The sequence below is a fragment of the Rhinoderma darwinii genome, chromosome 6, assembly GCF_050947455.1.
Source record: "Rhinoderma darwinii isolate aRhiDar2 chromosome 6, aRhiDar2.hap1, whole genome shotgun sequence".
Classification (NCBI taxonomy): domain Eukaryota; kingdom Metazoa; phylum Chordata; class Amphibia; order Anura; family Rhinodermatidae; genus Rhinoderma; species Rhinoderma darwinii.
Window position 1 is genome coordinate 10,536,075 of NC_134692.1, and position 144,179 is coordinate 10,680,253.

General features: G+C 41.7%; 5 protein-coding genes across 6 annotated transcripts; 1 reads left to right on the forward strand and 4 right to left on the reverse strand.

The window, feature by feature from the left end:
• Positions 1–8,138: 8,138 nt before the first annotated feature.
• On the reverse strand, positions 8,139–33,283 carry ZNF142 (zinc finger protein 142). Its single transcript, XM_075829108.1, has 9 exons — positions 33,099–33,283; positions 25,745–26,061; positions 22,832–23,449; positions 21,961–22,116; positions 19,748–20,557; positions 18,254–18,431; positions 10,784–13,853; positions 9,992–10,097; positions 8,139–9,469 (listed from the first exon to the last, which is right to left on the reverse strand). The coding sequence occupies exons 2-9, from the start codon at positions 25,998–26,000 to the stop codon at positions 9,009–9,011; spliced, it is 5,655 nt and encodes a 1,884-aa protein (XP_075685223.1). The 5' UTR covers positions 26,001–26,061; positions 33,099–33,283; the 3' UTR covers positions 8,139–9,008.
• Positions 33,284–33,393: 110 nt separating this feature from the next.
• BCS1L (BCS1 ubiquinol-cytochrome c reductase complex chaperone) lies at positions 33,394–49,976 on the forward strand. 2 transcript variants are annotated; one of them, XM_075831067.1, is made up of 8 exons: positions 33,394–33,479; positions 34,234–34,662; positions 37,170–37,309; positions 45,166–45,360; positions 45,489–45,552; positions 46,053–46,222; positions 47,281–47,398; positions 48,887–49,976. In XM_075831067.1, exons 2-8 carry the CDS (start codon positions 34,343–34,345, stop codon positions 49,137–49,139), a joined length of 1,260 nt encoding a protein of 419 aa, XP_075687182.1. In that variant the 5' UTR covers positions 33,394–33,479; positions 34,234–34,342; the 3' UTR covers positions 49,140–49,976. The 2 variants fall into 2 exon arrangements, with proteins under 2 accessions (XP_075687182.1, XP_075687183.1); XM_075831068.1 differs by having other exon boundaries at positions 34,238–34,662.
• An 8,511-nt stretch (positions 49,977–58,487) lies between these two features.
• LOC142655223 (sterol 26-hydroxylase, mitochondrial-like) lies at positions 58,488–69,368 on the reverse strand. Its single transcript, XM_075829109.1, has 9 exons — positions 69,135–69,368; positions 65,346–65,536; positions 63,574–63,773; positions 63,291–63,488; positions 62,849–63,012; positions 62,429–62,595; positions 60,940–61,021; positions 60,608–60,808; positions 58,488–58,887 (listed from the first exon to the last, which is right to left on the reverse strand). The coding sequence occupies exons 1-9, from the start codon at positions 69,348–69,350 to the stop codon at positions 58,771–58,773; spliced, it is 1,536 nt and encodes a 511-aa protein (XP_075685224.1). The 5' UTR covers positions 69,351–69,368; the 3' UTR covers positions 58,488–58,770.
• Positions 69,369–77,501: 8,133 nt separating this feature from the next.
• LOC142655224 (sterol 26-hydroxylase, mitochondrial-like) lies at positions 77,502–88,958 on the reverse strand. Its single transcript, XM_075829110.1, has 9 exons — positions 88,627–88,958; positions 87,303–87,493; positions 86,655–86,854; positions 85,056–85,253; positions 82,959–83,122; positions 81,431–81,597; positions 80,344–80,425; positions 79,559–79,759; positions 77,502–77,965 (listed from the first exon to the last, which is right to left on the reverse strand). Exons 1-9 carry the CDS (start codon positions 88,867–88,869, stop codon positions 77,843–77,845), a joined length of 1,569 nt encoding a protein of 522 aa, XP_075685225.1. The 5' UTR covers positions 88,870–88,958; the 3' UTR covers positions 77,502–77,842.
• A 4,812-nt stretch (positions 88,959–93,770) lies between these two features.
• LOC142656174 (sterol 26-hydroxylase, mitochondrial-like) lies at positions 93,771–110,210 on the reverse strand. Its single transcript, XM_075831069.1, has 9 exons — positions 109,624–110,210; positions 107,989–108,176; positions 105,868–106,067; positions 104,942–105,139; positions 99,704–99,867; positions 97,131–97,297; positions 96,547–96,628; positions 95,285–95,485; positions 93,771–94,073 (listed from the first exon to the last, which is right to left on the reverse strand). Exons 1-9 carry the CDS (start codon positions 109,864–109,866, stop codon positions 93,960–93,962), a joined length of 1,557 nt encoding a protein of 518 aa, XP_075687184.1. The 5' UTR covers positions 109,867–110,210; the 3' UTR covers positions 93,771–93,959.
• Positions 110,211–144,179: the final 33,969 nt, after the last annotated feature.

Consider the following 144,179-nt stretch of genomic DNA (forward strand, 5'->3'; position numbering starts at 1 on the left):
TAGATAAAGGTTAGCTTAAAAAGAATGTCCACCATTTATTTTGATGGGGTTTTTAGGTCCATAATTCTGAGCTGATTAAGTTCTGACTATATCTTCATAGCGGTCTGAATGCCTTTTTTCTGATACAAAGCTCCAAATCCCCTGCATAGACCTAGATTTAAAAGTCTGGCTTCCTGTACCACCACTAGAGGGAGCTCATACAGTGTTATTATTGTGTTCAATGTATTATTAGTATGCAGTGAGCTCCTGAGCCCCCCCCCCTAGTGGTGGCTGCCAGCGGCCAAAATTTTATATTTTACATCTATATCTATTAATTGAACTTGAAGCTTTTTTTTTGAATCACACACATCTACAACCACTATCAAGATTAGGTATAAATTCTGGATTATACTTCTCCCTTTAGGCTCAACTGCAGAGTGTGAACTGGGACTTAACCCATCAGTGCTGCCACAGTTAACCACCAGTCCTTCCTTCTGCTTGTCCTGCCACTGGTAGCTGAGAGGCAATAGTATGGGCTTAGCCCACTACCACAAGGGCTATACTGAGACTTACAGGATAGGGGTATGAGTTGCATGCAATGGAAATTGTCTTCAATGCTCCTCCATTGTGGTAACATTGAGTCACTTCACAAAAGTGTTTTTGTAGGGGGCAGCGTTGAGCACCACAGCAGGGGTGTAGCAAGAGGGGACTGGAGGACCCGTGCTCCTCTGCCATGGCCAAAGTAGTTATATACAGGGCTAAAGCAGCAGACAATCTTTTCCCCAGGTGAAGGAACGCCTAGCTACGACTCCAGAGGGCGCTACAGCTTCACCTAGCGGGAAGACCGTGGCTGTGATAAAATGCTTATCTAGGTAGGTCTGCAACGCTGCTCACCGTCACCCAGGAGCCTTATTCTAAGAACTATTTTTGTAGATAAAGAAATTTTGGATGGACCGTGAATGATGAACTGATGTCTGCATGCTCCAATTAGGAATCAGAGGGAAAAATGTTCTCCATAGGTAGTAATGCAAAGGATTGCAAGTAAGAATAGTAAAAATAGACATAAAGTTACACTTCCCATACGTCCCCTTACAGTTTGAGAATTACTGTAGACATTTATATAATAATCTAATGAGCTGTGACAAGGTATTTGCTTCTCTGCCTCTTCTGGGGTCCATTGCTATCCAGTCCCATACGTAGGTGTAGAAAACACCACCGAAAATGAGCAGCCAGATAATCAAATATGGGGTAGCTGCATTATCCCCGATCTATGGCTATAAATGTTAATATGCGGCTATATTTAATTATTACTCCCCCCCCCCCCCCAATCTTCACAGACCCCAAAAATTATTTTCAATAACATTTTAGTTCGGGTTGTCCCTTCTGAACATACATGCCCACTACGTTATATATTCAATATGTTTTTATATTTGTAATACTATTTTAGTCTGTAATGGGAACCAACCCAGAGCCCCAAAATCCAATCTCTAAGAATAATTATCAACAAGGTTAACTACTAGTTTTTCAAAGGTCGAGCTCAGATACCACCACAGAAGGACATATTTGGCCGATTATAGACATAGATATATTTGTATAATCCAGCCGACATTAAAAGTCTAATGGGTAGTTTTGGAAATGGTAAGGATTTAATTGCACATTAAAGTGGTGTGTATTTATTCCAGTGCTAATTCGCAGATTTTGGTAAAACATGTATAGCGTTTCTGTAACACCACAAGAAATATACTATGTGAAGCCTCCAACCCAAGAACGTGAGCGCTCATCTCACAGAAGCCGCAAAGAGCAATTCCAGTCACGTATCCAAACTCCCACCTGTCTTCAAATATAGATGTACATAGGGGGCAGTATTATAGTCGTTATATTCTTGTATATAGGGGGCAGTATTATAGTCGTTATATTCTTGTATATAGGGGCAGTATTATAGTAGATATATTCTTGTATATAGGAGCAGTATTATAGTCGTTATATTCTTGTATATAGAGAGCAGTATTATAGTAGTTATATTCCTGTATATAGGGGCAGTATTATAGTAGTTATATTCTTGTATATAGGGGGCAGTATTATAGTAGTTATATTCTTGTATATAGGGGGCAGTATTATAGTAGTTATATTCTTGTATATAGGGGGCAGTATTATAGTAGTTATATTCTTGTATATAGGGGGCAGTATTATAGTAGTTATATTCTTGTATATAGGGGCAGTATTATAGTAGATATATTCTTGTATATAGGAGCAGTATTATAGTCGTTATATTCTTGTATATAGAGAGCAGTATTATAGTAGTTATATTCTTGTATATAGGGGCAGTATTATAGTAGTTATATTCTTGTATATAGGAGCAGTATTATAGTAGTTATATTCTTGTATATAGGAGGCAGTATTATAGTAGTTATATTCTTGTATATAGGGGGGGCAATAGTATAGTAGTTATATTCTTGTATATAGAGAGCAGTATTATAGTAGTTATATTCTTGTATATAGGGGCAGTATTATAGTAGTTATATTCTTGTATATAGGGGGCAGTATTATAGTAGTTATATTCTTGTATATAGGGGCAGTATTATAGTAGTTATATTCTTGTATATAGAGAGCAGTATTATAGTAGTTATATTCTTGTATATAGGGGGCAGTATTATAGTAGTTATATTCTTGTATATAGAGAGCAGTATTATAGTAGTTATATTCTTGTACATAGGGGCAGTATTATAGTAGTTATATTCTTGTATATAGGGGCAGTATTATAGTAGTTATATTCTTGTATATAGGGGGCAGTATTATAGTAGTTATATTCTTGTATATAGGGGGCAGTATTATAGTAGTTATAGTCTTGTATATAGGGGGCAGTATTATAGTAGTTATATTCTTGTATATAGAGAGCAGTATTATAGTAGTTATATTCTTGTATATAGAGAGCAGTATTATAGTAGTTATATTCTTGTATATAGAGAGCAGTATTATAGTAGTTATATTCTTGTATATAGAGAGCAGTATTATAGTAGTTATATTCTTGTACATAGGGGCAGTATTATAGTAGTTATATTCTTGTATATAGGGGCAGTATTATAGTAGTTATATTCTTGTATATAGGGGCAATAGTATAGTAGTTATATTCTTGTATATAGAGAGCAGTATTATAGTAGTTATATTCTTGTATATAGGGGGCAGTATTATAGTAGTTATATTCTTGTATATAGGGGCAATAGTATAGTAGTTATATTCTTGTATATAGAGAGCAGTATTATAGTAGTTATATTCTTGTATATAGGGGCAGTATTATAGTAGTTATATTCTTGTATATAGGGGAAGTATTATATTAGTTATATTCTTGTATATAGGGGGCAGTATTATAGTAGTTATATTCTTGTATCTAGGGGGCAGTGTTATAGTAGTTATATTCTTGTATATAGGGGGCAGTATTATAGTAGTTATATTCTTGTATATAGGAGCAGTATTATAGTAGTTATATTCTTGTATATAGGAGGCAGTATTATAGTAGTTATATTCTTGTATATAGGAAGCAGTATTACAGTAGTTATATTCTTGTACATAGGAGGCAGTATTATAGTAGTTATATTCTTGTATATAGGGGCAGTATTATAATAGTTATATTCTTGTATATAGGGGGCAGTATTATATTAGTTATATTCTTGTATATAGGGGGGAAGTATTATAGTAGTAATATTCTTGCATATAGGTGACAGTATAAATATTATAATAGTTATATACTTGTCAATAGGTGGCAGTTTACTTTGCCTTTGAGAACAGTGCCTATATGGGCTTATAAAAGGGACCAGAAATGTCTTCAAAGCGGCTTCACTGCTTCCACTCCATTTAGCAGCTCATATATTATACTTTGATAGGAGTTACAATCAGAATACAAGAAAAATATTATACATATATATATAGTTTGGTAAAACCTTTAAGGAATGATTACTGCCCCATTAAAGTTAATTATAACTGTGACTGGAACTGCCCTTTAAATCTTGTGTCCTCTCCTCTCTCCCAGATATTGCTGCTACTTGCTGTCCACATCGTAGTATCGCTTGTTATAAAAATGCCGTAGTGACACAGTCTCATACCAGTATCCCAAATAAGCAATGAATGTAACCAATGCTGCGAATGAAATGAATTTAGCCTTGCATGTCCGGTAGAATAACCCCCCAGGGCAGTGGTCTCCAACCTGCAGCTCTTTAGCAGCTGTGAAACTACTATTTTCAGCATCCCAACAGCCAAGGCATGCTGGGAGTTGTAGTTTCACAATAGCTGGACAGCCACAGGTTGGAGACCACTGTCCTAGGGTATGATCTAAGTATCGATATCTCACAGCAAGTTTCGGAGAACTTATGTATCCTGTATAATGTTGTCTTTCAGTTTGGCCAGTTTTTAAATAAAGAACCTTCTTCACCCTGGTCGCCTCGTCTTTTTGGCATTTGGAACGTTTCAGCAGGATCTAACGAAAGGATGGCGGCCATTTTATGAGACTATCATGGTCTTTCCAACCAATGGCGACATTGCAACCCACATTTATATATATAATATATATATACATACACACACACACATATACACACGCACACACACAACATTGAAATTGCAACACCAAGGACGAGCCATAAGTTTATGCAAATCGAGGAAGATGCAGGTGTCGCTAAGATCTGCAAATTATCAAATTTTCAAGCACCGAGCTCCAATCTGTAGCCTGTGTGGGTGGGGGGGGGGGCATATAAACCGGATTGAAAGCAAAGTTTTTTTAACCACGTGAAACCTCAAAGATCAGATCTTGGTGCGGGAGGATTGTGCGATGCCTCCTGTTCGTCGACGTGTCAGTTATCGCCCCTTGTCACAAACAGAGGGGCAAAATCCTTCATCTGATAGAACTTGGTTTATCGCTCCGGCAGATCGCTACGCGCCTCGGACCAGATGTCTGCGCTGTTCCACATTGCGTGTCCCGGAGGTTGAGAGAACAACAACGAACTAGAACAACAAGAGGTGTGCGGATGCGAACCTCTGCACGGACGGATCGTCTGATAGGAAGAACGGCGCTTAATGATCCATTCTGTACTGCAAGTGAAATTGGACGTCATATCCCAAGCCTAGGGCGGCAACCAGTGTCCACACAAACAATCAAAAGATGTTTGCAAGACATTGTGCTACGAGCCAGACGTCCAGCTACAGGTGTTCCATTGACCACACGCCACTGCTACCAAAGGCTGTCATGGTGCACAGCAAGGCAGCAATGGGGGCTGGAGTGGAGGACTATCTTCTTCCGCGATGAGTTCCGCTTTTGTCTCAGATACAAATGATAGCCGGAGATTGTTCTGGAGACCATGCGGGCAACACCATGAAGAGGCCGTCACAAAAGAACGTTACACCGGTCCTACTCCCGGGATTATCGTGAGGGGTGGCATAATGTATGGTAGCCGGACCCTTCTAGTCTTTATTTCAGGTAAAGTAAGGCGTTAACATTGATTTGGTTGTGGACGCAGCGGTACGGCCGTTTCTCCAGGTGTCTCAGAAGCCGTTTTATATATAAGATAAAAAAGTTACCCGTGACACGGCCATAAATTAACCTCACGTATACATGAAGCAGACCGGACAATCTCCTAAATGGTGAACTGCTCACTGGTGACTGAATGATTTCGATTTTCCAAGGCTTTTTATAAAGATACAGAGCCAATATAATTGAAGAAAAAAAAAAAAAAAAAAGGAGGGCTTGTTCCAGACACTGCTTTAGACAATCCCTACTTTTCAGAAGGATTTCTTGACAATAATCTGATCACAAAGCGTCCCCCGATTGGAAACCCCAATGATCAGCTGTGATCTGTAGGGAAATCTCGCAGTGAGTGTTCAGTTTCCCTGCAGCGCCTCCTCAGGAGAAATGAAGTATTACACAGTGTCCATTGATATCACTGTGTAGTCTGTAATACAGGACAGGCCCTCCATGGACGCTCTATGTAACCGCTCTCCATTCTGACCAAGAGTTCAGGACCCCTCTTTTTTAACCTAATATGGTAAATGAATGTGTTTTCTAATAACTTAATTTCCATAAGTGCAGGTTCGCCACTGGTGACATTAGGAAAGTGTATTTTTAGCCGTTCCTCAGGGCGTACGATTAAAAGCCTAAATTTGTTTATTGAACTGAATGGAAACCCCCAATTCAATCACAAGGCAGCAGTAATTAAAATATAGTCCCAGGATAAAGAGCTGGATAGTATCATGGTTTTCTCAGCTGTATGTTTTCTCATATCTGGGCCCCAGGTAGGGATCATATAGAGACGGGACATGAAGACAAGTTAAAATAGCGGCCGGTTTGGGTTTTAGCTGGTTTCTATAGACCGGATGCAACAATACAGACAATGGGGTTGGCAAGTCTTAAAAAAAAAATACACATTTTTATATATTACATTTAGGAAAGAATAAAATAATGCTAAAATAAAAAAAATATTTGTAAATAGTAAAAAATTTGTAGCACCCAGATAGTGCCACACAGTGCCCAGATAGTGCCACACATGATCCATATAAATAGTTCTCCTTTTCCTCACCTGCCTTCTCTTCTCCTGGCTGGCACATCGGTAAGCTGCACGCCGCTTCCAGCATGGGGATACTTACGGACACAGTCTAGCAAGATGACAGGAAATATAGGCAGACATCCATGCAGTGAATGGTGGAAAGCCAAGGACACATGTATATCCCCCTTATGTGCTCCCCTGGAGAGTGCAGGGAAGTGTCCGTATACTTGTAATCAGATGTGTGACCGGGTGACAGAAAGACTTAGCTGCGTAGAACCCAAAATGGCCGACTACGGTTGCAACTTCTTGTATGACATGACCAATTATCATCCGACAATCAGGAAAACCAGTATCGCCTTCCTGCTGATTATTTCATGTCTATAGTCGGCTGGAGGAGGAACGAAAGGAACACATGGACATTTTATTACCAGTTTTATTTTATTTTTTTCTCCTTTTCTTTTAGACCCTCAAAAGGCTTTGCCAGTCAAATATTAAAATACATAGCGCCATCTGGAGAACTTCATCCCCTCTTGTTATTTTATAACTTAGAAAATTTACAATAGAAATTAAATTATTGGGCGCTAATTGAAAAATCAAATTACTTCTAGACATACACAATAGACTAAGGATAAATCGTTATCAATTGCCAGAATGAAAATAAAGCGAGAAATACGGGCAGGAATTATCAGCAAGACCTGAAGGCGGAGAGTCCGGTTCCAATATGGTGGCACATGACGGCTTAAAGGGCAATTTCACTTGTAATCCCCATTAAACATCTACAACCCGGACTATTAGGGCATTCGCCTTTTGTGGTTTTTCTTTTTTTTTACATAAAAACGGGCGATTCTATTTTTTTCCCAGCACCACTCCCTTAAAGGAATTGTCCACTTAGGAAAACCCTTGCTCAGCAGCTGCTTGATTGTTAGGGGAGGGTCTTGCTACAGGTAACCCCCCCCCCCTCCCAAGTGTCCAACTCTATTCCCAAAGAAAAGCAGATGCTTCCAAATCTGCAGGAAAAATGAAGCATTACATGGGTTGTTGGCACAATGAATAGATGGCACATGTGCCCCGATGAGCTAGGGCAACTCATGCTATTAGAGGGGGAGTGGCAAAATCATAAGACCGCCCATTTTATTATCTACATATGGAAATTCAAAGAGGACAATCCCTTTTAAGTAGGAGTTTCACTTTTGAAGAGAAAAGTACTAGACATGATGCCAAAATAGTAACACCAGTAACAGTGCCCCCTGACCGCTCCTGCATATAAAACCGTGCCAATCAGATGACATTATCTTCCGCACAGCACACAAGTAACATGTCCCACCTCTGCAAATTAATGTTTTATTGCTTTAACGCACCTAAAATAAAAAATTAAGCGACTTTACAAATAGTCTTGATTAAAATTTTAGCATTTTGTGTATGCAGCTCTTATGCAGACCTATGTGTCTCCATGGTTACAGACTAAACAAACAAACCTTGTGTAGTCTGATCCTGCAGTCATGTGTTGCTCCCTCTGTCTCCTCTTCTTGATAACTTACAGACAGTAGAGAAGGCAGCAGAGGGAAGAGAGTAACACATGACAGCAGGATCAGACTACACAGGGTTTGTTTGTAGTCTGTAACCATGGAGACACATAGGTCTGCATTATAGCTGTATACACAAAACGGTACAAGATTTTTACTGAAGACTGTGCAAAGTGGCTTCATTATTTATACATTGGAGCAATAAAATAATATGTTGCGAGGGTGTACGTAGTCTTTAGCCACTAAAGCTGCATTTATATGTGAAGGATTACGACATCCACGGATAAATGAACCTTGGTGAAATTACTCTATGACCATTAAAAAGCACAAATGAGATGTAACAAGGCTGCCGTTTCCTCACAACCCTAATTAATGAGGGAGAAAAACATGGCAGCTTTCTTCGAGAAACAGCGCCACACCGGTCCATGGGTCGTGCCAGGTATTGCAGCAAAACCCCACAAAACCTGTGTACAAGTGTGGCACTGTTTTTGCAAGAAAGCAGCCATGCTTTTTTAATCCTGTACAACGCCTTTAATCACGTTTTACTGTGGCCGGTGTTTCAGTACTTGTAGATGATGAAGAATCCACAGGAACCAAAAAAACTGTGAAACTGCAGCCAGCCACAAGAAGAGGAGATGCTGGGCAGCTGCTAATGAGAAGGTTATTGCGTGTTATATATGACGGTGCAGAATGTCCGATAATCCGGCACCATGGTAGCCCTGGATGCCAGATTATCGGAATTTTACCAAACTAGGTAATTGCAATTTAAGAACTCCATGATATAAACAGAAATGTGGGGGAAGCCTTAACAAAAACGTATTGTGAATGACCTCTCCACCCGTTGAAAAGAGAAAAAAAAAAAAAACGGAATTCAATGTAGACAGATAAACGGAAAACGGCTGCAAATTAAGAAAATGGTTTTGATATGTAACACGAGATGGATCAGAGAAGACGCGGTCCGAGTTGCAGTCCGTTAGGGTTAATGTTCGGCTCCGGTTTCTCCGTCACATTCTGGGGTCTGCTGAAACGTCGTATCATGTCCCTGGACAGAGAATAAATATGGCTCCTTCCCTACGCCCTTCGTCAGGTCTGGATTATTGGGGTGATGCCGCTGTATATGTTTAACCACCTGGAACTTTTGTTTTGCCCGGTACGAGCAATACTGGCAGAAGAAAGGCTGCTGGTTGGTGTGGGTGAGGTAGTGATGGCGCAGGCCGGCGGGCCAGCGGAAGCCTCGTTGGCACACGTTGCAGACGTACGGTTTTTCCTCGCTGTGTTTTTTCAGATGTGTTTTGAGCAGGAAGCGAGTCTTAAAGGCTTTGCCGCATTGCTCGCAGATGAAAGAGCGCACGTCGCGGTGACGGGTCTCCCGATGGACGCGGAGCGCATCGGCTCTGTTGGTGCAATAGTCGCATTCCTCGCACTGGTATGGCTTCACACCTAGAAACACAAGAGAAACTCACAAATTATAGATCTTCTCACATGGATCTATGACCTATCAGAAGATCATTTTGGCCCGATTTCCAGTTTAAATAGTCATACCCTCTAAGTAACTATTATTATACGGAGATAATGGGCACATTGTACCTGCATCAGGGTTTTCATTGGTAATAGTTTTGCTTACTCGATAGTTTCATGCTATCGAGTCTTCATGATTTTCCTGGCATTACGGTCTTTATCACAGCAGTGCCGTAAAGCATTGTGCATTTGCTCAGTGTTTTCCAGTAATGAGGACATCTAGTGGCCAATGTCAAAATTGCAACCTCAAGGATTTAAATATAGATTTTTCTGTGGATATTTTGGAGAAAACCATTTTACTACAATACAAATGGTTCCTAAACTTAGCAAGCAAAGAGATTGCAAGCTGATAACAGGAACAGATGTTTTTCTTAAATAAAACAATAAATGTAATATCACGTGGTATCAAGTGGATTTTTTAAAATTTTGTTTTTTTATCTTTACCTGTGTGTTTGGTCATGTGATATTTCAGCTGGTTGACCCATTTGCATTTGTAGCCACATTCTGGGCACAGGTAGTTCTTTTCGTCTTTGTGGATGCGCATGTGGTACTACAAAGAACATAAAATATATATATATTATTTTTTTCATACAGCATGCGATTTCTGATATCAATAATCGAAAGGGGTATCCTCATGAAGACGACCCTTGTTTGTATGTCCGCTCGGGACCGCCCCTCTGTAAATCAGAATGGAGAGCCCCTGTGTAACAACGGCTCAAGCTCTGGCGGACACAGGCCATTAATATATTACACGGATGGCGATTCTGAACGACCGCCATGTAATACTATATCGTTTATCTCGTCGAGGTTTCTCCCAGTAAAAACAGCTGTTTGCCGGGGGGTGTCGGGATCTGACCCACGCAATCCCATATGAAAAAGGTCGTCCTTTAATGATTATTCATCACCTATCCACACGTCCGACCGCTATTTCCGGCAGCCCCACAGACAGTGAACGGAGCGGTGGCAGAGCATGCGCAGTCCCGCTCCATTCACATAAGGCACTCTGGAACCCTCGCTCTCGGGATCAGTGGGTGTCCCAGAGGCCGGACCCCCATCGATCAGACATTTATCAACTATCCTGTGGACTGGTAATAAATGATCATTATGAGAAACCCCATTTAAGAACCGGTCCCCTCTACGACCTACGACATATGTAAAAGGGGTTTTTCAAAAGTCACTTGCCCCAAGTTTAAATAAGAAAAAAAAAAAAAGAAAAAAAAAAAAAAAACAACTTACTTTAAGACGTGAAGGATCTGCGCAGGCGTAAGTGCAGAGGTGACACTTGTATGGTTTTTCCCCTGTGTGGATTCGGCTGTGCCACGTGATCTTCTGCTTATTCCGGGTGCTATATTCACAGTCTGAGCACTTGTAAACACGTGTGGCCCCGTGGCCCTTGACATGATGGTCATACACCAGTTGATGATGACAGGTGAAGGAGCAGAAAGGACAGCGCAGGGGGCCCTCATCCGCCTCTCCACCGGGCAGTGCGCTGCTCTCATGCTTCTCCGCGTAGTGATTGATGAGCTGCTGTCGGTCTCTGGCAGCATACTGGCACTGCTGGCAGTGGTGAGAAAAATGGGTTCTCCGATGTTCCTCCATTTCCTCCCTGCGAGAGAACGTCTCCTTACAAATGGTGCATTCCAGCTGGAGGTGCTGCTTCTGAACGTGGCATCGCAGCGTGGCCTGGCTGTGGCAGGAGAACTGGCACTGTGAACATTCATGAGTGGCTTTTTCCTGGTGCTTCCTCAGACTGTGCTGCTTTAACGCAGCCTCAGAGCTGAAACTCGCCTGGCAAACAGCGCAAGGGAAGACCTCTGTACCGCTATGGCAACTGCCCATGTGCCGGGCAACGTCATTCTGACTGTAGCCACTATAGTCACAGAGTTGGCAGAAGTGAGTGGGCTTCTTCTCGTGAACTCTTCTTTGGTGTAGCCTCAGTTTAGAGTTCGTGCCAAAGGTCCTACTGCAGGAATTGCAGGATATCCGACCGACCCCGGTATGGAGAGACTCGTGGGCTTCGAGCCGGTAACGTCTGGTGGTGCTGAAATCGCAATATCGGCACCGGTGAGGTTTGACTCCTTCGTGACGAATCCGCACGTGCTGCTTCATGCAACGCGGCTGCTTGCAAGTGAAGTCGCACTGTTTGCACTGCAGCCGCGCTCCACTCTGAGAATATTTCTGGTGCAGCCCTCGATGACCCTTTAAAGCGCCCGGTGACATGCACCGAAAAGAGCACAAAGGGCACTGGAGCTCGCCGGGTTTTAAGCAGCCTTTCTTCTTGTGGGTTTTCATGGCGCGTTCTTGGGTGCAAGTAAAGGCACAGGAAGGGCAAGAAAGACGATGGATTCTGGTGGAGTCACTCGAGTTCTTGCCGAACCTTCCATTATCTTCGGCCTCTTGGTCCGGATTTTGATGGTCTTCCCCTAAAGAGCTCTCGGGCAAGTCTCCCGTTTCTTGAACGTTCTCCGGTTCGCTGCGCTTCGCCTCAGATTGTAGGACCGTCGGACAAGGAGCGCTCCGTAACTCCCGGCAGTTCTGGTTGACGTGACCGCTTATTGTACATTGTCTGGAGCAGGAGTAGGAACAAAACAAGCAGTGGAACTTTCCTCCTTCCAGTCGGTAATTTTCATTGACAGAGTTCCTGTGGTCCCCCGATGGTGGTGATGATACCGCTGCACTTGTTTCATCATTATTTAGTATTCTTTCCGAAATATTGTCCTTAAATTGACCTTGGAATAAATCTTCATCAGGTTCTAAGGAAGATTCCCGAACAGAGCCGGTGTCTTCAGGACCATCTGCTGAAAGCCTAGCCGTATACTCACTGGCTCCCTCTACTGACATGGAGGACTTAAGACCAGATTTTTTCTTCTTCAGCCTCTCTGGACACTTCTTAAGAACGTGAGTATTAAGTCCTCTCTGCTGCTTAAAACGGGCCCCACACTCCTTGCACACTAGAGAAGATTTGCGCAGGTGGCAGCCGGTCTTGGCGTGTTGGATGATACTTCCCTTCTTCTTAGTGATGTAGGAACATTTCTCGCATTTGTAAACCGGAGAATTGGACTGAACCACCAACATCTGGACTCGGCCTTCCAGAATGAGAGTTTCCGCTTGCTCCTTGTCCTGCTTTCTCAATGCCTTCAGGATGGACTCCGACCTACTACTCTCATCATCTGCTTCATCCAGAGGGACGGTGGTCGCTTCCACTTCTTGAACGTTGCTTTCATGGAGTTCACTGGATTCGCATACTATGGTCAGCTGGATGCCGCCCTTCACTACATCCGCCCAGGACTCTTGTACGTCTACAGAGAGGTCTCCGGGTTGGAGTTCCAGATTAGCGTTGACGTGGTCGGGAAGCTCGTCACCTTTCTCATTCATCTGGCAGAGGATTGAATCTTGGTTGTATTGCACCGTAACACAGACTCCATTTTCAACCTTCTCCTGATCATCCCCCATGTGAGAATCTGCCTCTTCCTCGTAGTCTTGGCCGCAGTTCCCATGATCCTCCACTGTCAAAGACTCGGAGAAGCAGAGAATTTCACCGCTGGCAGGAAGAGGATCATCACAAGCAACTAAAGTCTCCACAGAAGACTCTTTGACCAAGTTTTCATTGGACTCCGAAAGCTCAAGTCTTACCGGGTAGTCCTCCATATCTATACTGCAGGTTTCAACCGGTTCCAAGGTAATGGCGGCCAGTAGAGATTCATCTGCCGCTGAAATACCCCCGTCTCCAGCCGGTTCAGTCAGACCATCCACCTGCATGCATTCCGAGGTCTGTCCATTGAAAGTTTCCTCCACCCGGCCATCTAGCTCTGCTGGGTTACTGATCCGAGCCTGGTTTTCGGCAGAAGGAGGATGTGTGATCGGGGCCGATGCCTCCACTTTGTAAGGAAATAGCAAGTCCACGCTGTTGTTCTCCTGCTGCTTGCTGGCGTACCGCTCTAACCAATCTTGATCCCCCGGGACGTATCCATGGGACTTGCGCTTGTGGAAGAAGAGACTGGTATTGCTGAAAGTGCGGAAGGAGCAGAGGGCGCAGCAGAACTCTCTGTGTTTGGTGTGTTTGCCGTTCTCGTGGTTGCGCAACGTCTGCTTGTACTTGGTCTGGTAGCTGCAGTGCTGGCATTGGTACATGGTGATCTGGGGGGACTGAGAATGCTTCACTTGCATGTGTTTCTGAAGCTCCGTCTTGCGCTTGCACCCGAATCCGCAGATTTCACAGATCAGAGTCTTCCCCTGGTGCCGGAGCTTGTGGCTGCCGAGCTGGTCTGCGCGGTGACAGCGATAGGAACACTGGTTGCAACGGTACCTGATAAGATAAACACAGAAAAAAGTGATTTCATTGGATACACATACGAACGCAACGGAGACGACTCGTGTTTGTCATTATTCATACCATCAAGGCCTTAATGGATCGCTGAACCGAAATAACATTTAATATGGTTGACATGTGTGTTTGTTTCTGGAAGTTCTAAGGAAAAACAAAAAAAAACTATTCTCAAGCAAAAATGGCTGACAACAGGGAACAAAAGAAAACCATTCAAATGAAGATAAAAATGTAGGTGTACTGTCCGTTTAAAGAGGAACGATCGCCTCTCCTGACGGGTCGGTTTTTATTAAATACTTGTATTCCCCATAAAACAATCATTCTGGAGCATCTTTTCTTAGAGCTCTGCATGGTGCCGTTCCTCTGCTATTCCTCCTGGAATTGCATGAATAAATTAGAGGTTACTATTCCTCCTGTCAATTGGGGCGTGTCCCTACACAGGCAGACACTGTCCAATCAGCGCTCACTAGAGACGCTATTCGTTAACAACGGAATGGTAACACTCCCTGTCAAATTATTGATAAACTTCCAGGAGAAATAACAGAGGAACGACAGCAATTATCATAAGACAACAATATCTGTAGGGGCCTAAAATATATTTGGAGGACGTTTACAGCTCAGATAAATGAACTTTAGGAAACTTCACACCATACGGGGTCTCTTAAGGCCCTTTTACACAGGCCAATGATTAGGCAAACGAGCGTTCCCGGTCACTGCTCTGTGTAATCTGGGTAACGAACAAGCACTCATTAAATCAGCTGATAATATTTCTTTCTGCGTAAACAATATGACCGTGGTCGGCAGCACGTCTCCATACATTACTGATCAAAGCGCCTTGTAAAAGGAGAAAACGAGCGCCGATCGTCCAGGCGTCTCGTCGATCAGCGCTCCTTTTTACACCCCATATTGGCCGGTGCAGAAGGACCCTTAAGGTGGTATTACACAGCCCGACGTGGGGCGTGAAAACGAGCGCCGATCACTGAGACGGCTCGTTGATCGGCTCTCGTTTGCTCCTATCACAAGGAGCCATGTATGGGGAAGAGCGACCGTTACTCCGGACAACGATAATAGTTTCGGCATTTAAAACGATACAAATCAGCCGATGAACGAGCGTTTGCCCGATAATTGGCCGGTTCAACCTCTGGGACTCGCACCTATCAGACATTTATGGCAGATCATGTGTTTATGGATCCCCATTAAGGGATTATTACTATTCAATTTTTTTTGCACAGATTCGTATGTTTTTTTATTATTCCCCCACATATGCCGAGTGTTAGGGAAGATGAAGGTACAGCTGGGCCCGGCTTCTCTGATGAATCAATAAAAAAGTACGGACAGCGTAGAAAATAATTCATGTATTCCCTTTGTGGTGAAATGGATACTGATCTGTCCCAGTTTCATCAGTGTTGTATTTGGTGAGAAACATAAAAGATATAATGTAAAAGTAAAGGACAAAATAAAAATTCAAAATGCAATTGGCTACAAATAATAATTGCGCTAAAAGTCTATCTTTACCTTAGAACAGCATTTCACAGTTGACATATGTATTATAGTCAAGAGCTGCAATCACAATTCTGCAAGCATCAGAGTTTAAATATCCCGGCATTCCCTGCTTGTTCAGCATCTGTACAGAAGTTTGCCCTGGTAATTTGCATTCAGGTGTAATTTTTGCAGCAGGCTCTCTACAGTAATCGGAAAAACTAACTGTGCCCTGTATTATAGGAGCTCAGCGGGTTAAGAGTGTGTTTGACGACAAGCTTGCTGATTGCTTCCAACAACAACTAGCAGAATAGTGAATGGAGTATAATACAGGATGTAACTCAGGATCAGTACAGGATAAGTAATGTAATGTATGTACACAGTGACTCCACCAGCAGAATAGTGAGTGCAGCTCTGGAGTATAATACAGGGGGTAACTCAGGATCAGTACAGGATAAGTAATGTAATGTATGTACACAGTGACTCCACCAGCAGAATAGCGAGTGCAGCTCTGGAGTATAATACAGGATGTAACTCAGGATCAGTACAGGATAAGTGATGTAATGTATGTACACAGTGACTCCACCAGCAGAATAGCGAGTGCAGCTCTGGAGTATAATATAGGATGTAACTCAGGATCAGTACAGGATAAGTAATGTATGTACACAGTGACTCCTCCAGCAGAATAGTGAGTGCAGCTCTGGGGTATAATACAGTATGTAACTCAGGATCAGTACAGGATAAGTAATATAATGTATGTACACAGTGACTCCACCAGCAGAATAGTGAGTGCAGCCCTGGAGTATAATGCGTGATGTAACTCAGGATCAGTACAGGATAAGTAATGTAATGTATGTACACAGTGACTCCTCCAGCAGAATAGTGAGTGCAGCTCTGGAGTATAATATGTGATGTAACTCAGGATCAGTACAGGATAAGTAATGTAATGTATGTACACAGTGACTCCTCCAGCAGAATAGTGAGTGCAGCTCTGCAGTATAATATAGGATGTAACTCAGGATCAGTACAGGATAAGTAATGTAATGTATGTACACAGTGACTCCTCCAGCAGAATAGTGAGTGCAGCTCTGGAGTATAATATTTGATGTAACTCAGGATCAGTACAGGATAAGTAATGTAATGTATGTACACAGTGACTCCTCCAGCAGAATAGTGAGTGCAGCTCTGGAGTATAATACGTGATGTAACTCAGGATCAGTACAGGATAAGTAATGTAATGTATGTACACAGTGACTCCTCCAGCAGAATAGTGAGTGCAGCTCTGGAGTATAATACAGGATGTAACTCAGGATCAGTACAGGATAAGTGATGTAATGTATGTACACAGTGACTCCACCAGCAGAATAGCGAGTGCAGCTCTGGAGTATAATATAGGATGTAACTCAGGATCAGTACAGGATAAGTAATGTATGTACACAGTGACTCCTCCAGCAGAATAGTGAGTGCAGCTCTGGGGTATAATACAGGATATAACTCAGGATCAGTACAGGATAAGTAATATAATGTATGTACACAGTGACTCCTCCAGCAGAATAGTGAGTGCAGCTCTGGGGTATAATACAGGATATAACTCAGGATCAGTACAGGATAAGTAATATAATGTATGTACACAGTGACTCCACCAGCAGAATAGTGAGTGCAGCCCTGGAGTATAATGCGTGATGTAACTCAGGATCAGTACAGGATAAGTAATGTAATGTATGTACACAGTGACTCCTCCAGCAGAATAGTGAGTGCAGCTCTGGAGTATAATATTTGATGTAACTCAGGATCAGTACAGGATAAGTAATGTAATGTATGTACACAGTGACTCCTCCAGCAGAATAGTGAGTGCAGCTCTGGAGTATAATACGTGATGTAACTCAGGATCAGTACAGGATAAGTAATGTAATGTATGTACACAGTGACTCCTCCAGCAGAATAGTGAGTGCAGCTCTGGAGTATAATACGTGATGTAACTCAGGATCAGTACAGGATAAGTAATGTAATGTATGTACACAGTGACTCCTCCAGCAGAATAGTGAGTGCAGCTCTGGAGTATAATATAGGATGTAACTCAGGATCAGTACAGGATAAGTAATGTAATGTATGTACACAGTGACTCCTCCAGCAGAATAGTGAGTGCAGCTCTGGAGTATAATATAGGATGTAACTCAGGATCAGTACAGGATAAGTAATGTATGTACACAGTGACTCCTCCAGCAGAATAGTGAGTGCAGCTCTGGGGTATAATACAGGATATAACTCAGGATCACTACAGGATAAGTAATGTAATGTATGTACACTGACTCCACCAGCAGAATAGTGAGTGCAGCTCTGGCGTATAATACAGGATGTAACTCAGGATCAGCACAGGATAAGTAATGTAATGTATGTACACAGTGATTCCACCAGCAGAATAGTGAGTGCAGCTCTGGAGTATAATACGGGATGTAACCCAGGATCAGTACAGGATAAGTAATGTATGTACACAGTGACTCCACCAGCAGAATAGTGAGTGCAGCTCTGGAGTATAATACGGGATGTAACCCAGGATCAGTACAGGATAAGTAATGTATGTACACAGTGACTCCACCAGCAGAATAGTGAGTGCAGCTCTGGAGTATAATACGGGATGTAACCCAGGATCAGTACAGGATAATAATGTAATGTATGTACACAGTGACTCCACTAGCAGCCTGTATTTGTGACTCAACTTTTTCATGCAGGTTATATCTATATATAATAAAATGTAGAAATAGACGATTAGTGAATTTATTATTTTTCGCCAGTAGTGGGTTGTCTAGGTGCGGTTGGACTATGCTTTGCTCTGGCAGAGATGTACTTTCACAGCAGCTTGCCTGTCAGTACGATATAATACAGAGACGTCACGAAGTGCTCACCTGAGGTCGCCGCTGTGTTTGCGCATGTGCACGTTCAGGTAATGTTTCCATTTAGTGATGTATCCGCACTCTGTGCACATGTAGTTCTTGTCCGTGGAGTGAGTCAACATGTGTTTAGAGAGGTAGCTGATGTCTCTGCACATGAAATCACACTGGCTGCATTTATGAGGTTTCTCTCCTGAAAATGAGAAAAATAAAATAAAAAAATAAGAACAGCTATTAAATTCCATCCAATGTCGCCAGTAAATGTTTCCAATTCCGCACTCACATTGCCATTCATCTTTCTCCTACTTGTCGCTAACCTACAGAATGTAAGTCATTAAGAAGTAAGACGGATGTAACACGACCGTTGCGCCACTCGGGCCGTTTTTGACAGCATCCGAGTGTCACCCGATAGTCTTCGCGGACCCATTCACTTTAGCGGGTGAATCGGGTCCGTGAAAAATGGTCCGAGTCTCTGATCCGAGGAAAGATAGAACATGTGATATCTTTCCTCGGATCACTGACTGGACTCGGCCGGCGCACGCGGTGCATGAGGCGTAAGAGAATACGACTGCAGGAAAACACCAACAGTCTGTTATCTGCCAGATGCATAAGAGCTGTATGTAAAGAATGGTAGGAGATTTTTCATGTAAATAAAGCCAAATCAGTTCCTAAATGAGAAGTTCTACAACTTTCTAATATACGTGGTGGTCAATTCATTGCCATTTTCAAGCTTGCTGTCAGTGAATAAGAACACTCTACATTCAGAGGCCATAAACCTGTACATACCTAGTCCTGCGCTCATCGTAGAAGTGCTAACAATTGTATCCAGTCTAGACAATGCTCTGTGAGCTAAACAGCCGGGACTCCAGACTGATACACTGTAGCAAACCACCATAGAGATTTGTGCCGCTGATGCGTTAAGCTCACAGAGCATTGTCTAGACTGGATACAATTGTATTCACTTCTGAGATCAGTGTTAGGTTTGTACAGGCTGCAGACTGTGCATGTAAACAAGAGCGTTTTCATTAACTGACAGCAAGCAGACGTCTTGAAAGCGGTGAGGAATTGAAGCGCAAAGTATATTAAAAAGTTGTACTTTTCATTTATACAGTGGTTAAAGTGTAACTAAATGTGCCAACATCTGACATGTCAGAAGTTTTGATTGGTGGGGGTCCGATCACTGAGACCCCCACCAATCATGTGAGTGCTGAGCCGATTCGTTTCGGTTTGTCTTTTTCCGTAAATCGATGTAGCGGTGTACGGACTCAATAGAAAGTCTATGAGCTCGTACACCGCTTTCCGGAAAAAGTCTAACAGAAACTAAGCGGCTCAGCGCTCACACCAGCACTTCTGTTGCTTCGTTTTAGTGATTGGTGGAGGTCTCAGTGCTCGGACCCCCACCTGTCGAACATTTAGTTACCCTTTGAAGCCGGACTTATCATTTAAGCCGAATAGAAAAATACTGTATATAAAAGTATCTATAAAATATATCTATTCAGACATTCATACCGGTGTGTAACAGCATATGACGCATCAGGACTCTCTTGTGCGCCGTGGCGAAGTCACAGTCTCCGCAGCGATGAATCTTCTCGTTGGCGTGCATCTTGCCCACATGGTCCGCGTATTCCACCGGGTTGAAGCTCTTGTACGGGCAGAAGCGGCACACCAGCTCCTCTTTGCCCGGATGGCCTCGCTTCTTGTGCTTGCGGAACATGTGTTTGTTGGAGCACACAAAGTCACAGTCCTGGCAGTGGAAGGCGTAGTGGTTCTTACAATGACGCTCCATCTCTTCGCGGCTCTTGAATAGTAACGAGCAGGCGTGGTAGCGACATTCTACGGCCTGGATTCCGTGAGACTCCTTCAGGTGTTGGAGGAAGTCTTTGCGATCGGACAAGGCTCGGTCGCATCCTTGCTGGAGACATCTCATCTTCTGCTCCGTTTTGTGTCCTTTCATGTGATCCTTCAACGCTTGGCTCAGTTTAAAGGTTTCCTGGCATACCGGGCAAGAGTAGGTGTCCGAGTAGAAGTTGGACACCCCTTCGTGGATGCTCGCCATGTGACGATTGAGGGCATTCTTCTCCACCGCGCTGTAGTCGCATAGAGGACAGCTGTGAACTTTCTCGCCGGCCTCCCTCATCATGTGGATCTTCAGCTTGTTGCGGCTGGTGAAGAACTTGCGGCAGTTCGGGCACTGGAGGTTCGGGTCGGGGAAGTGCAGATGGAGGTGGTCGGCTAAATGAGTCCTTTTCTTGAAGCATCGCTTGCACTCTGGGCACATGTGGGTTTTGTACAACTGCTCTTTGCCATTCTCTATGCCCCCTGCATTCAAAAGAACAGTCAGAGATGGAAACCACTCATGTATTTAAAGCTTTTTGAAGTTAAAGGGGTATTCCGATCTCAGATAATTATATGTCTGATAGGAGACCGGGGTTGGGGGGGGACGCCCATTCTCTACATAGGTGTCGGTCCCACAGGTGGAACCTGCACCTATCAGACATTTATGGAAAATCCTGCGATTATGCCATAAATGTCGGAGATGGGAATACCCCTTTAAATGTGTAGGATACAATAGTGTCACAGAGGAGTTTTGTATGTAAATGGGTGTAATACTATTTGGCCACAAAACAAGGTAATTGTCCCACCTGCAACAGCAATGAAAGATGTGTCTGAATAGCTCTAGGCTAAGCTAGAAAGGGGAGTCCAGTGAATGGAAAAAAAGGTGTTTACATCCAGAGGCTGAAAACCTGTCCTGAAAATGTGCCGCTCGCACAGCTGCATGGCGCGTTACAGGGTATAAGAGCTCCTACTTTAAAAAAAAGAATAAAAAATACGTTAGCTGTGTGATCAGGATTGGATTTCAGACACTTGATATCAACACGAATGTTCCCATTCACTGACAGCAAGCAGATATCTTAAAAACGGGGAGCAAATGAAACACAAAGTCTATTAGAAGGTTTCAGAACTTTTCCTTATACATTGAATTAAGAGCTTTGTTTACGGAGACTGGAAAAAGAGTTTTTGCAAAGCGTTTTTTAAAGTACAGGCGTTTGTGACGCGTTTTTTGGTGTGTTTCCAGCACATCTTTGGGCACGTAATTAGGACTCCTATTGACTATGGGAATTAGGCACGTTTTACGCTCAAAGAATTGACCTGACGCTTCTTTTTTTACACAACGCGTTTTTTTAAACACACGTGTAAAAAACAAAACAAAAAAAACAAAAACATGTCGCATGTACAATGCATTTTCCCATTGATGTCAATGGAAAGCTTCAAGCAAACGTTTTTGACGCATTTTTCATCTCGTAAAACAAGACAAAAACGCGTCGAGTACATGCCGTGTGAACAAGGCTTTAGGCCCTGTTCACACAGAGTTTTTTGCCGCGATTTTCAATGGGAGGTGGAGGCGTCTTTTCCCGTGAGCGACATGCCCTTTCTTCGGGCATCTCCGTCTCTGACCTCCCATTGGCATCAATGGGAGGCAGAGAAAGCGATTGTCGCTGCGTTTTTTGCCTGCGGCACTCAATGGCTGCGGCCGATAAAAGCCGCGAAAAACGCGGCGCGGGCAAGTAAAAATCTGTCTCAAAATTCCAGACTGAATTCCAAAACTCAGCGTGAACGGGGCCTTTTTAGTTTTTTTTCTGGGATGGACATGCTGGAGATGTTTGCACCGGTTACAGCAGATGCAGGTTTTTGGGGGATACCTAGAAGTTCCGTATTCTTACGTGTAACCTGCAGTCTTGTGGGACTTCTCTTTCCGGGAGCGTGACTCTCATTTTCCTCATTGCTGTTAATCTCTGGATTCTCCGATTCTCCTTTCTGAGACGTTTTCCGGCGTTTTCTGCATCGGAGCCCCGACACTGAATTGTGATTGACGACATCTGAAAAACATTGTGCCGTATGTTTAATAAGATACTGGACAAGTCGCATGTCATGACTTCCGACCATGGAAAAGGTTATTTGGTCGGGAGTTACGAAAACAGCATATCTCGCTGAGCTACGCTGTTTTCGTAAGCCCCATAGCACTGAATGGTAGTTACGGAAACAACGTAGCTCGCATGCTGCGCTTCTTCCGTAACAGCCATCCACTACTATGGGAGTTACGGAAACCGCGTAGTTCAGCGAGAAACGCTGTTTTCGTAACTCCCGACCATGTAATCAGGGGGTGGCCGGGAGTCCGCGAGATCCGACTAAGCTAGAATGGGGTTTGTGGGGCCCCATTCTAGAGATAGGTGGGACCCGCATCTGACATTTATGACTTCCGCGCTAGATACAGCTGCTCTATATACAGGATACAAAGCAGCTGTAACTCAAAAAGTAACAATTTTTAATAAAATGTATCTAGAAAGTTGCACCAATCACACTGATAGACATTTTTATTTTAGAAAAAAAAATAAAAATAACGCTTATTAACCAAGGCCATATTGTTTACATGCATTTACGTCCCTTCAACTACGGGGAAAAGCGGAAGGAAAAAAATTAGGTCCTGGGAAACCCCTTTAAATGGATCAATTAAAAAAGAAAAGTTTCCCTTTATATGTGGCAAATGAGAATTCAGCCCCCCCCCCCACCACCTAGCGTGTGTTCTTTACTTACTAGATGGCGGCACATTCCCAAGAAAGTGTTTCCCAGGTGGATCGTCCGTAAGAGGATCGAGTACTAAAGGCAGCCTGGATTCAGGTTCTTCTAAAGTAAAATATGGCTCCCCAGGATTGAAGTGGGATTTCCTGTGCTGGGAGAAAACTTTAGAATTGGAGCTGACAAAGTCGCACTGGTTACAGTGGAAGGGAAAGTGGTTTCGAAAGTGCCGAGACATCTCCTCGCGGCTCGGGAAGAGAAGCCGGCAGGTCCGATGAGAACAGGACACCGGTGTCAGATTATGCTCCCTCCTCAGATGGGACTGGAACCTTTTCAAGTCCTGAGCTAAGAACTGGCAGTCGCTCTGCCAGCAGCTGAAGTCTTGCATTGGGCGCGGGTGGCTCCTGAAATGTTCCTTCAGTTCACTTGGAGTTGTGAAGTCCTGACGACAGACGGGGCAGGTAAGGGCGTCCGTCTTCACTTCATCACAGTTCTCATCTGGCCTTATTACTTGGTCCTGGATGAGGATTTGGGGATCATTCAAAGATATACTGGGACAATCTGGTATTGCTGAATCTTCAAGGTGACAACCGACGTCCTGAGGCAGCAGACTGGCATTGAGCACAGACGATTTACCTGGATGGAGACAAAGTGAACGGCTATTTAACTCGTAATCATAACTATAGAAAATAATAATAATCGGAATCCCTCGTTAGGCCGCTGCAGATGTGTATTAGATGTAGGGCAGGCAGAAAGTGTGTGTCATTTGCAGATTTGGGGTCTTTTTCCTGCCCACTACTAGTTTCTATAGATGTACAGTCTCTCTTCATAGTTGCTGAGTGGGCGGGTTCTTCCTGGTGTGATGTAAGAGCTGTGCTGTGGGCTCGGAGCCAATCAGATGTCTAATCTTTGCTGCTCCCCCTCCTCCCTTCCACCTGTGAGTATGTAGTTGCAGCTGCATCCCCCTCCTCCTAGGGCTGGGCAATTATGACCAAAAATCAAAATCCCGATTAATTGAACATGTAACCTCGATTACGATTATTGAACGATTATTTTGGCCACACCCCTTTTGCATGCCACGCCCCCTATTTGCATGCTGCGCCATTGAATTATCATTTATCCCTTCAGCCTCGCATATACTACTGTATATAATATACCCCCTGACACTGCCCCCACACAGTATATTGCCCCCATGGCTGCCCCCAGACCTTATAATGCCTTCACAGAGTATAATGCCCCCCATAACGGTCCTCCACACAGCATAATGCCCCCATAGCTGCCTCTACATAGCATAATGCCCCCATAACGGACTTCCATGCAGTATAATGCCCCTATAACTGCGCCCCACACAGTATAAAGTCCCCCACAGCTGCCCCCAATACATACATACTCGCTTAACCCCGTTATGACGAGTGGAGGAGATCCCTCTGCTCTTCTGGTCTGTGCGGCGCTGACAGGCGCGATGACGTCACTGCTTCACGTCCGGCGATACATAGTGAATGCTAGAACAGATCCCCTGCTCTACCATTGGATTCAACAGTATCTGTGTCCTGAAGATGCAGATAGAGTTTAAACCGGGAAAAAATAATTGATAAAACCGAAATTCGCAAGATGGCGTCGATTAATTGCGCTGAATTTCGATTTCTCGCCCAGCCCTACTTCCTCCCCTTTGCCATTTTCTAGTATTTACTGTGTTACTACAGACTGATTTTTGGGGCACTGAGAACATTTCCAGGGAGCCTGCAGGCCAGGAAATGACAGGCTGATGGAAAGTGAGAAAGAGAAAGAAGATTTATTTAATTCTTTGAGAAAACTTTCTGAGCTTGGAAAAAGTAAAAAAACTAAATAAAAACTGAAGAAAATAAATCATGAACACAAATACTAAGAAGTCCGAAAACCCAATACAGAATAGCGGACACTGAAAACACACGGGTCATAAGATGTTTTTTTTTAATAATAAAAATATGTATCTGTGTGTTTTGGTGCAACTTTCTAATTACATTTTATTAATTATTTGTACTTTTTGAGATACAGCTGCTTTGTATCCTGTATATAGAGCAGCTGTATCTAGTGCTGAATCCTGTATCTGTCAGGTCAGCGGGTCCTGCGTGTCTCTGACATGTTCATAACTTAGATGTGATCTACTGTCACGGAACTAGTCAGTGCCGCTGACCTGACGGATTCAGCGCTAGATACAGCTGCTCTATATACAGGATACAAAGCAGCTGTATCTCAAAACGTACAAATAATTTTTAATAAAAAAGTATTTAGAAAGTTGCACCAATCACACTGATACACATTTTTATTACAAACCCCCCCCCCCTCCAAAAAAAACAACAACACTTCTTCAAAGTTGTACACAGCCTTTAGGAAGCATTACTGACTTCAGAAGACATTGATATAAATAAGCTTGGTGTTAGAGTCAGACGTCTAAGGCTATGTTCACACGCTTACTAAAAAGACGTCTGAAAATACGGAGCTGTTTTCAAGGGAAAACCGCTCGTGATTTTCAGAAGTTTTTTTTAAGCCACTTGCGTTTTTCACGGCAATTTTTGGAGCTCTTTTTCTATAGATTCAATGAAAACAGTCTCCAAAAACGGCTCATGAATTGACCTGCACTTCTTTTTCGCGGGCGTTTTTTTTACGTGGCCGTTTTTCAAAACGGCCGCGTTAAAAAACGCCCCGTCGGAACAGAACGCTGTTTTTCCCATTGAAATCAATGGGCAGATGCTTGGAGGCGTTCTGCTTTCGATTTTTCGGCCGTTTCATATAAGCCGTGTGAACGTACCGTCAAGACTGAAGAAGTCAGGTTTGCTTTAAGACACCCCAACGCTTTAGTTCTAAGGATTAGGGTGCAAATTACAGATGTTATCTAATGTCATTGAGGTGGAATTCCCCTTTCATAAACCGCTAGGAGATGCATCTCCTTACCAAGATCTTCACTACATTCCCCATCATAAGTCCCAAATATTGGCTGCTCGGCTGTATTCAGGGACACACCGTCAATCTGGGAGGGATCATTGTCCTGGATAAAGCTGGACTGCAGTTCAACTGGGTCGCCAGCGGGGGCATTTTCTTCCATGAAATCCTCCATTTGGCCCCCGGCATTGGCCAATGATTGGAGAACCAGCTCTTCACATGACTGCCCTGTCCAATCCGATGCCCCCACAAGTCCGTCCTCTGACATTTCCTACAGTGCGGCGGCTGCATGCTCCGTTATCGTCTCGCTGGAGCCTCGTGTTTCTTCTCTGAAATGAAAGCAAATTATGAAAAATCTCAAGAGACAAGTGACCAGAGCCTCGTTATTGGGTTTTCCAATTGTCCTGCTCTAAGGCTTCGTTCACATCTGCGTCAGGGCTCCGTTCGGACGTTCCGTCTGAGCTTTCCGTCAGAATAGAGCCCTGACTGACACAGGAATACCTGTGAAACGCGTGTGAAAGTCCTGAGGAATACCTTGTGAAACGCGCGTCGAGGCGGCTGGTCCACTTTCACCAAGACTCCTAAACCAGATATACCCCTGTAACCTTGTTCTAAATTTGTGCATCATTTACTTGATTTTTCTAAACTTTTATCTTAAAGGGAACCGGTCACCTGCATTTCACCTATTGAACTTTACTTACCCCTCACTGGCCGCTGCTATCAAAAGTTCATTACCGTTATCCCCTCTCCTAAACTCCTCCTCCGACAGTAAATAACGGTCTGGAAACATTTTGCGCCTTTTATCGTAATAATTCGGTGTCCCGTTGTGCGCACACACCAGAAGAGGACATCAATGCACAAGCGCGTTTTGTTCGCTGAGGGAAGGTGAGGAGCTGTCAATCAAAATTAAGGAGGCGGGGTCAACTCGGGAAGAATGAGGAATGAAGATGTGACTTATGCTCATTAGCATATGGGGTGGGAACACTAAAAAACGGAATACTAAAACTACAGAGCGGACTAAGAAGACATATAGGTTATATAGAAATGATTTTTCCCCCACTAGCAACAGAAATTGCTGGTTTAATGGGTGAAATGCTGGTGACCGGTTCCCTTTAAAGTGTCACTACTCCACTTTGTGCAAATCAAATAATTCTCTAGTTGGAATACACAATTATATTCATTAACTATTTGGTATATCACTTGAATTACTTATATTTATACAATATATATGGGTTTCGTTCAGGCCATTACATCATACACATCCACGTGTTGGCATACCTGTGTGTAGAGTCTTGTATTACTGAACATGCATCAGATTTTTGTTGCTTTCATTTCTATATACTTTTCATTGTGCCTTTTGTTTTTAACCCATAACAATAAAAGTATATTTAATATTCATGTCATTGATTTTCTGGTTCACATAATGTCGATTTTGAATTTTTAATATATATATTGAGTATTGAACCATGTACAAATGTTTTTTGGATCATATACAAATATAAAATTATTTAGAGTGCTGCCTCATTCCTTGGACATTTTACTGATGTTTTGAGGAGTTTTTGTTATAAACTGCCCTAAAAGCTAGCACTAACCAATGTAATGATTTTTTTTTGGGGGATTTTTTTTTACAGTGCAGCTCCTATACTTTGTTTGCATTCTGCAAAACTGCCCCCTATGTACAAGAATATAACTACTATAATACTGCCCTCTATATACAAGAATATAACTACTATAATACTGCCCCTATATACAAGAATATAACTACTATAATACTGCCCCCTATATACAAGAATATAACTACTATAATACTGCCCCCTATATACAAGAATATAACTACTATAATACTGCCCCTATATACAAGAATATAACTACTATAATACTGCTCCTATATACAAGAATATAACTACTATAATACTGCCCCCTATATACAAGAATATAACTACTATAATACTGACCCCTATATACAAGAATATAACTACTATAATACTGACCCCTATGTACAAGAATATAACTACTATAATACTGCCCCTATATACAAGAATATAACTACTATAATACTGCCCCCTATATACAAGAATATAACTACTATAATACTGCCCCCTATATACAAGAATATAACTACTATAATACTGCTCCTATATACAAGAATATAACTACTATAATACTGCCCCCTATATACAAGAATATAACTGCTATAATACTGACCCCTATATACAAGAATATAACTACTATAATACTGCCCTCTATATACAAGAATATAACTGCTATAATACTGCCCTCTATATACAAGAATATAACTGCTATAATATTGCCCCCTATATACAAGAATATAACTACTATAATACTGCCCCCTATATACAAGAATATAACTACTATAATACTGCCCTCTATATACAAGAATATAACTACTATAATACTGCTCCTATATACAAGAATATAACTACTATAATACTGCCCCCTATATACAAGAATATAACTACTATAATACTGCCCTCTATATACAAGAATATAACTACTATAATACTGACCCCTATATACAAGAATATAACTACTATAATACTGACCCCTATATACAAGAATATAACTACTATAATACTGACCCCTATATACAAGAATATAACTACTATAATACTGCTCCTATATACAAGAATATAACTACTATAATACTGCCCCCTATATACAAGAATATAACTACTATAATACTGCTCCCTATATACAAGAATATAACTACTATAATACTGCTCCTATATACAAGAATATAACTACTATAATACTGCTCCTATATACAAGAATATAACTACTATAATACTGCCCCTATATACAAGAATATAACTACTATAATACTGCCCCCTATATACAAGAATATAACTACTATAATACTGACCCCTATATACAAGAATATAACTACTATAATACTGCCCCCTATATACAAGAATATAACTACTATAATACTGCTCCCTATATACAAGAATATAACTACTATAATACTGCCTCCTATATACAAGAATATAACTACTATAATACTACCCCCTATATACAAGAATATAACTACTATAATACTGCTCCTATATACAAGAATATAACTACTATAATACTGCCCCCTATATACAAGAATACAACTACTATAATACTGCCCCCTATATACAAGAATATAACTACTATAATACTGCCCCCTATATACACGAATATAACTACTATAATACTGCCCCCTATATATAAGAATATAACTACTATAATACTGCTCCTATATACAAGAATATAACTACTATAATACTGCCCCTATATACAAGAATATAACTACTATAATACTACCCCTATATACAAGAATATAACTACTATAATACTGCTCCCTATATACAAGAATATAACTACTATAATACTGCTCCTATATACAAGAACATAACTACTATAATACTGCCCCCTATATACAAGAATATAACTACTACAATACTGCCCCCTATATACAAGAATATAACTACTACAATACTGCCCCCTATATACAAGAATATAACTACTATAATACTGCCCCTATATACAAGAATATAACTACTATAATACTGCTCCTATATACAAGAATATAACTTCTATAATACTGCTCCTATATACAAGAATATAACTAATATAATACAATATAACTACTATAATACTGCCCCTATATACAAGAATATAACTACTATAATACTGCTCCTATATACAAGAATATAACTACTATAATACTGCCCCTATATACAAGAATATAACTACTATAATACTGCTCCTATATACAAGAATATAACTACTATAATACTGCCCCCTATATACAAGAATTAAACTACTATAATACTGCCCCCTATATACAAGAATATAACTACTATAATACTGCCCCCTATATACAAGAATATAACTACTATAATACTGCTCCCTATATACAAGTATATAACTACTATAATACTGCCCCTATATACAAGAATATAACTACTATAATACTGCCCCTATATACAAGAATATAACTACCGTGTTTCCCCGATAGTAAGACACCCCCGATTGTAAGACGTATCGGGGGTTTCAGGGGGGTCGGCTAATATAAGCCGTACCCCGAAAGTAAGACATATGTCTTACTTTCGGGGAAACACGGGGGTATTGCCGCCTCCTGCCCACTTCCGCGCCGCCCCCCTCTCCATACGTCACCGCGCCGGATATATCCGTCCTCAGCAGCTGCTAGTTCGCGCAGGAGGACGGATATATCCGTCCTGTGATGGCGCGGGTACTGAGACTGTACCCACGCGATCAGCGGCAGGAGCACGGCTGTTATACACAGCCTGGCTCCTGCTGCAACTGCCGGAATCGAAGCGCGTGCCGATTCCGGCAGTTTAACCCATTAAATGCCGCTGTCAATAGTGACAGCGGCATTTAATGTGTTTGACAGAGGGAGGGAGCTCCCTCTGTCACCCGATCGGCGCCCCCGCAAACAAATCGCGGGTCGCCGTCGGGTTTCCATGACAGCCGGGGGTCTAACAAAGACCCCCAGGTCTGCCTTCAGCATCTGCCTGTTAGGCGATGCCGGAGGCATGACCTAATAGGTTGCCTGTCAGTTTTACACTGACAGGGAATAATGCTTCGGTATACTAAGTATACCAAAGCATTATATATGTGATCGGCACATCGCATAGTGAAGTCCCCTGGTGGGACTAAAAAAAAAATGTAAAACAGTTAAATAAAGTTTGTGAAAAAAAATAAAAATAATAATTCGACAATTTTTTTCCAATATAAGACATACCCCGAAAGTAAGACATAGTGGGGCTTTTGGGGATAAAAAGAAAGTAAGACACTGTCTTACTTTCGGGGAAACACGGTACTATAATACTGCTCCTATGTACAAGAATATAACTACTATAATACTGCCCCTATATACAATAATATAACTACTATAATACTGCTCCTATGTACAAGAATATAACTACTATAATACTGCCCCTATATACAATAATATAACTACTATAATACTGCCCCTATATAGAAGAATATAACTACTATAATACTGCCCCCTATATACAAGAATATAACTACTATAATACTGCTCCTATATACAAGAATATAACTACTATAATACTGCCCCTATATACAAGAATATAACTACTATAATACTGCTCCTATATACAAGAATATAACTACTATAATACTGCCCCTATATACAAGAATATAACTACTATAATACTGCTCCCTATATACAGGAATATAACTACTATAATACTGCCCCCTATATACAAGAATATAACTACTATAATACTGCCCCCTATATACAAGAATATAACTACTATAATACTGCCCCCTATATACAAGAATATAACTACTATAATACTGCCCCTATATAGAAGAATATAACTACTATAATACTGCCCCTATATAGAAGAATATAACTACTATAATACTGCCCCTATATACAAGAATATAACTACTATAATACTGGCCCCTATATACAAGAATATAACTACTATAATACTGCCCCCTATATACAAGAATATAACTACTATAATACTGCCCCCTATATACAAGAATATAACTACTATAATACTGCCCCCTATATACAAGAATATAACTACTATAATACTGCTCCCATATACAAGAATATAACTACTATAATACTGCCCCTATATACAAGAATATAACTATTATAATACTGCCCCCTATATACAAGAATATAACTACTATAATACTGCCCCCTATATACAAGAATATAACTACTATAATACTGCCCCTATATACAAGAATATAACTACTATAATACTGCTCCTATATACAAGAATATAACTACTATAATACTGCCCCTATATACAAGAATACAACTACTAGACTACTGCCCCCTATATACAAGAATATAACTACTATAATACTGCCCCCTATATACAAGAATATAACTACTATAATACTGCCCCCTATATACAAGAATATAAATACTATAATACTGCCCCCTATATACAAGAATATAAATACTATAATACTGCCCTCTATATACAAGAATATAACTACTATAACACTGCCCCCTATATACAAGAATATAACTACTATAATACTACCCCCTATATACAAGAATATAACTACTATAATACTGCCCTTATATACAAGAATACAACTACTATAATACTACCCCCTATATACAAGAATATAACTACTATAATACTGCCCTTATATACAAGAATATAACTACTATAATACTGCCCTTATATACAAGAATATAACTACTATAATACTGCTCCCTATATACAAGAATATAACTACTATAATACTGCCCCTATATACAAGAATATAACTACTATAATACTGCTCCTATATACAAGAATATAACTACTATAAAACTGCCTCCTATATAGAAGAATATAACTACTATAACACTGCTCCCTATATACAAGAATATAACTACTATAATACTGCCCCTATATACAAGAATATAACTACTATAATACTGCCCCCTATATACAAGAATATAACTACTATAATACTGCCCTTATATACAAGAATATAACTACTATAATACTGCTCCCTATATACAAGAATATAACTACTATAATACTGCCCCTATATACAAGAATATAACTACTATAATACTGCTCCTATATACAAGAATATAACTACTATAATACTGCCCCTATATACAAGAATATAACTACTATAATACTGCTCCTATATACAAGAATATAACTACTATAATACTGCCCCTATATACAAGAATATAACTACTATAATACTGCCCCCTATATACAAGACTAAAACTACTATAATACTGCCCCCTATATACAAGAATATAACTACTATAATACTGTAATACTGCCCCCTACATACAAGAATATAACTACTATAATACTGCTCCTATATACAAGAATATAACTACTATAATACTGCCCCTATATACAAGAATATAACTACTATAATACTGCCCCTATATACAAGAATATAACTACTATAATACTGCTCCTATATACAGGAATAGAACTACTATAATACTGCCCCCTATATACAGGAATATAACTACTATAATACTGCTCCTATATACAAGAATATAACTACTATAATACTGCCCCTATGTACAAGAATATAACTACTATAATACTGCCCCCTATATACAAGAATATAACTACTATAATACTGCCCCCTATATACAAGAATATAACTACTATAATACTACCTCCTATATACAAGAATATAACTACTATAATACTGCCCCCTATGTATAATATTATAAGGACTCTAAACGAGGATATTTACAGATATTACAGTGAAGTATATAAAACATTTTCCCCATCTCTGAGGTTCACTACAATACTCAGCACTGTCACCCTTGCACCCCGAGACAGGTAACCCCAGACCCTGTCACCCGGGTCACTATCAGCACCTGATCTTTTTAGGCCTCCGGGCATTTCAGCTTCACGTCTGCTACTTCTACGGTTACGGTTCTGGTTGCCACTGCAATCCACAGGCCGCCTCAGAATGACGCCTGCCCAAACACTTGGTTACCCTAAGTTCTAGAGGAGACCTGCAACCGGAGGAGACTAAAATCGTGGAACGCAACCGGAAACGTCATGTGGAACGCAAAAGGAAGAAACGTGTACTAGCCAACAAGCTGCAAGAGAGGGTTGGAACGCAGCTGCCATAGACGAGCGAGGCGTGGAACGCACAGAGCAGGAAGTGGCGGACACATGCTGGTCAGAGACAGGAGCAGTGAAGGAGCTGTGACCTCTGGAGCTGGAAGAACCTTCCTGTGATCCTGAGACAGGTTATATCTCCTCACCTGTGTAATATACTGTATCCACACTGTGCCTAGTAAATATATGGTGATATACAAGGTGGGAGGGGGCGCAACAAGTTTATATGGAAACTGCATTTGAATTTTTATAGTCTTGTTGGATTATTATTATTTTCATTATTGTCTTCGTGACAAATTGTTTATTTAAAGGCATTCTTTAAATTGAGATTGAAATAATCCGGGTGATTGGAATTGGAGGGACACTTTAATGGGGTGTCTGTGAGTTGTGCATCTTTTTGTAAAATATTTCAAAATAAAAAACTTTGTGATACACGAACATTTTGAATTCTTCGGTCTCCTGAAACTCCCATTAGTTCTGTGTTTTGGTTGGGTCCATAGCGACATAATACCATGTGACCGCGTCTTTAAATCTATGCGACGGGAGGATAAATGACCCTGGATACAACATCACTGTGATGTACAGGGATTGGTAGACTCGATCACATGACATTGCATCGATATGGACCCAATGTCACTGGGGCCTTTGGCCAGACACAGAACGACGGGGGGGGGGGGGGGGATGGGGGAGCAGACGAAGTATTACAGCGGTGAATATTTGACAAAGTTTATTTTCAAGTTTTTGTTTTTTTAAGGAAATGTCTGAATTTCGGGAAACCCTGTATGATGATCATCTTAAAATTGAAATAAAGTCATAGAAATAAATGTCTTGGAAAAAAAAGTTGTATATGTAATTTGTAACGATGGCTTCCTCCACTTTCTATAGACAGCGGGACGTTACGGCCGACCGGACGCTGCGCGGCTTCTCCCCATATACTGGCAGGATGCCACAGCGGACGTAGTCGCAACGCCCGTCAACTCCGCCATCAGTCAAAATGCCGTTCTCCGATTTTCTGGCGGCCCTGAAGGACAACCCTTACTTTGGGGCAGGGTTCGGTCTGGTCGGTGTGGGCACGGCTTTGGCATTGGCACGTAAAAGTGCCCAACTAGGAATGGTGGCCTTCAGGAGACATTACATGATTACGCTGGAAGTCCCCAGTAAAGACAAGAGTTACCAATGGCTGCTGAGCTGGATTTCTCATCACGCCAAACGCACGCAACATCTGAGCGTGGAGACGTCGTACCTACAGCACGAGAGCGGCAGGATCAGCACTAAATTTGACTTTGTGCCCAGTCCCGGAAACCATTTTATTTGGTAACTTCCCCAGACTTATTCTTTATAAAGTGTAAGGCGTCATGCACACGATCGTAGCGCTGTGCGCGGCCGTGATGTTCGGCTTGGACGGCCGCGGAGTGTCGCCCTCGGGCCGCCTGCAAATCGCGGGCCGCGCACATGGCCGCGTGCATTCATTTCTATGAGCCTGGATTGCAAATCACGGCCGTAATAAGACGTCCCATCTTTTTACGGTCCGTGCTCCTGGGCAATGCACGGACCGTGGAAACCAGGGTCGTGTGCATGGGCCCATTGAAATGAATGGGGCCGCAATTCTCCCACGGATTTGCGGGTCAATTGTGGCCGCAAAAATACCTTCGTGTGCATGGGGCCAAATTCCACCCAGAGGTGAAGCTAAAGGCTCGTGGGGCCCGGTGCAGAAGTTCTACTTAAGAGGATTAGATACATTGTCTCAGCAGACAGTATCACACATGATAGGATGAGATACAGCAGACAGTATCACACATGATAGGATGAGATACAGCAGACAGTATCACACATGATAGGATGAGATACAGCAGACAGTATCACACATGATAGGATGAGATACAGCAGACAGTATCACACATGATAGGATGAGATACAGCAGACAGTATCACACATGATAGGATGAGATACAGCAGACGTTATCACACAATAGGCTTAGATACCGCGGTTCAGCAAACTATCACTCATAAGATTAGAAACAACGGCTCAGCAGACAGTATCACACATGATAGGATTAGATACAGTGGCTGAGCAGACAGTATCACACATGATAGGATTAGATACAGTGGCTCAGAAGACAGTATCACACATGATAAGATTAGATACAGCAGCTCATCAGACAGTATCACACACGATAGGATTAGATACAGCAGCTCCGCAGACAGTATCACACATGCTAAGCTTAGATACATTTACTCAGCAGACCGTATGCCACAAAATAGGCTTAGGTACATGGTCCCAGCGGACAGTATAACACATGATAAGCTTAGATACCGGGTTCCAGTAGTCAGTATAACACATGATGGGGTTAGATACACGGCCCCAGCAGTAAGTATCCTTGTTCTTACCCTCCCCGCTCTTGTATCGGCTCCTCTTAGTTTCCGGGCGCAGCACTGAATCCTGTTGCGATTCCGCGTCACAACGTTATGTGTTCTGCTCGTACAGCGTCCTGAAGCTGAATGGCGTCAGGAACCAGTGCTGGCAGCGAGGAGGGTAAGTCTGCTGTTACTATAGTAACTGAGTCTGTGGACAGACATACTGTGGGGGACTATGGGCCGTTTTGTGGCCGTTTACTATCCTCGATTGGGGATAGTATAGAACACACGCTTTCCTATGGGCCAATGTACACGACCGTGCATTGCCTGGACGGCAGAAAAGATAGGACATGTCATTATACAGTCCACAGTTGCGGTCCGGGCTCTTTGACATGAATGCACATCTTCTGTGTGCACGGTCCATGATCGGACGCCCCGCGGATGATACTCCTCGGCCCATCCGTGCCGTAATCACGGACCGTACACACCGCTACGGCCGTGTGCAGGAGGCCTGAGTCTGTGAAACCTCTGTCAAGGTGTTAAAAGTTTTATCCAGACGTTCTATAGTTCTCTCTGTTTCTGAGGAAGTTGGGTGATCAATATGGCCGCTATTACAAACATTACTAGGGTTGTCACCCAGCTTTACCAGTCTTCTGATATCAAATCTGCCTAGTTATAAGGAAGCATCGGATTTATAACGGAATTACTAATCAGATAAGTTATCAGTGGTCTGGAAAAGTGGGATGACGATCTGTGAGGGCGCTCTATTGAGAGAGATTCAGGGATTTATATTTACTGGTGATTTTTTTTCTTTTTGGAGGGCAATTCTCTTTAGGATTCTCCTCACGTCTCCGTCGCAAACGTCGTCATTTACGATGGGAAAAATAGAACTGCGAGCAGCACGATTGTTCCTGATGAAACAGACGCCACGTAATAACCCGACATAAATCAATGGTGTCGGATCTGTCATGGTGTGTTGTGGCTTCTGTTATAAATGGAGGTCATAACGCAGATGTGAGCAGAGCTGAAATGATATAAATCACGTCAACGTCTCCAGACAGGAGTTTTATCCCTTGTCCATGTGACATTAAAGGGGTTATCCAGGTTATTAATATTATTGGTCTATCCCCAGAATAGGCTATCGATATTAGATCGGTGGGGGTCCGACTGTCGACACCCCTGCCGATCAGCTGCTTAAAGGGCCCGCGGCACTCTACATTGTTTACATGCTTCTCTCGGTACTTGCATGTTTGTAGCGGCCGTGCAAGCACGAACGGAGAAAAAAAACATATACATAATGAAGGGTCTGCAGCGCTTGTACAAGCGGCTCCTTCAAATAGATGATTGGCGGGAGTGCCGTCAGTCGGACACCCACCGATTTAATATTGATGGCCTATTCTAAGGAAAGACCAATTTTAATAACCCGAATAACCCATTTAATCCTTTTTTTTTAATTTTTTTATTAAGGTACCGAAATAAGTGGATTCGCATAGAGAGAAACCGTGAGAAACAAATGATTGACTTACACACCGGAACCCCCTGGGAGTCTGTCACTTTTACTGCAATAGGGACCAATCGTGACGTTTTCTTCAACATTCTTAAAGAAGGTACAATGGAGGGAGTTTATTATACTACTATAATACTGCACCCTATATACAAGAATATAACTACTATAATACTGCCCCTATATACAAGAATGTAACTACTATAATACTGCCCCTATATACAAGAATATAACTACTATAATACTGCCCCTATATACAAGAATATAACTACTATAATACTGCCCCTATATACAAGAATATAACTACTATAATACTGCTCCTATATACAAGAATATAACTACTATAATACTGCTCCTATATACAAGAATATAACTAATATAATACTGCTCCTATATACAAGAATATAACTACTATAATACTGCCCCCTATATACAAGAATATAACTACTATAATACTGCCCTATATACAAGAATATAACTACTATAATACTGCCCCCTATATACAAGAATATAACTACTATAATACTGCCCCTATATACAAGAATATAACTACTATAATACTGCCCCCTATATACAAGAATATAACTACTATAATACTGCCCCCTATATACAAGAATATAACTACTATAATACTGCCCCCTATATACAAGAATATAACTACTATAATACTGCCCCCTATATACAAGAATATAACTACTATAATACTGCTCCTATATACAAGAATATAACTACTATAATACTGCCCCTATATACAAAAATATAACTACTATAATACTGCCCCCTATATACAAGAATATAACTACTATAATACTGCCCCTATATACAAGAATATAACTAATATAATACTGCTCCTATATACAAGAATATAACTACTATAATACTGCTCCCTATATACAAGAATATAATTACTATAATACTGCCCCCTATATACAAGAATATAACTACTATAATACTGCCCCTATATACAAGAATATAACTACTATAATACTGCTCCTATATACAAGAATATAACTACTATAATATTGCCCCTATATACAAGAATATAACTACTATAATACTGCTCCCTATATACAAGAATATAACTACTATAATACTGCTCCTATATACAAGAATATAACTACTATAATACTGCTCCTATATACAAGCATATAACTACTATAATACTGCCTCCTATATACAAGAATATAACAACTATAATACTGCCCCCTATATACAAGAATATAACTACTATAATACTGCCCCTATATACAAGAATATAACTACTATAATACTGCTCCTGTATACAAGAATATAACAACTATAATACTGCTCCTATATACAAGAATATAACTACTATAATACTGCCTCCTATATACAAGACTATAACTACTATAATGCTGACCCCTATATACAAGAATATAACTACTATAATACTGCCCCTATATACAAGAATATAACTACTATAATACTGCCCCTATGTACAAGAATATAACTACTATAATACTGCTCCTATATACAAGAATATAACTATTATAATACTGCCCCCTATATACAAGAATATAACTACTATAATACTGCCTCTATATACAAGAATATAACTAATATAATACTGCCTCCTATATACAAGAATATAACTACTATAATACTGCTCCTATATACAAGAATATAACTACTATAATACTGCCCCCTATATACAAGAATATAACTACTATAATACTGCCTCTATATACAAGAATATAACTAATATAATACTGCCTCCTATATACAAGAATATAACTACTATAATACTGCCTCTTATATACAAGAATATAACTACTATAATACTGCCCCTATATACAAGAATATAACTACTATAATACTGCCTCTTATATACAAGAATATAACTACTATAATACTGCCCCTATATACAAGAATATAACTACTATAATACTGCTCCCTATATACAAGAATATAACTACTATAATACTGCCCCTATATACAAGAATATAACTACTATAATACTGCCTCCTATATACAAGAATATAACTACTATAATACTGCCCCCGATATACAAGAATATAACTACTATAATACTGCCCTCTATATACAAGAATATAACTACTATAATACTGCTCTTATATACAAGAATATAACTACTATAATACTGCCCCTATATACAAGAATATAACTACTATAAAACACCCCCTATATACAAGAATATAACTACTATAATACTGCCCCCTATATACAAGAATATAACTACTATAATACTACCCCTATATACAAGAATATAACTACTATAATGCTACCCCTATGTACAAGAATATAACTACTATAATACTGCCCCTATGTACAAGAATATAACTACTATAATACTGCCCCCTATATACAAGAATATAACTACTATAATACTGCCCCCTATATACAAGAATATAACTACTATAATACTGCCTCCTATATACAGGAATATAACTACTATAATACTGCTCCTATATACAAGAATATAACTACTATAATACTGCCTCCTATATACAAGAATATAACTACTATAATACTGCCCCTATATACAAAAATACAACTACTATAATACTGCCCCCTATATACAAGAATATAACTACTATAATACTGCTCCTATATACAAGAATATAACTACTATATAACTGCCCCCTATGTACAAGAATATAACTACTATAATACTGCCCCCTATATACAAGAATATATCTACTATAATACTGCCTCCTATATACAAGAATATAACTACTATAATACTGCTCCTATATACAAGAATATAACTACTATAATACTGCTCCTATATACAAGCATATAACTACTATAATACTGCCTCCTATATACAAGAATATAACTACTATAATACTGCCCCCTATATACAAGAATATAACTACTATAATACTGCTCCTATATACAAGAATATAACTACTATAATACTGCTCCTATATACAGGAATATAACTACTATAATACTGACCCCTATATAAAGGAATATAACTACTATAATACTGCTCCTATATACAAGAATATAACTACTATAATACTGCCCCTATATACAAGAATATAACTACTATAATACTGCCCCCTATATACAAGAATAGAACTACTATAATACTGCCCCTATATACAAGAATATAACTACTACAATACTGCTCCTATATCCAAGAATATAACTACTATAATACTACATCCTATATACAAGAATATAAGCACTATAACACTGCCCCCTATATACAAGAATATAACTACTATAATACTGCCCCTATATACAAGAATATAACTAATATAATACTGCTCCTATATACAAGAATATAACTACTATAATACTGCTCCCTATATACAAGAATATAATTACTATAATACTGCCCCATATATACAAGAATATAACTACTATAATACTGCTCCCTATATACAAGAATATAACTACTATAATACTGCCTCCTATATACAAGAATATAACAACTATAATACTGCCCCCTATATACAAGAATATAACTACTATAATACTGCCCCTATATACAAGAATATAACTACTATAATACTGCTCCTGTATACAAGAATATAACTACTATAATACTGCCTCCTACATACAAGACTATAACTACTATAATGCTGACCCCTATATACAAGAATATAACTACTATAATACTGCCCCTATATACAAGAATATAACTACTATAATACTGCCCCTATGTACAAGAATATAACTACTATAATACTGCTCCTATATACAAGAATATAACTACTATAATACTGCCTCTATATACAAGAATATAACTAATATAATACTGCCTCCTATATACAAGAATATAACTACTATAATACTGCCTCTTATATACAAGAATATAACTACTATAATACTGCCCCTATATACAAGAATATAACTACTATAATACTGCCTCTTATATACAAGAATATAACTACTATAATACTGCCCCTATATACAAGAATATAACTACTATAATACTGCTCCCTATATACAAGAATATAACTACTATAATACTGCCCCTATATACAAGAATATAACTACTATAATACTGCCTCCTATATACAAGAATATAACTTCTATAATACTGCCCCCGATATACAAGAATATAACTACTATAATACTGCCCTCTATATACAAGAATATAACTACTATAATACTGCTCTTATATACAAGAATATAACTACTATAATACTGCCCCTATATACAAGAATATAACTACTATAAAACACCCCCTATATACAAGAATATAACTACTATAATACTGCCCCCTAAATACAAGAATATAACTACTGCAATACTTCTCCTATATACAAGAATATAACTACTATAATACTGCCCCCTATATACAAGAATATAACTACTATAATACTGCTCCTATATACAAGAATATATCTACTATAATACTGCCCCCTATATACAAGAATATAACTACTATAATACTTCTCCTATATACAAGAATATAACTACTATAATACTGCCCCCTATATACAAGAATATAACTACTATAATACTGCTCCTAAATACAAGAATATATCTACTATAATACTGCCCCCTATATACAAGAATATAACTACTATAATACTGCCCCTATATACAAGAATATAACTACTATAATACTGCCTCCTATGTACAAGAATATAACTACTATAATACTGCCCCTATATACAAGAATATAACTACTATAATGCTGCCTCCTATATACAAGAATATAACTACTATAATACTGCCCCCTATATACAAGAATATAACTACTATAATACTGCCCCCTATATACAAGAATATAACTACTCTAATACTGCTCCTATATACAAGAATAGAACTACTATAATACTGCCCCCTATATACAAGAATATAACTACTATAATACTGCCCCTATATACAAGAATATAACTACTATAATACTGCCTCCTATATACAAGAATGTAACTACTATAATACTGCCCCCTATATACAAGAATATAACTACTATATAACTGCCCCCTATGTACAAGAATATAACTACTATAATACTGCTCCTATATACAAGAATATAACTACTATAATACTTCTCCTATATACAAGAATATAACTACTATAATACTGCCCCCTATATACAAGAATATAACTACTATAATACTGCCCCCTATATACAAGAATATATCTACTATAATGCTGCCTCCTATATACAAGAATATAACTACTATAATACTGCTCCTATATACAAGAATATAACTACTATAATACTGCTCCTATATACAAGAATATAACTACTATTATACTGCCCCTATATACAAGCATATAACTACTATAATACTGCCTCCTATATACAACAATATAACTACTATAATACTGTCCCTATATACAAGAATATAACTACTATAATACTGCTCCCTATATACAAGAATATAACTACTATAATACTGCCCCCTATATACAAGAATATAACTACTATAATACTGCCTCCTATGTACAATAATATAACTACTATAATACTGCCCCTATATACAAGAATATAACTACTATAATACTGCCCCTATATACAAGAAAATAACTACTATAATACTGCTCTATATATACAAGAATATAACTACTATAATACTGCCCCTATATACAAGTATATAACTACTATAATACTGCCCCCTATATACAAGAATATAACTACTATAATACTGCTCCTATATACAAGAATATAACTACTATAATACTGCCCCTATATACAAACATATAACTACTATAATACTGCCCCTATATACAAGAATATAACTACTATAATACTGCTCCCTATGTACAAGAATATAACTACTATAATACTGCCCCCTATATACAACAATATAACTACTATAATACTGTCCCTATATACAAGAATATAACTACTATAATACTGCACCCTATATACAAGAATATAACTACTATAATACTGCTCCTATATACAAGAATATAACTACTATAATACTGCTCCTATATACAAGAATATAACTACTATTATACTGCCCCTATATACAAGCATATAACTACTATAATACTGCCTCCTATATACAACAATATAACTACTATAATACTGTCCCTATATACAAGAATATAACTACTATAATACTGCTCCCTATATACAAGAATATAACTACTATAATCCTGCCCCCTATATACAAGAATATAACTACTATATAACTGCCCCCTATGTACAAGAATATAACTACTATAATACTGCTATATACAAGAATATAACTACTATAATACTTCTCCTATATACAAGAATATAACTACTATAATACTGCCCCCTATATACAAGAATATAACTACTATAATACTGCCCCCTATATACAAGAATATATCTACTATAATGCTGCCTCCTATATACAAGAATATAACTACTATAATACTGCTCCTATATACAAGACTATAACTACTATAATACTGCTCCTATATACAAGAATATAACTACTATTATACTGCCCCTATATACAAGCATATAACTACTATAATACTGCCTCCTATATACAACAATATAACTACTATAATACTGTCCCTATATACAAGAATATAACTACTATAATACTGCTCCCTATATACAAGAATATAACTACTATAATACTGCCCCCTATATACAAGAATATAACTACTATAATACTGCCTCCTATGTACAATAATATAACTACTATAATACTGCCCCTATATACAAGAATATAACTACTATAATACTGCCCCTATATACAAGAAAATAACTACTATAATACTGCTCTATATATACAAGAATATAACTACTATAATACTGCCCCTATATACAAGTATATAACTACTATAATACTGCCCCCTATATACAAGAATATAACTACTATAATACTGCTCCTATATACAAGAATATAACTACTATAATACTGCTCCTATATACAAGAATATAACTACTATAATACTGCCCCTATATACAAGCATATAACTACTATAATACTGCCCCTATATACAAGAATATAACTACTATAATACTGCTCCCTATGTACAAGAATATAACTACTATAATACTGCCCCCTATATACAACAATATAACTACTATAATACTGTCCCTATATACAAGAATATAACTACTATAATATTGCTCCCTATATACAAGAATATAACTACTATAATACTGCCCCCTATATACAAGAATATAACTACTATAATACTGCCCCCTATATACAAGAATATAACTACTATAACACTGCTCCTATATATAAGAATATAACTACTATAATACTGCCCCTATATACAAGAAAATAACTACTATAATACTGCCTCCTATATACAAGAATATAACTACTATAATACTGCCCCTATATACAAGCATATAACTACTATAATACTGCCCCTATATACAAGAATATAACTACTATAATACTGCTCCCTATGTACAAGAATATAACTACTATATTACTACCCCCTATATACAACAATATAACTACTATAATACTGTCCCTATATACAAGAATATAACTACTATAATACTGCTCCCTATATACAAGAATATAACTACTATAATACTGCCCCCTATATACAAGAATATAACTACTATAATACTGCCTCCTATGTACAATAATATAACTACTATAATTCTGCTCCTATATACAAGAATATAACTACTATAATACTGCCCCTATATACAAGAAAATAACTACTATAATACTGCTCTATATATACAAGAATATAACTACTATAATACTGCCCCCTATATACAAGAATATAACTACTATAATACTGCTCCTATATACAAGAATATATCTACTATAATACTGCCCCCTATATACAAGAATATAACTACTATAATACTGCCCCTATATACAAGAATATAACTACTATAATACTGCTCCTATATACAAGAATATAACTACTATAATACTGCTCCTATATACAAGAATATAACTACTATAATACTGCCCCCTATATACAGGAATATAACTACTATAATATTGCCCCCTATATACAAGAATATAACTACTATAATACTGCCTCCTATATACAAGAATATAACTACTATAAATATTTTATTCTCTACAGCTAGAGAACTGGCCCTGCAACAGCAGGAGGGGAAGACAATCATGTACACCGCTCTGGGTGCTGAATGGCGACCATTTGGTTTCCCAAGACGCAGACGCCCCCTGACATCTGTGGTACTAGAAGAAGGGATTTCGGATAAGATTGTTCAGGATGTGAAAGGATTCATTGACAATCCCAAGTGGTACAGTGACCGAGGCAAGTTAATTATGTGCAGTACCTTAAAAAAGGAGATGTGTTTGTATGTGTATGTATGTATATATACATATATACACACACATTTTTTTATTTTATTTGTGTCTTTAAATCTTTGCAATTTATACCAGGAATCCCATACAGAAGAGGATACCTGCTATATGGGCCGCCTGGATGTGGGAAGAGTAGTTTTATGTAAGTATAATTTGGACTGTTAATAATAACCAATGCGTAATAAGAGGAGCAGAGAGAGTGAATCGGCAACAGGCACGCAGAGCTGATGGTAAGATTCTATGTCACCCCATTGCTGGATTCTCAGCTACACTGCTCACTACTGCTGTATTATGTCCTCCATGCTGCCGCAGCCTCTGTATGTGTGATAGAGATAGGAGAGCAGGATCCTCCTCTTCTATGTGTGCTGTATGTAGAAGACGTGATAGCCATTAGGCTTCATCCACTAGCTCAGAGATAACTGAGAATTACATTGACCCTGCAGAGGGAAAAACTGCTAAACAATGCAGAATACAAGTCATATAATGGCCAGAAATAGTGTTATTCCTCATGTGTACGCATATAACAGTTTATCCTGAAAAGTTAGGTACGCTTTAAGTCGTCTTTTCCTAACATGTTACATAAAATTTACAGCGGATTCTTAGTAGTATTCTCATGGGACCTTACTCTCTGTATTCTCTCAGCACCGCACTGGCCGGAGAGCTGGAGTACAGTATCTGTTTAATGAGCCTGAGTGACAACAGCCTCTCTGACGACCGTCTCAATCACCTCCTGAGCGTCGCTCCACAGCAGAGCATTATTCTCTTAGAAGACGTTGATGCTGCCTTTGTTAGTCGGGACCTGGCCAAGCAAAGTAAGCGCCTAACAGTTTTATATCTTATTGCACATCCTGTGCTATACCCCAGAGCTGCACTCACTATTCTGCTGGTGGAGTCTCTGTGTACATACATGACATTACTTATCCTGTACTGATCCTGAGTTACATCCTGTATTATACTCCAGAGCTGCACTCACTATTCTGCTGGTGAAGTCACTGTGTACATACATTACATTACTTATCCTGTACTGATCCTCAGTTACAGCCTGTATTATACTCCAGAGCTGCTCTCACTATTCTGCTGGTGGAGTCCCTGTGTACATACATGACATTACTTATCCTGTACTGATCCTGAGTTACATCCTGTATTATACTCCAGAGCTGCACTCACTATTCTGCTGGTGGAGTCACTGTGTACATACATTACTTATCCTGTACTGATCCTGAGTTATATCCTGTATTATACTCCAGAGCTGCACTCACTATTGTGCTGGTGGAGTCACTGTGTACATACATGACATTACTTATCCTGTACTGATCCTGAGTTATATCCTGTATTATACTCCAGAGCTGCAATCACTATTCTGCTGGTGGAGTCACTGTGTACATACATGACATTACTTATCCTGTACTGATCCTGAGTTACATCCCGTATTATACTCCAGAGCTGCACTCACTATTCAGCTGGTGGAGTCACTGTGTACATACATTACTTATCCTGTACTGATCCTGAGTTACATCCTGTATTATACTCCAGAGCTGCACTCATTGTTCTGCCAATTGTTATAAAGCTTGTTTACATACTGACCTAACAGCTTAGCAGAGCTCCTATAATTTGTTTTTTTCCCTACATAAGATAACAGTACAGGGCCTGGTGTAAAGACTTTTCCAAGGATGCTTTGTGAAAGCAGGGATTGCTGGGAGATTTCAGCTCTGAAGACCTTAAGAATGTGAATGCAGCTCCGCAACATGTTTCCCTTTTTGGAATGTTGAATGTTTATTTGGCTATTTCTTATTACTGAGGTTGCAGCAGTGAAATAACAGTTAGGAGCAGTATATATATATATATATTAGAGCCTCTCTTCTCTTTTCAGATCCCACCGCATATCAAGGATTTGGTCGTTTGACTTTCAGCGGTCTGTTAAACGCTCTGGATGGTGTCGCTTCCACTGAGGCTCGCATAGTATTCATGACAACCAATCACATTGACAGGTGAGATAAAGAAGCGTCGCACCGTATCTGCTTCTGTACGGCATAATATCCTAAAAAATTATTAAAGTCGTTTTCTGGTAACATGCAAATAAAACTTAATTTTTGTAAAATATCCTGACTGTTTTGAGGACCACTGCTTGCTGTCAAGAAATTTATTTTTTCTGTTTTTATTTTACATCCGGAGGATAAAAACTTGTACAGACCTACTACTTCTCAAAGCTGAGGGTTTGCTACAGTTGTATTCAGTCTACACAATTCTCTTTGAGCTAAACACATCAGTTGCACCAGTATCTGTCCTGTCATGATAGTTTGCTACAATGTACCCGTGCAGGTAAAATGTATGGGTTGTTCCCATTCACTGACAGCAAGCAGAGATCTTGAAAATGGTGCGGAAATGCAACACAATGTATATTAGAAAATTGCCAAACTTTTTATTATGTCTGGAAGCGTCTCCGGTCGTCTGTCTGCAGTTTACAACTTCTTTTAATGTGAAACGTTGTAAATATTTCATTTTATTTATGTTTTTTTAAAATCTTATACTGACCTAACGTTATATTTATATTAAACTGTAGTCACTTCCAAAGCTGCATTCAGTATTCTGTTACCACTTGGATGTCATGAATACTGTTCTGACATTCAAACCCGTAGCAACCTTGCCTTCTGGGAAATGTAGTTCTTTTCGGCATTCGACTACTGCACCGTACCTATTGTATACACTATGTATCCCCTTACGCACTACAGCGTAGCATTCTCTGTACACTGAACAAGCAGGAGGCTGCTGGGAGAAGTGATTCCTTACGGCCTTAGGCCGGATTCACGCAAACGAGTGAAAACTCGGACGTGAAAAAACGGCCGTCTTTCACGTCTGAGTTGCCCCCGTGCTGGTCCGGTTTTCTTGGATCCCCAAAGACTTGTCTATTGAGGAATCTGTGAAAACTGAAGAAAATAGGACATGTTCTATTTTTCAACGCTCCCTACGCAGGGTCCGTTAAAACAACGTCCGTGTGAACGGCCCGATTGAAATACATGCGTCCATGTGACGGTCGTTGTTTTACCGGACGTATACTACGGTCGTCTGAATTCGGCCTTAATCTGACCCTACACTAGAGATTATAGATGGCCGAAAAGGCCAATTAAGACCATTTTCTACCAACTGTCGGCGCCATTCGTGACGCATATCGGCGTGGCTGACATTGACCGAAGACTGATATCTGTGGATTTTTTTCAGTTGTTGTCGGGTGTTGTCCTGTAAAGTCATTCAGAAAACGACAGTCTGACATCACTAATATTTGGCCAACTTCAGAGCGGACGGGTACCCCACAGAATTCTAGCTGCAGCTTTGGATGTGACTGTAGTATAGAAGACGCAATAACCCATTGTATGAGTATAATATGTAGAATTACACTGGGAGAAATGCTTGTGAGAATTTGAGCTTCACTTCTGTTTATAGCCAGGAATCAGTCCTTATATCTCTGTGTGGAATTGTAGGTTGGACCCGGCGTTGATCCGTCCAGGACGTATTGATGTCAAGCAGTTCATAGGTCACTGCGCGTGGTGGCAGCTGGCCCAGATGTTCCAGCGATTTTACCCGGACCAGCCCGGTTCTGCAGCAGAGGAATTTGCGGACTCGGCTCTCAATACCTTTGAGAAGTTAAGTGCAGCCCAAGTGCAGGGTCATTTTATGATGCACAAAAATGACCCTCAGGCGGCCGTCAAGGACATTCACTCTCTGGCCGCATAGGTGACCTCCAAAGCAGCATTCAAAAGGGACCGTCCGGTCTTATGTAAATAAAGTTTAATCATTGTAAAATAAAACATTCCGCAAGTTTCTAATAGACCTTGTGTTAAAATTCCTCAAGATCCCTTCTTGCTGTCAGTGAATGGGAACAATTCTTATTTACAGCTGGAGGCTGAAAATTAGACCTGATCATTTCCAATTGACACCGCTCATTAAATGGATATCTAATACTGTACCTGTGTCAGTAGGACATGAACGGGTTATTAGCCTTTAGAGGTAAACTTAGAATGTTCTGATTCACTGACCGCAAATAGTGATCTTGAAAATGGTGAGTAATTCAAACATAAAGTCTTTTAGAAATTTGCAGAATTTTTCATTATACAAAGATTAAGGTTTATTTACATATTATGGAAAACTCCTTTAAGAACGGGGACTACTTTGTTTCTTAGTTATATCCAAGTTTAAAAAGTTTCCTTGACAGCTGTGTGCGCGGTGCTGATGAATACACGTCCCCTTTTAATAGGTTAGTGCTACACGGCCTGTTAAAACACATGATTCAGGGAGCAGGGACGCCGTGTGCCCATTTTATTGAATCGTAAACTGTACACAGGACCCACATCTTCCGTTATTAATAATACCCGGTCTGTAATGAGCATTTTACTCCAGTAATCAGTCACTAGACATAACAGAAGCTGCAGGGTCCGGTCCCCAATAACCAATGAGAATATCCAGTAAATAAACAACATGTTCCAGGAGAAGGGACTAATATTACCTCATAATGAGGCTTTATCTATAGACGTGAATTGTGACATTGTCAAATAAAAACCCATTTATTATTAACAGGATTCTGAATGTTTTACTAGTGATCACCTCAAAGTACAGGTAAAGGAAGAGCAAGAGAGCAACATTCTTGTATATAGGGGGCAGTATTATAGTAGTTATATTCTTGTATATAGGGGCAGTATTATAGTAGTTATATTCTTGTATATAGGGGCAGTATTATAGTAGTTATATTCTTGTATATAGGAGCAGTATTATAGTAGTTATATTCTTGTATATAGGAGCAGTATTATAGTAGTTATATTCTTGTACATAGGGGGCAGTATTATAGTAGTTATAGTCTTGTATATAGGGGCAGTATTATAGTAGTTATATTCTTGTATATAGGGGCAGTATTATAGTAGTTATAGTCTTGTATATAGGGGGCAGTATTATAGTAGTTATATTCTTGTATATAGGGTGCAGTATTATAGTAGTTATATTCTTGTATATAGGGGGCAGTATTATAGTAGTTATATTCTTGTATATAGGGGCAGTATTATAGTAGTTATATTCTTGTATATAGGGGGCAGTATTATAGTAGTTATATTCTTGTATATAAGGAGCAGTATTATAGTAGTTATATTCTTGTATATAGGGAGCAGTATTATAGTAGTTATATTCTTGTATATAGGGGGCAGTATTATAGTAGTTATATTCTTGTATATAGGAGCAGTATTATAGTATTTATATTCTTGTATATAGGAGGCAGTATTATAGTAGTTATATTCTTGTACATAGGGGACAGTATTATAGTAGTTATAGTCTTGTATATAGGGAGCAGTATTATAGTAGTTATATTCTTGTATATAAGGGCAGTATTATAGTAGTTATAGTCTTGTATATAGGGGGCAGTATTATAGTAGTTATATTCTTGTATATAGGGTGCAGTATTATAGTAGTTATATTCTTGTATATAGGGGGCAGTATTATAGTAGTTATAGTCTTGTATATAGGGGCAGTATTATAGTAGTTATATTCTTGTATATAGGGGCAGTATTATAGTAGTTCTATTCTTGTATATAGGGGGCAGTATTATAGTAGTTATATTCTTGTATATAGGGGGCAGTATTATAGTAGTTATATTCTTATATGTATAGGGAGCAGTATTATAGTAGTTATATTCTTGTATATAGGGGCAGTATTATAGTAGTTATATTCTTGTATATAGGAGCAGTATTATAGTAGTTATATTCTTGTATATAGAGGGCAGTATTATAGTAGTTATATTCTTGTATATAGGGGCAGTATTATAGTAGTTATATTCTTGTATATAGGGGGCAGTATTATAGTAGTTATATTCTTGTATATAGGGGCAGTATTATAGTAGTTATATTCTTGTATATAGGGGCAGTATTATAGTAGTTATATTCTTGTATATAGGGGGCAGTATTATAGTAGTTCTATTCTTGTATATAAGGGCAGTATTATAGTAGTTATATTCTTGTATATAGGGGCAGTATTATAGTAGTTATATTCTTGTATATAGGGGGCAGTATTATAGTAGTTATATTCTTGTATATAGGGGGCAGTATTTTAGTAGTTATATTCCTGTATATAGGAGCAGTATTATAGTAGATATATTCTTGTATATATGGGCAGTATTATAGTAGTTATATTCTTGTATATAGGGGGCAGTATTATAGTAGTTATATTCTTGTATATAAGGGCAGTATTATAGTAGTTATATTCTTGTATATAGGGGCAGTATTATAGTAGTTATATTCTTGTATATAGGGGGCAGTATTATAGTAGTTATATTCTTGTATATAAGGGAAGTATTATAGTAGTTATATTCTTGTATATAGGGGCAGTATTATAGTAGTTATATTCTTGTATATAGGGGGCAGTATTATAGTAGTTATATTCTTGTATATAGGGGGCAGTATTTTAGTAGTTATATTCCTGTATATAGGGGGCAGTATTATAGTAGATATATTCTTGTATATAGGGGGCAGTATTATAGTAGTTATATTCCTGTATATAGGGGGCAGTATTATAGTAGTTATATTCTTGTATATAGGGGGCAGTATTATAGTAGTTATATTCTTGTATATAGGAGCAGTATTATAGTATTTATATTCTTGTATATAGGAGGCAGTATTATAGTAGTTATATTCTTGTATATAGGGACAGTATTATAGTAGTTATATTCTTGTATATAGGGACAGTATTATAGTAGTTATATTCTTGTATATAGGAAGCAGTATTATAGTAGTTATATTCTTGTATATAGGGACAGTATTATAGTAGTTATATTCTTGTATATAGGGACAGTATTATAGTAGTTATATTCTTGTATATAGGAGGCAGTATTATAGTAGTTATATTCTTATATATAGGGGGCAGTATTATAGTAGTTGTATTCTTGTATATAGGAGTAGTATTATAGTAGTTATATTCTTGTATATTGGGGCAGTATTATAGTAGTTATATTCTTGTATATAGGGGGGCAGTATTATAGTAGTTATATTCTTGTATATAGGAGGCAGTATTATAGTAGTTATATTCTTGTATATAGGGGGCAGTATTATAGTAGTTATATTCTTGTATATAGGAGGCAGTATTATAGTAGTTATATTCTTGTATATAGGGGGCAGTATTATAGTAGTTATATTCTTGTATATAGGAGCAGTATTATAGTAGTTATAGTCTTGTATATAGGGGGCAGTATTATAGTAGTTATATTCTTGTATATAGGAGGCAGTATTATAGTAATTATATTCTTGTATATGGGGGCAGTATTATAGTAGTTATATTCTTGTATATAGGGGCAGTATTATAGTAGTTATATTCTTGTATACAGGGGACAGTATTATAGTAGATATATTATTGTATATAGGGGGCAGTATTATAGTAGTTATATTCTTGTATATAGGGGGCAGTATTATAGTAGTTATATTATTGTATATAGGAGCCGTATTATAGTAGTTATATTCTTGTATATAGGAGCAGTATTATAGTAGTTATATTCTTGTATATAGGGGCAGTATTATAGGAGTTATATTCTTGTATATAGGGGGCAGTATTATAGTAGTTATATTCTTGTATATAGGATCCGTATTATAGTAGTTATATTCTTGTATATAGGGGGCAGTATTATAGTAGTTATATTCTTTAATATAGGGAGTAGTATTATAGTAGTTATATTCTTGTATATAGGGAGCAGTATTATAGTAGTTATATTGTATATAGGGGCAGTATTATAGTAGTTATATTCTTGTATATAAGAGCAGTATTGTAGTAGTTATATTCTTGTATATAGGAGCAGTATTATAGTAGTTATATTCTTGTATATAGGGAGCAGTATTATAGTAGTTATATTCTTGTATATAGGAGCAGTATTATAGTAGTTATATTCTTATATATAGGGGCAGTATTATAGTAGTTATATTCTTGTATATAGGGAGCAGTATTATAGTAGTTATATTCTTGTATATAAGGGCAGTATTATAGTAGTTATAGTCTTGTATATAGGGGGCAGTATTATAGTAGTTATATTCTTGTATATAGGGGGCAGTATTATAGTAGTTATATTGTATATAGGGGCAGTATTATAGTAGTTATATTCTTGTATATAGGGGGCAGTATTATCGTAGTTATATTCTTGTATATAGGACCAGTATTATAGTAGTTATATTCTTGTATATAGAGGCAATATTATAGTAGTTATAGTCTTGTATATAGGGGGCAGTATTATAGTAGTTATATTCTTGTATATAGGGGGCAGTATTATAGTAGTTATATTCTTGTATATAGGGGCAGTATTATAGTAGTTATATTCTTGTATATAGGGGGCAGTGGTCTAGTAGTTCTATTCTTGTACATAGGGGGCAGTATTATAGTAGTTATATTCTTGTATATAGTAGCAGTATTATAGTAGTTATATTCTTGTATATAGGGATAGTATTATAGTAGTTATATTCTTGTATATAGGGGCAGCATTATAGTAGTTATATTCTTGTATATAGTAGCAGTATTATAGTAGTAATATTCTTGTATATAGGACAGTATTATAGTAGTTATATTCTTGTATATAGGGGGCAGTATTATAGTAGTTATATTCTTGTATATAGGTGCAGTATTATAGTAGTTATATTCTTGTATATAGGGAGCAGTATTATAGTAGTTATATTCTTGTATATAGGAGCAGTATTATAGTAGTTATATTCTCATATATAGGGGCAGTATTATAGTAGTTATATTCTTGTACATAGGGGGCAGTATTATAGTAGTTATATTCTTGTATATAGGGGCAGTATTATAGTAGTTATATTCTTGTATATAGGGGACTGTATTATAATAGTTATATTCTTGTATATAGGAGGCACTATTATAGTAGTTATATTCTTGTATATAGGGGCAGTATTATAGTAGTTATATTCTTGTATATAGGAGCAGTATTATAGTAGTTATATTCTTGTATATTGGGGCAGTATTATAGTAGTTATATTATTGTATATAGGAGCAGTATTATAGTAGTTATATTCTTGTATATAGGGGGCAGTATTATAGTAGTTATATTCTTGTATATAGGGGCAGTATTATAGTAGTTATATTCTTGTATATAGGGGGCAGTATTATAGTAGTTATATTCTTGTATATAGGAGCAGTATTATAGTAGTTATATTCTTGTATATAGGGGGCAGTATTATAGTAGTTATATTCTTGTATATAGGGGGCAGTATTATAGTAGTTATATTCTTGTATATAGGGGCAGTATTATTGTAGTTATATTCTTGTATATAGGAGACAGTATTATAGTAGTTATATTCTTCTATATAGGGGCAGTATTATAGTAGTTATATTCTTGTGTATATGGGAGCAGTATTACAGTAGTTATATTCTTGTATATAGGGGGCAGTATTATAGTAGTTATATTCTTGTGTATATGGGAGCAGTATTATAGTAGTTATATTCTTGTATATTCTTGTATATAGGGGCAGCATTATAGTAGTTATATTCTTGTATATAGTAGCAGTATTATAGTAGTAATATTCTTGTATATAGGACAGTATTATAGTAGTTATATTCTTGTATATAGGGGGCAGTATTATAGTAGTTATATTCTTGTATATAGGTGCAGTATTATAGTAGTTATATTCTTGTATATAGGGAGCAGTATTATAGTAGTTATATTCTTGTATATATGAGCAGTATTATAGTAGTTATATTCTCGTATATAGCGGCAGTATTATAGTAGTTATATTCTTGTACATAGGGGCAGTAGTCTAGTAGTTGTATTCTTGTATATAGGGGGCAGTATTATAGTAGTTATATTCTTGTATATAGGGGGCAGTATTATAGTAGTTATATTCTTGTATATAGGGGACTGTATTATAATAGTTATATTCTTGTATATAGGAGGCACTCTTATAGTAGTTATATTCTTGTATATAGGGGCAGTATTATAGTAGTTATATTCTTGTACATAGCGGGCAGTATTATAGTAGTTATATTCTTGTATATAGGGGGCAGTATTATAGTAGTTATATTCTTGTATATAGGGGCAGTATTATAGTAGTTATATTCTTGTATATAGGGGCAGTATTATAGTAGTTATATTCTTGTATATAGGTGCAGTATTATAGTAGTTATATTCTTGTATATAGGGAGCAGTATTATAGTAGTTATATTCTTGTATATAGGAGCAGTATTATAGTAGTTATATTCTCGTATATAGGGGCAGTATTATAGTAGTTATATTCTTGTATATAGGGGGCAGTATTATAGTAGCTATATTCTTGTACATAGGGGGCAGTATTATAGTAGTTATATTCTTGTACGTAGGGGGCAGTATTATAGTAGGTTATATTCTTGTATATAGGGGCAGTATTATAGTAGTTATATTCTTGTATATAGGGGCAGTATTATAGTAGTTATATTCTTGTATATAGGGGCAGTATTATAGTAGTTATATTCTTGTATATAGGGGACTGTATTATAATAGTTATATACTTGTATATAGGAGGCACTATTATAGTAGTTATATTCTTGTATATAGGGGCAGTATTATAGTAGTTATATTCTTGTATATAGGAGCAGTATTATAGTAGTTATATTCTTGTATATTGGGGCAGTATTGTAGTAGTTATATTCTTGTATATAGGAGCAGTATTATAGTAGTTATATTCTTGTATATAGGTGCAGTATTATAGTAGTTATAGTCTTGTATATAGGGGGCAGTATTATAGTAGCTATATTCTTGTACATAGGGGGCAGTATTATAGTAGTTATATTCTTGTATATAGGGGGCAGTATTATAGTAGTTATATTCTTGCTTATAGGGGCAGTATTATAGTAGTTATATTCTTGTATATAAGGGCAGTATTATAGTAGTTATATTCTTGTATATAGGGGCAGTATTATAGTAGTTATATTCTTGTATATACGGGCAGTATTATAGTAGTTATATTCTTGTATATAGGAGCAGTATTATAGTAGCTATATTCTTGTATATAGGGGGCAGTATTATAGTAGTTATATTCTTGTATATAGGGGCAGTATTATAGTAGTTATATTCTTGTATATAGGAGCAGTATTATAGTAGTTATATTCTTGTATATAGGTGGCAGTATTATAGTAGTTATATTTTTGTATATGGGGGGCAGTATTATAGTAGTTATATTCTTGTATATAGGGGCAGTATTATAGTAGTTATATTCTTGTATATGGGGGGTAGTATTATAGTAGTTATATTCTTCTACATAGGGGGCAGTATTATAGTAGTTATATTCTTGTATATAGAGGCAGTATTATAGTAGTTATATTCTTGTATATGGGGGGTAGTATTATAGTAGTTATATTCTTGTACATAGGGGGCAGTATTATAGTAGTTATATTCTTGTATATAGGGGTAGTATTATAGTAGTTATATTCTTGCATTATAGTAGTTATATTCTTGTATATAGGGGCAGTATTATAGTAGGTATATTCTTGTATATAGGGGGCAGTATTATAGTAGTTATATTCTTGTATATAGGGGTAGTATTATAGTAGTTATATTCTTGTATATAGGGGCAGTATTATAGTAGTTATATTCTTGTATATAGGGGGCAGTATTATAGTAGTTATATTCTTGTATATAGGGGGCAGTATTATAGTAGTTATATTCTTGTATATAGGGGGCAGTATTATAGTAGTTATATTCTTGTATATAGGGGGCAGTATTATAGTAGTTATATTCTTGTATATAGGGGCAGCATTATATTAGTTATATTCTTGTATATAGGAGCAGTATTATAGTCGTTATATTCTTATATATAGGGGGCAGTATTATAGTAGTTATATTCTTGTATATAGGGGGGAGTATTATAGTAGTTATATACTTGTATATAGTGGCTGTATTATAGTAGTTATATTCTTGTATATAGAAGCAGTATTATAGTAGTTATATTCTTGTATATAGGAGCAGTATTATATTAGTTATATTCTTGTATATAGGGAGCAGTATTATAGTAGTTATATTCTTGTATATAGGGGCAGTATTATAGTAGTTATATTCTTGTATATAGGGGGCAGTATTATAGTAGTTATATTCTTGTATATAGGGGGCAGTATTATAGTAGTTATTTTCTTGTGAATAGGAGCAGTATTATAGTAGGTATATTCTTGTATATAGGAGTAGTATTATAGTAGTTATATTCTTGTATATAGGAGCAGTATTATAGTAGTTATATTCTTGTATATAGCAGCAGTATTATAGTAGTTATATTCTTGTATATAGGGGGCAGTATTATAGTAGTTATATACTTGTATATAGGAGCAGTATTATAGTAGTTATATTCTTGTATATAGGGGCAGTATTATAGTAGTTATATTCTTGTATATAGGGGCAGTATTATAGTAGTTATATTCTTGTATAAAGGGGGCAGTATTATAGTAGTTATATTCTTGTATATAGGGGCAGTATTATAGTAGTTATATTCTTGTATATAGGGGCAGTATTATAGTAGTTATATTCTTGTATATAGGGGCAGTATTATAGTAGTTATATTCTTGTATATAGGGGGCAGTGGTCTAGTAGTTCTATTCTTGTACATAGGGGGCAGTATTATAGTAGTTATATTCTTGTATATAGGAGGCAGTATTATAGTAGTTATATTCTTGTATATAGGGGCAGTATTATAGTAGTTATATTCTTGTATATAGGGGGCAGTATTATAGTAGTTATATTCTTGTATATAGGGGCAGTATTATAGTAGTTATATTCTTGTATATAGGGGCAGTATTATAGTAGTTATATTCTTGTATATAGGGGCAGTATTATAGTAGTTATATTCTTGTATATAGGGAGCAGTATTATAGTAGTTATATTCTTGTACATAGGGGGCAGTATTATAGTAGTTATATTCTTTCCTACATTGTTTTAGTGCTGGTCTAGTAAAGACATTTAGCTGAATTTCATTCCCACATCTGAACAGGTTTATTAAATGACAACTACTTTTGTAAGCACAAGATGTGCTGAGCGAAGTTGTCACCTTTCCTGCCCCCACTGGCAGCTCATATAAAGTACTTTGCTCAGGAAGTGGCTTCTATGAGTGCAGGAGAAAGTGTATTGAACAGAAACATATTTACATTGCAATTTAGGCAATCATGTTTTTATCAGTTGTGGTTGGAATCGCCCTTTAATTATTCTTTTTTGCCAGTGGACTCTGCCTTGACCTTCAGTGAACATATTTATCTACATTTCCAGGGAAAAGTCTATCATGAAATCTTTCACAGCCTCTAATAATTCATCTTCAGATCTTCACACTCCGGCATCAGAATTGTTATATTGCTGAATAATCGGTGAAAGTTTTATTTTCCTCGTCTATTATTGGCGATCAATGAACTGCAAGTTGATTGGTTTGTGTGACACAAGAACAATGCGATTTTTGGTACGGACTTCTCCCAGGTCAGGGTCAGGCCTAATCTGGAACTTCTTTATTAGCTATGGAATTAAAGGGGAAAAAAAAACCATCATAAATCTTCAATGAAGGTGAACCCTTCCCAAGTGCCCTACCAGGCCATATGGACATCATAGCGGTCCCGCCACCCTGTATTTACTGCCTTTGCCAGAGCAGAGATTTTCTTAGAAATATTGTCTCTCTCTCTCTCTCTCTCTCTGGCTGACCCAGCCCATCCATGTGTCTCGTGGTCAGCCATTCATTTGAATGGCCGCCATGTAATACTACGTTTCCCCAGTAGTGGCCGCTGCAGGGAAAATGTAAAGCTGGTGGGAGTTTCCCTCAGTGATCACCGTTGATCGCCAGGCTTGCTTTATTTTAAAAAGGAGGGGTCTTCGTTAAACGACCCCTTTAATGGGGTAACCCCTTTCCATCCAAACCACAAGCTTGCATAAGAACGTTTAATCTACTTATAGAGATATTGGCATTTTCTGTTTTGTGAAAGTGACAATGGCCGTATTGTTTGTCACTTGAATTATTTTCTCAGCAACTTATGGTGAACTGTAATTCTGTCGACATGTTCCATGAAAAACAAAGTGACCATTTTAATTCGTTTCTGAGACACTAATTCAAATGCGACAATCAATATGGCCGCACTTCCTGTCATCACTTTTACAAAAAGGTCTGAAGCAACAAAACGGATAAACGCCAATGCAGCCGATCTCAGACAGTCATAATGCAGACACGTTTTGGCCTCTCAATTACGGCCGCGAGACACCCGTTTACCCTAAAATGTTCTATTAATTCAATCTAGGGCCCTGTGGTTATGGCTCTAAGGCCCCATGCACATGAACGTAAACACCCGTAATTACGAGCCCATAGACTTCTATTGGCCACGGGTACCTTCCCGTATGCTTACGGGAAGGTGCCCATGCCGTTGAAAAATATAGCATGTCCTATTTCAGGCTGTAATAAAAGCACGGGCAGGCTCATAGAAGTCAATGGGGCTCCCGTAATTACGGGTGGCTACATTTGTGCACCCGTAATTACGGGAGCGTTGCTAGGCGATGTCGGGATAGTCACTGTCCAGGGTGCTGAAAGAGTTAACTGATCGGTAGTAACTGTTTCAGCACCCAGGACAGTGACTACCGCAGGAGTTAATAGTATTAAAACTTAACTTACCCAGAACTCCCTTCTTCTTCCTCCAGTCCGGCCTCCGAGGATGACGTTTCATCCCATGTGACCGCTGCAGCCAATCACAGGCTGCAGCGGTCACATGGACTGCCACGTCATCCAGGGAGGTCGGACTGGATGTCAAAAGAGGGACGCGTCGCGAGACAACGGCCGGGGTACGTATGAACAACTTTTACTTTCAATCGCTGCGGAAACTCTGCTCGAAAGGGCTGCCCCTTCCCTCTATCCAGCACTGATAGAGAGAAGGGGCTGCCGATTAGTGCAGAGAAAACGTGTCCGTAAATACTGGTGGAATACTGGTGACACCGGACCCGTATTTACGCCAGTGTTTACGGGAGTTATGACCATATAGCAAATGATTATAATTATTAGATTAATATTTTCAAAATAATTATTTAAATAAAATCGCTTATTATTACATTACATAATATTAAAAATTTTCACTAGCACAGTTTTACCCCATACTATTTTGTGGGGTAAATGTTAAGAACATTTTTGCGCTGTGATGGTCTATTTTAGGTTTGTTACTTTTAACTTATTTATTATTACAATTTATTCTGGATTTCTCACCTGAGAAAGTGCCAAGTGCATTTCAAGCTCAGCCACCCGTCGTCCTAAACATCCTCTAACCCCAAAGCCAAAGGGTATGGAGCTGAAGGGGTGATGCTTTCTACCCTCGCTCCTCAGCCACCTCCCTGGGAGAAATCTGTCTGGTTCCGGAAAACTGGTCTCATCTCTGGAGAGCACATAGTGGCAGAGGATGAACTGTGTCTGAAATAAACAAGTACATTTACCTCTATATTGCTGTGTTACAAAGTAGACCATGAGCGTGGCTCATTATATATATATATAGTTATTTATTTTTTATATATTTTTTTTATGCCGATTTTTCAAAAACGTACATTTTTGGGAAACTTGTAGCCGCCTACAACTACATCCTTCTCCACTATAACTCTGCCATTCTCTGGAACCACTGGATACAACCTGTTTTAAAAAAAATATATAAAAAGAAATATCAACGTTTTTTGTTGGTTCAAATTCAACGTTGATGTCTCATCTGGAACAACCCCTGTCCACATGTCCTATGGGGAAAATGCATGTCATAAAGGTGGGCCCCTTCCACTCTAGACCCCCTCTATGACATCCATCTGTCCTAATAGGACACAGCTGTAGCTGCTCTTTTTGTAAAGGGGTATTCCGCTTAGTAGAAGCAGCAGCAGCATGGATGACATATAGCAGTAATGAGCAGTGTAGCTGTGAATCCAGCATGGGTGTAAGATAGACACACGGATGTTTCTGCAGCTTCTAGTAGTGATATATCTGCCTCTCTCTCACTCTGCTCCTCCCCTCTCAATAGACTTCTATGGGCAGCTGATCCTTCAGTGAGCTGAGAAGCCGTCTTGTCTAATTCTGGCCGTACCCTTTAGATAGCTGTTCGCCGAACGACCATTTGGCCAACAGCTATTCCTTCCAACTTCCCCATACACATGCACACGCCACTCAATAAGGAGAAGGAAGAAAGAGGCTGCGGCTTATCTGGTATCGAACAAAAGGATCGGGCGTGTTGAAATTCAAAGCTTGATAAGTGGAGAATGCCATTTTTCTCTAATAAGATATATTACAAAGTTTCTTACGCTCCTCAACATTAAAATTCCAACACCAAGAAGAAACAGTTTTGGAATTGTGCAGACCACAGGATGGATAGACATGTTAATGATATGCAAATGATAAAAAATCAATGTAAGGCCGAGCTGTTAGTATAACTGAGGTCCGGCTACCGCACATTATGCCACCCCATACCATAATCCTGGGAGTAGGACCAGTGTGACGTTCCCCTGTGAAGGCCTCTTTATGGCATTGCCCACGTGGTCTCCAGATCAATCTCTGCTATTATTGCGTCCCAGGCAAAGGCGAGACTCAGCGCTGAAGAAGATAGACCTCCACTCCCTCCCCCATTGCCGTCTTGCTGTGCACCATGACAGCCTTTGGTAGCAGTGGCGTGTGGTCAATGGAACACCTGTAGCTGGACGTCTGGCTCGTAGCCCAACGCCATGCGAAAGCATTTTGATTGTTTGTGTGGATACTGGTTGCCGCCCTAGGCTTGGGATGTGACGCCAAATTTTTTGATTTTTGAGGTTTCATGTGGCTAAAAAACGTTGCGTTCAATCTGGCTTTTATGCCCCTTCCCCCACACGCCACAGATTGGAGCTCGGTGCTTGAAAATTTGATCATTTGCAGATCTGAGCGACACCTGCGACTTCCTCCATTTGCTGAACATTACGGCTCATCCTTCTTGGTGTTGCAATTTCAATGTTGAGGAGTATATATTTACTTATACTATTGATTTATGCAAAGTTTGTCAGAAGTGCCGCACCTGTTTCATATACTCACCGCAGGGTTTCCTTGACAACTGCTTTCAGCAGGGGCATTTTAGAAATATCGACAATACCTGGAATATGATCATCAGGAATAACTTGGATCACCTCCTCATACAGAGACTGCTGGATCGCAGGGTTTTTTGCCAATTGATATAAACCCCATGTCAGGGTATTAGATGTCTGGAATAAGGCGAGAAATTAAAACTTAAAGATGGAGTTGGAATTGCTCCCCGTTAGGGGCTACTACGGCTACCACAAGGGGCAGTTGTGAGGCAGCTATACCAGACCAGGGGATCGATCACTGATTAACTGCGCAAATCTTCCTATCCATTTTCATACTTCGGGGTCTATTTCGCAAGACAATCCCGCAAAAAATGGGACAGTTGCAGGGAATGCATTTAGGATCTACGATAACCATCCAAATATCACAAACCGTGTCCACGCCGGCTTGCAGCAGCTCCGGCATTGCCCCGTACACCTCCTTCACATCCAGATTTCCATTGGTAAGCAGGTTTGTGAGATAAGCTCCCCCCAGGTCCTCACCACGATCTAAACGTCCTTCAATGTCCTTTATTTTTTTCTTAATTAATTTTGTCCCTAAAAATCCATGGAATTTATAAAAAAAAAATATATATTTTTTTTCAAATGGCATGTGTGATAAAACTTTTTGGATACAATATTTTTTTAGGAAATTTTTTCCAAAAATATTCTAACATTTTTTCTTTCATTTTTCAGATTATAATGGTTCATTTTAATTAATAAAAATAATCAAGTATTTAAAAAAAATTGACCGTAATTTGTTTGATTTTTCTAAATTACCCACAATCCCACATTATGTTTTTTTTGTGTGGTTTTCACCATTGAACGTCACTTACCATAATTAAATATTATATCCCAGGATTCCACAAACCGTCCCCAGTATGGCAGGAAGTCTCTGGCCCAGACTGGTAGCCGTTCTACGACATTCTGACTTTCTAGCATTATGGCGATAGAATTTATGAATTTCTGGGTCTCCTCTGGAATCTCTTTTTTTAAACATCCGACGCGAGTCTCAAATATCACCGTACAAATACCTAAACGTGTACAAATCATCTTATGAGTAAATTTAGTCGATCGTTTTCGGATGTTTTTTAATGAATGGTGACGCTCTGAACTTACTTTCAAAGGCAAATTTATACATCAAACTGGCGACATTTTCAACCGTAAGCCCCGACGGACTTTCTGCTCTCAGCTCCTGGATCTTGTTGAACAGATCAGGGATCACCTCGTTTAGGGAGTCCGCATAGTGCGCTGCCTCGGTGGGTTTCAGCATCTTCTTGTTGAGTATTGAGCGCAATGTCTGCCACTGATGTCCCTCCCTATACACGGAAACAAATGCATAATTAAAGGGTTACTGAAGTCAATTTGCTCCTCACACCTCGACGTGAAATTTACGATTTCCCACCGTGGGTGTGGCCCACTGAAACCAACCATAGTTACAACGATTTTTAATACATGTGACCAGCACGTAACCACTGTGACCTTTAGTGGTCTCAACAGTGACGCCAGTACGTGCCAAGGCTTGCTTGACCATTTCCATAACCCCCATAGAAGTAAATGAACAAAACCGTGAACATGCGTGGCCACCTCTTCATTAACACTCCACCTGCGAATGCGCCTCCACAGATGGGTTGGGGGGTCGGGGGAACTCTGGCCTCCACCAGAGCTCGGATCCGCGTCTATCAGATATTTATATATATATGTGTCTGAGATGGGATTTACCAACATAATCGTTTATGGCATAGCCAGAGGATATAGGGGCAGATTTATTAAAATTTTCTAAAATAAAGGCTGCGTAAACCTAAAAAAGACAGGCCATAGATGCGCCAATTGTATCAGAATGGCGCACGCTGTGTGATAGATTTTGCGACATGTTAGACACTTTCCTCTAACTTACGCAACCTCTTGTTTAGCTTAGACCAGTATTTTGTGGAAAAATTGTGAGCAAGTTATAGATAATTTTGGCGCATTCTAGAACGTTACTTAGCCACGCCCACTTTTCTAGACACTTTTGAAAGGCGCAAAATTGTCTAAAACATATAAGAAATCTGGCGCACGTCATGTACGCCAGTTTTTTGGCACAATTTGCATCAGAATTCTTGCGGGTTTGTCATAGTACATCTGCCCCATAGGTCCTTAGTCCTTGATTTCCGGTGGTTTGTTGTCCCAAGTCTTAGGCTGGGTTCACACAGAGTTTTTTTCAGGAGGAAAATCTGCCTCAAAATTCCGTTTGGAATTTTGAGGCAGACTTTTGCTCCGCCTGTCGCCATTTTTTTGCCCGCGGCCATTGAGCGCCACGGGCAAAAAGATGCCGCGAAATACGCTTCTTCTGCCTCCCATTGATGTCAATGGGAGGTCAGAAGCGTAAACGCCCGAAGATAGGGCATGTCCCTTCTTTTTCCCGCGAGACGGTTTTTCTGCTTGTAGGAAAAAAACGCCTCCGCATCCCATTGAAATCAATAGAAGGCATTTTCGCCCGTTTTTTGGCGCGTTTTCTGATGCGGTTTCCGCGTCAAAATACGTGTCAAAGAACTCTGTGTGAACTGGCCCTTACCCTAGTCCCTTCCTGGCATGCAGTGGTTTAAACTTTAATTTTCTTTTTAACAGTGAAAAGGTGAAAACAAAGCAGCTGTCATTTGACAGCCGCTCCTATTTTAAATAGGGAGTGGCTGTCAATAGGAGAGGCGGGGACTATATGCAGGGGGCAGGATTACATTGAGTAGTGTGCTAGCCTGTTGGACTATCCTACCTTCAATACGCATGAAGGTGGTGGTGGAAGTCTCCGATCCTCATTGATGGGTAAATACGGAACCTGTCCGTATTCCCTGGCTTAGGTAAGTGGGTAAGCTCCACATCCAGTGCCCTAAACCCGCAGCTGGGCTCATACTCACTCAGTTAGTGGTCCATAGGAGTGTCCCCTGAGGTCCCGGTGTTTCTTCCACAGATTTTTGTCCACCCTCATCGGATACTTTCCTTCTTGTTTCAATAGGCTCTCCAGGAGGTGAGGACTGGCTATATTAACCATGCGATGGCTGCCAATATTAGTTACCCACATGGGTCCGTACTTCTTTTTTTCTTTTATCTTAAAAAACATCCCCACAATTTAAATATCAGGCCAGGGAGTAACATGTCCCTACTCACCCGCTGAAAAACCTGCCTGAGTCGTGGCATTAGTCATACACTCGGATATAATAGTGCTTTATGGGATACATATACACCCCAAGTGTTATAGACTGGTAACCCCCAATACCTGGCCGGTCCTCTTCCTATGGACGGCCGCAGCGGAGAGGAGATGTATAGAGAGATGGCCGAGCGTATAGAAGACTATGGGAAATATGGACGTAGCCGAGTGAGCGAACCCCATACAACTGCTCCCGAACGTGGCTGTTTGTCGGCTGTCATTGGGGTCCCAGCAGTCGGACCCCCATTAATCCAACATCCTGTGGATAGGTGATAAATGGTAATAGTGAAAAGACCCCAATATGAATGATCCTAGAGAATGGAGAAAGGTAATGTTTAGTCCTCGATCCTTTCTGGATTTTTTTTGGACAGTCCTAGGAAATGTCCCTGGAAAAACTTCTACGGAAATAAGCCGTGCGTGAAAAGTAAGTCAAATTGTACTAGGAATTTCACTTAAAAAAATTATAAAACTTCTAAAAACCCCAGCGGGAATACACCCTAAAAAGTAATTCCCAACTGTTTTACTATGAGGGTTCCCCTGAAAAAAAATCTTCACCTCCTGGGGAATCTCCAACAACCATCCCATCCTTAAAGCGTCATGCAAACGACTGCAGTCTTGCGGCCGTATACTATTGCGGAACCACGATTGCAGATGGTATAAAACACATGCGTTCCTATGAGCCAGTGCACACGACGGGCACTGCCCGGGCCGCAAAAAAAATAGAACCTGTCATTATATGGGGCTCATTGAAATGAATGAATGCTTGTGTGTGCACTGTCTGTGATTACGGATGACACCCCGTGACCCGTCCGTGCCGTAATCACAGACCTTTGGCCCCATGCCCATTAAAGTATTTCTGCGGCCGCAATTCACCCGCAACTCTGCTAGTGAATTGCAGCCCCATTCATTTCAATGGGCCCATGCACACGACTGTGGTTTCCACGGCCAGTGCATTGCCCAGGATCCTGGTCCGCAAAAAGAACGGATGAGTTACTACGGCCGTGTTTTGCGGCCCTCATAGAAATTAATGCCATGTGCACGGCCCGCGATTTTCTGGGCGACCGCAGGTGACACTTCACGGCTGTCCGAGCCGCAAATCACGGCCTGTGCACACCACTATGGTCGTATGCAGGAGGCCTAAGACAGCTCATGCGCTTAGCGGCTTCCAAGAAACACCTGGAGCCCAGGTACCCTGAATAAGGGGCCCTAAAGTTTGACACACAACCCTGGTCACCCTTAGTCAGGAGGGCATCCCAGGGCAGGATGTGACAGTCTTATCCTGGGCTGCCCTCTTCACGCTCCGCCGCTGCCCTTTTTACCCCGGAAAACATCAATAAATAGCATTCTTATGTACATAGAAGCTGCTGGCCGTCTGCCATGTAATGTCGTTATAAATGAATGACTTTGTGTTTTTGATCGCGCACAGGCAATATCACCCAGCTTTCCCAGATTCCTGAACAGAAAAAACTGCCTAGTTAAGCAGCGATATATTCCATCTTCACCCCACCATATAAATAGGGGGATTTGCCATTCAGGACTCCTAGGAAAGTGGGGCAAAAACTCTTGTGAGATCTGTAATAATGGTAATGTGGATTTCACCCAGCTTTTCCAGGAACAGATATAACTAAGACACAGAAGGATATCATTTTTTTCCAACAATTTGACAGAAGACGACGACTCAAGGGCGTGTAATTACAGGTAACTTTTTACTATAGGGGATTTTTTGTGGTTATTTAAATGCATTTACCGTGTACCTAGATTGTCATCTAAATAGGCCCAAGATTTAATTCATATATTTTTATAATTGTCGGATCTCCGGTTTTTCAGATACAGAGCACCAAATTCTCTGCTTTTCTTTACGTGGCCATTGAGTTCCATGATGAAATGCAGACTGCCTGCTGCCACCACTAGGGGGAGCTCCCTGTATACAAGATACAAAGCAGCTGTATCTCAAAAAGTAAAAATAATTTTTAATAAAAACGAATTTGAAAGTTGTACCAATCACACTGAAATGAGGGAGCACGGCCATGACGCTACAGAAGCGCCAAGGGAAGTGAGAATGACCCCCCAAAAAAATACTACTTATCTATTTAGAGCAATGGAAAATCACAAGCAAATCGGCACCAATCCCGCATGATTTGGTACTAATTTGCCATTGCGAATTTCCTTTTGGATCACCTCCAGATTTGCAGCGGATATTTTGTCAGGCAAATCCGGTACATGTCTGTATGTTCAAACGTGTGACTTAGGGGTACGAATGTGTGTCTGTATGAGTGTGTATACACGTGTGTACTTAGGTGTATGTGGGTGTGTATACACGTGTGTGTGTGTGTATGTATGTGTGCCTGTATGGGTGTGTATACATGTGTGTACTTAGGGATATGGGTGTGTATACATGTGTGTACTTAGGGATATGGGTGTGTATACATGTGTGTACTTATGTGTATGTATGTGTGTCTGTATGGGTGCATATACATGTGTGTACTTAGGTGTGTGTATTTATGTATTTGAATGTGTGCATGTTTGTACATTTGGATATGCCTCATAAAAATCTGTGTTAGTATTTAAAACTAGACAAAACCGCAATGTGTGAATAAGCCCTAAGAATTTCCTGTGCGAGTCCTCAGCCCCTCAGCAGAGCTGGAGGATAGTGCCGGGGGCTGCTTCTTCTGACTGCCACTTTGGGGACTATTTATTGGATACAATTGCGCTCTCTAGTTCAGCTTTAATACAACATTTTACTGATTCCCACAGTTAAAGGAAACCGGTCCTGCTGACTGTTTCCTTTTAAAAAAAAAATTGTATAACTTCTAAACATTGCCGAATTGTCACTATTGAATTTCTTCAGAAGATGAGTAATCCATTTATGATTTAATATTAACCATAGCAACAAATTGCGCTATAATGTACTTTGTGCCCCGTATAAAGGCCGCCGCTGCACATACTTGCCAACTCTCCCAAAATGTGCAGGAGACTTCTAGAAAAAGGGGAGATCTCCTGGACCCCCGGAAGAGCCGACATATCTTCCGAGTACCTCACATACTCCTCTCCGGGCAGCAACGCACGGGGAGAGGCGGATCGCTGAACGTCGGGTCTGAGGTCTATAAAGGGATGGTTTTGGTTCTGGTCTGTATATAGGGGAGTTCTGGCCTGGGGTCTGTATACAGGGGGGGTCTGGGGTCTGTATACAGGGGGTGTCTGATGTCTGTATAAAAGTTGGGGTCTATATCTTTATTTATCAGGCCTGGTATGTAATTTGTATTATTTTTGGGGTGTGCTGAAGGGGGTCATATGTACTATTTGCCATTGAAAGGCTGTAGGTTGGGGCGTCTCCTATATAAATGTGTTGGGCATAAGGAGAAAACTTTGCTTTGGAATCTCCCTGGTTCCCCATTCTCAAAAGTTGGCATTTATGTATGACGCTTAGGGGGCCGATCCTTAAAGGGGCAGACCATGCAATAATTGGAATGATTTTCCATGCGGGCTGTGATTCTCTTACCTCCAGTTCATGTATATAGGAGATATATCCCCTTAAGAAAATCCAGTACAGTGATTCCACTTGGCTGGGGCCGGGTAGGTCGTCCATAGTTTTTAGTCTCTCACGATCGACCTGCACCTGTGAGACCCCCAGAGAAGCCTTGTACCTGGCCGCAGGTAGCCGGTGTGAGGTCTGCAGCATGGAGCGGGCTCCCCTGCCCAGCCAGGTTCCTATCATTTCGCAGAACTGAGTGTTTCCTCTAAGGTACGTAACACTAAATAATCTGCCAGCCCAGAGTCCACCCCCTTAACTCATTGCTGTGTAACTCGTCCGGCAGGAATCCTCGTTATTTGTTAGTCATATCTGTTTCTGGGAAAGCTGGGTGATAAGCAACGTGGCTGCCATTAAATCTCGGACAGGGATTGTTGTAACCCAGCTTTCCCAGACCCCTGAGCGGCAAATCTGCCTATTTATTCAGCGATACATCACCCGCTCCTGTACAGATTTACCATTAGACTCTAGGAAAGCTGGATAGACACTAATATGGCTTCCATCAGGACTACCACAAAAGTCACCCAACTTTCTTAGAATCCCGATGAGATGGAAAATGGGAGAATACCGGCATGTGGTCCCTTATTTGATTATTGTCATTGTCACGTACCGGAGATGCGGATTCTCTAAGCTGTAATTTGGCCGTTTGGCGCTGGCTGCAATGGAGCGGAGTCTAAGTGATCCTCTGGTATTCACCCTTAACCCCCGCGAGGAGGTATAGACTTTTCTACAGGTGGATGCTCCAGGGTGCATTCTCCAGAATAGTCACCAGCTGATTGGTGGGAGTGCCGGAAGCCAGACCCCCCCCCTGATCTGATATTGATGGCCATCTATATATAAGACCCGGAAAACCCCTTGAAAGGCTACGTATACCTCTGAAAGGCATTTTATCCGTGTGATTGGTGCATCTTTATAAATAGTTTTTATTAAAAAATCGTTCTACTTTTTGAGATACAGCTGCATTGTATCCTGTATAACAGAGCAGCTGTATCCTTCGCTATGACCGGAATATGTCAGTCCCACAGACCTGACTGGTTCAGTGGCTGCGGGTCCTACGTGTCTTTTTGACATGCAGGATCCATATGTAATCGATCACATCTAAGTTGAGGCCCTTTTACGCCGGCCGACAGTCGGCTGGTGCAGGGGCATCATTGATCGGCGCTTGTTTGCTCCTGTCACACGGGGCTATGGATGGGGTGAGCGGTTGTTACTCCGATCGCTGGTCCCCATACATTATTATCATGTCGGCAGCGCGTCTCCCTGTTTACACACCAAGATGCGCCGCCGACAACGATAATATTTCACATTTTTAAAACAATACGACCAGCAGATGATCCGGCGTTTGCTCGTTGCTATTGATCGCTGCCTGTTTACACAGCGCAATTATCGGCAATGAGCGTTATATGAACTAATTATCTGCCCGATTAATCATCCTCTATAAAACCCCCTTTATGAACATGTCAGAGACACAGGGACGCACATCCTGGGGACGCACATACAAGTGAATGTGGCTGTCGCTAGCACCGGAGCCCCCTCTGGTGCTAGCGATGCCACTGTATCCGCCCGTGACACTGCGCGGGATTTAAACTTTAGTGAGCGGGTGGACCGTGGAAGGTGCGCAGCCGCGCACCTTATAGGGAACACTGGTGTGGACCCTGCTCGCAAGAGCTTACAATCTATGAGGAAATGAGACAAAATGCAAAAAATGCTTGTTAAGTGCAATGGTCCAGCCATCTTTTATACATATGGGGCAGTACAAATATATAATATTTTATAAAGGCTACAGCTGTACCCTCAGATTTGTATTTTTCAAATGCCCTTTTTATGTCACGTATTGCCCTTTTTACCCATGTGGGGTTTAATTTTAGTCGTTTATACTTGTTACCTATAGGAATACATTTTGCACTATAATTACCCAAAGTAGATTTGAAAATCTCCCATTTATCATTTGTCCCATTATTTGACATTAGTTCTTCCCAGTCCATATCCTGAATTGCAGCCCTCATCCTGGGGAAATTGGCCTTCTTAAAATTAAGTGTTTTTGCCCTCCCAGCCTGTGTTTGTTTTTTACAGTATAGGTAAAATGTAACTATATTATGATCACTGTTACCGAGGTTTTCACAAACATTGACGTTCCCAACAAGCTCTGCATTATTAAAAATGACCAGATCCAACAGAGCTTCACCTCTAGTCGGGTCTTCCACAAACTGGCCCATAAAATTTTCCTGCAACAGGTTGAGGAAATGTCTCCCCTTTGCTGTTGAAGCCGAGCCATGACACCAATTAATATCCCGGAAATTAAAATCTCCCATTATCACTACAGTACCCGCCTGTGCAGCCCGCTCCATCTGTTTATATAGCTGACCATCCATCTCAGTTATATTGGGGGGGTCTATAGATTACACCAAAAGTAATTTTTTTCAGTGTTTACCTCCCTTTGTAATTCCATCCACAAGGTTTCAACCTCCTCACAATCTTCACCCACTAATGTCTCATTCACACTCACCTTCATATCACTTCTCACATACAGACATACACCACCACCTTCATATCACTTCTCACATACAGACATACACCACCGCCTTCATATCACTTCTCAGATACAGACATACACCACCACCTTCTTATCACTTCTTACATACGGACATACACCACTGCCTTCTTATCACTTCTTACATACGGACATACACCACCGCCTTCATATCACTTCTCATATACAGACATACACCACCACCTTCATATCACTTCTCACGTACAGACATACACCACCGCCTTCATATCACTTCTCACGTACAGACATACACCACCGCCTCCATATCACTACTCACATACAGACATACACCACCGCCTCCATATCACTACTCACATACAGACATACACCACCGCCTCCATATCACTTCTCACATACAGACATACACCACCGCCTCCATATCACTACTCACATACAGACATACACCACCGCCTCCATATCACTTTTCATATACAGACATACACCACCACCTTCATATCACTTCTCACATACAGACATACACCACCACCTTCAGATCACTTCTCACATACAGACATACACCACCACCTTTCCTATTCGCCCTGTCTTTCCGAAACAGTGTAAAACCCTTAAGATTTACAGCCCAGTCATGTGAAGAGTCCAGCCATGTTTCAGCAACACCAACTATATAGATATTTTCTTCCAGTACCAAGGCCTCCAGCTCCCCCATTTTGCTTTCTAGACTTCTGGCATTTGTGAACATACACTTTAACTTGCCTTTAATTGTTTCACTTTCAGTATCAGAAATGTGATTATTTGACATTATTTGGGCATTTTTATTTTCACTGCTGTTTTGTAATGAAAGGATCTCCTTATCTTGTTGCCTAGTTCTCTCCCCACAGTCTGTCCCCCCCCCCCCCCAATATAGTCTGACCCCTCTCTAACCTAACGATCCCTTTATTTTCTACATTGGCCTCCGTCCTCAGCCCTAGTTTAAATACTCCGCCACATGCAGTATTATTCATTAACAGTATGGTGGTATTATTCAGTCACTGTGGTTATGGTGTGGCGGTATTATTCAGTAACAGTATGGGGGTATTATTCAGACACTATGTGGTTATGGTGTGGAGGTATTATTCAGTAACAGTATGGTGGTATTATTCAGTCACTGGTTATGGTGTGGGGGTATTATTCAGTAACAGTATGGGGGTATTATTCAGTCACTATGTGGTTATGGTGTGGAGGTATTATTCAGTAACAGTATGGTGGTATTATTCAGTCACTATGTGATTATAGTGTGGGGGTATTATTCAGTAACAGTATGGGGGTATTATTCAGTCACTATGTGGTTATGGTGTGGTGGTATTATTCAGTAACAGTATGGTGGTATTATTCAGTCACTATGTGATTATAGTGTGGGGGTATTATTCAGTAACAGTATGGGGGTATTATTCAGTCACTATGTGGTTATGTTGTGGTAATATTATACAGTAACAGTATGGGGGTATTATTCAGTCACTATGTGGTTATGGTGTGGTGGTATTATTCAGTAACAGTATGGAGGTATTATTCAGTCACTGTGGTTATGGTGTGGCGGTATTATTCAGTAACAGTATGGTGGTATTATTCAGTCACTATGTGGTTATGGTGTGGTGGTATTATTCAGTAACAGTATGGTGGTATTATTCAGTCACTATGTGGTTATGGTGTGGTGGTATTATTCAGTAACTGTATGGGGGTATTATTCAGTCACTATGTGGTTATGGTGTGGAGGTATTATTCAGTAACAGTATGGGGGGTATTATTCAGTCACTATGTGGTTATGGTGTGGCAGTATTATTCAGTAACAGTATGGAGGTATTATTCAGTCACTGTGGTTATGGTGTGGAGGTATTATTCAGTAACAGTATGGGGGGTATTATTCTGTCACTATGTGGTTATGGTGTGGCGGTATTATTCAGTAACGGTATGATGGTATTAATCAGTCACTATGTGGTTATGGTGTGGTGGTATTATTCAGTAACAGTATGGGGGTATTATTCAGTCACTGTGGTTATGGTGTGGGGGTGTTATTCAGTAACAGTATGGGGTATTATTCAGTCACTGTGGTTATGGTGTGGCGGTATTATTCAGTAACAGTATGATGGTATTAATCAGTCACTATGTGGTTATGGTGTGGTGGTATTATTCAGTAACTATGTGGTTAGGATGTGGCGGTGTTATTCAGTAACAGTATGGAGGGTATTATTCAGTCACTATGTGGTTATGGTGTGGCGGTATTATTCAGTAACAGTATGGGGATATTATTCAGTCACTATGTGGTTATGGTGTGGCGGTATTATTCAGTAACAGTATGGAGGTATTATTCAGTCACTGTGGTTATGGTGTGGCGGTATTATTCAGTAACAGTATGGTGGTATTATTCAGTCACTATGTGGTTATGGTGTGGTGGTATTATTCAGTAACAGTATGGTGGTATTATTCAGTCACTATGTGGTTATGGTGTGGCGGTATTATTCAGTAACAGTATGGGCGTATTATTCAGTCACTATGAGGTTATGATGTGGTGGTATTATTCAGTAACAGTATGGTGGTATTATTCAGTCACTATGTGGTTATGGTGTGGCAGTATTATTCAGTAACAGTATGGGGGTATTATTCAGTCACTATGTGGTTATGGTGTGGGGGTATTATTCAGTAACAGTATGGGGGGGTATTATTCTGTCACTATGTGGTTATGATGTGGTGGTATTATTCAGTAACTGTATGATGGTATTAATCAGTCACTATGTGGTTATGGTGTGGCAGTATTATTCAGTAACAGTATAGGGGTATTAGTCAGTCACTGTGGTCATGGTGTGGTGGTATTATTCAGTAACAGTATGGGGGTATTATTCAGTCACTATGTGGTTATGGTGTGGAGGTATTATTCAGTAACAGTATGGGGGTATTATTCAGTCACTATGTGGTTATGGTGTGGTGGTATTATTCAGTAACAGTATGGGGGTATTATTCAGTCACTATGTGGTTATGGTGTGGTGGTATTATTTAGTAACATTATGGGGGTATTATTCAGTAACAGTATGGGGTATTATTCAGTCACTATGTGGTTATGGTGTGGAGGTATTATTTAGTAACACTATGGGGGTATTATTCAGTCACTATGTGGTTATGGTGTGGTGGTATTATTCAGTAACCGTATGGAGGTATTATTCAGTAACAGTATGGAGGTATTATTCAGTAACAGTATGGGGGTATTATTCAATAACAGTACGGAGGTATTATTCAGTCACTATGGTTATGGTGTGGGGGTATTATTCAGTAACAGTATGGTGTATTATTCAGTCACTATGTGGTTATGGTGTGGTGGTATTATTCAGTAACAGTATGGCGGTATTATTCAGTCACTATGTGATTATGGTGTGGTGGTATTATTCAGTAACAGTATGGAGGTATTATTCAGTCACTATGGTTATGGTGTGGGGGTATTATTCAGTAACAGTATGGTGTATTATTCAGTCACTATGTGGTTATGGTGTGGTGGTATTATTCAGTAACAGTATGGCGGTATTATTCAGTCACTGTGGTTATGGTGTGGAGGTATTAATCAGTAACAGTATGGGGTATTATTCAGTCACTATGTGATTATGGTGTGGTGGTATTATTCAGTAACAGTATGGGGGTATTATTCAGTCACTGTGGTTATGGTGTGGCAGTATTATTCAGTAACAGTATGGGGGTATTATTCAGTCACTATGTGGTTATGGTGTGGGGGTATTATTCAGTAACAGTATGGTGTATTATTCAGTCACTATGTGGTTATGGTGTGGAGGTATTATACAGTAACAGTATGGAGGTATTATTCAGTCACTGTGGTTATGGTGTGGAGGTATTATTCAGTAACAGTATGGGGGTATTATTCAGTCACTATGTGGTTATGGTGTGGTGGTATTATTCAGTAACAGTATGGTGTATTATTCAGTCACTATGTGGTTATGGTGTGGGGGTATTATTCAGTAACAGTATGGTGTATTATTCAGTCACTATGTGGTTATGGTGTGGAGGTATTATTCAGTAACAGTATGGGGATATTATTCAGTAACAGTATGGGGGTATTATTCAGTAACAGTATGGGGGTATTATTCAGTCACTATGTGGTTATGGTGTGGTGGTATTATTCAGTAACAGTATGGGGGTATTATTCAGTCACTATGTGGTTATGGTGTGGAGGTATTATTCAGTAACAGTATGGTGGTATTATTCAGTCACTGTGGTTATGGTGTGGGGGTATTATTCAGTAACAGTATGGGGTATTATTCAGTCACTATGTGGTTATGGTGTGGCAGTATTATTCAGTAACAGTATGGGGGTATTATACAGTCACTATGTGGTTATGGTGTGGCGGTATTATTCAGTAACAGTATGGGGGTATTATTCAGTCACTGTGGTCATGGTGTGGAGGTATTATTCAGTAACACTATGGGGGTATTATTCAGTCACTATGTGGTTATGGTGTGGTGGTATTATTCAGTAACAGTATGGGGGGCATTATTCAGTCACTATGTGGTTATGATGTGGTGGTATTATTCAGTAACAGTATGGGGGTATTATTCAGTCACTGTGGTTATGGTGTGGTGGTATTATTCAGTAACAGTATGGGGGTATTATTCAGTCACTATGTGGTTATGGTGTGGCGGTATTATTCAGTAACAGTATGGGGGGATTATTCAGTCACTGGTTATGGGGTGGCGGTATTATTCAGTAACCGTATGTGGGTATAGTGTGGTGGTATTATTCAGTTACTATGTGTTGGTAATATGTGATCATGATGTGGAGGTATTATTCAGTAACAGTATGGCGGTATTATTCAGTCACTGTGGTTATGGGGTGGCGGTATTATTCAGTAATCGTATGTGGGCATAGTGTGGTGGTATTATTCAGTTACTATGTGTTGGTAATATGTGATCATGATGTGGAGGTATTATTCAGTCACTATGTGGAGGTATTATTTGTTTCTTGTATAGTAATATTGGCCTTGGTATACTGGGTTTTGCTCAGTGTGGTGATATTTGGTCTATATAGTGGCATTATCTGGTAAATGTATGTCTATATAAATTAGAGGTCTATCATACATAAAGAAAACTATAGCTATAAGAAAATTTCCTAAGACTGGTGTCACAGGTGGGCCCAGATGCAAAATTCAACATATTTGGTACTTATACCACACGGTGTATGCAAAAAAACAACAAATAACAGGATTTACTGTTTTTTCCCATACCTCCAGATTATTTTTTTGTTTTTAATAAACTTTAATCAATAAATGATACGTACCGACCAAATTTTACAATTAAAAAAATACAAGGTTTTGCGCTATTTTGTACAATTTTTTCCCCCAAAGATCTGCAATGCACATGTAGCTGTAGGCTGGGCCCTAGGCACCCAAGTCAGATACTGGAGGAGGGAGATGCAGCTGCAGTTTCTCCCTCTCTGTGAGAGGTAGTAGCTGGGGGAGGCATCTGATTGGCTCAGGGCACACAGCACACCAAGAAGAGCCCGCCCACTAAACAGGAAGAAAATGTGGATTTACAGAAACCAGCGGAGGGACCAACAGTTTACAGGTTACACACATTTCCGGCTCCATACATCCAATACACATCTGCAGCTTCCTTTGCACCATTTTTGATAAATCTCCTCCAATATATCAACTTGTAAGGTAACTAATGCTGGTGCTCCCCTCTAAAGAGGTCACATCTCCCCCATTGTTTTTACAGCTGTAATGCCGAGATTTTGTATAGATATCGGATTTGTGCCGTACATCATCTTGTTCCACCTTTGAATCAGAATGAGAGTGAAAGTTTATTCCATTTTATTTAATGATAAGAGAAGATGACTATTTAAGAGGTTCTGCACCTTGGACAATCCCTACTTGTTAGAAGGGTCCCTTAAAGGGGTTTTCCTATGAGGGACATTTATGACATATCCACAGGATAAAGTTGTAAAAATGTAACGAAAAAGAAAATTAAAATGTGTTCACCCGTTTTTAAAAACAAATTAAGATACAAAATAGTCAATCATTTGACCACCTCTCCCCATCGTTGGGTGCACAGGGGGATCCTCTGGTAAACTCCACTGATTGCGACCACAGACTGTTGACGCTATGTCTTTATCCTGCCACGTGACCCGCCGGTCATCATAGAGACTTCCTCTCCAGAAACTGAAGATTTATGGGTTTACTTGGAGAGAGAACGATTCTGGCCATAGATTTAACGTCTCCGCCTTGAGGATCTGGTCGAATTTCAAACTTCTTAATAATCTGAGGATAAAATGACACGATGACGTTGTATACAGGTATGTGAGCGGTTATGAAGGGATACAGACAGAATAAAACAAATCTTATTTTAACCGGTGTAACTGCATTAAAAAAGACTATCTATGAGGCTCCCACCATTATTAATTCTTGCGTCAGAAAAAAGGTGGCGCGGCTCAGTACAACCAAAGATTTCTATAGTTCGATACATACCTGACACATAAGTCACCATTATATGTGTCCATACGAGTATATCAATTCTAGCTCCATAGACCAGGGTCTCTGGACCACCAGAGTGTCATCCAGTAGGTTCAGGCTCCGATCCGAAAATCTGATTTTACACCTTATCTAAATAAAGCTTAATAGTTGTAGGAGTTCTGGAACTTTCTAAAATATTTTGTATTTCAATTCCTCACCATTTTAAGTAATCTGCTTGCTGTCATTGAATGGCAACATTCTTGTCTACATTCGGAGGCTGGAAACCTCTAGTTCTGCTCACACAGTTGCAGTTTTTTTTTTTACAATGTATCAATGTAGGCAACTCTCGGAGCTAAATCCAGCAGCATATAATGTATCTTCTGGTGTCCTTGCTGTTACCTACTCTGATACATTTTAACAAACATCAGTAGGCCTCGGTGCAAAGACAACTTAAAGGGGGTCTCTGCTTTGGACATTCTCCACTTGTTAAAAGGGTCCTGTGACAAGCTGATCACAGTGTGTCCCCCTGTTGAGACCCACTGCTATCAGCTGTAATCTGCAGGGAAACCTTTCAGTAAATGTACAATTTCCAAGCAGCGCCCCCGCAGGGGAAATAAAGAATTACACCCGTGTCCATTCATATCAATGTGGTGTCTGTGTAATACAGGACAGGACCTCCAGAGAGAGAGAGACGCTCTATGTAACCGCTCTCCACTCTGACCAAGGGCTGAGGATCCTGAACAGCGGACCCCCCTCTATTAACTTGATGGACATGTCTTTTTCATCCGTACTAACTATGTAACTCATAATTCCCTAATAGGGTGAATGAAAATGGATTTTCTAAACAGGACAATTCCTTTAAATTGGTTTCACAGCCACAAACCTTTATCACCTATCCACTGAATAGGTATTAAGTGTTAGATCGGTGATTGTCAGACTGCTGGGACCCCCACCACCTGGCCAAGGGAGTGGGGGACCACTTGCCATCAGTGGGGCTCAGTCAGACCACCACCGATCTAACATTTATCACCTATTTAGTGGATAGGTGATAATTCTTTTTGGTTGGAATACCCCTTATATAGTACCTCCGTCTCCTTATCTGGGACATGATGTTTGGCATTCGCCCTGTTATCGTATTTGCGTTGGGGCCTAGGAATTCCAGAAACATAAGACTAAAAAACATAACTCACCCTGCAGACAGGTTCTTAGGTAGCCCCTGAGAGTGTGGCAGGTGAGGGAGCATGCAGTCCCCCCTTCCAATCCATAGGGACTAGTAGTGGACCCCACTTCTCATTGTCCTTGGAGATCACCCTAATTTCCCGACAACTTTTGCTGATTAAATGAATGCTAAAGTCGTGTCACAACTCTGAAAACATATCCACCTGGGGACAGGTAACTTACCCGGGACAAGGCCAGATGCATCTCCAGTTCAGCGATCCGACGGCCGACACAAGCCCTAATGCCGTATCCAAATGGTATGGAGCTGAATGGGTTATTCTTTGTCCTTTGGTCTCGGAGCCAGCGCTGAGGGATGAACTTATTTGGCTCTGGAAAATTGTTCTCATCCCGAGATATGTCATAATGAGACAAGACAAACAGGGTCTACGATGGGAAGACAGAAAACAAGGAGTCCAATGAAGGTCTAACTGGAGTTTCATTTATTGGTGGACCAAAGTTTGGACATGGTGAGAATGAAAGAAAATGACTAATCCTAATCCCTCTCTTGGTTTAGTTTACTAAAGTGCCCATCGGCTAGTGCCTTCAAGGAGGTATATATCATAGAGGTAGCCAATGAAGCTGCTATAGGGCCCAATAGAGAGAGGGGGGGGGGGGCAGCTTTGGGGTGGCTATTCCCCTTTCCCATGGACTGTGAGAACATGCCCTCTCCAATACCACAGCAAAGGGTTTGGGAAGGGGTTTGGCAACTCTGGGCTGTCCCATCCCATGATGGTGGAAGGATCCAGCACCAGCAAGGAGCCCTAGTGTGACGTTGACCTATGGAGGCCCCCTGCTTGGCGTACATGACTGGTTGCTTAGTCTACAGCGGTCTATACATGGAATTATTTTTTTGTCCGTGAGTCAAGGGAGATGCCACTGTTTGTAAGAGCTCAACCTGGCACCGGGAGACTCTGCAGTTTTGGGAAATCTCCATGGGATGAGCATGATCCTTCTCTTTATAAACTTACGTCTTTGGGGAAAAAGAAGTCTCCGATGATGATTTCCTTCTCGGCAGCTACTCTTGAGTTAGTCGGCACAACAGGATACATTCTGAATAAGAGAGGTCATTCAATAAAAGGTGTCATTTCGAACATAATTTACAGGCTAAACACTGGAGTAAAGGTTCCCTTTAAGGCTGGATTCACACGCAACATTTTGTTTTGTTTTTTGTTGCGTTTTTTTTGTATTTTTTTTTTAGTGCGGCCAAATGTTGCATTAAAGTCAAGAAGAATAAAATTTACTACATTCCACTGCGTTTTAGTTTGTGGTGGTTTTTGACTACATTTTTGTGGTCTGGTTCTTTTTTTCAAATGCAGCATGCTCTAGTTGGGGCATTTTGTCCATAGGCTTCTCTATAGGACGTCAAAAAGACCAGAAATAGAGCATGTAAAAAAAAATTACACTAAATGAAAAACACCACTAAAAGCACCATTAAAAAAAAGCATGTTACAGGTTAGCGTTTTTAGATGGTTTAAATTTGAGTCAAAAAGGCCTAAGCATTATAATGAGCTATATTTAAACCTAAAGTGTGGCCATGTTTTAGAAAAAACACTTTAGCACCTAGCAGGGCCACCATCAGGATTTTCTGGGCCCCATACATCAAAAGATTCAGACCTCATAATAAATTAAGACTCCAAAATTAATCCAGACCTCAGACCAGACCTACAATTTAAACCAGACCTCAGACCATACCCCAGAGTTAATCCAAACCTCAGACCATACCTCAGGATTAATCCAGACCTCAGACCATACCCCAGAATTAATCCAGACCTCAGACCAAACCCAAAAATTAACACAGACCCAGACCAGGCTCATAAATAGATTCAGACACTAGACCCCAAATTGATTCAGACCCCAGACCAGACCCCTCCATTAACTTTACCCTCCTCGCTCCCGGGTTCTCTTCACCTCTATGTGCGGCGACCCAGAGGTAAAAAGGTTCCGGGAGCAAGTAGGGTCAGTAATTGAAGGGCTAGACAGCAGCAGAGGTACTGTACTGTGTCTCACAGCTTTTACAAAAATGACCATTTAAAAATCTTAAAAAATATGACTAACCGTAGTATTTCTTTAATAACGGCCTTCAGCAGTGGCATCTTGGAGAGGTCCTCAGCGGTGGGAATACCTTCCCCCGGGATAACGGAGGTCACCTCCTGATAGAGAGACTGCTGAGTCTCCTGGTTTCTTGCAAGGTGGTACAGCGCCCAGGATAATGTGTTTGAGGTCTGAGAGGGGAAATATAGGATATTACGACCTATGGAAGGGAGAGAGCCGTCCGATAGACGCGGGTCCCAACTCTGGCACCCGCACCTTTCTCCAGAATGGAGGTCCCCTGGCCACGTCCCGCCCAGCGAAGCAGCTGCCGCATTCAGGCGGAGAACGAATGGAGAGGTGGCCGGGATTACGGAAACAGCTGAGCAACACCGTTTCCGTAAGGCTACACGCACACGACAGTTTGTATTTTGCGTCTCATAAAAAAAGGATCCACAATACACGGACAGCACACGGATGGCATCCATATGCCACCTAACCGCAAACATGGGCAGGAATAGGACCTGCTCTGAGCTTTTCGACCGTTCTCACGGCCCCCCACACGAATCAGTGAAAAACACGGTAGTACGCACGGGGCCATAGAAATGATTGGGTCAGTGCGCTATCCGTTAAACAAACTGATATGACACGGATGAAAACAACGGTCATGTACATGTAGACTAACTCTAGGCAGGACTGGGGTCAGGGGGTTCGGAGAGCTGGTAAATTCTGTTATGCCAAGTAAATTGTCCTGATTTGGGCAATGCACGGCCGATTCTGTTCAGTCTGTAACACTTAAATCATATGGTAGCACTTATCAGTGCACGGAGATGGACTCTAATATGGCTGACACAATTGCATGGGCACTGATATTTGGGCACCGCTTGTCCTGGTATCTTCATCTCAGACAGTCACCAATATGTGAGCACAGATCCGGCCGGCTCTATCGTACGAGCGCAGATCCGGCCGGCACTATCGTACGAGCGCTGATCCAGCCGGAGCTATCGTACGAGCGCTGACCCAGCCGGCGCTATCGTACGAGCGCTGACCCAGCCGGCGCTATCGTACGAGCGCTGACCCAGCCGGCGCTATCGTACGAGCGCTGACCCAGCCGGCGCTATCGTACGAGCGCTGACCCTGCCGGGGCTATCGTAGGAGCGCTGACCCAGCCGGCGCTATCGTACGAGCGCTGACCCTGCCGGGGCTATCGTACGAGCGCTGACCCAGCCGGCGCTATCGTACGAGCGCTGACCCAGCCGGCGCTATCGTACGAGCGCTGACCCAGCCGGCGCTATCGTACGAGCGCCGATCCAGCCGGCGCTATTGTACGACGACGGATATTGGCAATTTTTTTTTAGCGTTTCTACCACAACAAATCACTGTTCTATGGACATTATTAGCTGGAAACTAAATTGGCTGCTTCATTTATACGAGCACCGACATGACAGACCCTACTAGATGCCAGTGTTATTTGGGCAATGTACGGCACTATCACTTGCTGTCTTGATACCCAGGGCACTCGTTGCTCACATGCAGCCGATATTTAAATCCTTACCGTGTCCACTCCAGCCAATAGCAGCTCAGCCACACTGCCGTTCACTTCCTTATTGGTCAGTTTACCGCTGGACAGCAGATAGGTCAGGTACTCCCCCTGCACCTCCTCACCGCGCTCCAGTCTCTCTTGTATCTTCTGCATCTTCTGGTCGATCAACTTGTTTCCTTAAAGTCATTAAAAAAAATGAAGTGTTGTCTAAATTGTGGACAGGATTTATCAGATCTCTGTAATATTTGGGCAATACAAGGATGAAAATCCCTCATAGGATGGGAATCATCACAGCAGCACAGAGTATTTCATGAGGAGTGTGCTAATTTGTTGGGGTAGTGGCCGGTCAACTCACGTGATGTTAGTGAAGGCACAGCGCTACGTGACAGGGGTAGTGTCATGTAGATGGCGACAAGCGAGAGGTCAAAGACTTAACGTTATATAGTGGAAGGCAGCAGGTTTCTGCAGCAGCACAGAGTATTTCAGGAGAGGTGAGAGCTGATCTTGTGGGAGGTCACAGACTAAAAATGACAGTGGAAGGAGCAGGGTCCTGCAGCAGCATCCATTAATGATAAGAGGTGACATGGGAATACATTTTACACATCCAGCAGAGAAAAGCAAAAGCCAAAAGAGGAGGCTGCACATTAGAGAATATCCCAGTGCACCATTATAAACTCAATAGAACTGTACAAGTGCAGCCAGCAATTTTTCTAGTCAGTTCCATGATTCTGTGCTTGACACATCATAATCTGCATCACAAGGGACTTGAGCCTTGTAGTCACTGACTGTTGAGACGAGCCTTGTAGTCATTGATAGTGAGGAGACGAGACTTGTGGTCGCTGATGGGATAAGCCTTGTAGTGACTGACTGTGATGGGATTTCATGCAAGTCTATCACAGTCACCGACTAGTTGGCTCGCCCCGTTACCGACAGCGACGACAAGGCTCGTCCCGTCAGCGACTACAAGGCTCTTCCCGTCACCGTCAGCGACTACAAGGCTCTTCCCGTCAGCGACTACAAGGCTCTTCCCGTCGCCGTCAGCGACTACAAGGCTCTTCCCGTCAGCGACTACAAGGCTCTTCCCGTCAGCGACTACAAGGCTCTTCCCGTCAGCGACTACAAGGCTCTTCCCGTCGCCGTCAGCGACTACAAGGCTCTTCCCGTCGCCGTCAGCGACTACAAGGCTCTTCCCGTCGCCGTCAGCGACTACAAGGCTCTTCCCGTCGCCGTCAGCGACTACAAGGCTCTTCCCGTCGCCGTCAGCCACTACAAGGCTCTTCCCGTCGCCGTCAGCCACTACAAGGCTCTTCCCGTCGCCGTCAGCCACTACAAGGCTCTTCCCGTCGCCGTCAGCCACTACTTGGCTCGCCCCGTCAGCCACTACTTGGCTCGCCCCGTCAGCCACTACTTGGCTCGCCCCGTCAGCCACTACTTGGCTCGCCCCGTCAGCCACTACTTGGCTCGCCCCGTCAGCCACTACTTGGCTCGCCCCGTCAGCCACTACTTGGCTCGCCCCGTCAGCCACTACTTGGCTCGCCCCGTCAACGACTACTTGGCTCGTCCCGTCGCCGTCAACGGCTACTTGGCTCGTCCCGTCGCCGTCAGGTGTGGGACAAGCTGTCTTAGTGCCCAAGGCAAGGGCTTCAAAACGCCTCCTGGTCCCCCTCCATTCAAGAATATCAGTGTAGTGGACATTTGACACCTAACCCACTAAGTTCACCTAGTAACGCTCTTGGTTCAGCTGAACATGTATGTTATGTCTATGTATGTCCACAAGGGGAGAGAAGAAAACTAAGAACCTCATGTTCATACATTTTTCAAATTTACTGAGCCGTATAGTAAGTGGACCCCTATGGATATTTATGCCTATGTAAGTTAGATCTATATGGGTGACATCTGTGCATGTAATGATTTTGTCATGTTGTATTAATTATATATCTATGACCAGCGAGTGCTTCTCTTTACTGCAGAGAAAACGCTCAGCAACTGCACAGCCAGTCAATTAGCGCCCTAGGCAAGGGCCTACCTCCCCTGTCCTCGGCCTGGCCCTGACCTCAAGTCCCACCATCGTCAGTGACCAAACTGAACATTTCACATACTGTAACTCACCAAATTCAAAGATGTTGTCCCAGTTTTCTATGTACAACTTGTAGTAGGGGAGAAGATTATTGGTCCAAGGAGGTAAAAAGGAGACAAAAACTGAATATTTCAGCATGGCTCCTATAGAATCAATAAATTTCTTGGTCTCGGGAGGAATGTTCTTCTCTAAGCAGCCGATACGGGTCTCAAAGAGAATGTAAGAAATTCCTAAAAATAAAATAACAAAATAAGACACACAAAGATACAAGAGCCCAAGATTGTCAGTCCCAAATTACCTGCACATTGTCCTCATTAATTCATTCACATTGGATCAGTGAAGCTGAAAACGTAAATTCATATTTGGTATAAGGTCTGAACGGGTTTCCAGCAAGAATGATCCCATTCACTGACAACAAGCAGAGATCTCTCTCTAAAGTCTCACTTGCTGCACCCACATTGCACCGATCGGAAATGTTTTGTATAATGTACGGGAGATGTATCCGTTGGCAGTGTCACATGCCGGGACGCTCTGCTGGTGCTTGTTTTCCGTGTCCTATGATTGCCATTATCCTCATGTGGCTGCTTTTTATTTATTATTCAATCTTTTCCATAAACCCTGAAGGGACAGCGTAAGAACTTTCTGCGACACATAAATTTGGATAACCCGCAGCATAATACAGTAGCAGCAGAGTGAATGACATTTGAATAAATCTCCTCCACACACAGCGGAAAAAATCCGCCGAGAAACCGTTCATAAATTGACCTGCGGTGGGTTTTTTAATTCGCAGCGTGACAATTTATGCTGCGGAATTGATGTGTTTTTGTTGCGGGTTCTCCCTATTGAATTTAATGGGGAGTTAAAACCCGCAACAAATAGGCAAATGTTGCGATGTTTGCGGCGGAAAAGCTACGATTCCACCGCAAAAACATAAGAAAAAAATGGTTCATACTTAAACATGCTTGGTGTCATAGTGACGCTGCAGCAGTCTCATGGAGTGTATGCAACGAGGCCAGTCTGTACTCCGTGCATCGCTGTGACAACAGATGCGGCAACCAGCGGCCATCTCTCAAGGCAGGGACTGGGTCCCAGAATTTATCAGACATTTATGGCAAATGATATGGATATGCCATAAATATGTCTGAAAGGGCCATACATATTAGAAAAATGCTGGTCGAACCAGCAGACGTTGGTGGGATCGGTCGATTATCTTATGCGTATGGGGGTTCTCTGACTCTTCCCCCAATGGCACACTCGCTCCGTCAATCAGCAACACGTGCACAGTTCTACTATACAAAGACCAATATAACTAATAACACCGGAACAAATAATGAGATCCAGTGACTCACAGGTGACGTCTTCTCTGATGGGAGTTGTTCTTTTTTACTTTTCTACTAGATCGGCAATTGCTTTCCCCCCCATGTCTGGCAGCGGCTTATTCCCATCTCTCATTATCTACTCTCGTTACTCCCTCTCTCTCCCGAGTGTGCATGTTTAGGGTGGTCTCGGAAGCAATAGCTGTTGGCGGAACATGCACTGAGCCAACCGATATCTCAAGTGTATGGCCCGCTTTAAGTTATAAGACACAATCACAATACAACATTCAGAACCAAGATCTACAACCAGCTCACCTTCAAATGCAAACCTATAAAAAGTGTTTGCAATGTCGTTGACCATGACTCCAGATGGAGATTCCTTCCTCATGGCATCCAGCGTGTCAAGATAATCCGTTACCACTTCATTCACCGCCCCGGTGTACAGCATGGCCTCTGCCGGCTTCAGCATCCTCTTATTCAGGATGGAGCGCAGTGTATGCCAGCGGTGACCTTCCCTGCAGAAACAGGCGAATGGGTTTTAACACGTGACGCACGTACACGAACTGTATGAAAGTGGAAGCTCAGCAGATGATGGACTGATGCTCAAACCCTGGACCTACTCCATAGCTTAGATTTTCTACATTTTATATCTACATATACTCTGCCAATACCTTGCTTTACTTATCTAACCTTGTAATAATCTAAGTGACCTCATGCTATACTCCAGTCACAGCAAAAGCTGCATTCAGAATTCTGCACTCTGGAAGATGTAACAATTACTGCTGCCCCCTGCTGTCCCTACACTGAGTTTTCCCTATTTTAGTGCATTGTTGGAGATGTAATGTTTTACATCAGGCACTGTATTACGCTCTTAAAAAACAAAAAAGACATCTCCCACAATTCAATGCAACACATCAGAGCAGATTTTATTCACCCCAAGCGATGTGGCGCCACTGAACATACTCAGTAAAAGGGCCTAGAGCCAGGTCTCTGAGTCGCCGATGTATTTTCCAGATCTCCATGTCACTTCTCATTGGATACTTCCCCTCCTGGCGCAGAACCGTCTCCAAGATATCGACATCAGCGATATTCACCGTTTTATACGCTCCAAAGGAGGATTTCCACATAGGGCCGTACTTCTTCTTATAGATAGACTGCAAAACAATACGGATAGCGGATCACAACCCGCTCAGAAATACACTTGAAAAACGCCTGCAAACGGCTTCCTATTGATTTCAATGGGACATACACTTTGTAGTTCATATAAGGCGTATTTTTAGGCTAGTGAATTAAAAAAAAAAAAAAGACCTCGTAAAAATACGCTTCGTAAGAAAGAAGTGACGTCACTTCTTGAAGCATTTTACAAGCGGATTTTTCCCATTGACACTTCAAAAAACGTTTCGAAAACACGCTTAAAAACACTTCCAAAAGTCAAAAAAGTTTTGAAAATCAGCCTGAAAAAAACAACAGGATTCAGAGACTGATTTTTCTTGAAATCAGCCCGAACATATGCCGTGTGAACACAGCTTTATATTTTCTTTTTGAAACAACTTCAAGCTTTGGAGAAAAAAATAAAATAAAAAAATCTGCATTAAAAATGCGATGTGTGAATCCAGCCTAACTCCTACAGACCGGCGTATGAAATGCCAGTCTCCGTACATCTGCCCCATTGTCTTCAATGGGTTCCATCACGATGTCCATTAATTCACTGGACAAAATAGCGCTGCAAACTGCGCTATTTTGTCCAGGATTTTTTGTGGAATCTGCGATCGAGGCTCCTGGCGAAGCCTCCAACACCGATGTAACCAGAACCTTATTCAGATTGTATTATAAAGCCGCAGGCATGATATGGAACAGAGCAGCACAAGGCTCAGAATTAGGCCCCACGGTTGCAGTAAAAACCTTGCGTGATCCCAGTATTTCCATATGGGGTAAAACTAGCATGTAAACATTGAGGCTGCGATTTTGCAATGCCCAAACTGCGCCAAAAACTGTTACATAAGAGGCATGACTTGTCAGCTGCGCAAAATATTCACCGATATCAAATAAGAGAACTTTGTCCTACAGAAGTGGAGCACCTGCAATGACAGGTGAGACCCCAGAGCTTCTGCTTCTCCCACCTTTGTCCTTCGGGACAATTATCAGGAGCTGCGAGACATTAGGTCATAATATTATCATTACTGACAGATCTGTCCCATGTTTATGGAAGTTTAGTAACAAAAGGCAACAATGTATCTACAAAATAACAAACAGGAAACAACACAGAAGATGATCCAGCAGGACTGACCTGTAGCTTATGAGTATGGAGCAGGTAGCCCCTGAAGAAGAACCAGTAGAGGTTGGAGAGCAGGGAGGGTCCAGGCAAATCATCAAAGGTCTTCATCTTCTTGTTCCCTTCTGCTATTCCGGCAGCTGCAGCCCCATGCAAGGCTGTGCCCTGTTTGAGTGTGACCCTGCATGTCTGCAGCAAGGGACTGATCCTGCTCCTGATCCCCACATAATAGCAGTCCCTGACAGCAGCTCTGATCATTCCTGCAGGGGGGACAGATCCTTCTGTGCACTGGGATATGGCTGCTCCTTTCTCCTTCCAGAGCCTCCTCCCTCCAAACCTTTCATTGCCAAGTGTACAACAACAACTGCCTGCAGTCCAGTAGGGGGTGCTACTGAGTGTCTTTCCTTGACTTCACTGCTTTTATTACTCTGCAACTAGATAAGAGGAGTAGAGAATATACTATTAATAGCAGAGCTCCTGTCTGTAGTGATCGCCAGTGTGTGGCAAAACTACACCTCCTAGCATGCTGAAAGTGTAGCTAAACGTTTGACAAACTTCTGACATGTCGGGGGGGTCTGAGACCCCCACTAATCGCTAGAATGAAGCAGCTGAAGCGCTCGTGTGAGCGCTCAGCTGCTTCATGTCTGTTCGGCTTTTTCCGGAAATAAACGCATTGTAGTTTTGCAACAGTTGGGGAGGTACAAGCTGGAGACGACTGCATGGTAGGAATAATAATTCATTTATTAATACTGGTGCCAGCCCCCTCTACTAGTGCAGCATGCACCAGATTTATCAACCGGGCGTGGAGTCGCTTTCCGTAATTGAGTCACGTTTGGTCCTACTTTTTCCCAACACATTCACATGTGTTGCAAAAAAGTGGCGCTGGGGCTTCATAATTATGGGTTGTGGCAACCTCTGTAATACGGCATCTGATGGCGCATGACATGGAGGACAGCAGGGCCCCGTAGACGTCTAACGCCTTATTCAGACGAGAGTATAAAAGTTGTTTTTTTAACGGCCGCGACACGGCTACATGTATTTCTATGGGGCTGTTCACACGGTTGTTGTTTTAACAGACCGCGTGAAGGGCCCATGAAAAAATAGGGACATGTCCTATTTTTGTCCGTTTTCACAGATTCCCAAAATAGACTAACGTGTATGAGGGATCGGTGAAAATCGGATGTGAAAAATGGCCGTTTTTCACGGTTGATTTGACACACGCTCTGCTATATTATATCTCTATGGAGGTTGTAAGGAGCCAAGATATAAACCACAGCACAGGTTGTGCATCCTCAACAGCTGATGTAGAACTACAATTCCCAGCCCACCATGCCAAGACAACCTGATGATTGTAGTTCTATAATAGCGAAGAGCCGGAACCGCTCAATCTCCGCTAATCCTTAAGAACTTCCTGTTTTTGCATTCTTAGAATTCGCTGTTTCAATGCATAACCGGTTATTGAAGGGTTAAAGGAAGTGGCGCCCAGTGAGTATAACAAAGATCACAAGATACATGGAAACCTTCCAGATGAGGCACGAAGTATAAACCGTATAAGCCCAGCGAGCTCTGCTGTTATTGCGCAATGCAGGGTTCTTACCTGCCACTTATGGGTTAATCCCGGGATCTGGTTCATGTTACATATACATAGTGGAGGGAGGGGCGGTCTATACCAGGCCTATAGGTGATAACGTATCATGTGTGTAAGGTCTGCACGCAACCGCAGTGATCATGCCCGAGGGCGAACTCGATGACATTATAATAACCGGTTATAATGTGTAATAATAATAGTTGATGTGAACCTCGAAGAATGACATCTTGTAGGATCTGGTGACGCAATAGTCAAGGCCAGGGCTACGCGGAGACACTTTGTAGCGCTATCGATTGATTTTAACTCTTGAACTACAGCTGCAGTCCACAGGAATACATTGATTTCCATGCGATCTTGTGGACTGCAGCGGTCACTCAAGAGTTAAAATTAATCATTCACACAAAGAAAAAGTCTCAGTGGAGCTCCAGCCTTATGGCCGGGATCACAGTCAGGGCGTGTTCACACGCAGTGTTTTTAGACTTTTTCGGGCCGTAAACGTCACAAAAAACGGCTGAAAATCGGAAGAACGCCTACAAACATCTGGGACGTTTTTGGAGCCGTTTTCCTTTGACTCTATAGCTCTCACAGCTCTAAAAACGGCCGTGAAAAACGCGAGTTGTTAAAAAAACACCTGAAAATCAGGAGCTCTTTTCCCTTCAAAACAGCTCCGTATTTTCAGACGTTTCTGAGTTTGTGTGTGAACATACCCGAACAGTCAAAATGCATTTACTAGCCGTGAAAAAAGGCCCTGACTTTTCAGAAATCCATGCAAAACGGCGTGGTTTTCCCGCGGTCGCAGAAAAAAATTAATTTTTAATCCAGCCTATAGGGGTCCGATACTTTAAAAAAAAAAATACAGTTAAAAGAAAAAGCATGTTTGCTGCTTTTAATTAGTTATACATATTGCATAAATATTCATACCCTAAGGCCTCATTTACACGAGCATGTGCGTTTTGCGCGCGCAAAAAACGCAGCATTTTGCGTGCGCAAAAGGCACTTGACAGCTCCGTGTGTCATCCGTGTATGATGCGCGGCTGCGTGATTTTCGGGCAGCCGCCATCATAGAGATGAGGCTAGTCGACGTCAGTCACTGTCCATGGTGCTGAAAGAGTTAACTGATCGGCAGTAACTTTTTCAGCACCCTCGACAGTGCATTCCGATCACCATATCGAGTAACCTGTTTAAAAAAAAAGAGGTTCGTACTTACCGCGAACTTCCCGGCCGTTGCCTTGGTGACGCGTACTTGGTGACGCGCCTCTCTTGACATCTGGCCCCACCTCCCTGGATGACGCGGAAGTCCATGTGACCGCTGCAGCCTGTGCTTGGCTTGTGATTGGCTGCAGCTGTCACTTGGACTGAATTGTCATCCCGGGAGGTCAGACTGGAGGAAGAAGCCGGGAGTTATCGGTAAGTCAGAACTTTTTTTTAATTTTTTACACGTTCACGTATATTGGGATCGGAAGTCACTGTCCAGGGTGCTGAAATAGTTTAACTCTTTCAGCACCCTGCACAGTGACTGTCTCCTGCCGGGTTCGGTCAAAACGAGTTCGGCCGAACCAGGTAAAGTTCGGTTCGCTCATGTGTAAGACACTCCGTTCGGATGTTTGTAAACAGAAAAGCACGTGGTGCTTTTCTGTTTACATTCAGTTTGACAGCTCTTGCGCGAATCATGCAGTTCGCACGGATGTGCTTCCGTGCGACCTGCGTGGTTTTCACGCACCCATTGACTTCAATGGGTGCGTGATGCGCGAAAAACTCAGAATTTTAGAACATGTCGTGAGTTTTACGCAACGCACTCGCGCTGCGCAAAATTCACGCATCGTCTGCACTGCCCCATAGAGTAATATAGGTGCGTACGACACGCGTGAAAAGCACTCGCGTCGCACGCGCGTATATTACGCTCGTGTAAATGAGGCCTAAAACTGCGATCAGGCACCAGCAGGGGGTGCATTTCTTGTTTACATGCAGCTTGTCCATATAGTTTCCACTGTGTACACCCCATATACCAAGACCAAATATTGGGGCAATTACCAATTTGCCCCCCCCCTAGCGTTGTTCTATACCCCAAGTGTCAGTGTATCTTTATCCTGTACCCCAAGTGTCAGTGTATCATTATCCTGTACCTCAAGTGTCAGTGTATCCTTACCCTGTACCCCAAGTGTCAGTGTATTCTTACCCTGTACCCCAAGTGTCAGTGCATCCTTAACCTGTACCCCATGTGTCAGTGTATCATTATCCTGTACTCCAAGTGCCAGGGTACTGTCCTGTACCCCAAGTGCCAGTGTATTATTATCCCGTACCCCAAGTGTCAGTGTATTATCCTGTACCCCAAGTGTCAGTGTATCATTATCCTGTACCCCAAGTGCCAGTGTATCATTATCCTGTACTCCAAGTGCCAGTGTATTATTATCCTGTACTCCAAGTGCCAGGGTACTTGTAAAGGATCTGCCAGGTACAGCTTCTGGGTCAACGCCCATAGGTAATCAGTCTGCACCTGCTTCTATGTCTGTGAGACTGACTCCATCTTCCACCACTCAGGGTGGCAGGCTTAGGAGTGGGAGAGCCTATCACAGCCTGGCCAGATGGAGCTAGCTCCCGCCCTCTGTCTATTTATACCTGCCTTTCCTGTTCCTCCTTGCTTGTGATTCTTCTCTGTTGGTTTCCTGGCCCTGCTGCAGCTTCTTGTACTATTTGACCCTGCTTCATATTGACCCCGGCTTGTTCACTACTCTCCTGCTCTGCGTTTGGTACCTCGTACACTCCTGGTTTGACTCGGCTCGTTGACTTCTCTTGTTGCTTGCGGTGTTGCCGTGGGCAACTGCCCCATTTCCCTTAGCTTCTGTGTACCTTTTTTTTTTTGTCTGTCGTGCACTTATTGAGCGTAGGGACCGTCGCCCAGTTGTACCCCGTCGCCTAGGCAGGGCCGTGCAAGTAGGCAGGGACTGAGTGGCGGGTAGATTAGGGCTCACTTGTCTGTTTCCCTACCCCCAGCATTACAGTACGATCCTGTACCCCAAGTGCCAGTGTATTATTATGCTGTACCCCAAGTGCAAGTGTATTATTATCCCATACCCCAAGTGTCAGTGTATCATTATCCTGTACCCCAAGTGCCAGTGTATTATTATCCCATACCCCATGTGCCAGTGTATTATTATCCTGTACCCCAAGTGTCAGTGTATCCTTACCCTGTACCCCAAGTGTCAGTGTATCCTTACCCTGTACCCCAAGTGTCAGTGTATCCTTACCCTGTACCCCAAGTGTCAGTGTCATTATCCTGTTACCCAAGTGTCAGTGTCTTATTATCCTGTACCCCAAGTGTCAGTGTATCATTATCCTGCACCCCAAGTGTCAGTGTCTTATTATCCTGTACCCCAAGTGTCAGTGTCATTATCCTGTTCCCCAAGTGTCAGTGTCATTATTCTGTACCCCAAGTTTTAGTGTTTCAGGTTTGTGTGCCATAAACAGGTTTATAGTAAAAAGAAAATCTCTTGTGTTCCTTGAATAATTACTCACCAGGGACACAGAGAATGTAAAAAAAACAACTTCCGGACTCCTGAGTAATAAAGGTTCCTTTACTTTTATCCTCGCTCATGTATTGTATGTGCTGAACTTTCTTTTACATTTCAGCCTTTGGTGGAGTTTATTATTTATATAAAGTCCTTTCATATTTTGCAGGTTTGGGTTTGTCCCCTGACTGATGACATCACGTGACGCTCGGCCCTTCGGAGCCCAGGAATAGGATCCTCCACGCCAGTCCGTGTCATCGCTCCACAAACTCCAGGTTTATGGGTGTGCTGGGCACGAGAACAATTCTCACCATTGGTTTTATTTCCACCCCTTGGGAGTCGTAGTGAACCTCAAACGTCTTGATTATCTGTAAAATATATGATATTATAATGACTGCTGTTTCTAAACATTACACCGTAGAAATGAAAAAAATGTATCCATACTATTATATAACGTGTCCCTCCAGCCAAAAACGAACATTTCACCTTCACTTTAGAATCCATATATACAAAGTCCATTGTGAGTAAGGCCGGATTCACATGAACCGCTGTTTTTCACGTACGAGGTGCATCCGTGCTCGGCACTGCGGGTCGCATTATCACGCATAGATTAGAGTCCTTGTAGGGATGCGTGAAGCGCAAAGAAATAGGACATGTCCTATTCTCTCACGGACCCTTGACACGCTCCGTTGCAACATCGGCCGTGTGAGTGGCCCCATTGAATTACGTAGGTCCGTGCGACGGCCGTTGTTTTATCAGCCGTCACACGGACGTATAACACGTTTGTGTGAATAAGGCCTAAGTGAGACCTGATACAAAGGCTGCAGTCTGGCCTCCCGTTTCTGCATTGTCACAATATATTCAGGTGCCACTGCCCTCTCAGGACCCTCCTCACCACAGACTTTTTTTTAAAGTTTCCCTCCCGTTTTACAAAACAAAAACGTAAAGGGGTTTGTCCAGGCACGGACAACTGACGACCTATCCGCAGGATAGGTCATTGGTATATGATCCTTAGGGGTCCGACACGTGGACCCCGCACCGATCAGCTGCTTTTGCTGCCTCCAGGCACCAAATGTCCACACCGGAAGCAAATCGCTCCGGTCACGGATTAGCGGCAGTACTGCAGCTCTGCTCCTATTCAAGTTAATCAATCTGCTTCCGGCTCCGAATACTGCATACCCTGCATAACATCCAGCGCCCAGAGGCAGCCGGAGAAGCTGATCGGTGCGGGGTCCGGGTATCGGACCCCCACGGATAATATACGGATGACCTATCCATAGGTTATCAGTTGGCAGTGTGTGGACAAACCCTTTAACCTTAGTTGGGGAATTAATAGTTAATTTAGTAGGGGAGAGTGCACATTGGGTAGTCTGAGAAGCGCTGTGGCCATCTTGGATGAAAGAGGGGCTCAAGAATCACCGGATCGGTGGCAAACAAGCGCAACGGAGGGCATCGGGTAAATTAACCATGCATTGTCCAGCTAAAGGCACATTTTTATGTAAAACTAGGGGGTCGCTTTAACAAAAGCATTTAACGTTGTTGATCTGATCATTGATTCTGTGGATCATCATTTATTTACCCGAGCTAAGGCCAAATGCATCTCCAACTCGGCAATCCTCCTGCCAACACAGGCTCGGACCCCAAACCCAAAAGGAATGGAGCTGAACGGGTGGTGCTTCATCTTTCCACTACGCAACCATCTTTGGGGCAGGAACTTCTCTGGCTGCTGAAAGTTGTTCTCATCCCGGGAGATCGCATAGTGGTTCAGAACAAAGAGAGTCTGCCGGATTAGAGGATACAAAAATAGAAGTCAATAACTGCAAGTCAGGGTTAAAAGGGTATTCCAGGACTATAATATCCTTAGGATAGGCCCTTAATATCAGATTGGTGGTGGTCTGACTCCCGGCACCCCCACCGATCAGCTGATTGAAGGGGCTGCAGCCGCAACCCCTTCATTGTTTACCAGGCACAGTGCCGTACATTTGGCAGTGGTTGCGCCTGGAATTGCAGCTTAGTCCCATTCACTTAAATAGCACGGAGCTGCAGCAAGCTAAAAAATCATGCACAGCTACTACCAAATGTACGTCAGGGGTGACGGGAGTCGGACCCCCTCCGATCTGATATTCATGGCCTATCCTAAGTGTCATCAATTTGATAGTCCCGGAAAACCCCCTTTAATATCTAAACAATATACTATTTTATATTAACCACATGTGATACTGAGCGGTGGATTGAAGTTCCGTGGTCCTGCCAGTAAAGCTTGTCCTAGGTCCATCAATGAAGTCCCCCTAATTTTGATTCATACACATGATATAGACCTACTCCACATTTTAGTTTTATTCTGCTATTTTATCAACCATAAATATATATATAAAATCTTAGAGACGCTGCATTGTACTTTACAGTGGCGTACCGACCACAGAGGCAGACAACAAGATTGTTATGGGGCCCATGGTGAGAGGAAGTCCAGCATTGAACTGCTTACTGTATAGTGGTTGTCCGTAGCCACCACTAGGGGGAGCTCAATGCATACAGGTTTTTACAGCTCCCACTAAGTTTAAAGGGAGTCCGTCAAATGCTTTATGGCTGCTAAGCTAATACCAGTGCCGGGCAGGGGACATAATATGTACAAACATACCTTTATGGCCGCAGCAGTGCAACAAAACTTTGTTCGTATATGCAAACGAGCTCGCGAGTGAACCCTTCCCAACACCCCCCTCTTAGTTTTTATTGACCGCTCCACCGTTCTGCTACGTCACTGAAATCTCACGCATGCGCCACTGGAGGCGTCAATCACGACCAAGAGGGAGTAGTTGTGCAGGGTTTACAAACATTGCTTACATTTTTGGGAAATTGATAGTCTCCAATAGTTACTTCCTTTTCATTTATAATCCTGGCATTGATCGGCACGACAGGATACAGCCTGCAGAAGAGATCACAGGATACTTGTTTGTTGGAATAAATAAATTTTTAAACCGACCCCTCCCCCACAGTCACCTGTGCCTGCTATTTTTAGCCACTTCCCTAGGTACCAGTAATTATTATCATATTTAAGCTATATTTAATACATGAATGCTGTACATTTTAGATCAGAATAGCCCAAGATTCTTTGATTGCTCCTTTGCACAATGTTTGCAAAAAGAAAGGTGTTTTCAGCCTCCGGTGTATACAAGAATGTTTCTCTTCCCTGATAGCAAGCAGTGATCTTGAAAATGGCAAGGTATTTAAACACCTAGGGTGGAATTTATTCAGACTGGCATTCAGACCCCAGTCGTAATCCAAAGAGCGCTGGAGTAAGATGCGCCTAATTTATTAAAGGCTAACTAAACGCTTGACAAACTTCTGACAGGTCATAGTGCGACCAGTATGGGGCATTTGGGGTGCAGAATTGTCCCAGTTAATTTCCAACCTATTACTGGAGGTACCTTAGGGTCTCTTTGATGACCGCCCTCAGTAAGGGCATCTGGGTGATCTCGTCTGCTACAGGGATACGACCCATTGGAACGGCCCTCGTGACCTCGTCATACAGCGACTGTTGGAGCTCTGGGTCTTGTGCCAGGTGATACAGACACCACGATAAAGTGTTTGACGTCTGCGAGAAAGCAGAAATATATGAGGATGGTTTATTCATGGCAGACTACAGAATATAGGGATTAGGTACAGGCAAGAAAAAGCGTTAGGGTCCATTTACATGAGTCGTTTTTCGTTGTTGCGGTTTTTGCCATTTTCATAATCACGGCAAAATTGGACCGTTTTTTTTGCTGCTGTCTCTATAGATTTTACAGACCTGATCCTTCCCACAGTGAAGGGTTTGTTACAATGGAACCCAGTCTAGACAATCCTCTGTGAGCTAAACACATCAGCAGTACAACTCTCTGTCCTGTGCTGATAAGTTTGTTACAATGTATCAGTTGTTAGGAAACGTCCGTCCCTTTAAGATCACCTTGACTACTAGTCTAGCTTCTGGGCGGTTCTGGTTTTACTGTTCAGCCTATCCCTTTTCTCTGTCCTTCTTTCTATCAGGTGTGAGGGTGGAGTACTTAAACCTGGGTTGCTTCTGTGTTCTTTGCTTGTGATTTTCCTTGTTGCATTTGTTTGATCAAGCTTCTGTCTATACCCTGTACCTTTGACTATTTGGACTTCTTGGAACTGGATCTCAGCTTGTCGCTGGATTACCCTTTGCTTAATGATTTGGACTTTCTGCTCCCGTCTGGTTCTGATCTTTGCAAATCCTGATATCCACTAGCTTTGTGATTTGGACTTTCTGCTCCCATCTGGTTCTGACCTTTGCAATCCCTGATATCCACTAGCTCTGTGATTTGGACTTTCTGTCTTGTTATCTGTTCAGGTACTGCCTGCATTGCACCCCTTGTCCAACACCGAACTCTATTAAAACAACCTGGGTTCTATGCGGTGGGCTCTGGCGAAAACCATAGAGTAGCCTTAGACACTGTTGATTAGAGTTGTGACAGATTTGGGGCTGCGGATTTATTTGCACGCTCAGTCCCGATAGTCTCCAGCAGCCTTTGGGGAATCGCTCACATAACAATTCCATAAAACTTCCAGCCTGGGAATTGCTCAACCACTGATTCCATAACATCAGTTGAAGGTAAAATGTATCAGTCTGGAGACCAGGCTGTTTGTCTCACAGAGTATTGTCTTGACTGGATACCACTGTAGCAAACCCTCAGCTGTGAGGGTCTGTATGGGTTTTTAGAGTCGGATTGTAAATAAAAATGCACCCATTCGCTAAAATCAAGCAGAGGTCTTGAAATCCAAGGAATTGAAACACAAAGTATATTAGAAAGTTGCAGAATTTTTCATTATACAATGATTAAAGGGGTTGTCCAGATTGTGAACTGTTTTTTTAATAGTGATTCCTCATGAAATAACAATTCTGGAACATATTTTCTCAGATCTCTGCATTATACTATTCTTCTGTTATTCCTCCTAGAAATGTATGAATATTGACAACTGGGTGTCCCCATTCTCCTTGTCCAGGGGGCGTGTCCCTACATTGCCTGAGATTGTGAGTATTGATTGGATGTTATCACACTGAGTATAGACACACCTACAACTGGTTACACCCAGTTGTCCATTTATGCCTAAATTTCTAGGAAGACTAACACAGGAACTGCACAACGTAGAGGTGTAAGAAAGGACGCTGCTGAATTGTTATTTCATGGGGAATACAATTATTTACCAAAAGAGAAACGTCAGGAGAGGGACGTGACCTCTTTTAAAGTGGTTTTGAGGTCTTTAAAAATTGTGTGTAAATTGTGTAACTACAGTAAGATTGGTCAGTTACTAATATGCTGTCTGTGGCTGAAATGCCTCTATAAGTCAGTCTCACATACAGTCTCACGACTATGGTCCTGGTGTTTATCTAATTCTTGTCAGACCTCACGTACACTGGACACGTGGTTATCTCTCCTCTCCCTATAGTACAAAACATCAGACATCACATGCCTTTTATCTCCACTGCTCCCTGCTCTCCCCCTCTCTCCCTGTCTCTGGAGGGATCGTGTTTCACATGCTGGGCAGCAGATAGCACAGAGTCTAGCAGCAGAACAGCAGAGCTGTGTCTCAGGAGCAGACAGAGAGTTATTACAGCACAACCTTATACCTTGTAATAGAGGCGCATGCAGGCAGCTATAAATATAGAGAATGTCTTCAAGAGGGAAGAGGAATCATGGGAACTGTAGTCCTTTTAAATGGTAATCCCACCCACAGCAAGCCCTGACAGCATCAAAACAAAGGTGATTTACAGAGCTGGGCAAGATCATGAAAATTCAAAATAAATACTTCTGAGCTATGGTGGCATCATCTGCTGAGCATTCAGGCACATATAGGTATTTTTCAGGTTTTTTTCATAGGCTCAGAAAAACCCTTAAGTTTTACTCATATAAGACTGAAATATTTTTTTTGTTTATAAAGGAAATCTCACAATGTTACTAATATGGGAAATAAGTCACAGTAATAGGTAATGATTACGTACGGTGTCCACGCCAGCCAGCAGCAGCTCGCACACGCTGCCGTACACCTCCGGTAAGCTGAGTTTACCGCTGGACAACAGGTGCGCCAGGTATTCTCCCTGCACCTCCTCTCCCCTCTCCAGCCGGGACTGGATCTCACTCATCTTCTTGTCCACCAGCTTCTTCCCTAGAACAAAACAGGGGGTCCATATTATAAAACCTGCACTGTACTGCAGCCACATAGTAGAAATCTTACAGCTACTCAAAGGGGTTATCTAATCAGGAGGAACCATGTCCTTATGTTCATCATAGAGAGGGGTTTCCTGCTCAGCACCACCATGAGGCAGAGCTCTGAAGTGTAATACTACACTTCTCCTGCAGTGGTCACTGCACAGCCAGCTGAAGTCGGTTGTGTGCCGGGTGTTGGACCTGCAACGATCATATGATCACCAAGTCTTCTTTACTGTGAGAACGGTGAATCTATGGAATAGTCACCGCAGGGGCCGTCACAGCAGGGACAGTAGATGGCTTTAAAATAGGCAAAGATAATTTCCCAGAACAAAAAAATATAAGCTCCTATGTGTAGAAATTTTTTACTTCCCCTTTCCCGTCCCTTGGTTGAACTTGATGGACAAGTGTCTTTTTTCAACCATACAAACTATGTTACTATATGTAACTATATGTAACCACAGCAAATGTTTAACAGAAGTAAAACAGCATTTCAATTATTACTCAAGACATTAAAAAAAATCTATCTATACTTTTAATCTGGCACCTGGTTCTGGAAATTATATAGATAACACTGAATCCACCATTCATAATAGACTGATCCTTCCTGTTCTGTAAAGATCACTTCTCAGTAGTCATTTCATTATCATCACAGGCAGGATTACACTGACAGGTAATACCTATATATAGATAACATAGGATCCGCCATTCATAATAGACTGATCCTTCCTGTCCTGTAGAGATCACTTCTTATCAGTCATTTTCATCACAGGCAGGATTACACTGACAGGTAACACCTATATATAGATAACATAGGATCCGCCATTCATAATAGACTGATCCTTCCTGTCCTGTAGAGATCACTTCTTATCAGTAATTTTCATCACAGGCAGGATTACAATGACAGGCAACACCTTTATATAGATAACACTGGATCCACCACTCATAATAGACAGATTCTTCCTGTTCTGTATAGATCACTTCTGAACAGTCATCTCATTACCATCACAGGCAGAATTTAGATGTTCAACTGACAGGTAACACCTATGTAGAGATAATACAGGATCCAACCTTCATAATAGACTGACCCTTCCTGTTCTGTAGCGATCACTTCTCAGCCGTCATGGACACAGCTCCCCTCCTCCCCCTCCCTGCACAGGTTACAGAGCATGCCTAGAAAACTCTCCCATATAAGTCAATGGGTCCCCTCTTGTTCACAGGTTCTTATGGTCCATGTGGCGGTTGTAAAGCATATATCTATATGTTCTTAACAGCAGCTCAGGCAAGATGGCTGCCCCATAATCATGTATAGAAAATAAAACAAAAAAAATATTCAATCAAAACATAAAAACAGATTAGAAAAAAAAAAAGTTTTATTATCTGGTTTTAATTAGAAAAAAATAGAAAAGGTTTCGTTCCCATCTGCGTCAGAGGTCCGTTCTGACGTTCCGTCAGAGCTTCCCCTCAGAACGGAAACCAAAGTGTTGACGTTTGCATCACCGTTGATTTCAAAGGTGACGGATCCGGTGCAAGCGGTTTCCGTTTGTGTCAGTTATGCAAGGGTTCCGTCGTTTTGACGGAATGAATAGCGCAGTCGACTACTGACTATGAAATCAATGGTGATGCAAACGGAAACCTATGGTTTCCGTTTGTTTCAGTCAGGGTTCCATTATGACAGGAAGCTCCGACAGAACGACACCCTGACGCAGATGCGGACGAAGCCTAAATGATACATTCCCTTTAAAACAAAACACGTGTATCGGAGTTTACATTAGTTTTAATTTTCTTTATACACTTCTATTTTACACTTTCTTCCTGGTAATGATTTTTTTTTATTGTTCTATCATCATTCAGTAATTGAGAATATTTCACAATCTGACACCTATGATGTCTGGATAATGAAAGAATCAATGATATATATATATATATATATATATATATACTACCGTTCAAAAGTTTAGGGTCACTCAGACACATTGGTACATTGTGTTTGCGAACTGTGTTAGAAGGCTAATGGATGATTAGAAAACACTTGAAAACCCTTGTGCAATTATGTTAGCACCGCTGTAAACAGTTTTGCTGTTTAGAGGAGCAATAAAACTGACCTTCCTTTGAGCTAGTTGAGAATCTGGAGCATTACATTTGTGGGTTCGATTAAACTCTCAAAATGGCTAGAAAAAGAGAGCTTTCATGTGAAACTCGACAGTCTATTCTTTTTCTTAGAAATGAAGTCTATTCCATGCGAGAAATTGCCAAGAAACTGAAGATTTCCTACAACGGTGTGTACTACTCCCTTCAGAGGACAGCACAAACAGGCTCTAACCAGAGTAGAGAGAGAAGTGGGAGGCCCCGCTGCACAACTGAGCAACAAGACAAGTACATTAGAGTCTCTAGTTTGAGAAATAGACGCCTCACAGGTCCTCAACTGGCAGCTTCATTAAATAGTACCCGCAAAATGCCAGTGTCAACATCTACAATGAAGAGGCGACTCCGGGGTGCTGGCCTTCAGGGCAGAGTGGCAAAGAAAAAGCCATATCTGAGACTGGCTAATAAAAGGAAAAGATTAATATGGGCAAAAGCTCAGACATTGGACAGAGGAAGATTGGAAAAAAGTGTTATGGACAGACGAATGGAATTTTGAGGTGTTTGGATCACACAGAAGAACATTTGTGAGACGCAGAACAACTGAAAAGATGCTGGAAGAGTGCCTGACGCCATCTGTCAAGCATGGTGGAGGTCATGTGATGGTCTGGGGTTGCTTTGGTGCTGGTAAAGTGGGAGATTTGTACAAGGTAAAAGGGATTTTGAATAAGGAAGGCTATCACTCCGCAACGCCATGCCATACCCTGTGGACAGCGCTTGATTGGAGCCAATTTCATCCTACAACAGGACAATGACCCAAAGCACCTCCAAATGATGCAAGAACTATTTAGGGAAGAAGCCGGCAGCTGGTATTCTATCTGTAATGGAGTGGCCAGCGCAGTCACCAGATCTCAACCCCATAGAGCTGTTGTGGGAGGAGCTTGACCGTATGGTACGCAAGAAGTGCCCATCAAGCCAATCCAACTTGTGGGAGGGGCTTCTGGAAGCATGGGGGGAAATGTCTCCCGATTACCTCAGCAAATTAACAGCTAGAATGCCAAAGGTCTGCAATGCTGGAATTGCTGCAAATGGAGCGACCAAAGCAAAGTCTGAAGGAGAAAATCATTATTTCAAATAAAAATCATTATTTCTAACCTTGTCAATGTCTGGACTATATTTTCTAGTCATTTTGCAACTCATTTGATAAATATAAGTGTGAGTTTTCATGGAAAACACAAAATTGTCTGGGTGACCCCAAACTTTTAAACGGTAGTGTATATACACACACACACACACACACACACACACACACACACACACACACACACACACACACACACACACACACACACACACTCTATTCCCCTACTTAGTGATCATTGATCAGAGGTTATACACTCTGTAATCTCCCGGGGCGTGGAAGGCCTTGGACTATGTTGTTTTCCAGTCATATTTATATTATTATTTGCTGATAACTTTTGCTGGGAGGTCAATCAGCGCCATAGATACATGTGAACCCCAAGGATGCGGAATATACGAGCGCTGTGTGGAACCTGGATATTCGGACATTTTCCTACATGTCTCCCCATATTCCTAACTGTATTCGCTTCAATTGTCTTAAAGGGGAATTCCAGTTTTATGGATCCCTCTGTGAGCTAAACACATCAGCAGCAAAAATCTCTCCCTTATTCTGATAGTCTGTTACAATGTTTCAGTGCAGGTAAAATGTATCAGTTTGGCATTCACACTGTTTAGCTCACCTTTAGGCTGCGTGCACGCTTCCGACGGCTGTTGTACGGCCGCTAATGACTGTTCCGTGAAACACGGACAGCACGCGTGTGCAGTCCGATGTTTCACGGACCAAATCAATGAAAAGGCAGAGACTGTTCCATCAAAAACGGGCAGGAGTAGGACCTGTCCTATTTTTGACGGAACGGCCGCACGGTTCCGTTAAAACAACGTACGTGTGCATGGCCCCATTGAGATGAATGTGTCAGGGTGTTATCCGTTGTTTTAACTGATAGCAAAACGAAAAAAAACTGAAGTGGGCATGAGGCCTTAGGCCGGATACAAGCAAAACAAACCCTCAGCTGTGAGAAGTATTCGGTGTGTACAGGTTGTCCGCCTCTGGATGTAAACAAGTATGTTCTCATTTACTGATAGCAAGCAAAGATTTACTAATCCTGTCTAAATTTTAGACAGCTTAAACTTGGACGAGACAATCAGAAGACGCACCAAATTTATTAAGCTGTGTGACAAATTTGGCGCTTCTTACAAAAAGTTACAGACTTCTCCTACTCACAGTTGCCTCACTTTGGCCCATCATTTTGCGCCAATAGACTGGTGAATGCCATTTATAAATCTGCAAAGACCTCATATACAGATCCGTGGTTTTGCGGACCGCAATATCGCTATGGTTGTGCGCATTAAGCCTAAATGTGGCGCACAGAGATTTATTCGGCACATTTTGGGCCAGAATTCTGGCACATTAGGAATACTAAATCTTCCCCAAACTTTATTAAAAAGTTGCTTAATTTTTTATTATACAATGATTAAGCCTTATTTACAGAAAATCAGAAACTGAAAACCTGTACAGACCTAATATTTCTCACAGCTGAGGGTTTGTTACAAGTGTATCCAGTCTAGACAATCCCCTGTGAGCTACACATCTTAGACTGATACATTGTATATATATATTAGAAGACACACCTTACATAGGTTAGGGGACTGCAGCCTTGCCTCTGGATCCTGACTTTTGGGACCAAAAAATAAAAAAATCCCATTCTAATTTTATTTTTTTTCTTATTTCTTTACATTGGATCAGGGTTCACAATGACGTCCCCTCCTCCTCCTTTGTCTTCCTCTGGCTTCAGTTCTGGGTGGGTTTACATTTTAAAGGGACAGCACCCTCTAAACTTCTTCACAAATCTTTTCCTTCTCATCATACTTACCGAAATCAAAGATATTGTCCCAGCCTTCCATGTAACGCCTCCAGTACGGCAAAACCTTCCTGGTCCATAGCGGCAGGTAAGTTACATATACGGAATTCTTAAGCATAAATCCAATGGAATCGATGAATTTCTGGCTCTCAGGAGGGATCTGTTTGTTCATGCAGCCGATCCGAGTCTCAAAGACAATATAAGAGACTCCTGAAAGAGAGAAGACAATCCAAGACACGCGAAATTTGCCAATTTCCTATTACCCTATGGGGGGAATTTACTAGGTTTGGCGTTTCATATGTCAATGTCAAACAGAAGTGCCCTCAAGTACAATGCGCCAATGGTACATCGCCCTCTCCCGCTAAATCCCACCCACCTATAATTCGGGAAAAGTGGCAAATTATAGTGCAACGATGGCATGCGCCAAAATTTGTGACTTTTCTACTCCGTAAAAGTGGTCGTAAAGCCTTTGATAAATTCCAACCTTTGCGGTTAAATTTTTTACCATTTTCAAAATCTCTGCTTGTTATAAATGAATAGAAATATTGATTGTTTACATCTAGAGTCTTAATACCTGTACAGGCCTAATACCCCTCGCAGCTGAGGATTTGTTTCCATTGCATCTTAGCTAGACAATCCTCTGAGCGAAACAGTCTGGACTCCGGGATGATACATTTTATCTGCACTGATACAGTGTAACAAACTATAAGGACAAGAGAGAGATTTGTTCTACTGATCTGCTTCGCTCACAGAGGATTGTCTAGACCGGATAAAATTGTAACAAACCCTCAGCTGTGAGAAGTATAAGGTCTGTACAGGTTTTCAATCCCTTTCTCTGACAGCAAGCGGAGATCTAAAAGATGGTGAGGAATTGACAGAGAAAATAAATCCAGGAGACCAATTACCCTCATCATTGTCACCTTCCTTGGGATTCTTACCTTCAAAAGCAAATCTGTAGAAGACATTTGTGATGTCGTGGACTGTGTTTCCGGACGGACTCTCTCGGCGCAGGTCCTGAATTCTCTCCATTAGGTCGGACACCACCTCATTGATACTCCCGGCATATATTTTGGCTTCTGATGGCTTCAGCATCTTTTTATTGAGCGTTGTCCGCAGGGAGTGCCACCGATGTCCTTCCCTGTGTGGAGCCGAATACAACGTATTATTTAGTATTTAGATCGCAGTTTTCCGTAAACGGGCTCTGGGAACATTTTCTAAAGCCGCGTCTCTTAACAATATGGTCCAGGGGTGTCCAATGCCCCTCCCCCACAGGAGCTCCGACATAGGTTTATTTTTTTTTAAATTAACCCCTTAGGGTCCAAGACAATTTTTTTTATTTTTTCAGTTTTACGCTCCCCGCCTTCTATGAGCCATAACTTTTTTATTTTTCCGTCAATGGAGTGGTGTGAAGGCTTGTTTATTGCGGGAGGAGCTGCAGTGTCTCTTGGCACCATTTAAAGTATCATATAATGTACTGGGAAACTGAAAAAAAAATCGAAGTGGGGTAGAATTTAAAGAGACTATGATTCTTCCCTTTTCTTTTGGGTTTCGGGTGACGCTTCTCTACCTGGCGGTCTGATGAGGAGTCTGGGTTTGGCGAATGCCAGGAGAACGTTACCTGCCTGACTGCATTGTGCCCGCTGTAAAGTTTGGTGGGGGAGGGGTAATGCGGGTGTTTTTCAGGGTTCGGCCTCTTAGTTTCAGTGAAGGGAAATCTTACATTTTCAGCACACATAACATTCTGGACAATTGTAGCTTCCAACTTTGTGGGATCAGTTTTGGGTTCGGCTCTTTTCTGTTCCTCATGACTGCGCCCAGTGCACAAGGTCCATAAAGACATGGTTGGTTGGTTGGGAAAGTTTGGTGTGGAAGAACTTGACTGGCCGCAGAGTCCTGACCTCAACCCCATCCAACACCTTTGCGATTAACTAGAATGGAGATCACGAGCCCGGCCCCCTCCCCCAACCTCAGTGTCTGACCTGGATGAATAGGCAAAAATTCCTACAGACACCCCAAAATCTTGTAGAAAGCCTCCGGAAGAATAGAAGATGTTTTACTGCAAAGGGGGGGGGGGGGGACCAGCTCCATATTATTGTCTATGGATTTATAATGGGACGTCAGAAAAGCTCCTGCAGGTGTAGGTGTCCCAATACTTTTGTCCATATAGTGTATATTTACTATGTACTACTAATGCAAATAAGAAAAAAGGTAGAATAATACTTTAGAAAACACACAGAAAAAAAGGCCAAATACTGCAGCTTCTATTGAGCTGAATGGGAGATGCATAGAACTCGCCCCCTAGTGGTGGTAACAGGCTGGTGAGATTTTTATTAGTATTTGTGTAGGGGAACAGGGGGACAATAATTTGTACCAAAGTCAGAGGATTGGAGCCTTATGAGCTATATCAGGATAATGTTCCACTTTAAATTTAAAGGCTATGTCCATCTTTTGAAATCTTTTTTTTTTTTCAATAAAAATATGATTGGTGCAGATTTCAAAACACTTTTTATTAAAATTATTTTAACTTTTTGAGATACAGCTGCTTTATATCCTGTCTGTAGAGCAGCTGTATCAAGTGCTGTAACCTGTATCCGTCAGGTCTGCGGGACTGACGGGTTCAGTGTCAGCAGGAACTGTTTGTCTCTGACAGTTCATAACTTAGATGTGATCGATAACAGGTGGATCCTAGACCCGCTGTCACTGAACCCGTCAGTCCCGCTCACCTGACAGATTCAGGTCTCATCTCTAGATACAGCTGCTCTATAGACAGGATACAAAGCAGCTGTATCTCAAAAAGTACAAATAATTTTTAATAAAAGGTATTTTGAAAGTTGCACCAAACACACTAAGAGACTGTTTTATTAAAGAAAAAAAAAATGATTGCAAAGGTGTACACAGCCTTTAAAGCCCAAAAATTCTCATGATCAAATATTTCAGTGCGTGCCTTTTAGAGCCGTCCTTTGTCCCTACACAACACTAAAAGGCCCGTTCAGGATCACCAGGAGACTACGAGGGGCAGTAATGGGAGATTAGACCGTCCCCTTATATAAAGCTCTTACTCTGTTAAGGGTCCATAAGACAAGTTCCTTTTGTTACGATGATCCTTCCAGATGTCCATCTCATTCCTCATGGGGTATTTTCCTTCTTGTCTCAGCACAGCCTCCAAAATCTCTGGGTCCATTATATTCACCATCTTATAACGGCCGACAACAGATCTGAACATTGGTCCATAGTGTTTGTATTTTATCTGCCAGTGAATCGAGATCAGAAATCAACACAACAATAATCGACCAATTCTTAGGAGAATCAAAATCTTCCAGGAAGCATCTCAACCAGAACGCTGCTCTGTGCTGATGAGGAGCAACAACTCAGAAACAGTGCTGTCTACAGACGGGTGTCTCTTGTTTGGCTATTAACCCGGGTCATGTTTCAAATCTCTAAAAAGGGTCGGACATTGACTTACAGGGTAGTCACCTATAGGTGGCACTAGAGAGACTGTTTTCATCTATTTGGAGGAGAGGTATTTTGCATACTTTTCCCAGCGAGCATTGCCCTTAAAGGGGTTGTCCAGGCACGGAGAATAAATGATCTATCCACAGGATAGGTCACCAGTATATGATCGGTAGGGGTCTGACACCCGGACCCCGCACCGATCCGCTGCCTCCAGGCACTGGATGTCCATGCTGGAATCAGATGGCTCCGGTCACAGAATAGTGGCCGAGCTGCAGTACTGCATTCAAGAGAACAGGAGCAGAGTTGCTGTTCTGCAGCACAGTCGCTATGCTATGTACGGAGCCATCTGCTTCCGGCTCAGAATACCACATACCCTGCATAACATCCAGCAGCCGTAGCAGCTGATCGGTGTGGGTCCGGGTGTCGGACCCCCATGAACGATCATATACTGATGATCTATCCAGTGGATAGGTCATCAGTTGTCTGTGCCTGGACAACCCCTTTGAGACTTTCTACAAGCAGGATCTCCACAAGGAGAATCAGTACCTACCAAGAGGCATTTCACGCAGCCAAGCAGAACCCTACTCTGTACTGATGAGGAGCAAAAATTCAGAAACAGTGCTGTCTACAGATGGGTGTTTGGCTATTAAAAGAGTATTTCCATCTCGGACATTTATGGAATATCCACAGGATATGCCATGAATATCCGATAGATGCAGGTCCCAGAGGCATCTATCTCTAGAACGGGGCCCCCTGACCCACGTCCCACCTTCTGCCGCTTGGCTCCGGCCACTGCGTTATGAGGTGGCCAGGTTTTTTGGAAACAGCTAAAATTGTTTTGTTACACTGCTTCCGTAGCTCCTGAGTGTCGGTCCGGTCTTTGTATTTAAGGGGGCTTGGGGTCTGTATTTATTTAGGGGTGTGATGAAGGAGGTCATATGCACTATTTGTGGTTCAAATGCCGTAGGTTGGGAGTGTGTCCTAAATAAATGGGCGGGGCATGATGCCAAAAATTTGTAAGTCCCCTGGCAGAATCTTTCTGATGTCCCTTCTCAAATGTTGGCAAGTATGTATCAATAGAGGGGGGTCCTCCATTCAGGATCCCTTTGTCTTGGCCAGAGTAGAGAGCACTTACATAAAGCGTCTCTCTCTCTCTGGAGGACCACCATAACAGTGTCAGCCACAGATGTCCCCATTATACTGCCCCCTAATGGCCTAATTATCTATAAAGTAGAACTTACCTGTAGCTCATGAGTATGGAGCAGGTAGCCCCTGATAAAGAACCAGTAGAGGTTGGTGAACAGGGAGGGCCCAGGCAAATCATCAAATGTTTTCATCTTCTTGCCGCCCTCTCCTACTTCGGCTGCCGCAGTCCCATGCAAGGCTCTGGGCGGAAGGACACTGACCCTGCATGTCTGCAGAAAGGGACTGATCGTCCCCTTGAAGTGTTGGGCTAAATAGAAGCTGCGGGCTGGAAGGATCATGTCCTCGCTGACTGATCCTCGCAGCTTTTGATATTGGTTTGAAGGAATATTTTAGTTGCACACCATATTAACTGCTTAGCTGCTGGGAGGGAATGTTGCAAGACAAAAATATGTCTAAGAATGTCTAATCCTGGGATCTGGCTGCTAGGTAACGAATGACGGCTCCAGCTGAGCCCAAAAACAACAGACCCGGGTGACTGAAGATCTGTTTACGAGCCGCAATCTCCAGGGTCCCTTATTATGTACTTTACCGCTTAATCATTGCGCAAAACATAGTCCTGCAGCTTTCTAATAAAGTTTACATTTGAGCTCCTCCCATTTTTTAAGAGCTCTGCTTGCTGTCAGTAAATGGAAATATACTTGTAGCAAACATGTACACCTTCAACCTCTTGGTGAAATCCGACGAACAGTTACTTCGAATGTGCGCCATCACAGTATGCCGCGGGCTCAGGGGCAGAGTCGAATGCCGGCTATTTCATACAGCTGACACCCGCCTGCAATGGCCAGGATTGTAGATAAGTCCTATCTTGACCATTTAACCCCTCCGATGCTGCAGTCAATAGCGATTTCAGCATCTAAACAGTTAGATAGAGGTGGGGCTCCCTCTGTCCGCCGATCGCGCCGCCGCAACGGAATCGATCAGTTGCCATGGCAGTCGGAGGCCTATGGAAGTCCTCCAGGTCTACCTTCTGTGATCTATTATTAAGTCTTGCTAGAAGCAAGGCTTAGTAGTAGATCACAGATAAAGGTAATACACGGCAATACATAAATCTTGCCTAAATTATACGAAGATTGCACGTAAAAAAAAAAAAGGAAAAAATGTTGAATAAAATTTTCGAAAAAAACAAAAACGTTTCCCATTTTTTACCAAAAATGATGTAAGCAATAGAAAATTTAAACGTAATTGGTATTTTCGATTTCGAAAATGTCTAAACTACTAAATCTTTATCTAACCTGCCAGGTGAACGCCGGAGGAAATGTTTTTTTTTTTAAATAAGAGCATTGGTGTTATTTACCTGGTTTCCCCCCCAAAAATGGAATAAAAAGTGATCAAAAAGTCACATGTACCCCAAAATGGTACAATTAGCCCAGCAAAAAACAGCGCTCCATCAGTCCCAGAATACGGTGACCCAAAACAATTTTTTTAACTAATTGTTTTGACTTTGTAAAAGTAGTAAGACATAAAAAAAAAACGCCTTGAACCGCAATATTGGAGTTAACATGGATTTTTTCCGCACGGTGAACGCCATAAAAACCGAAACCCAAAAAACAATGGAGGAATCTCAGTTTTTTCCCCCCATTCCAACCCACAAATAATTTTTCCGTTTCTCGGTACATTAAATTGTACCATTAAAAACTAAAGCTCGTCCTGCAAAAAACAAGCCCAAGATCAACCGAAAAATAAAACGTTAAGGCTCCTGGAATGCAACGGTGGAAAAACAAAAATTGTCTGTGTCTCTAAGGGGTTAAAACTTCTCACAGCTGAGGCGTTGTGCCTGTTGCATTGTACTGGTTTGCATGTATAGAAGTTAGGAAACTGGTTGCACTGAACGACCCAGACAGCAATTGTAAGAAGTGGAAAATCTGGTCTGAACTTGAACTTGATCTTGGGAAATTTTTCTTTATTTGAGCCTGGTAAAAGAAAACGTGAAATCCTGCACTGAAGGGGCCACAGTGCATTGTAAAGCCCCATTCAGAGCTGTCAGGTTTTTTGGGGGTCCTAGAGATATCAGAGATTTTAAGTTAAAGTTTTAAAGGGTTCTATTATTTTACTAAGTCCCCCTTCTTTTGTTGGAATTGGTTGGGACTCATGGATGATGATCTGGCATTTTACTGTAACAGGTGCACTACCCCTTTAAATGGGTTTCACATTTTTTTTTAAATAAAGCTGTTTAGATATGAAATAAGAGAAAAATTGATAGTGTAATATATGCCGTATTTCGTTTTTGAAAAAATATTATTTTACAGTTCCCTGAATTCAGCCTGCAGTTTAAAGAATGGAGGTTTTTACTCTAGATGCCACCCGCATACCCAGGGAGAAGTGTTTTTTTATTATCAAAAAATGATCAATAAAAGAAACACAAAAACAGTACAGACATGACTAGACGTAACCAGAATGAAAACCTCCATTCTTTACACTGCAGGCTGCATTCAGTAAACTGGAAAATGGTGCAAAATAGAAGTAAGGGTCATATTACAAGCGACTTGTTTGTTTTTTTTATTTCAAGACTCCACAGCTTTATTTATATAAAAAAAAGTTTACAAAAAAAAAGTTTACAAAAAACCTTGGACGTTAATCACACGAATATTTACTAAAATATATTCAAAACTGTCACGAAGCATGCTCCTCTTTACGTATCCTCTATACTCAATAACAATGGCCTGTCCGTGTGTAATAATGGTGACGTTATATCAGGTTTTAGGTCTTATTATGACAGTTCTGAGTTGGAATGTAGCTCCGGGGACATTCACATTCAATCTAACAAAACTGCCTAAACCTGACAGAACTCGCCTGGTCCTGCCCGTTACCATCGACGAAATTCAAGAAGCTTTATTATCCTTTGCCAAAAAAAACAAAAACATTAATTTTTATGGACCTTGATCCTGTTAGGGTTATGTTCACACAACTTATTTTCAGCCGTTTTTCGGGCCGTAAATGCCCCGAAAAGCGGCAGAAAAAAAAAACGGAAGCTGAACGCCTCTAAACATCTGCCCATTGATTTCAATGGGAAAAACAGCGTTTCGTTCCGACGGGGTGTTTTTGTATGTGGCCGTTTGAAAAAATGGCGCGTAAAAAAACGCCCTGTAAAAGGACGTGCATGTCACTTCTTGAGCCGTTTTTAGAGACGTTTTTCATTGGGTCAATAGAAAAACAGCCCCAAAAAACGGATGTAAAAAACGCTTGATGCTTAAAAAACTGCTGAAAAGCAGAGGCTGTTTTCCCTTGAAAAGCTCCGTATTTTACAGCCGTTTTTTGTTTATGCTTTTTTTATTATGTGTTTTTCCCGGATAATAAAGAAAATATGAAGTATATCCTCAAGAACAGCAATATTGGATCGCCATACAGTACTGACTACCAGTCCCACACAGTGCCCAAGTACAGTACTACCACGATACGGAGTATAGATACTACCGCCATACTGAGTATAGATACTACCGCCATACTGAGTATAGATACTACCGCCATACTGAGTATAGATACTACCGCCATACTGAATATAGATACTACCATCATACTGAGTATAGACAGTACCACGATACTGAGTATAGATACTACCGCCATACTGAGTATAGATACTACCACCATACTGAGTACAGATACTACCACCATACTGAGTATAGATACTACCGCCATACTGAGTATAGATACTACCGCCATACTGAGTATAGATACTACCGCCATACTGAATATAGATACTACCATCATACTGAGTATAGACACTACCACGATACTGAGTATAGATACTACCGCCATACTGAGTATAGACACTACCACCATACTGAGTATAGATAATTCCACCATATTGAGGATAGATACTACCGCCATACTGAGTATAGATACTACCGCCATACTGAGTATAGATACTACCGCCATACTGAGTATAGATACTACCACCATACTGAGTATAGATACTACCGCCATACTGAGTATAGATACTACCGCCATACTGAGTATAGATACTACCGCCATACTGAGTATAGATACTACCGCCATACTGAGTATAGATACTACCGCCATACTGAGTATAGATACTACCGCCATACTGAATATAGATACTACCATCATACTGAGTATAGACAGTACCACGATACTGAGTATAGATACTACCGCCATACTGAGTATAGACACTACCACCATACTGAGTATAGATAATTCCACCATATTGAGGATAGATACTACCGCCATACTGAGTATAGATACTACCGCCATACTGAGTATAGATACTACCGCCATACTGAGTATAGATACTACCGCCATACTGAATATAGATACTACCATCATACTGAGTATAGACAGTACCACGATACTGAGTATAGATACTACCGCCATACTGAGTATAGATACTACCACCATACCGAGTATATATACTACCACCATACTGAGTATAGACACTACCACCATACTGAGTATAGATATTACCACCATACTGAGTATAGATACTACCACCATACTGAGTATAGATACTACCGCCATACTGAGTATAGATACTACCGCCATACTGAGTATAGACGCTACCACCATACTGAGTATAGATACTACCGCCATACTGAGTATAGATACTACCATCATACTAAGTAGTATAGATACTACCACCATACTGAGTATAGATACTACCACCCCACTGAGTATAGATACTACCACGATACTGAGTATAGATACTACCGCCATACTGAGTATAGATACTACCACCATACTGAGTATAGATACTACCACCATACTGAGTATAGATACTACCGCCATACTGAGTATAGATACTACCACCATACTGAGTATAGATACTACCACGATACTGAGTATAGATACTACCGCCATACTGAGTATAGATACTACCACCATACTGAGTATAGATACTACCACCATACTGAGTATAGATACCACCGCCATACTGAGTATAGATACTACCACCATACTGAGTATAGATACTACCACCATACTGAGTATAGATACTACCGCCATACTGAGTATAGATAATAGATACTACCACGATACTGAGTATAGATACTACCGCCATACTAAGTATAGATACTACCACGATACTGAGTATAGATACTACCACCATACTGATTATAGACACTACCGCCATACTGAGTATAGATACTACCGCCATACTGAGTATAGATACTACCATCATACTGAGTATAGACACTACCACCATACTGAATATAGATACTACCATCATACTTAGTATATATACTACCACCACACTGAGTATTGATACTACCACCACTCTGAGTATAGATACTACCACCACACTGAGTATAGATACTACCACCATACGGAGTATTGATACTACCACCATACTGAGTATAGATACTACCACCATACTGAGTACAGATACTACCACCATACTGAGTATAGATACTACCACCATATTGAGTATAGATACTACCACCATACTGAGTATAGATACTACCACCATATTGAGTATAGATACTACCACCATACTGAGTATAGATACTACCACCACACTGAGTATAGATACTACCACGATACTGAGTATAGATACTACCGCCATACTCAGTATAGATACTACCACCATACTGAGTATAGATACTACCACCATACTGAGTATAGATCCTACCGCCATACTGAGTATAGATACTACCACCATACTGAGTATAGATACTACCACGATACTGAGTATAGATACTACCGCCATACTGAGTATAGATACTACCGCCATACTGAGTATAGATACTACCACCATACTGAGTATAGATACTACCACCATACTGAGTATAGATACCACCGCCATACTGAGTATAGATACTACCACCATACTGAGTATAGATACTACCAGTATTCTGAGTATAGATACCACCATACTGAGTGTAGATACTACCAACATTCTGAGTATAGATATTACCACCACACTGCGTATAGATACTACCACCATACTGAGTATAGATACTACCACCACACTGAGTATAGATACTACCACCATGCTGAGTATAGATACTACCACCATACTGAGTATAGACACTACCACCATACTGAGTATAGATAATTCCACCATACTGAGTATAGATACTACCACCATATTGAGCATAGATACTACCAGCATTCTGAGTATAACTACTACCAGCATTCTGAGTATAGATACTACCACCATATTGAGGATAGATACTACCACCATACTGAGTATAGATACTACCACCATACTGAGTATAGATACTACCACCATACTGAGTATAGATACTACCACCATATTGAGTATAGATACTACCACCTTACTGAGTACAGAAACTACCACCATACTGAGTACAGATACTACCATCATACTGAGTATAGACACTACCACCATACTGAATATAGATACTACCATCATACTTAGTATATATACTACCACCACACTGAGTATTGATACTACCACCACTCTGAGTATAGATACTACCACCACACTGAGTATAGATACTACCACCATACTGAGTATTGATACTACCACCATACTGAGTATAGATACTACCACCATACTGAGTACAGATACTACCACCATACTGAGTATAGATACTACCACCATATTGAGTATAGATACTACCACCATACTGAGTATAGATACTACCACCGTACTGAGTATAGATACTACCAGCATACTGAGTATAGATACTACCACCATACTGAGTACAGACACTATCACCATACTGAGTACAGATACTACCGCCATACAGAGTATAGATACTACCACCATTCTGAGTATAGACACTACCACCACACTGCATATAGATACTACCACCGTACTGAGTATAGATACTACCAGCATACTGAGTATAGATACTACCAGCATACTGAGTATAGATACTACCACCATACTGAGTATAGATACTACCACCATACTGAGTATAGATACTACCACCATACTGAGTATTGATACTACCACCACACTGCGTATAGATACTACCACCGTACTGAGTATAGATACTACCAGCATACAGAGTATAGATACTACCGCCATACAGAGTATAGATACTACCACCATTCTGAGTATAGACACTACCACCACACTGCATATAGATACTACCACCGTACTGAGTATAGATACTACCAGCATACTGAGTATAGATACTACCAGCATACTGAGTATAGATACTACCACCATACTGAGTATAGATACTACCACCATACTGAGTATAGATACTACCACCATACTGAGTATAGATACTACCACCATACTGAGTATTGATACTACCACCACACTGCGTATAGATACTACCACCGTACTGAGTATAGATACTACCAGCATACAGAGTATAGATACTACCACCACACTGAGTATTGATAATACCACCACACTGAGTATAGACACTACCGCCATACTGAGTATAGATACTACCACCATACTGAATATAGATACTACCACCATACTGAGTATTTATACTACCACCATACTGAGTATAGATACTACCACCATACTGAGTACAGATACTACCACCATACTGAGTATAGATACTACCACCATACTGAGTATAGATACTACCACCATACTGAGTATAGATACTACCACCATATTGAGTATAGATACTACCACCATACTGAGTACAGAAACTACCACCATACTGAGTACAGATACTACCGCCATACAGAGTATAGATACTACCACCATTCTGAGTATAGACACTACCACCACACTGCGTATAGATACTACCACCGTACTGAGTATAGATACTACCAGCATACTGAGTACAGACACTACCACCACACTGCGTATAGATACTACCACCACTCTGAGTATAGACACTACCACCACACTGCGTATAGATACTACCACCATACTGAGTACAGACACTACCACCACACTGCGTATAGATACTACCACCGTACTGAGAATAGATACTACCAGCATACTGAGTATAGATACTACCACCATACTGAGTACAGACACTACCACCACACTGCGTATAGATACTACCACCGTACTGAGTATAGATACTACCACCGTACTGAGTATAGATACTACCACCGTACTGAGTATAGATACTACCACCGTACTGAGTATAGATACTACCACCGTACTGAGTATAGATACTACCAGCATACAGAGTATAGATACTACCACCACACTGAGTATTGATACTACCACCACACTGAGTATAGACACTACCGCCAAACTGAGTATAGATACTACCGCTAGACTGAGGGTAGATACTGCCACCATATTTAGATACTTCCACCATACAGAACACATACAGATCGGTTGAAACATGCTGCGTATTGAAAAAAACACTATGTGCATACAAAAAAGTGCATATAAAATAACAGAAATGTGAGTAAAACCGGTTAAATATATTGATAATAATATTTTTTGAATGAAAAAATAAAAAACACGTATTTGATACGGATCCATAATATGCAAGTGTAAATCAGTCCCAATGGTCATATTACCCCTCCCCTCCATAGTCGCATATTTAGAGCTAAGGTCCAATTTACATCTGTGCCGTGGCTTCCGTTTATAATGGAAACCGCAATGCAGTGCTAGATCGAATGGATACTACTGGCGCCGATGGACCCCACCTGTAGGGAGATTTGAATCTGCAACAGAAACTCCATACAGACCCTCCAACGCAAATGTGAGCAGAGCCTAAGCTGTAAGGTCACATTTCTGACAACAGGGTGGAGCTAAACCACTGTCTGTTTCTAAGGGCAACCAGCAGAATTTTTAAAGCAGCTCTGGGTGTGAATGGAGAAATAACATAAAATAACTCAAAGTCCATACAAAAAAGCAAACAACGTATTTGTAGGGATCTTGTCCCCATACACAGCCTCAACTGGGACCGTGCCAAATGCATCACCAGTTCTGCGATGGATTTTCCCACCCAGGCTCGCAGCCCATATCCAAAGGGTATGAAACTGAATGGGTGATGTCTGTGTCATGCCCCCCTCTCAAAGCCATTGTGGTGGATAAAACTTTTCAGGGTCTTTGAAATTGACATAATTTCTGGAGATGGCATAACGGCTCAGTACAAAGAGGGTCTGCAAGGAGGAAAGTAAATATGGGATTGGGACGGTGGGTAAAGCTCTCTTAAAGGGGAATCACATCCAAAATGTATTTCATATTCAAGAATCTGCAGTCTGAGAACTTCATAAATCTTGGCTAATATTACAATATCTTGTAATCTGGAATATGAATTGATAGAATTTATATTTTTGTGGAATTTATATTCTCCGATTACCACCTCATTCTCGTTGACATCTCTCGCATTGGTTGGAACAAAGTCTGCAGATAGAAGTGTCAGAAACATGTCTTGGTTGAAATTCCTATTAATGGATTAGGCTAACAAAATAATATAGAGATCAAGCTGCCCCCCACTGATCTACAGATGCTGTATCTTGGTTTGTGCATAATTTCCAATATACAATTATTTAGCTTTGTTCCTACTAATCCTCCTGGTTCATGAACAGAATGCAAGAGTTATAGTTAAGACTGACACACAGTAAAGAGGGAGCAGTGAAGGATGTAACGCTGGATAGTCTGTGGGAAAACTTGAGTGATCCACAGGACCTGTTGTCACCCAGTATGTGTTACTTGTGCAGGTATTAACCCCTTCCCTCAAAGCGCCATAAGAGTACGGCTTGGGGAGTGGGTAGTTCCTGCACTATGCTGTACTATAAAAGTGCAAGCTCTGGAGCTGTGCTTGTGCCCTCCGCAGTTAGTGTCAACTGTGACATGACACCTTACTGCAACGCCCGGGATCGGAGATCAGTCCGATCTTGGCCGTCAGATGACGCACTCAATACTGTCCTAATAGGCTGCCTGTTCAGAGTCGCAAGGGATCCAAATCTGCTGGTCTGCTGGCAACTGTGGTATTGCGGTCAGGGCAACTTGTGGATCGCAAAGCGACCATATTGACTTTCATTACCTGCGATGCACAGCGTTCTCTGGCCATGCGACCTGAGTGGTGGTCAAGGTCGGTGTGTAGCCCTAGCCTAATTTGACCCTCTAATTGGAGTTGCACGGACACTCTGTGGCTCTATTGTCTCTTTCCTCACATATAAACCTTTGGCACACGTCTCGGTGTCAGTGAATGTATGGGAGTGTTCACATCTGTCCTGTTTATCTCCTGTCTTTCAAGGTCGCAGCATCGATCAACCTTCAGACCTTTAAGGTGCGCTCGTCCGTTAGTCATCATGATGTGCAATGCTGCGCTGACCGCAGGTCGCTGACTGATACGGCCGGTCATCGGAATAAAGTGCAGCTGCTTCCCGAATAGATTAGTTGTCCCAATTTTCTGATTGTCCGACTCTTAGGATACAACGGGAAAAATAATCTGTGAATTAAACCCCTTGTTTCACCACAATGAGATCACAAGCACGTCCAGACAGGGGGCCATCAGAAATGTTAGGGCCCCATGTGGTTAAGTGTTTGGAGCCCCCTGTCAAACCAACCAACGGGGCTCGTTCTAGTGATTGGTGAAGGTGTCCCGCTAAACTTCTGCCATTACAATGACAGGGACCCTTTAATGCACCTTTCCAGACTGGCCCCCTTTACTGTATGAGGGTTCCTTCACGCTCTAGTATGAAAATACGGATCTAATACAGATGCGCAATAAGAATCTTTTTTTTTTTTTACAATTTGTTCCGTTTTTGTTACTGTATTGTGTTCTGAGATGTCAGTTTTTCATTTGTGATTTGTTCCGTTTTTTGATAAACTATATATTTTTTGTGATGTTTTTGTAATATTGCAGAAAAACAGATGATAATAAAACAGAACACATACGCACATGCAAACTATGCAAAAACGGAACATGTGTTTTTAAATTCAACCCATTGGCTTCTATGGGCTACAAACGTGACCCATACGGATCGGTTGGAACGTGCTGCATATTGAAAAAAAACACTATGTGCAAACAAAAAAGTGCATATAAAATAACAGAAATGCGAGTAAAACCGGTTAAATGTATTGACAATGTTTTTTCAATGAAAAAAAACTCCACGTATTTAATACGGATCCATAATACGAAGGTGTAAATCAGCCCTAATGGTCATATATCCCTCCCTCCTTCTCAGGGGCCACGTATGTCAGGATGCATGAAGTTTATAATATCTCCACTGACATCATGTGCAGTTTAATGTCGGATTCTATTTTACAGATCTCCAAATCCTCTGCGTCTCTTCATACAGTTATAATCTTACATGAGAAAACCTCTTTTTTTTCCTGCACCCACCACTAGGGGGAGCTCCCTGCATATGGATTTATACAGCTCCTATTGATTAAATCATTTTGCAGTGGGCTCCCCCTAGTGGTGTCTTCTGGCAGCCAGAATGATTTATTTCCACTTTGGCTGTGTGGCTGCTTCTCCTGATGGTGAGCAGGTAGGAATGCGCCTGATTTGGAGGTGCCCTTAACAGCAATACCCCCTGTACTGTGCCCCCTGGCCAGTGTATCCCAATTGATGGTGAATAATAAATTAATTCACAAATATTCAAAACTTAAACAGGACAGATCGATATCCTCATCTCTAGGTCCAATGAAAACGGCAATCCTCCTGCTCAGACGTTTCTCCTATGGATTTTACTTCCTCCCAGATGAGCTTCCTGGGAATAATCCGGCCTATAAGGGATTTTTTATTATATATGAGATTGTCGTATAGTGAGGAGCAGGATGTTTTCCCGTTTAGGGAGGAAGTCAACTATTGGCCTAGTGGCCAAGTGGCCTATTGTGGGATCGGGTACAGATACGAGTTGACTTCCTGTCCAAACTTCCTGCTCCTTCCTATATATTATATACGGTATATATTAATCATTGTATTATTGCGCTAATTATTTTTAGGGTGGATAGAAATCCATTTTTACTTCTTTATTATGGGCATCCGCATATTCTTAGTAAGTTCTTCTTAAATTAGTTCTTCGTTTTGAACAATTCCTTTTTGCTAGAAGTGGTCTCCAGTAATAAGCTGATCATAGATTGTCCTACTCCTAAAACCCCAGCGGCGATCAGGTGTAATCTGTGGGAGTACCCAGCGGCAAGTGTTTCATTCCCCTGCAGCGCCACCACAGGGGCAATGAAGTATTACACAGTTCTCAGTGGTTCGTCTGTGTAATGCATGGATGTGCTGGGTCTATTTTGTATGTGCATCCAGATATATTATTATAATATTTTTTGCCAATTTCCATGATCTTTAGTGGTTGGTCCTGTGACTGCATTTATAATGATATATAATATATAACAATATATAATAATATATAACAGCACAATTACCCATCCACCCCATATTAACCCCTTTTGAAAAAAAAAAATATATAAAACTAACAGGACTATAAATAGTTACACTTTTCTGGTTAATAACAAGAGTTGGTCACTAGATGGCGCTGCAGCCCTCATAATGAAGACATCAAGCTGACAAATCATCACAGGGGTCCTATGGGATTAACATTTAAGGACTCATTTATCAGTAGATTGAAATAAACTTTACAAAAGGAGCACAATGTTTATTTGGGCTTAAATTGTGCCAAATTTATCAACATGGCGCATACGGCATAATACATTTGGTGCAACTTAAGACATACTAGACGTCACCTAAACGAAAGTCCATTCCTAACGTTGCAGATATCTCGCAGTGTATTCCCCTTTAATGACCAGCATCCCAATAGTAAAAAACATTAGAACGCTGGTTGCATTGGGGTAAATTGATCGTGTATGATCAGATTTACCCTATGGATAAGCGTGACGAGCCGCACAGTTTGTATAGAGATCTATGTACGTTAGGTGTTCAGCAAGACGCGAGCTGTGCCAGTCCCCGGGATCCCAATTTGGTGGCCTTATTAACTGTCCCAGTATAATGTGCACTGAGCAATGAGATTTAAATGAAGATCTCTACTCCGCCTAGTGGTCACAGGTGGTACTCTGCTTTTTTTTTTTCCAGTCACCATGATGCTCCCAAAGCATCATGGTGCTAGATTTTGGGACCTGGAAATTGTAATTATGGGGCTTAAAAAAACAAAAAAACATTAAAGCTGCAATTCTATATGGAGGCTGATTGCATACATGCATGAATATATACTGGATGGAAGCGCCCTTTAATTTAGCAGCTACTGACCCTCAAAAATTGTTGACTAAATCTCAATTTCAGAGGACAGAGAAGGGTATAAGTGACACTAAGAGGCCTATGAGCACCTTTTGCCTCCAGATATAGGAGAAAATGTCAGGGTCCCTGCGGAGATGGAAACAGGACGGGCTGGATGTGAAGTGTTTGTACTTAGCGACATATTTATGCTAATATGTTCTCCGAGGATATTTTAAGACTGAAGTGTGAAATTGCTGCATCCGGCACAAGAGCTTAAGAGATTCATGGGCACCATCGTGAGCAGTAAAGTGTGTGATACTGATGCTTATGTGACATGCTACTTTCCGCCCTCTCGGATGCCACAGGTGGAGTTGGCGTCTCCATGTTTCATCATATTACTCTTCATTTGCTTGCCGTATGCGTGAAAAAAAAATAAATAGGCGGGTACAGTTGGTGTAGAACCCCTAAATAAAACGGAAAAATGCTTCATAGACCAGGGATAACTTATTTACATTTTTTGAAAAAAAAAAGTAAAATCTTGCCTTATACTCCAGTCACATCCAAAGCTGCATTAAAAATGTTTCTGCCAGCAGCTTGGAATCCATCAATACTCTATGAAAAGATACATTTGATGAACACATCCCATAATGTGCTACTTTCTACTGTGGGGAGGGGTAGATTTTTAGGGCTCATTCTACTGTACAGCAAACACTACATCTCCCAGAGTGCACCACACCACAGCAGAGAATGCTCTGTGCAGACTGATGAGTTGTGAAGTCTTGCAACCTGAGAGCTCAAGGCAAGCCTGTAAAAGTTTAAATGCAGCTTTAGATGTGAATGGAGTATATTAGTGTATGTATAAATATTTTTTTTTTAGAGTGGGGGCGCATTTATTATCTTGCAGCTCATTTATTTATACAATGGAAAAGTCTTAAAAGATCCAGCTGTCAGCTGGGGAAACTGTTCTAAAAAAGACTGATTGTCGCTATCAGCGCAGCTTTCCGGAAAGTCGCTATGAATGATCGCGTCTTTATTTTAGCCGCCAGAACAGATTTGTACTTGATGTTTTTAGAGTTGCTGGTCGGGTTTTACGGAAAGGTGACAGGTCCACTTTACCATATTAACTGTGCACAGCTGGCAGATCAGGGTGGGCAGAGATCCGCGGAAAAACTTTGCAATGTGTATAAAAATGTCAGTTTGTGTAGAAAAGCTGTTAACGGTGAGTAAGGGTTTATAGACGCAGCGGCATGTCATACCCATCTCCGAGCAGAGGGCAAATGGAGCGTGCCATGGCGTTCACCCAGCCGGGCCGGCCTGTTATTTTTACATTACAGCTACAGAAGTTGAATCACGGCTTTAATGGAAACGTTTCTAAAGCTGCAGCTGTAAAAGGGGGTCAGAAAAAAAAATAACTTAAAGGGCAACTCCATCCAAATGATATGTACCGCCCGTTGTCTTTGTTAACCCTTGCTTTACCCCAGTAGCTACTTTAAACTCGAATGAAATGCTCATGAGACGCCCCAAAAAAAAGCACAAAAAGATTTTGAGGGTATGTCCACACGGCCTATTTTCAGCTGTTTTTTGGGCTATAAACGCCCTGAAAAACGGCTAAAAATACGGAGGTTGAACGCCTCTAAACATCTGCCCCTTGATTTAAATGGGAAAAATGGCAGTTCGTTCCAACGGGGCGTTTTTTTTTTTACGCGGCCGTTTGAAAAAACGGCCCGTAAAAAAAAAAGCCTCGTAAAAAGAAGAGCATGTCACTTCTTGAGCCATTTTTCATTGGGCCAATAGAAAAACAGCTCCAAAAACGGCCATAAAAGATGCATCAAAAAACGTTTGGTGCTTAAAAAACGGCTGAAAATCAGAGGCGCCTTGAAAACAGCTCCGTATTTTGCAGCCGTTTTTTTTAGCGTGTGAACCTAGCCCAAGACTGCAATTCTATTCCCAAATAATATTGCTATATACGGCTAAGTAAAACTTGGTAGCTTCAGTTTGCTCCAGGGCTTTGGGCAAGTACCCAATTTGCCGCACTCTTAAACCAGCCGTTAGCCTTGGCTTGGTTTTCGTGCTCATCTGTATCAATGCCAGGTCTAAGCCTGATTTTTTTTAATACTCAAACTCTATTCAGTACAATCATTCTTATAGGAAAGAGGCCCATGAAAATTTTTTCTGAAATTGACATTTACTGCCCCCTACAGGATGATTCCCTAATACACGCATTTTTTTTTTTGAAGACGCATATCGTGCTCCACAGGGGTCACCTAAGCTAGTAGCGAGGAAGGGGTCCCGCGGTTAAGATTTCTGATCCCCCGAACTGCTTATATTACCAGGACCCATATCAACCAATCACAGGGCAGCATTCATACCTTAACCTGCTCTGGGAAAATGAGGCCCAAAGTATATCAGAAAGTCGTGGAACTTTTCATTCTGCAATGATCAGCGTTTGTGGTGCCGTTCTTCTTTTTTGTAGCATTTTTTTTCTGCAAAAAACACTGCGGCCGAATAGTAGCTGGAAATCCATAGGGAAATAGTAAACGTACTACAAGAAGTGTGTGTTTTGGGGGTTTGTTTTGTGCCTTTTTTTCCCCTTTTGTCTTTTTTGAGTCAGTAGCATTTTTTGCATTCGCACTATTGGGTTGGTTGAACATTTTTTCGGCAAAGTTAGTGGTGTTTTTCTCCCATAGACCTCTAGTGTTTTTTTCGCCCGATCTTAAAAATGTGTTGTTTTTTTTTTTAAGCTATTTTGTTCCAAATAAATCATGTCTTGCACCGAGGAATCTTACGTTGAATTACATGATTGATTTGCACTTTGAATAACACCACAAAAAATGGCATAAAAATATTTAAAAATATTACGCTGCAAAAAAACTATATGAAGGACGCCTTAAAGGGGTATTCCCAACTCAGTTATTTATGGCTTATACACAGGATATGCCATAAATATCTGATAGATGCGGCTCCGACCTCTGGAATCCGCACCTATGTCAAGGTTGGGGGTCCCCGATTCTCTCCTCGCCTGGTGAGATGCTCGCTGACCGCCACATCCAGGCGGAGACTCTGCGGAGAGGTGGCCGGGCTGACGGAAACAGTGTAGCTCACTGTGCTATGCTGTTTCCATTACTCCCATAGAAGCGAACAGGAGTTCCAGAAACAGTGTAGCTCACTGTGCTATGCTGTTTCCATTACTCCCATAGAAGCGAACAGGAGTTCCAGAAACAGTGTAGCTCACTGTGCTATGCTGTTTCCATTAGGCCTGATTTACACGAGCGTGTGCGTTTTGCGCACGCAAAAAACGCTGCGTTTTGCGCGCGCAAAAGGCATTTGACAGCTCCGTGTGTCATCCGTGTATGATGCGCAGCTGCGTGATTTTCGCGCAGCCGCCATCATAGAGATGAGGCTAGTCGACGCCCGTCACTGTCCAAGGTGCTGAAAGAGCTAACTGATTGGCAGTAACTCTTTCAGCACCCTCGACAGTGAGTTCCGATCACAATATACACCAACCTGTGAATCAAAAAAAGACGTTCATACTTACCAAGAACTTCCTGCTTCCTCCAGTCCGGTCTCCCGGCCGTTGCCTTGGTGACGCGCCTCTTTTGTCATCCGGCCCCACCTCCCAGGATGACGCGGCAGTCCATGAGACCTCTGCAGCCTGTGATTGGCTGCAGCCTGTGCTTGGCCTGTGATTGGCTGCAGCTGTCACTTGGACTGAATTGTCAACCCGGGAGGTCGGACTGGAGGAAGAAGCCGGGAGTTATCGGTAAGTCAGAACCTCTTGTTTTTTTTACACGTATATGTATATTGTGATCGGAAGTCACTGTCCATGGTGCTGAACCAGTTTAACTCTTTCAGCACCGTGGACAGTGACTGTCTCCTGCCGTCGCGTACCCAAACATTTTTTGCCGGGTTCGGTCAAAACGAGTTCGGCCGAACCCGGTGAAGTTCGGTGCGCTCATCTCTAATTTGACACTCCGTTTAGATGTTTGTAAACAGAAAAGCACGTGGTGCTTTTCTGTTTACATTCATCCTTTTGACAGCTCTTGCGCGAATCACGCAGTTCGCACGGAGGTGCTTCCGTGCGGCATGCGTGGTTTTCACGCACCCATTGACTTCAATGGGTGCGTGATGTGCGAAAAACGCACGATTATAGAACATGTCGTGAGTTTTACGCAACGCACTCGCGCTGCGCAAAATTCACGCATCGTCTGCACTGCCCCATAGACTAATATAGGTGCGTACGACACGCGTGAAAAGCACGCGCGTCGCACGCGCGTATATTACGCTCGTGTAAATGAGGCCTTACTCCCATAGAAGCTAACAGGAGTTCCAGAAACAGTGTAGTTTGACCTCCAACCTCGAGATAGGTGCGAGGAGCCACATCTATAAGACATTTACAGGATATCCTGTGGATATGTCCTAAATGTCTGAGATGGGAGTACCGCTTTAAGCATTATTTATATAAAACTGGACGAACCCATAAACTGCGACCATCATAGACTATAGGACGCTGTGAATGTTATGACGTGCCATGTCTGTCCCACAGTCTCGGGTGGACCCTATGGTCTTGTGGTGGGGCCCCACAGCCCCACTGATACCTTAGCATGTTCTCATATGATCCATCAGCTGGATATCATTTTAGTTCACTATCCGTCAGGCTGCAGGGGATTAGCAGGGGTCTGGTAATATCATCTAATAAAACAGTTCCTCTTCAGCTCCGATTTAAGAGGCAATTAACCCCTCAGTTACAAGTAAAGTCATCAGAATGCAGCCAGGTAAAGTGGTGCGTCACTCTCCGGCCTCGTAGGGGTTAATCCACAGCATCGTAAAGTCCCCAAGTACTCACAGGTCTTAAATGATTAAAGTTGGATTAGCAGAATCCTGTAATCTCCCTACAAAGGTACAAATTGTCTCCAGGCCCCGTTACACTGCTCTCATTATAGGAAACGCTTCCTATAGTCACACACTCACTTCCAGGGTCTCCGAAAGGGATCGCTGTAAAAATATCCGTCCGGATCCCAATCAGAAACTCACGGGAAAGAATAGTATGGAACAAATGAGCGGCTGTAATCTGTAGGTTCATATATTTCCCAGGGGTCCATACAATTATTGAGATAAATTAGGAACAATTCCCTAAGGGCCACTATGGGGGCAGGGAACACTACTATCAGGGCCCCCCACTATATTAGAGAGCCGCTTGCTTACCCAACAAGGCCTACGAGTGTCGCTGTCTTCCAGACGAAGGCTATGTTCACACGCAGTGAGCAAAAACGTCTAAAAATACGGAGCTGTTTTCAAGGGAAAACAGCTCCTGAATTTCAGACATTTTTTAAGCCACTCTCAATTTTTGCTGCGTTTTTTACGGCCGTTTTTTGAGCTGTTAGGCTATGTTCACACGGGGGAATTTTGCCGAGTTTTTTGACGCAGAAACCGCGTCGCAAAACTCGGCAAAAACGGCCCGAAAATGCCTCCCATTGATTTCAATTGGAGGCGTCGGCGTCTTTTTCCCGCGAGCAGTAAAACTGCCTCGCGGGAAAAAGAAGCGACATGCCCTATCTTTGGGCGCTTCCGCCTCTGACCTCCCATTGACTTCAATGGGAGGCAGAGAAAGCGTATTTCGCGCTGTTTTATTGAAAGCATTGGGCAGATGTTTGTAGGCGTATTAGGGGTGTTTTTTCAGGCGTAATTCGAGGCGTAAAACATCCGAATTACTTCTGAAACCACTGCGTGTGAACATACCCTCACAGCAAGTAGAGATTTTAAAAATGAATTGAAACACTAAGTACATGAGGAATCTGTAGAACTTTTCATTATACTGTACAATCGTAAGGCCTCATGCACACGAACGTAAAAACGCCTGTAATTACGGGCCGATAGACTTCTATTGGCCATAGGTTCCCTCGCCCGAATTACGTCAGAAACCACTGCGTGTGAACATACCCTTAGACTGGATTCACATGAGCATGTTCGATCCGTAATGGACGGAACGTATTTTGGCCGCAAGTCCTGGACCAAACACGCTGCAGGAAGCCGGGCTCCTAGCATCATACTTATGTACGACGCTAGGAGTCCCTGCCTCTCCGTGGAACTACTGTCACGTACTGAAAACATGATTACAGTACGGGACAGTTGTCCCGCAGCGAGGCAGGGACTCCTAGCGTCGTACATAACTATGATGCTAGGAGCCCGGCTCCCTGCACTGTGTTCGGTCTGGGACTTGCGGCCGAAATACGTCCGTCAATTACGGACCGAACATGCCCGTGTGAATTCAACCTAACAGGGGCCCATGCAAATCCAATATCAGATCAGAAATGGAGAAGCACAAACCCCCAATCCTGGTTTGATCCTGCCGACATGATAATATTTTACTTTTTTAAAACGATACGACCAGCCGATGATCCGGCGTTTGCGAGTTCATCTGCTGATCGCTGACCTGTTTACACTAATTATCGGCAACGAGCGCTATATGAACTAATTATCTGCCCGATAATCGCCCAGTGTAAAACCCCCTTTACCCTTCTGACATGTCTGCCGCAGCTCAGATTACAGCTATAGCTAAATTATTTTCATTTGCCATCCGATAATCCGGCAATTCCTATTGATGGTTACTTGCTTCTGGCACAGAATTGTCCGTTTTATCTCCTGCTTCCATTTTTGCAAAATTCCGGATTGTCAGAGAATACTACAGTGAAATTTCAATATGATACGGCATCCTTGGGACCGACAAACTATTGAATGTTTGGAGATAAGCGGCTCCATTCACATGATGGAAAAACGTCAGTTTTCAGAACAATGAAGTTCTATGGGTGTATTCACATGTCTGTCTGTTATTCTGTGAATACTGGCGGTAAAAAAAAAAAGAACATGTTCTATTTTCGGCCATTTTCATGGTTCGACGGCCCCCGTACAAGTCAATGGATCAATTTTTAACGACCGCCTTTCAGAACAGTTTGATACGTTTTTAATGGCCTTTTTTTTAATACAGCCTTAAATGGAATTTCCTCCTAATTGTTTATGTCTATCCGATAATCCGGAATGATCATCCAGCAATTGTTGGGTCCTGTTGTTGCCGGATTAAAGGAACTTTACTATAAATTCTTCCTTAACCCTAGATAACTTACTATGGAGAACTGGACACCTAAATCATCCTATATAGGAGATCAATACAATATTGGGAGTAGTTTGTTGCATAACCATCACCATGTAAAGCAGATATAGAGACTAAAGAGTTAATGTTGTATTCCTCCTGTTTCATGTTCTGATCCCAGCGAGAGTCCATGGGAAGACTAAACCCTCCGACCCCCTGCTCCTATAAGCACTTCTTCCCACCAGGAGCTCCAAGGTCACCCAGATACGCCTCGGATTGTGGTGGCGAGGAAGGTCGATAGTGAGGGGGGAAATCAGCGCTCAGACTCGCAGCATGGGGGCCGTTACATAAACACGGGCCAGTCAGGGTGCACCGGCCCCATCACTCCCATCCTGCTCTCAGGCGTTACACTGTGACGGGGGAAATATTTATCAAGTCTGCAGAAGTAATGATATTATTAAAGCACTTCCCAGTGTAGATCCTGTAATATTGGACAGAACATGAACAGTGGGTGAGAGGGCGATTGACTGGTGCCCATTGCGGGACCTTCTGTCCCCACCTTGGTTTGGTGTACTGTCATACAGGGTACAAGTCGCTATAACACAAAGTACCAATATATCAGCGTCAGGGTCAATGCAGTTGTTTCAATGACAATTCTATACCTACTCTACTATACCGCCATACAGTGCATAAATAATACCAACATACAATGAAAAAAAAAAAAGCTCCATATGCAATAACTATAACTGCACAATGTCTAAATAATACGGCTATACAATTAATATTAACATTTGAGTTGATCAGAAGCCTCAGGTGCCAGGCCATGTGCCCTGGGCAGACGCACGGGTCGCACACCCGTAAGGCCGGCCCTGGCTATCTCCATACAGAATATTGCACTGATGTACAGCCAGAGGTGTAATGTCCCCAATTCAAAATCTTAACCAGGCCCCTCAACTATCACATGACATTTAGGGCTTATTTACACGAGCGTGATATACGTCCGTGCAACGCGCGTGATTTTCACGCGTGTCGTACGGACCTATGTTAGTCTATAGGGCCGTGCAGACAGTCCGTGATTTTTGCGCAACGTGAGTCCGTTGCGTAAAACTCACGACATGGCCTATATTTCTGCATTGTTCGCACATCACGCACCCATTGAAGTCAATGGGTGCGTAAAAATCACGCATGCCACACGGAAGCACTTCCGTGGGACGTGCGTGATTCGCGCAACAACTGTCAAACTATGAATGTAAACAGAAAAGCACCACGTGCTTTTCTGTTTACAAACATCCAAACGGAGTGTCATAATGATGGCGGCTGCGCGAAAATCACGCAGCTGCGCACCATATGGTGATGACACACGGAGCTGTCAAGTGCCTTTTGCGCACGCAAAACGCAGCGTTTTTTGCGTGCGCAAAACGCACACGCTCGTGTAAATCCGCCCTTATAGTACTGCTGCTGTCCTATTATATGACAGGTGGGCCCCCCGGGCCCAGGTACGAGTGCGTCCTTTGCCCACAGCACTGCATATATACACATAGCCAATATAGGGTCTGTACATTGTTATGGGTGGTGAAGTTTGCCCCAATCTAAAAGCTATACATGCCCCACCCCAAGTGGCGACATTCAGGATCTATGCACGCTATCGCAATGATGTCTTCATTTATATAGTGAGATATCTCCATCCAGTGTGTAATACGTCTAATAGGTTATCACACCTCTGCCTACTTGTTGCTGCACAGTTCCGGCGGCAGAGTAGCCTATGGGCCCTAGGGGTATTGGGGCCCAGTTGCGGTTGCTGTCTATGCATAAGCTAGAGCTAATACTGTACATGTAAATTCCACCCTATATGGAGGGGCTGTCACCTCTTTGTGGTCTATCACTCTATTGGGCCTTGCACTGTTACTGGGGTCTAACACTGTATGAGAATCTTGTGGCTTTTGATATATTTGCAGGTACCCGAAGACTGTCACTATGTATAGGGATGTGGGGGTTATAGCAGGCGATGTGGGGGCTGACATGTATATGGGGGAATGTGGTGGATGTCAATCCTATGGAAGGGCTTTGGCTGAATATGTGGGGGGGGGGGGCATGTGCCTATTGCTATGTTTGGCTGTCACTGTTTTTGGGGTCTCACACTATATGGGGGCTCTTTTGGCGGACATTGTTACTGGGGCACCAAAGCAACCAGAACTGTGCCGTATATCCCTGTCGCTCCTTCTTTTCTCTGAAAATTGGGGAGCAATAATGCATTCAATCTGACTGAGCCCTGTCATGGGCTGAACATGTGGAAGGCTGCAAGGGCCCCTAGGTCCATCCTCTGCAGATAATAAGGTCCATCAGGGGGTCCCCATCTGAAGCCATCAGGGGTGCAGGTAACTTTCCTCTCCTGGATGATTAGTTCATTGCCTTAGGCCCTGTTCACATCTGCGTTCGGTATTTCCGTTGCCCTTCTCCGTCATAGGAGCAAAGCAACGAAAATACTGGGAGCACCAGATTTGTTGCATGACGGACACCATTAGTGCCTGACGGAACCTATTGACTTTAATGGGTTCTGTAGGGTTTCCGCCATGATGTCAGTCGTTTTACCGGACACAATAGCACAGCATGCCATCTTTGACCGAATCTGTGACAGAGGCCCCTAACGAACCCTCAAATTCAGATCTGAACGAAGTCTAATATTACAGCTTGTAGTTTGTTTCTAGGTGACAACAACCTGAATGGAAGTTTGTGCTTCCCATGGAGAATAAGAGATTAGAGGCGGGAGACAGATAAGCGCTCGCTCTGGCCGCGGGATGGGCCCGGATATAAGTCCTCACAAGTGCTGATAAGGTTCTTCAATGAGAAGCATCTTCATGGAGGATATTAGATCCGGACACAGGGAGCGTCCTGTCCGTTTACACATTTACGCTTCATGATGACTATTAGCCGGCAGCAGCTGCTATAGGTGTACAGTATATATTATAACCAGGTGAGACTCGTGTCATGTGACCGCGGAGCTCTGGCCGTAAACAAAGATTTTTCCATGATATGGCCGTTGTATGGTGCCTGTGTACAACACTGTATTAAGAAGAACCAATGAACACCTCATATTACGACGTTCGATGGAGCATGGTTCAATATATTTTCTGTCAGATTCGCTATGAATGGAAATGAACAAAAAACCTCTGCTCCCTACGTGCGAAATCAGAGGCATATAAAGGTACAGTATGGGCCAGGATTCATGGAAAGTGTCTAACAGAAAAACTCTTTGTTGCTCATAGCAACCAATCACAGCGCAGCTTTAATTTTCCAAGAGCACTATAAGAAATGAAAGCTGTACTGTGATTGGTTGCTATGGGCAACAGAGACAGTTTTTTTTATGATAGACCTCCATAGACTTGTATGGTGGCGTTTACAGAGGTTGTAAAGAGCTGTATAGTGGTCACGGCACGAGGCCTAAGGGTATGTTCACACGAGGTCATTACGTCCGTAATTGACGGATGTATTTCGGCCGCAAGTACCGGACCGAACACAGTGCAGGGATCCACCCTCCTAGTATCATAGTTATGTACGACGCTAGGAGTCCCTGCCTCTCCGTGGAACTACTGTCCCGTACTGAAAACATGATTACAGTACGGGACAGTTGTCCGGCAGCGAGGCAGGGACTCCTAGCATCGTACATAACTATGATGCTAGGAGCCCGGCTCCCTGCACTGAGTTCGGTCCGGGACTTTCGGCCGAAATACGTCCGTCAATTACGGACGTAATGACCTCGTGTGAACATACCCTAAAACATTACCAAGCTGTACTTGACTATCTCCGGCAGTCCCATAGAGAATGAATGGAGTGGCAGCGCACATGCAAGACCGCCGCTCCCCGATTCCCGTTCTTTTGATCAGTAGGGACCCCCGGCGATTAAACACTCATCATCTATTCTGTGGATAGGTACATTTTAAGATTGTATAAAAAAAAAAAAATATTGTAAATTCTAAAAAAAACCTCTTTTCCCATTTTCCCCCTAAAGTAACGTAAAAAAAAAATTAATTTAAAAAGTAAGCATAATTTGTTTCGAACACTTAAAATATCACATTATTTAACCCACCATATAAACACTGTAGGAAAAAAAAATTCACCGTCTTCACAAAAAAAAATGCAATAAGAAGTGATCAAAAAGTCGTATCTACCCCAAAATGCCCAAAATACAAATTTCAGCTTGCCTCGCAAAAAACAAGCCCTCACACCGCTCCATCAACGGAAAAATATAAAGTTAGAGCTCTTAAAATGACGACACAAAACATTTTTTTTTAACAAATAGTTTTTTCTTTCTAAAAGCAGAGTACAGAAATTTGGTATCGCCAAAATTGTATTGACCCGCAGAATAATGTTAACATGCCGTTTTTACTGCTCGGTGAACGCCATAACAACGAAACCCAAAAAACAATGGAGAAATGACAGTTTTTTTTTCTAATTCCACCCCACGAAAAAAAAACAATTCAGTTTGGCAGTACATTATATGGTTCTGTACTTTTAAAGGGGTTTTCCCACGAGGGACATTTATGACATATCTACAGGATATGTCATAAATGTCAGATAGAGGCGGCTCCCACCTCTGGGACCCGCACCTATGTCTAGAACGGGGCCCCTGAACCCCGTTCTAGCTTTGTCTGCTATCACTGACTCCCGGCCACTTCCTGACTTTATGGTCGGGCGTTACGTAAACAGCCTAGCTCGCTGAGCTACGCTGTTTCCGTAACTCCCATAGTAGTGAATGGCAGTTACAGAATCAGCGTCGCATGCGAGCTACGCTGTTTCCGTAACTACTATTCAGTTCTATGGGGCTTACGAAAACAGCGTAGCGGTCGAAAATCAGCCGACACACACAGAGGTAGAACGGGGTTAAGGCCAGGTTCTGGAGATAGGTGCTGGTCCCAGAGGTGGGACCCGCATCTATCTGATATTTATGACCGATCCTGTGGATATGTCATAAATGTCCCTTGTGGGAAAATCCTTTAAATATTGACATAAAAAACGACAACTTCTGCCTCAAAAGAAACAAAAATAAAAAAATTATGTCTGTTTAAAGGCGGGGAGGAAAAAAAATGAAAAATGGCAGCGGCGCCATTCATCTGATAATAAAGTACTGTCTATCCCCCTCTCTTGGTGACCATGTATCAGAATGCCCTCCTCTTACCCTCGGACCCCAAAGTTTAACATCATCCCAGTCTAATGGACAATCATTCATTTAGTTGCACTAACGTCCCCCCCAATGGTGCCCTAGGAGGCTGCCTACCCCTCATCCTGGCCATGATCTAACATCTAGTCTGTTTAATGACGTCTCGTTCACACTTGGCATTTCGATGCAGTTCTTTTTTTTCCACACAACAAACTGAACATCCGTGGTCAGAATCTGACATAAGCCTCATATTTCTGCCGCAGATCCGGCAGTAAATCGGTGTGCCTATGGCAAATCTGACACGTCTGAACACACGCCTAAGACTGCAGATACAATTTTTAGGATATTTCTATAATATAACGAACTTCCCTGATTGGAGGATTAGAGGGGTCAAAGATTACATGTCCTCTAAATAAATAATAGAGTCTGTGCCCTCTCAACCAATCGGAAGTGCGATCGATCCCTCATTACTTTAATCATATAGTAAGAAGCTGCATGTTGGTGTAAATGATGATGTGATCATTTGGCTGCCCCTAGATGTACCACCACAGGCCGCTGCCTCCGTTGCCTCCTGATCCAGACTCCTGATAGATGCTGGAGTATATACAGTCTTGACTCCTATCTCCTACCTGCAGCTCTAACAACAGTTGTCACAAAGACGGATCATCTCCATCTCCCCGACTTCCTCTCCCTGATATATTAGTGGTACAGACATAATCTCCACTTCTAGAAGTAATTTATGACCCAGCACATCTGCTTTTAATACCGGGAAAACCAACTTCCCCTGAGCCCAGAAAAACAAAATAAGTGCGGTCAGGACTCCGGTGTGGACGTGGTGGCGAGGGGCAAATAGTGGGGGTGAATTCCCAGATTTACCACATTGTCATCTCAATATGCGCAGCTCCAGTTTTACGCCTCGCCCCGGGCCATAAATCCCGATATTTACAGTAATTTGCACCTGGGCCTTTCAGCCGCACTGTTACATTATTATTTATACATAAACTTACGTAAAGTTGATGCTCTGCAGGCGCGCTCAGCTGCAGGGATTTAAGTTATGATTAAGCTAAATATGGTATGTGAAAACAATGCGCTCGAGGGCCAGATAAGACGTGCGTGGGTAAATTTCACTGCCTGCCATCCTATCTGCCAGGGGTTAACAGCCTCTCAGCCCCTGGCACTGTGCGCTTGGGATGGCGAGGGCTTGGAGGTTATCACGAGAGCAGGGATCGCACTCTCGGAGACAGTGTCAGGCGAGTGTCAGGCTGTTAGCAGGAAGGGCTGGTCACTGGGCACACTTCAGCACACAGCCCCAGCTATCAAACACATGGCTCTCTAAGTACCCAGATGTCTGGACGATGGGAGTGATGTGCATACCTAACCACTGTGGATATGCTGGGCAGAGGAAAGGTGCCACTGGTTCGGGAAAGCTCTTTTATGGTGGCATCTCCACCACCAACCTCCATTACAATTCCCCTACCCCACTGTATCTTCCCCATCCACCACATACACACTGCAATTCACTATGATTCCATGACTTCTGATTCGCTGACAAAATTAGGGTATGTTCACACGGCTATGCTCAGCCATTTTTCGGGGCGTAACGTCCCATAAAACGGCTGAAAATTGGAAGCAGAATGCCTTCAAACATCTGCCCATTGATTTCAATGGGAAATACGGCGTTCTGTTCCAATGGGGCGTTTTTTTTACGCCTCATTTTCAAAAAACGGCGCCTAAAAAGACGCCCCGTAAAAAGAAGTGCATGTCACTTCTTGAGCCGTTTTTAGAGCCGTTTTTCATTGACTCAATAGAAAAACAGCTCCAAAAACAGCGGTAAAAAACGCATCGAAAAAAGCTTGATGCTTTAAAACACGGCTGAAAACCAGAGGCTGTTTCCCCTTTAAAACTGCTCCGTATTTTCAGCCGTATTTTGATAACCGTGTGAACATACCCTTAGGGTATGTTCACACGGCAGCGTCCGTAACGGCTGAAATTACGGGGATGTTTTCAGGAGAAAACATCCCCGTAATTTCAACCGTAACGGCATGTGCAGGCGGTTGAACGTCGCGTCCATTACGGACGTAATTGGCGCTGCTTTTCATTGGAGTCAATGAATAACGGCTCCAATTACGCCCCAAGAAGTGACAGGTCACTTCTTTGATGCGGGCGTCTAGTTACGTGCCGTCTTTTGACAGCGGAGCGTAAATATACGCCTCGTGTGAACAGACAAACGTCAGCCCATTGCTTTCAATGGGCAGATGTTTGTCAACGCTATCGAGGCGCATTTTTCCGACGTATTTCGGGGCAAAAACGCCCGAATTACGTCCGTAATTAGTGTGTGTGAACATACCCTTACTCTCTATTCATTAGTTGGTAGGGGTCTTCTTGAGATTTTGGGTAGTTGCCTCCAGACTCTATTAACCCCTCACACGTCTTGCTCCAGGGTTGGAGCAGGTGCTCTCTTGCACCCAAGGGTGTAACTATAAGCGGTGCAGAGATTGCAGTTGCACGGGACCTGGTGCCTGAGGGCGTCCGACAGCCAGTCCCTCTGGCACATAAGAGACATGCAATACATTACTTAGGGGGCGCTGTGACAGATTTTGCATTGGGGTCAAGAAACTTCAAGTCACGCTTCTGATTGCACCATTGATGATCCCTGGCCGGGGCTGCATGCAAAGTGTCAGAAATGACGCATATCAGTATCGAATTGGCCCTATAAAATGCTACAGCGAGATTTTAATAGATAATTAATTTCTCCACTATTGGCCACTAGATGGCAATACAATCTTGTCCACCAGGTGACGTTGCATTGATATAGTGAGACACCCTCTGGTGATGCATGTCGGGTGTCAGGTGCTAGCATGCTGCCTGCTATATCAATAAGCTGGAAATGTATATATATTATTTTAGGAGAAATACAGATGTAGCAGAGCTGAATTTGTCATTTAAGGGTATGTTCACACGGCGGGGGTCCGTAACGGCTGAAATGACGGGGATGTTTCAGCCTGAAAACATCCCCGTAATTTCAGCCGTACCGGCATGTGCAGGCGCTTGAACGCCGCGTCAATTACGGCCGTAATTAGCGCTGCTATTCATTGGAGTCAATGAATAACGGCTCCAATTACGGCCAAAGAAGTGACAGGTCACTTCTTCTACGCGGGCGTCAATTTACGCGCCGTCATTTGACAGCGGCGCGTAAATATACGCCTCGTGTGAACAGACAAACGTCTGCCCATTGCTTTCAATGGGCAGATGTTTGTCAGCGCTATTGAGGCGCTATTTTCGGGCGTAATTCGGGGCAAAAACGCCCGATTTACGTCCGTAAATAGGCCGTGTGAACATACCCTTAGTGTTTCCTTCAGTATCTGTCTTAGGTAAGACAATGGCATGGCATTGCCCCGAGTCCTATGTAAAAATACAGATAAAACATTATTATGAGTTGTGGCAAATGACAAACTCAACTCTGCAGCATTGACAAACTTGACCCTGCCGGATACACAGTGACATTTAAAAAACAATGCAACCCATTACCCCCGTGTATATTGTTATATTAAGGAGGAAAATAATATCAGACAAAATATTTTCCGGCTTATGTCTATTTACCAGACCCCAGGAATGTCAGAAATGATTCAGCTCCTGAGCCTGAGGGGCTGAAAAGCCGGACCTTACCTGATATGTCCTCCTCCGTGTGTGGCCGAATCCCACCCTTAGCTGGATTCACACATCGCATATTTGTTGCAGAACCTGTGTATCTAAGCCTATCATGTGTGATACTGTCTACTGAGCCAATGTATCTAAGCCTATCATGTGTGGTACTGTCTGCTGAGCCAATGTATCGAAGCCTATCATGTGTGATACTGTCTGCTGAGCCAGTGTATCTAATCCTATCATGTGTGATACTGTCTGCTGAGCTAATGTATTTAAGCCTATAAGTGTGATACTGTCTGGTGAGCCAATGAATCTAAGCCTATCATGTGTAAGGGTATGTTCACACGCTTAACAAAAAACGTCTGAAAATACGGAGCTGATTTCAGAGAAAACAGCCTCTGATTTTCAGGCGTTTTTGAAGCTGAAAATGAAATTTGGAGCTTCTTTTAAGGGTATGTTCACACGGCCTATTTACGGACGTAATTCGGGCGTTTTAACCCCCGAATTACGTCCGAAAATGCGGCTCGTTAGCGTCGGCAAACATCTGCCCATTCTTTTGAATGGGTCTTACGATGTTCTGTGCACACGGTAATTTTTTTTCCGCGCCGCTGTCAAAAGGCGGCACGTAAAAAAGACGCCCCCGTCAAAGAAGTGCCTGTCACTTCTTCAGACGTAAATGGAGCCGTTTTCCATTGACTCGATGGAAAAGCAGCTCCAATTACGCCCGTAATGGACCCAGCAAAAAAGCGCCTGCACATGCCGTTACGGCTGAAATTACGGAGCTGTTTTCTCCTGAAAACAGCCTCGTAATTTCAGCCGTTACGGACGCTGCTGTGTGAACATACCCTGAGGCTTCTTTTCAGACGTTTTTTGAGGCGTTTTTTCATAGTGTTCAATGGAAAATCAGCTCCAAAAAATGCCTCAAGAAGTGACATGCTACTTCTTTATACGGAGCGACTTTTTACGCTCCGTTTTTTGACAGCGACACGTAAAATAAAGGCTCGTGAGAACAGAACATCGTAATTCCCATTGAAAGCAATGGGCAGATGTTTGTAGGCATATTAGGGGCGTTTTTTCAGGCGTAATTCGAGGCGTAAAACGCTTGAATTACGTCCGTAAATAGGGCGTGTGAACATACCCTAAGGGTATGTTCACACGGCAGTGTCCGTAACGGCTGAAATTACGAGGCTGTTTTCGGGAGAAAACAGCACCGTAATTTCAGCCGTAATGGCATGTTGAGGCGCTATTTCGCTGCGTCCATTACGGACGTTAAATGGAGCTGGTTTTCCATGGAGTCCATAGAAAACGGCTCCATTTACGTCTGAAGAAGTGACAGGCACTTCTTTGACGCGGGCGTCTATTTACGCGCCGTCTTTTGACAGCGGGGCGTAAAAAAAATGACCGTCTGCCCAGAACATCGTAAGATCCATTCTAATGAATGGGCAGATGTTTGCCGACGCTATTGAGCCGCTATTTCAGAAGTAATTCGGGGCAAAAACGCCCGAATTACGTCCGTAATTAGTGTGTGTGAACATACCCTAATACTGTCTGCTGAGCAGGTGTATCTAATCCTATCATGTGTGATACGGTTTGCTAAGGTAGTGTATCTAAGCCTATCATGTGTGATACTGTCTGCTGAGCCAATGTATCTAATCCTATCACGTGTGATACTGTCTTCTGCGCCAATGTATCTAAGCCTATCATGTGTGATACTGTCTGGTGCGCCAATGTATCTAAGCCTATCATGTGTAATACTGTCTGCTGAGCTGGTGTATCTAATCCTATCATGTGTGATACGGTTTGCTAAGGTAGTGTATCTAAGCCTATCATGTGTGATACTGTCTGCTGAGCCAATGTATCTAAGCCTAACGTGTGATAGTCTGAGAGCAGCCCACAGCTGTACGTTCCCTATCACGCAGTCTTGCAGGGATACTATGTAATATATACTGTATACACACACATATATGACTATAATCTTTTTATTAGTGTGAGGATCTTGCCGCTACCTGCGGAGGACTTACAGTATAAATCCCGGCTATCGCAGGGGAAATGGTGCGGATTGAAGAGATGCCGGTGGTGTCTGCTGCCCCGACACAAATAACCGGAGCTGCATACTTGGGTTGTCACTATGCAATGCAATAAGTTTCTTCCCCCCGGGGGCTTGTGGAGGTCAGGAGAAGCCCCTCACATGTCCCGCTGATATTGAATCTTCTAGGATCTTGGGAATTCTGAGGATGAGCCTCACGGGGGCTTAACATCAGGAGACCTCTCACCTCTGGATGATGTTCCAGCCCTCAGAGCCTCAAGGTGATTGTCCACAATTGTCTGCTCTGGAAAGGAATCCGGCAGCTGCGGGGACACACGGCATCGGCTTCACAGGAATTCTCTGCGACAGGTGTTCAAAAAGGGTTCATGGTGGGGACCATGTCGGATTTTTTAGAAGTTTTTCCTGATGAGGACCTCCCTCTCCTCTAGGTGTAAGGGGGTCCTTGGGCAACAGTCACATTGTGTCCCTGTCTACCCCACCCTTGGTTTGGCAAGTATAAAGCATGTTGACTCAGATCACCAAGGGCACCCCAAGCCCAGTGGGCCCGAGCATCTGCGTCTCCTGGTGCTGCTTCATCTTTGGCCCTGTTCACATCTGCGTTCTGGTTCCGTTGTTCTTCTCCGTCAGAGGAGCAGAACAACAAAAATGCCGGAAGCGCAGCCTTCGTTGAGGCAACTGGCGCCCGACGGAACCTATTGACTTAAATGAGTTCCGTCAGGTTTCCATGGATTGTTTCCACTATTTGCGCTATTGTTTCCAGGATTTTTGGCGGAATCTGCGACCAAAGCCCCTAACAGAGCCTCTAACGCAGATGTGAACAGTCCATTAGGATAGGAGGTCCTGGTCCTTCTTTCCTGTCCCTTAAGAGTTATATAGGAACCCCCCATATATTGCAGTGCACATCATTTTCACATGATTTGTATAAAAAAATTTTTTTTAATTCAATTCTGATATTTATTTGTCAACCCACAATTCTTTTTGCCGCAGCACAATTCCTGTCTAATTTGGGGTGTATCGATCACTCTGCTCATCCTGCGCTTCCTGGTTCATGGATAGAATGCCAGAACTACAGTGAAGACTGACACACAGACAGGGCATATATACAGGTGTCTAACATGGTTAGCAAGTTGTGTTAAAATGATCATGTCATGTGTGTCATTTTGATGAATTTATCAGAATTTGAGCCCCGTGGGGAGGGGGGGACGGGGTCTTTATGTCACCAGCTATACACAGAGGCGAAACTTTATACTCCTAGGCCCCAATGCAAAATCTGTAACCAGGGCCCCAACCTTCCAAGATGTGCCATTTATAATAGTGGTGTCTTCTTATGGGGCAGAGGTGTCTTTGGGCCCCCCTCAGGCACCAGGGCCCAGGTGCTACCTCTGCACCCCCTATAGTTACGCTTTTGGCTATACGTATACACATATAGGAGTGTGCACATAAAGGGTTAATATTGGGAAGGTCACCGGGGTCGGCTTGGCCTGCAAGTTCCCAGGTATTGTAATCAAATGCAGAAGTGGCTGCGACGGGGGAGTAACAATATCATGCGCTGCAGCAGCCGGGGCGGACCCCCTGCAGTTGGGCCTGTAAATTAGGATGACAAGAGTTTTCTTAGCACCGTGTTTCAGCAGCTCTTCAGTGGGACTTGGCTAAAGTGACCCTCCCGCTCACCCGGCAGTCCTAAAACATAAATACATTAAAATTCTTCCACTAAGCTCAAGAATGCGGCCAGACCGAGGAAATAATGGATTCATAACTTATAACAACAGAGTAACCAAAGAAAGAGGGGAGAGTCAGAGTGGAGAAGACACAGGGGGCGCTAGTGAGGCAGGCAACCGAGAAACTGAAGCGGTCACCAGTTATCACTGGAGAGAGGAGAGCCTGTGTATATAACTTGGCCGGTAGAGGGTTAAATGCATGCATCCTTGAGCAAAACCTGCTGCAGTCTGCAAGAGAACTGCGAACAGCTTTGCAAACCTGATAGCGACCTATCCACACGGAACCAATTTTGTACTTGCTGTGAGAGGCGCCCGTGCTAAATACTAAGGCCTCATGCACACGACCGTAGTTTTCATCCGTAATTATGAAGGAAATTGCGTATCCATTCATTTCACTTGGCCACGGGCACCTTACAGTATATTTACGGATGTGTGTCCAGGCCGTACAAATGATCCGCAAATTATTGAACATGTCCTATTTTTGTCCGCAATTGCGGCACGGACTCTCCCATAGTAGTCTATGGGTGCTACCGCAATTGCGGACGGCTACAGAGGTGGATCCGTAGCCATTCTTAATTGTGGAAGCTATGCGACACCAGGGGGTTACCCACGATTCCTCCCTGTTTTTTTTGCGGATCCGTCAATGCGGATGAGTTGCGGATAACTATGGATCCGTATTTGCACACAGTAAAAAACATTACGGTCGCGTGCATGAGGCCCTACTGTCCGCAAATATGGATCCGTAGTCATCCGAAACTTATCCGCAAATGCGGTACGATATCCGTAATTATGGTCCGTAGTGCATCCGTATTTACGGATCCACAAGAAACACACGGAAGAAATCTTGGGGAATTCGCTGGCGTCGCATAGCAACGCTTCCGCAATTATGGACGGCTATGGATCCACCTCCGGAACCGTCCGCAATGGCGGAAGCACCCATAGACTTCTAAGGCGAGTCCGTGCCGCAATTGCGGACAAGAATAGGACATGTTCTATATTTTGCGGATCATTTCTACGGCCCGGACGCACATCTGTAAATATACGGAAAGGTGTCCGAGGCCAATAGAAATTAATGGTTTCGCAGTTTGTTCCGTAATTACGGATGAAAACTACGGTCGTGTGCATGCGGTTGTGCAGTTGAAGGGGGGTGAACTGTCACTAAGCAGGACCCACTAGAAGTTGTCACCCAGCTTTCCTAGAATCCAGAAAAACAAATCAGTTTAGTCAAAGACCAATATTCTATCCCCTGACCCCATATTGCTGCATATTTGCCCCCCCCCCCCCAGGGGTCTCGGAAGGTTGGGTAATACCCCAGAGGGACCTGTAAAATAGGCTCTATTGGTGGTCACCCAGCTTTTCCAGAAACAGATATCATAGATATCATACCTTAATAGAATTTTTACCAAGACCAACCCAAGAAATGACATTTTCTGTGGACCTTTTGCGCTGTCACCAGACGTGTCAATTTTAAATTCGGTCGGATGAGTAACTTGAAGCTCTGGGACCCCAATGCAAAATCTTAAACAGGCCCCCCCACCTATTCTGCGCCATTTATAATACTGGCGTTATGTGGCATCGGGGCCATTGGCACCACAGCCCGAGTGCGACCGCTACCTCTTCACCCCTATTGTTACGCTCCTGGAATCGGTCATGTATAAGTTACCCTAGGTTAGCGGAGCAGCACCCGGAAGTGATTGTTTACGTGATCCCTATTGAGGCTGCAGATTGGCTGAGAGGGATCATTGGGGCTCATTTACGTAGAGACCGCACTATATTTTGCACCCTCTCCCCCTATTGGAACATTAATATTCGCAATCCGTACGACTATCCTGCAAGGCTTGCGCTTATTTTACCTGCAGCTCCGTCAGTTTTATTGTCCCTCCTCAGATATGGGGCAGACGTAGGACCTTTCAATCACATGGCGAGCAGGCCGGGCAGCGGGAC

Coding starts and splice junctions, on each gene's coding strand:
- BCS1L (XM_075831067.1), top strand. CDS start 34,343: ATGCCGTTCTCCGATTTTCTGGCGGCCCTGAAGGACAACCCTTACTTT. Junction 37,310..45,165: donor CTTCAACATTCTTAAAGAAG/GTACAATGGAGG, acceptor TATTCTCTACAG/CTAGAGAACTGGCCCTGCAA. Junction 45,553..46,052: donor TGTGGGAAGAGTAGTTTTAT/GTAAGTATAATT, acceptor GTATTCTCTCAG/CACCGCACTGGCCGGAGAGC.
- ZNF142 (XM_075829108.1), bottom strand. CDS start 26,000: ATGTCAGAGGACGGACTTGTGGGGGCATCGGATTGGACAGGGCAGTCA. Junction 20,558..21,960: donor CACAAGACTGCAGGTTACAC/GTAAGAATACGG, acceptor TTTTGAATGCAG/GGGGCATAGAGAATGGCAAA. Junction 10,098..10,783: donor CAGATCCTTCACGTCTTAAA/GTAAGTTGTTTT, acceptor TGTTCTTTGTAG/TACCACATGCGCATCCACAA.
- LOC142656174 (XM_075831069.1), bottom strand. CDS start 109,866: ATGATCCTTCCAGCCCGCAGCTTCTATTTAGCCCAACACTTCAAGGGG. Junction 95,486..96,546: donor ACTATCAATTTCCCAAAAAT/GTAAGCAATGTT, acceptor CTAATCCGGCAG/ACTCTCTTTGTTCTGAACCA. Junction 94,074..95,284: donor TGCATTTGGCCTTAGCTCGG/GTAAATAAATGA, acceptor TATATTTTACAG/ATAATCAAGACGTTTGAGGT.
- LOC142655224 (XM_075829110.1), bottom strand. CDS start 88,869: ATGATCAGAGCTGCTGTCAGGGACTGCTATTATGTGGGGATCAGGAGC. Junction 87,494..88,626: donor TCCATACTCATAAGCTACAG/GTCAGTCCTGCT, acceptor ATTGTTTTGCAG/TCTATCTATAAGAAGAAGTA. Junction 85,254..86,654: donor TTATAGGTTTGCATTTGAAG/GTGAGCTGGTTG, acceptor TTTTATTTTTAG/GAATTTCTTACATTCTCTTT.
- LOC142655223 (XM_075829109.1), bottom strand. CDS start 69,350: ATGATAGGAACCTGGCTGGGCAGGGGAGCCCGCTCCATGCTGCAGACC. Junction 65,537..69,134: donor CCTATATACATGAACTGGAG/GTAAGAGAATCA, acceptor ATGTTTTTTAAG/ATAAAAGAAAAAAAGAAGTA. Junction 58,888..60,607: donor TGCACTTGGCACTTTCTCAG/GTGAGAAATCCA, acceptor TTAATTCCATAG/CTAATAAAGAAGTTCCAGAT.